This window comes from Elephas maximus, chromosome 1 (assembly GCF_024166365.1).
Source record: "Elephas maximus indicus isolate mEleMax1 chromosome 1, mEleMax1 primary haplotype, whole genome shotgun sequence".
NCBI classification, from domain to species: Eukaryota; Metazoa; Chordata; class Mammalia; order Proboscidea; family Elephantidae; genus Elephas; species Elephas maximus.
The window spans coordinates 54,324,742-54,461,898 of NC_064819.1; the positions used below are offsets into that span (position 1 = coordinate 54,324,742).

Sequence of the window (137,157 nt, forward strand, 5' to 3'; positions counted from 1 at the left end):
TGTGGTCTTTGATCTTCAGTAAGTGCTTCAAGTCCTCTTCACTTTCAGCAAGCAAGGTTGTGTCATCCGTGTAACACAGATTGTTAATGAGTCTTCCTCAGATCCTGATGCCTTGTTCTTCTTCATATAGTCCAGCTTCTCAGATTATTTGCTTAGCATACAGATTGAATAGGTATGGTGAAAGGATACAACCCTGACGCACGCCATTTCTGACTTTAAACCACACAGTATCCCCTTCTTCTGTTTGAATGACTACCTCTTGATCTATGTACAGGTTTTTCACGAGCACAACTAAATGGTCTGGAATTTCCATTCTTCAAAATGTTATCCATAATTTGTTATGATCCATACAGCCGAATGCCTTTGCATAGTCAAGAAAACACGGGTAAACATTTTTCTGCTATTCTCTATTGTTAGCCAAGACCCAACTGACATCAGCAATGATATCCCTCATTCCGCGACCTCTCCTGCATCCAGCTTGAATTTCTGGCAGTTCCCTGTCAATATACTGCTACAGCTGCTTTTGAATGATCTTCAGCAAAATTCTACTTGCATGTGATATTAATGATATTGTTTGATAATTTCCACATTTGGTTGAATCACCTTTCTTGGGAATAGGAATAAATATGGTTGTTTTCCAGTTGGTTGGCCAGGTTTCCAAATTCCAAATTTCTTGGCGTAGACGAGTGAGCACTTCCAGTGCTGCATCCATGTGTTGAAGCATCTCAGTTGGTATTCCATCATTTCCTGGAGCCTTGTTTTTCACCAATGCCTTCAGTGCAGCTTGGACTTCTTCTTCCAGTACCATCAGTTCCTGATCTTATGCTACCTCCTGAAATGGCTGAATGTGGACAAGTTCTTTTTTGGTATAGTGACCTGTGGAATATACTCAAGGTTGTACTTTGGGTTTCATGGACTTGTTCTAATTTTCTTCAGTTTCAACTTGAACTTGCTTATGGTCAATTGATGGTTTGCTCCACTGTGTATTCCTTCCATCTTCTTTTGATGCTTCCTCTGTCATTTAATATTTTCCCTATAGAATCCTCCAATATTGCAACTTGAGGCTTGAATTTTTTCTTTAGTTCTTTCAGCTTGAGAAACGCTGAACATGTTCTTCCCATTTGATTTCCTAACTCCAGATCTTTGCACATGTCATAATAATACTTTACTTTGTCTTCTCGAGCCACTCTTTGAAATCTTCTGTTCGGCTCTTTTATTTCATCATTTATTTCTTTTGCTTTAGCCACTTGACATTCAAAAGCAAGTTTCAGAGTCTCTTCTGACATCCATTTTGGTCTTTTCTGTCTTTTTAATGACCTCTGGCTTTCTTCATATATGATGTCCTTGATGTCGTTCCCCAACTTGTCTGGTCTTTAGTGTTCAATGCATCAAATCTATTCTTGAGATGGTCTCTAAATTCAAGTGGGATATACTCAAGTTTGTACTTTGGCTTTCATGGATTTGTTCTAATTTTCTTCAGTTTCACCTTGAACTTGCATATGCGCAATTGATGGTCTCTTCCACATTTGGCCCCTGGCCTTGTTCTGACTGACGATATTGAGCTTTTCCATTGTTTCTTTCTTACAGATGTAGTCAATTTGATTCTTGTGTATTCCATCTGGCAAGGTACAGGTGTATAGTCACTGCAAGTGTTATTGAAAAAAGGTATTTGCAATGAAGAAATCATTGGTCTTGCAAAATTCTACCACGTGATCTCTGGCATCATTTCTATCTTCGTCATTTATCATGATAAACAGAGAAAAGATGGACGTTATCAAGGATTTCATTTTACTTGGATCCAGAATCAACAGCCATGGAAGCAGCAGTCAAGAAATCAAAAGATGCATTGCGTTGGGCAAATCTTCTGCAAAAACCTTGTTCAAGTGTTGAAAAGCAAAGATGTCACCTTGAAGACTAAGATGTGTCTGACCCAAGCCATGGTATTTTCAATCGCCTAACATGCATGTGAAAGCTGGACAACAAATAAGGAAGACTGAAGAAAATTGATGCCTTTGAATTGTGGTGTTGGAGAAGAATAATGAATATACCATGGACCACCCAAAGAATGAACAAACCTGACTTGGAAGAAGTACAACCAGAATGCCCCTTAGAACCAAGGGTGGCGAGACTACGTCTCATACACTTTGGACATGTTATCAGGAAGGCTCAGTCCCTGGAGAAGGACAGCATACTTGGTGTCATGGATTACACTGTGTCCCCCCAAAATGTCTGTCAACTTGGCTAGATCATGATTCCCTTGTATGATTGTCTACCATTTTAACTTCTGATGTGATTTCCCTAGGTGTTGTATATCCTATCACTATGATGTAATAAGATGAATTAGTGGCAGTTATATCGATGACATCTGCAAGACTAGATAGTGTCTTAAGCCAATCTCTTTTGAGATATAAAAGAAAGAAGCGAGCAGAGAGACAGAAGAATCTCACCAAGAAAGCAGCACCAGGAGCAGAGCGTGTCTTTTGGGCCTGGGGTCCCTGGGCCTGAGAAGCTCCTTGACTAGGGGAATGTTGATGACAAAGAATCTTCTTACAGAGCTAACAGAGAGAGAGCTGACACCCTGAATTTGGACTTGTAACCTACTAGACTGTTAGAGAATACATTTCTCTTTGTTAAAGCCATCCACCTGTGATATTTCTGTTATAGCAGCAGTAGGTGACTAAGACACTTGGTAAAGAAGAGGGTCAGCGAATAAGAGGAAGACCCTCGACAAGATGGATTGCTACAGTGGCTGCAACAATGTGCTCAAGCATAACAACGATTGTGAAGATGGTGCAGGACCGGATAGTGTTTCGTTCTGTTGAACATAGGGTGGCTATGAGTTGGAACTGACTCAATGGCACCTAATAACAACAATTTAGGAGCCCTGGTGGCACAACGATTAAGAGTTTGTCTGATAACCAAAAGGTCCACAGGTCAAATTCACCAGCCACTTCTTGGAAACCCTATGGGGCAGTTCTTCTCTGTTCTGTAAGGTTGCTATGAGTCAGAATCCACTTGATGGCAAATTTAGCATATTGATGAGTATACATAAAGCCTTTCTTGTATTAACTTCGTATATTATTCTGTTTTACATTTAGTTTTTTGAATCCATAATCTTGTCTCATTTTAAATTATGCTAATTCAAATTTGCTAATTCAAATTTGCCAAAATAAATCAAGACTTTAAAGTGGGAGTCTTGTTAGCTGTGTTTTATGAATGGGCAGTTTGTAGGTCTGATCTAAAGTTTTTTCTTGAATGAATCATGAAACAATATAAAACAGTGTATCTCTGATGGAGATCAATATCTGAAATGTTATAATCTTAACTTATCTCTTCCTTCTGAGGATGCCTTGACAGCCATGTTTGGAAGGGTTTCTTCATACTGTGGTGACTTGTGTGTTGCTATGATGCTGGAAGCTATGCCGCCAATATTTCAAATACCAGTAGGGTCACCCCTGGTGGACAGCTTCAGTGGAGATTTCAGACTAAGAATAGGAAGGAAGTCCTGGAGATCTACTTCTGAAAATTAGCCAATGAATCACAACAGAATATTGTCCTATATAGTGCTGGAAGATGAGCCTCCCTCCCCCTCCCAGATTGGAAGGCACTCAAAATACACAGTGGCTGCAACAAAGACCTGGAGCATACCAATGATTGTGAAGATGGGGAGGACTGGGCAACGTCTTATTCTGTTGTACATGGCTTGCCATAAGTTAGTGTCCACTCAAAAGGCACTAACAACAACAACAAGGCCAAAAGAAAAGACTCCAAGAAATCAAAACTTTTTCATTTCTGATGCATCTTTCTCCAGTCTTTTCTTCTGTACCTTAAAACTGTCACTTCTGAGCAATCTTCTCAACAGTACCTCGTTTTTGGCTAATCTTATTTTTAACTATCTGAGATTTTAAAGTGCATATTTCCTATGCTCCTGTTCAAGTCCTTCCAAATAATTTAAAGCCTTTTTCCTGAGTAAGAAAGAGAGATCTTAGATACCCTGAAGGGAGGTGCCTTAGTTAACTAGTGCTGTTATAACAGAAATACCACAAATGGGTGGTTTCAACAAAGAGAACTTTATTTTCTCACAGTTTAGGAGGCTAGAAGTCTGAATTCAAGGTGCCGGCTCTAGGGAAAGGTTTTCTCTCTCTCTCAGCTCTGGGGGAAACTCTCTCCTTTCAACGTCTGTGGGCCTGGTGTTCCTTGTAGATCTCCACGTGTCTTGGTATCACTCTTCCCCTGGGTCTAGGAAGCTCTCAGCACAGGATCCTAAGGATGCGCTCTGCTCCAGGCTCTCCTTTCTTGGTGGTAGGAGGTCCCTCTTCTCTGGTCACTTCTCTCTTCTTTTATCTCTTGTAAGATAGAAGGTATGACTCAAGCAAGGGTGGTTCATTCCACCCTAATTCTCATTAACATAACCTAATCATGCCTCATTAACATAATGGACAACTCACTTCCAAATGGGACCATAACCACAGGTATAGAGGCTAGGGTTTAAAACAAATAATTACATCAGATGACGAAATGCAGGACAACCACACAATACTGGAAATCATGGCCTAGCCAAGTTGACATAAATTCTTGTGGGACGCAATTCAATCCATGACAGGAGGGAACTGTTTTAGGGCAGAAGAATCTTTCAGTAGCCTTTAAATCATCCCACAAAAGGAACTGCTTGTCCCATCCCCTCAAGTATGTGTGCTGGATTCAAATCCTGTCTCCCATTAAATGATGTGTGCTTCAGCAAAATCCTTTTTCATGCTCAATGTTTTCAGTTCTGTTCAGATCCAAAGACTGTGCCTGAAATTCCACACTATACTGCTTAATCTCAATTTAGCATAAGATAATTTCAAATAATTCTAGAAATTTATCATGTCCCATCTGAGTCTTCTCTTCTTTTGGCCAAATATCTCTGGTCCCTTTAATCAGTCTTTATCAAGCAACAAAACTTTTCATTTTCTCATCCTCCTCCTTATTCTTTGATCAGTATATTTCCAGTTATTAATACACTCAAGGTGTGATGACTGCAAGATAGCGCAATATTTTAAAAAGCCAGTTGCTGTTGAATTGATTCAGATGCACAGTGACCTCATGTGTGTCAGAGTAGAATTGTGATCTATAGGGTTTTCAGTGGCTGATTTTTCTGAAGTAGATGGCCAGGCCTTTCTTTTAAGGTGCCTATGGGTGAACTGAAACCAAATTATTATTTTAGCCCAGTATAAGTTTGTGCTTAAGAGCAAGGCCTTGGACACAGAGAGAGCAGGGTTCGAACCTTTATCCCACAACTTTGTGATTTGAACAAATCACTTAACTTCTGTCAACCTCAATTGGTTTTGTTTTATTTTTTCATCTTTAAACCAGGATAATGATAACTATATTATTTTGTGATGTGAGAATAAAAGGTACTCTACTCTAGCAACTAGTAACTACCAGAACCAGGTTTAAACCCATCCTAATTGACCAATAACAACTTGCTGTAGTAACCAGTAAGCCAATCAATGACAGCCCCACACTTCTTAAAAACAGCCCATAAGTGCACAATCAGCCAGCTTGACCTCATAGACAAATGTAGAACACTCCATCCAACAGCTGCAAAGTACACATTCTTTTCCAATGCACATGGAACGTTCTACAGAATAGACCACATCTTAGGCCACAGGGCAACCCTCAACAAAATCCAAAACCTTGAGGTAATATCAAGTATCTCTACTGACCACAACACCATCAAGGTAGAAATTAACAACAGCAAGACCAAGGAAAAAATTCCAGTTACCTGGAAACTGAGCAATACCCTGCTTAAGAACCACTGGGTAATGGAATAAATCAGAGATGGAATAAAAAAATTCCTAGACTCAAACAAGAATGAAAATATATCATAACAAAAATTTTGGGACACAGCAAAGGCAGTGCTCAGAGGTTAATTTATACCAATAGATGCACACATCAAAAAAGAAGAAAGGGGCAAAATCAAAGCATTAGCTACACAACTCGAACAAATAGAAAAAAAAAAAAAGCCCAAAGCCAGCAGAAGAAAGGAAATAATAAAGATCAGAGCTGAAATAAATGAGATAGAGAATAGAGAATAGAAACAATCAACAAAACCAAAAGCCAATTCTTTGAAAGGATAAACAAAATTGACGAACTGGACAAATTGACAAAAGAAAAACAGAAGAAGATGCAAATAACCCAAATGAGAAATGAAATGGGGGATATTACAACACAATCACTGGAAATAAAAAGGATCATAACAGAGTGTTATGAAAAACTATATTCCAACAAATTTGAAACCCTAGAGGAAATGGACAAATTTCTACAAACATGCTACCTACCCAAACTAACACAAAATGACGTTGAAAATCTGAACAGACCCATAACAAGGGAAGAGATTTAAAAAGTAAAAAAAAAGAACAAAAAACTCCAAACAAAAAAAAGCTGTGGCCCAGATAGCTTCGCTGGAGACTTCTACCAAACATTCAGAGAAGAGCTTATACCAGTACTATACAAACTATTTCAGAATATAGAAAAGGGGGCAATACTTCTGAATTCATTCTATGAAACCAGCATAACCCTGATATCAAAACCAGGCAAAGACACCACACACACACACACACACACACACACACACACACACACAAATTACATGAACATAGAAGCAAAAATTCTCAATAAAATTCTAGACAGTAAAATTCAGCATCATATCAAAAAAAAATACACCATGACCAAGTAGGATTCATACCAGGTATGCAAGGATGGTTCAACATTAGAAAATCAATCAACGTAATCTTCCACATAAATAAAAGGAGAGAAAAGAATCACATAATCATCTCAACTGATTTAGAAAAGGCATTCAACAAAGTCCAACACCCATTCCTGATAAAACTCTCAACAAAATAGGTATAGAAGGGAAATTTCTCAACATAATAAAGGGCATCTATGCAAAACCAATGACCAACATCATTCTTAATGGAGAAAGGCTGAGAACATTCCTCTTCAGAACAGGAACAAGACAAGGATGCCTTTTATCACCTCTCCTATTTAACGTTGTGCTGGAAGTCCTAGCTAGAGCAATAACACAAGAAAAAGAAATAAAGGGCATCCAAATCGGTGATGAAGAAGTTATACTGTACCTATTTGTGGGTGGTATGATACCATACATAGAAAACCCAAAAGACTCTATGATAAAACTACTGGAACTAATAGAAAGATTCAGCAAATTGGCAGGATACAAGGTAAACATAAAAAATCAGTTGGATTCCTATACACCAATAAAGAGAATGATGAAAAGGAAATCATGAAAACAATGCAATTTGTAATAGCCCCTAAAAAATAAAATTCTTTAGAATAAATCTAACCAGGGATGTAAAAGACCTATACAAAGAAAACTACAAAACACTACTGCAAGAAACCAAAAGAGATCTACATAAATGGAAAAACATACCATGCTTGTGGCTAGGTAGACTCAACACTGTGAAAATGACAATTCTACCCAAAGCAATTTACAAATAAAATGCAATTCCAATCCAAATACCAACAGTATTCTTTAAAGAGATAGAAAAATTTATCATTAACTTTATATAGAAAGGGAAGAAGCCACGAATAAGTAAAGCACTACTGAAGAAGAAGAAGAAAGTAGGAGAACTAGCACTACCTGACCTCAGAACCGACTATACAGCTACGGTAGTCAAAACAGCCTGGTACTGGTACAATGACAGATATATTGACCAGTAGAACAGAATAGAGAATCCAGATGTAAATCTATCCATCTATAGTCACCTGATCTTCCTCAAGGGCCCAAAGTCCATCCAATGGGGAAAAGACAATCTTTTTTAACAAATGGTGCTGGCAAAACTGGATGTCCATCTGCAAAAAAAATGATACAGGAACCATACCTCACACCGTACACAAAAACTAATTGAAAATGGGTCAAAGACCTAAATAAAAAGTGAAAAACTATAAAGGGCATAGAAGAAAAGAATAGGATCAATGCTGGAGGGAGGCCCTAACACATGGCATTAACAGGATACAAACCATTACCAACAACACACAAACTCCAGAAGATAAGCTAGATAACAGTGATCTTCTAAAAATTAAACGCTTATGCTCATCAAAAGACTTCACCAAAACAGTAAAAAGAGAACATACAGATCGGAAAAAAAAATTTTGGCTATTACAAATAGACAAAGTTCTAATCTCTAAAATCTATAGGAAAATCCAACATCTCACAACAAAAAGGCAAATAATCCGATTAAAAAATGGGCAAAGGAAATGAAAAGACACTTCACCAAAGAAGATATTAAAGTGCCCAACAGACACATGAGGAAATGCTCATGATCAATAGCCATTAGAGAAATGCAAATCAAAACCACAATGAGATACCATCTCGCCCCGGCATTACTGGCACGAATCAAAAAAACAGGAAATAAATGTTGGAGAGGCTGCGGGGAGTTCGGAACTCTTATGCACTGCTGGTGGGAATGTAAAATGATACAACCATTTTGGAAAACGATATGGTACTTCCTTAGAAAGCCAGAAACAGAAATACCATATGATCCAGGAATCCCACTCCTAGGAATATATCCTAGGGAAATAAGACTCGTCACACAAAGACATATGCACACCCATGTTCATTACAGCATTGTTCACAATAGCAAAAAGATGGAAATAACCTAGATGCCCATCAACAGATGAATGGATAAAAAAACTGTGGTACATATACACAATGATGAATAACAATGATGAATCTGTGAAGCATCTCATAGCATAGAGGAATCTGTACAGCATTATGCTGAGTGAAATAAGTCAATCACAAAAGGACAAATATTGTATGAGACCACTACTATAATAACTCATGAAAAGGTTTACACACAAAAGGAAAGAATCTTTGATGGAGGGGAGCAGTGGGGATGGAAAAACACTAACTAGACAGTAGATAAGTGGTAACTTTGGTGAAGGGTAAGACGGTACACAATATTGGGGAAGCCAGCACAACTTGTAGAAGGCACGGTCATGGGAGCTCCATGGACACATCCAAACACCTTGAGGGACCGAACTGCTGGGCCGAGGGCTCTGAGGACCATGGTCTCAGGGGCATCTAGCTCAACTGGCATAATGTAGTTTATGAAGAAAATATTCTACATTCTACTTTGGTGAGTAGCATCTGGGGTCTTAAATGCCTGTGAGCAGCCATCTAAGATATTGCACTGGTTTCACCCCTTTGGGAGCAAGGAAAAATGAAGAAAAATAAACATATAAGGAAAAGATTAGTCCAAAGGACTAATGGACCACATCTGTCACAGCCTCCACCAGACAGAGTCCAGTACAGCTAGATGGTGCCCAGATACCAGCACTGACTGCTCTGACAGTGATCACAAAGGAGTGTTCTGGACAGAGCTGGAGAAAAATGTAGAACAAAATTTTAACTCAGAAAGGAAGACCAGACTTACTGGCCTGACAGAGACTGGAGAATCCCTGAGAGTATGGCTCCCGGACACTCTTTTAGCTCAGTACTGAAGTCACTCCCGAGGTTCACCCTTCAACCAAACATTAGATAGGCCCATAAAATAAAACGAGACTAAAGGGGAACGCCAGCCCAGGGGCAAGGACAAGGAGGCAGGAGGGGACAGGAAAGCTGGTCATAGGGAACCCAAAGTCAAAAAGGGAGTGTTGACATATCGTGGGGTTGTTAACCAATGTCATGAAACAGTATTTGCACTGTTTAATGAGAAACTAGCTTGTTCAGTAAACCTTCATCTAAAGTACAAAAAAAGAAAAAAAACCCACAATAAGATACCATTTCACCCCGACATTTAAAAAAAAAAGTCCATTAGCAACAGTCCACTGCATTGACCACACATCTGAAGGTCAGTTGATCAACAACTGTCTCACTACTATTAATCAACCCCTTATTTTAATACTCCTACTTCTGAAAGTGCCCCAGTCTTTGAATTTCATGCTTTCCAAAGTCCTATGTAATATTGGTTGTCTGCTTTGCTCAGAGGCACCACAGCTTGTAAGCACAGCTCTGCTTTGTTTAGCAGTAATTTCAGCTTTTTGTTTCAGATGTGGAGGGGTGGCCACTTCCTTCTACAGAAGGATAAACTTAGATCACACATGAAAAGTACTTAGCATAGTGTCTGGCATATAATAAACAATAAATGTGAGCTATTACTTGAGGATATAATTCTACTGATGTCCTCTCAAGTTACTTTGGGGCCCTGGTGGCACAGTGGTTAACAGCTGTGTTGTGCTATGGCTGCTAACCAAAAGGTCAGCAGTTCAAATTCACCAGCTGCTCTTTGGCAACCGTATGGAACGGTTCTACTCTGTTTGTCCTATAGGGTCATTATGAGTCAGAATCAACTCGATGCCAATGGGTTTGGGTTTTTTTTTTAAGTTAGTTTGGCTCTTTTGACAGGAAAGCAGGTCATCCTGGGTAGGACGTTGAGGTAAACACCCACACACATATTGGACATATTTGGGGCTCAAATTCAAGGTCAAATTTGAGGCCCAGAGGCAACTAGAGAGGAATGACAAAAAGGGAAAGATGAACAGAAGAAAAACAAGTCAAGACAATAGTGCCAAACTGGAAGTGTGTTTGACATGACCGTACCTTGTCCTGTCATATTCTGGTCTGGTTCATGAGGCTGCTGCTAAGAGTAACCCCATTACCCTATTTAATCACCATGTCAGCTAAACCCCAGAGTTTTTACTATAGGAGCTGCTGATAAGCCATCCATCCCCATTTGTGTTTGTTAGTTGGCCCTCCTTGGTCCCACTAAATTTCATCTTGCTAAATTTGATCTAATGCATCAGTTGCGTCTATACCAGAAGATGCTTTCAACATACATTGGAGCAGGACAAGGTTTTAGACGTTTTTGCCCTTGGAGTTTTAGTGGCATAGTGGTTAAAGAGCTCAGCTGCTAACCAAAAGATTGGCAGTTCGAAACCACCAGCCACTCACTGGAAACCCTAGGGGGGCAGTTCTACTCTGTCCTATGGGGTCACTATGCATCAACGGGTTTTGGGGGGGTTAGACTGGGGTTATGAGATTTGGGAGAAGAAGATGCCATTTTCATCACATCATATTAAGGGAACATATTTTCAACATGATTTATCACTGTTGATGTTGACCTTGATTACCTGGCTGAGGTAGTGGCTGTCAGATTTCTCCATGATAAAGTATTCTTTTTCCCCTTTCCATAATGTACTTTTTAGAAGGGAGTCACTATACACAGTCATATGATTCCTCGATTCTGATTCTGACAGATCCACTCACCATTGACAGTCTCCATTTGATGATCTATCTACTAGAGTTTTATTGGATTTTTTTTAGGTCAACATAACAAAGGAAAAACATGTACTTAGCTCAGATCATGAGCAGAGAATATAACAGAATAATGGAGGGGAGAACCCTGAAGAACAGTAACATACTTAAAGAGTGGGACATTGTGCTCCCCTTCCTTGAGGATGGAGTATCTACATAAATTATTTGGAATTCTTCTGCATGGGAGATTTATCTCTTCTCTCCCATTCAATTATTTATATCAGAATGGGCTCATGGATATTTATTTTATACTTTGTGTTATAATCCAATACTATATTATTTATTTATTTTCTCAAATTGTTTTGGGTTCAACCATTGGGAGCTCTTTTGGTTGGCTTCTGTATACCTTCATCAATATCGTTTTTTGTTTATTTTGTTGTTTTTTTTGATCTTTTGTTTTTAGCACTTCCTTGCCTTGTGGCACTACAAGATGCTCCTGTCTCACTTGTATATTTCTTGCCACAGTTGTAGAATCAGCTACTTCTCCACAGAGCCCTGGTTAGTTTTTACTGGAGAATAGAATTAGAAACCAGGATCTGAATTCTAGGTGTGCTCATTGCCTCTGGGGTGTCATTTCCTTTAGCCCTTCTCAACTGAGAGAGCAAAGAAATATACTGAGTGTGGTGAGTGAGTTTTTACCACAATCATAAGGAAGTGCACTGATCAGCCATTTAACATTTCCTGTTAATCAGCATTTTTGTGGAGGCTGTAGTTCTCCTCCCAAAACACACAGATAAAATGTATGTGTAAGATATTTTCTAATAATGATAGTTTCCTTTTACTGAATGCCCAGCTCTGCACTAAATGTTTTTGTAGTCCTTATATAATTTGGTTTAATTTAATTTAATTCTTCTAATGGTTCCATAAGGAGGATACCTTGCTCTCATCTTGCATGTAACAGAGTCTCAAAACTGGTATTTTTAACAGCTGGCCATCAGCGTTCCTTTTAGGGAGAAACTGTCCCTGGGGAAATGTCTCAAGGGATCCTTGAGGTGTATGTAGGGTGCAGTGAGGCCACTGAGGCACTTCTGGAGGGAGATGGGGAAACAAAGAGATGATACACTTCTCTGAAAGGGAAGATAACAGAAACTGAGAGTGTAGTCAAGTAGGAGAGGGTAGAGATACAGGCTGAGAGAGCAGAAAGAGAGGGAGATGTAACCAAACCATGTAGTGGGAGGTGGGAGCCAGCAGAGAAAGGTAGCCAGGGAGAAATTCCCAGGGAGAGCGTAGCTGAAAGACTAGAAAAAGAGGAATTCTTCTATTGAATTTAAGCTTTGTCATGTTGCTGCTATTTAAGCCAATTCCATTGCTAGCTTGTACCATCAGTAAAAGTCTCTTATACACAGAGCCTAGGAGTGGTGGTATTTTAGGGAGAGAAGGAATTGAAAAGGTGCACGGCATGGGAGCAAAGACACATAAAGGCACACATTCAAGTTCAGTAAAATTAGGATCTCATCCTCAGAAAGACTGGGTGTGATGTAGGTTGCCCACTGCATGTGGTTGGGAGTTCAACCCCATTCCATTGGTATTTCAAAGGTCAGGGCTACTCCTGTTTACATCTAGGTGAAGAACAGGAAGCCAAGTCTTGGAGAGTGTCACTTGTCCCACATGTTATTCTGATTCCCACAGGTCCACTTGCCATTGCCCATCTTCCTTTGCTGATCTAAGCCCATCCACTAGGATTTTATTTCATTTTTCTAGGCTGACATAACAAAGGAAAAAATGTACTTAGCTGAGACCATGAGCAGGGAATGTAAGAGAATAAAGGAGAGGAACACCGTGAAGAATAATATGGTGCAGAGTGAGGAGAACCCTGATTCAATTGCTATTTTTCTCATTTTATACAAAAGAAAACTAAACTGCCCTCTCCTTTGTTTAGTGGAGATCCTCTGGTAAACACTCTTCCTTGTTAATGTGCTTGAAACACTTCAAAAATACAGTAAAACCTGTGAAAGCCAGGACCTGTGTAAGGTAGAAACCTGTCAGAGAAGGAAAACTCCAATATTTTCCACTAAAACAAGAGGTAGAAGAGACTGCACCCTGTCAAAGGTGGAAAACTCACGAGACCTGGAAAAACTAGGCAGTCCTATCAAGTTCTGGCTCTCACAGTTTTCACTGTACTTTAAAATGATAAAACACCTGTTGCTTGTGATCTTTGGCAAGTAGGTCACCAGGTCTTTCTTTCAAGGCATCTCTGGGTAGATTCAAACCAACAACCCTTTAGTAGCACAGTGGTTAACCATATGCACCACCTATATTACTCAGCCATAAAGAGAAATGAAGTTCTCATACATACGACTACGTCGATGAACCTTGAAAACATTATGCTGAATGAAATAAGTCACAAAAGGACAAATATTGCATGATCCCACTTCAGTGAAATATCTAGAATCAGCAAATGCACAGAGACAAAATTCGATAGTGTTTACTAGGCGTGGGAGCAAGGGGAAGGGTGGAGAGCTATTGCTTATGGGGTACAAAGGTTTTTGAGGGCGGAATGAAAAACTTTTGGAAACGGTAGTGATGGTTTCACAACATGGTGAGTGCATTTAATGTCACTAAACTATACACTGAAGAATAGTTAAAATGACAATTTTTTGTACATGTATTTTACCAAAATTAATTTTTGTAATTAAAAAAGGAATGTACACATTTTCTCATTTTCGAGAACATATTCTTCTTGAAGAATGTAAGCTCCATGAGAGCAAAGACTGTGGCTGACTTGTCCATCACTTTAGCATCAGCATCTAGTACTGTGACTAACACATACGTTAAAAAAATATGTACTTGAATAAATAATCACAAAATATGTTCATTATAAATATGAACATATTAAATATCTATCTTCAAAAATGGATTCTTTATAAATAGGACTAGTGTCATATTCATTCTTATAATCTTCATGTGGCTTGGCATTTCTCTTCTCCCGTCTCTGTTTCTTGCATGCTTATTTAATCTCTTTTATATCTCAGAAGAGATCGACTCAAGACATGCCCTACACTAATTCAGTCTTATTAATATAGCAAAGATAACCCATTCCCAAACGGGATTATGACCACAGGAATAGAGGTTAGGATTTACAACACATATTTCTGGGGGACACAATTCAATCCATAACAGTGACTTTTCCTTCTTCTTCTCTTCCACACCCATGGCCAAGGAATACCCCCCCATTTAAAAAGATGAATCAGACAAACCATAAAAGCACAATGTTATGTGGCCAGTTCAGCTGTCTAAGAGAGGGCCAGAAACTCCCGCTTTAATCAACTGATTAATGGAAAATATATCGTAGAATATGAAAGAGAATGCTCTTTTGCTTAGAATCTAGTGCTTTAAACCAGGGCTTCGAACCAATTCTTCTCAGTTAGTCATGGCCAAGAAAATGAAAATTTGATAAGTAGGTAGAAAACCACCACAGAGAAGGGTATCATGGAAACCAAAGCTTTTTCAAGAAGGAGGGGGAGGTCAACATTGTTGAATGTTGCTGAGAAGTTAAGATGAGGACAGAAAAGTGTCCATTGGACTTGGCAATGTGAAAATCATTGGTGACCACAATAAAGGTCATTTCCATGGTGTGTTGGGGCTGTATAAGGCAGGTTAGAATGAATTCAGGACAAATGGGAAGTGAGGAGTTGGAGACAGCATATGTACTCTATGGATGATGTAAAGTCGACTTTGAAGTGGATATTAAATGTGGTGCAGTGGTTAAGAGCTACAGCTGCTAACCAAAAGGAAATGGAACAGACCCGAATTTTCTGTGCTGGTTTTCTACCTACTTATCAAAATTTGGGTAGGCCAGAACAATAACTGGAATGGAAAAAGTTACAGGTCGAAGCCCTGCTGGAAACTTAATCTCCCTCTTAGAAAACAAGGGCAACATACATGTTGCATAGTAACTAAATCTCTTGCCTCTCAGATTTTGAGCAGAATCAGAAACAGTGATATGCCACTCAAAGATGGCAGCCTACTGCACTACTTTGAATGTGTGTCACTCTCCACAGTCCTGCTGATAATTCAACCCAATGCATCAGGCTCCTGCAAGGGCTCACTATGCCTCTTCCGAGTCTCACTTTCCAGGGTTTCGAATCATAGTTTTTTCCATCCCAGTTATTGTTCTGGACCACCCAGTTTCACTGCATTGGCCATGACTGACCTGGTTCTAAGCCCTGCTTTAAACCAAGTATTATGCAAGTATGAATAAGCAGGGTGACTATCAGCGGAAAAAGCAGGGTCTCTGGCTGCCTTTTCAATGTGGTTTGTAAATAGAAATGTTAAAAAGAAACATTATTTGATTTTTTATTGATCTTTATTAAGCATGTGGGGTTGCCACGAGTCAGAATCTACTTAATGGCAAGGTGTTTGGGTTTTTTTTTTTATGATGTATATACTTTGAAGGATGATAAAAATATATTCTGTCCATATAGGTAGAGCACACAGTTAAAATAAATATTATTTCCTCATAAATGTTCAGCAACCAGATGGTTTTATGTAAACACATTTTAGCTTCTTAGCTTATCAAATGTCATTCACCATCTATTGGACAAGGATGAAATTAAACTGTAATATTGCCACCAAGTAAGAATGCTAGATAAAATACAGGGCACCAATTACATTTGGATTTCAGATAAACAATGAATAATTTGTATATGTGGGACATATTTCTGTTAAAAAATTAATCATTATTCATCTGAAATTCAAATTTAACCTGTTGTCTTGTATTTGTATTTGCTAAATCTGGCAACCCTACCATGAAGACAGATTTCACTGGCAGAAATTTGAAGCTTTCAATACATTTTTTAAACAAACATATAGACTTTAATACCAAAAAACCTAAACCCATTGCTGTCGACTCTGACTTATAGCAACCACAAAGGACAGAGTAGAACTGCCCCATAGGGTTTCCAAGGAGCAGCTGGTAGATTCGAACTGCCAACCTTTTGGTTAGCAGCTGTAGCTCTTAACCACAGCACCACATTTAATACTTACTGCAAAGTCAACTTTACATCATCCATAGAGTACATATATTGTCTCCAACTCCTCACTTTCCACTTGTCCTGCTTTCATTCTAACCTGCCTTATACAGCCCCAACACACCATGGAAATGACCTTTATTGTGGTCACCAATGATTTTCACATTGCCAAGTCCAATGGACACTTTTCTGTCCTCATCTTAACTTCTCAGCAACATTCAACAATGTTGACCTCCCCCTCCTTCTTGAAAGAGTTTTGGTTTCCACGATACCCTTCTCTATGCTGGTTTTCTACCTACTTTATCCAGCCACTAATTCTGGTCTCCTCTGTCAGTCCTTCTTCTCTAACTCCAGATTTTGGAATTCTTTAAAGTTCCATACCAGATTCCCCTTTCTTCTCTCTCTACTCTAGCAATTTTCGCTAGACATTTCTGTGAGGATGCAAATGTTCTATTTATATACTATCCAATATGGTAGCCACTTGTGACTACTGAGAATTTGAAATGTGGTTAATGCAAATGAGGAACCGAATTTTTAATTTAAGTTAATTTGTATTGCAACATGTGGCTTGTGGTTACCATATGGGACACCACAACCCTAGAATATCTTACTAGGTGAGCGATTCTTGGCTTTACGAACCATCTTTATGCTGATGATTCCCTGGTTCTTACCTGCAACTCTCCACAGGGCTTCAGGGTTATGTCCATCTGTTAAGTTGGATGACTCAGAAGACTTAAATGATCATTTGTGTGTCCCAAACTGTTCTTTTCCTAACTACCACTACCACTTTATTCAGAGATGGGCACCACCAGCCACTCTGTTTGTTGAAGCCAAAATGAGAGTCACTCTTAATTTTTCCCTTTTCATTACTATTCCACATCCAAACCGTAAGTACATGCTACTGATTCTATCTCCAAATTACATCTTGAATATGTCCCCTTCCTTCCGTCTCCACTTCTACCACTTAGTCCAAACCATTGCCATTTCTTGCCTGGGTGACTTGCAATAGTCCTGCTTCCTGAGCCCAGATCCAATCCATTATTTACACTGCTTGACCTTTTCAAAAACATGAATTGGATCATGACGCTTTTCTGCTTAAAATTCTTCAGTGGTTTGCCATTGCTTTTGGAATAAATCTAAATTCCTCATCTTGATTTCAAGATTCTGGGCCCTGCTTGCCAGGCCAACCTCACTTGCACTGTGTTTCCCTTGGCCTCTACGCTCTAGTTCCTCTGGGACCACCATGTGGTCTGTGGCCGCAGAGACTTTGCACTTGCCGCTCCCTCTGTCTGTAATCTCTCCTCCTGGATGACCACCTGGCTGGTCTTTTCTCATGTTTTATTCTTAACCAGGCTTTGAATCAGTTCACTCCAGTTTGAAACCCTGTTGAGAAGTTGTGTTTCTAACAAGTTTCCAGAAGATGCTAATACTGCTGGTTAGGGACAGGTTCTGAGAATCACTGGTGGAATGAACTGATTTAAAGCCCTGTTCTTGACTCTTAATACCTCACTTTATCCAAATGGGTTAATTTCCCTTTTTTTTTATTCTCTGTCTCAGCATCTGTTTTCTCCCTTATGGCTCTTCCCATCTGTTATGGATTGAATTGTGTCCCCTCAAATATGTGTCAACTTGGTTAGACCACGATTCCCATATTGTGTGGTTGTCCTCCATTTTGTGATTGATGTAATTTTCCGATGTATTGTAAACCCTAAACTCTGCCTGTGGTTGATGAGACAAGATTGGGTAATGATAAACAGGATTAGGGTGAGATGTAACACCCTTACTCAGGTCACATCCCTGATACAATGTAAAGGGAGTTTCCCTGGGGTGTGGCCTTCATCACCTTTTATCTTACAAGAGATAAAAGGAAAGAGCATTGAGCAGAGAGTTGGGACCTCATACCACCAAAAAAGCAGTGCTGGGAGCAGAGTGTGTCCTTTGGACCCAGGGTTCCTGAGTAGAGAAGCTCCTGCAGAGGGAAAGATTGACGACAAGGACCTTCTTCCAGAGCTGACACAGAGAGAGAAAGCCTTCTCCTGGATCTGATGCCCTGAATTTGGACTTGTAGCCTACCAGACTGTGAGAAAATAAATTTCTCTTTGTTAAAGCCATCCACTTGTGGTATTTCTGTTATAGCAGCACTAGATGACTAAGACACCATCTGTAAGTACAATGTTTGTTGACCTCCTCCTTATCTGTGTACCCCACCAGCCTTTAAGTTCCAAGGGTGCGGAGAGTTCTGTTTATCTCTGTGTATCTAATACTAGCACAGCATTGATTCATGGTAGAAGTTTCATACATATTTATGAATGAATGAATGAATGAGCTAATAATTTGATTGGTAGGTAGGGTAGTAGATCTAATTTTGTTGCTTTTAAAACCCAATTTTTAATTTGTACTTTAAATAACACCAAGTAGATGACTTGGCCTCTACCAATTCCTTCCCTGTTTCAGTAAATGAACAGAACAGTAGCATCCAGGAGAAAGTTATAAATAAAAGGTGTTAATTACACCCAAGAATATTTTCTTTCTTCCAAGCCTTCATAAGACCATATTGCCTTCATTTTCCTGGGACTGCTTACACTAAAAATGTTTCCAGTACTCTTCTGGGAAACCATAGGCAGTGGTTCTCAGTCTAGATTGCACATCGGAGTCATCTGCTGCATATACTAAACTATACTGATGTCTGGGTCTCACTCAGGGAGATTCTCATTTAGTTGGTCTCAGGTGCATCCTGAACCTGGAGTTGTTTTAAAGCTCCCCAGGTGGTTCTAAGGTGTAGTCAAGGTTGTACACTGTGGAGGGAAGTGATGAAGCAGAGAAGGAGGTCAGGGATGCAGTGAGATAATTTTCAAACCATTTTGTCATTTGTGAATTCTATTTGCAATGGTTTTCTTTGTGCAATGTCTCACAGATTATTACTTAATAATTGTTCTGTAAGATCTTTCAATTATGAAAAGAAGTCCACTAGCATTTCTAGCAAAGACCCCATTGAAACTGTCAGAGGTTAGTTTTGATACATTGAGGTTTTTCTGGGTATGTATATCAAGTCTGGATACTGTAGGACGTGGGGTCACCATGAGTCAGAATTGACTCAACAGCAAGGGGTTTGGCTTTGTTTTTTTTTAATGCACTGTTCATGAAGAAGGAAGAATGATCAGCAAGTTGTGTTTCTGTTTAGCTTCCCTTAGCACTGGTTAACTCTAAATGGAAAGATCTGCCTTGATTGACCAAACCAGTTGCCATCAAGTTGATTCTGACTCATGGCAACCCCATGTCAGTCAGAGTAGAACTTCTCCATAGAGTTTTCAATGGCTGTGACCTTTTGAGGAGCCCTAGTAACACAGTGATTAAGAGCTTGGCTACTAACCAAAAGGTCAGCAGTTCGAATCCACTAGCCGTTCCTTGAAAACCTTACAGGGCAGTTAGTTCTACTCTGTCTTATAGGGTTGTTATGAGTCACAATTGACCGACCGACAACGAGCGTTTTTGCAGAGCTTTTGAAAGTAGATTGCCAGTTCTAGTCTTCCAAGGAAACTCTGGGTGGATGCGAGCTGCCAACTTTTTGGTTAGTAGCCAAACACTTAATCATTTGTACCAGCCAGATGGGCTGCCTTGATCAAAGGTGTTAGTATCAGCCTGGCCTCACATCCTTTGCTTTACCTTTCTCTGCTCTAAAAAGCTAATGTAGCCACTTGTCCAATTGCACATAGGCTTGACCTCATTCCAGTTCATGAGCTGGTTGGAGCACACTACGTCAGTAGCCCTGGCTGCCCAAACATATACTATCCCATATTCGAAAGCTAATATTAAAATAGTAAGCAAATGGTTATTATTAATAATTAGTATTGATAATTAATATTTAGAATTAATGATAATATGAAAGCCAGACCCTTGAAAGTTTCCTCCTTCCATTCATTTCCCACAGAACTCTTCCCGTCCCTAATAGATCTGCCTTATACGGCAGTAGATGTGATCTAGAGTCTAAAACTTTCAGTACCTTCTTCAAGTGGCCCAGTGTGCAAGAATTGGTCTGTGCCACAGCCATCCTGTCCTATAGCCAGTCTCCTGAGTATTACCCACTATCTATATCCCTCAATCCCATGGTTAAATATTCAGATGCCAGAGTCACACCTGAGCTTGTTTTCCCCACTGGGCCTTGTTTAAGACAATCTTGTCATTACCATCTAACCTTCCCAGCTGGGCCACTTCCCTTCAGGTCCTAGTACTTTGCTCTAAGGCAGTGTGTCTTGTTATTCAGTAGTTCTCAAACCATTTTGATGATTTTTAGCAAGTTCTTGCAACTCCTGCACTATTATTTGCTTAATATTTTTCTTTAAATGGCGTTGCCTTAAAACAAACAAAATTAAAAATCTATTTCGGTTTGTATTGTTTTCTATTACACATTAAAATAAATTCATAACTATTCCAATAAAATACTCGTGGGCAGTCTAGAGTCATCCTGTACCTCAGGGGACCTTTGTATTGCCCTTGGGGAAATGCTACCCCAGACCTCCACCCATCTCTGCTCACTCCTGTCCCTGCTGCTGCCCGCCTGTCCTGCATGGACCCCACAGGTCCCACACTGGGACAAAGGCTGGGACACAGCACATAAAACCCCAAAGCTAAACCAGTTGCTGTTGAGTCAGTTTCTACTCGTGGGGACCTCCTGTGTGTCAGAGCAGAACTGTACTCCACAGGGTTTTCGATAGCTGTGATCTTTGGGAAGCAGATCACCAGGACCTTCTTCCAAGGCACCTCTGGGTGGATTTGAACCACGAATCTTTTGGTTAGTAGCCGAGCACTCAACTGTTTGCATCACCCAGGGATAGGTACCAAGTACAAAACTTATTAAGTACAAGTGGAATTTCATTGACAACTGACTATAATAAAAGCTAATGCAATGTTGGTTATGAACACGGACTCTGGAGATGACCTGGATTCAAGTCCCAGCTCTGCCATTCACTGTCTAAGTCACCTCGCCTCTCTAAGGAAGCACAGAGGTTTGCTCTGAGGATTAAATGAGTTAATATTTGTTCCGTTAATGGAGTCTGGCACATGGTAAGTACTAGTTTGGACGATGGAAATCTAAAGAATTTTGACAACGGACACTCCGTGAGTGTACAACGCATCCTTTCCTCTGAGAAAACATTGGCTAGGGAATCACAGGAATGTACTCATATTTATATGCTCTGTGCTATATGTTGTATATAAAAAAAAAAATCAGAGTATAAAGGCTTTATGATTCATGGTGGCCAACACAGTCTGTCGGTTTGTGATACTGCGGTAGCTTGTGTGTTGCTGTGATGCTGGAAGCTATACTACCAGTATTTCAAACACCTGCAGGGTCGCCTACGGTGGACAGGTTAAAGCAGAGTTTCCAGACTAAGAAAAACTAGGAAGAAAGGCCTGGTGATCTACTTCTGAAAATCGGACAATGAAAACCCTATGGATCACAACGGAATATTGTTAGATATAGTGCTGGAAGATAAGCTCCATAGGTTGGAAGGTACCTAAAATACACAGTGGCCACAATGACCTGAGCATACCAATAATCATGAAGATGGAGCAAGACAAGACAATGTTCTGTTCTGTTGTATATGGGGTCGCCTTGAGCATACCAATAGTTGTGAAGATGGAGCAAGACAAGACAATGTTCTGTTCTGTTGTATATGGGGTCGCCTTGAGTTGGAGGAACCAACTTTACAGCAACTAACAACATTAAGAGCTTGATGATTTCAAATGGCACCTGACTTACTCAATTTGGTCATGTAAATCAGGTATTCTAGACAAATTTGAGGATAATACTTCTTCCTTCCCCATTCTCAAATTCTTATTTCTTATGTAAGTTTGTCATTTTTACTTCCTAATTGAATGTTTTACTTACTAAGTACCGGGAGCTACAAAAAACTCTGTGTGTGTGTGTCCTCAAAATGTTTTGAAGAGACTTTCTGTTACAACAGAATATGCAAATAGGTCTTTCTAAATAAACTACAAAAATTTTAAAGAAATTACTTAAAACATTTTAATCTATTATAACATGTTTTCCAAGTCATCAATCACATGAACACAATTTTTTCTATTTCTCTTCTGAAATCAAGAATTAGCTACATTAAGTATCTTTATCACATTCAATTGAACATTATCAATCACATTTATGAAAAGAAAGGAACAGTAAAATTGTATCTGAACAAAACATCTCAATTTTAATTTTGAAGGTTAATCAGGAAAAATGTATTTTGGTACAATTATAATCCACTAAGTGCACACCATTACTGTTAGGCTGCCTCTGGCAGCAAAGCAATTAGAAATGCTAAGGCATTCAGCTGATTCTGAAAAATAAAATTCATTTAAGAACAATTGCACTTTACAATTGCCAGAGATAAAACTAAAAACCCTGTAGATACATGCTTTGTAGATAAGATGATCCAAAGGACTTCCGCAAGTTATTTTAACATGTTTTAAATGTTAAATAAAATGTTATGACTCAGGAAAAATATTTGTAAAGATTTCTTTCCTGAAGCTGTCTTGACAGCCTCTAATGGCCAAATAAGAGTTTTTGAAACACCTTAATGTGGTCTAATGGGGAAAGGCTTGGGATCCTTGGCTCCTCCTGCTAACAGGCAAAGGTAATGTAGGCCAGTTGATTGTTTGCTCACTGGAGAGAGTTGCACCTTCCAGACCTACTTCTGTGTACTGTAGTGGGTTTTAAAATGCTGTGCAAAACTTCCCCATACATCTAAACATTTCCAACCAATAATTTCTTCACCCAACCAGCATTTTTACTAATATTTCTTTGCATGCAAGTGAATCTCCCAGCTCAACAAGAGATAGTTGGCCTTTCACTTTCATTTGCTTATTTGTGCACCAATATTATGTCGGACCTTGGATTGTCTTTCAAAAGCTCTCGTTGTCATAGTTCAAGAATTGACCAGCTCTATCCGAATAACTGATTTCAGAGCCCAGCTCCAATGGATACACATCCCAAGTTTCTGCTTGGTTTGCCCTGGAGGAAGCTGACTCTTGAGAAAAAGCCAATGTGGATCTGATGGCCCGGCTGTCTTCTGGAATTTTCACAGGAAATAACCCTGTTGGAGAGGCTTCCCTGGTGACTGTAGCTGGAAGGTCCAAGGCTTCTGGAGAGATAGACATGGGGGTGTTTTCAGAAGCATATTTACAGCTCGAAAGGCTCTTAACCTCACAGGCGTTATCACTGTATCTCAGAGCAGGGGGTTGGTAGGCCTGGTAGGAAACTTTGGTGGTGGTGGTGATCACGGTCTGTAGGGCTGGAGCACCTGGCGACGGAGCTGTGAGGTACCTGCAGGGATGCTCTGGGTTATAGTAAGGGTGAGGGGTCATGGCCTGGAACTGTCCATAGTCAGTCCTCTCCCCGAAGCCAGCTTTTCCAAGAGCTGGTTTCCACCCCTGTTGTTTGCCGGTGAAATCGAAGCTCCTCCCATAGCTGCTGTAGGAATTGACATTATATTGTAGTTCATTCAGGTGAACCCAGTCTGTGTCATTAGGGCTACTGGTGGAATCTTTATAAAGGGTGGGGTGTGGGCTAGAATGTGTATGACCAGGGCCTACCAGTTCATAACTACAAGGTGGCCTAGGCAAATAGATTCTTGGGTTTGGATATTTCTGAAAGGGTGGCACTATGTCTCTTTGGAAGGTGGCTAGGTCATAGGAAGCTTTGTAAGCATCAGAGTTTGGGAAGGATAGGCAAGGCTGTCCTGCAGTGGGGAAACCAGTGTCAGTCATTATATCAAGCTGTTCTGGATTTTCCAAAGGAGGTATGTTGCTGAAATGTCCATTGCTATCTTGATTCTCTTCTGCCTAAAAAATCATACAAACACAGACATAAGACATGTAAATTGTGTGAACATCCTCAACTGTAACAAGAGCAGGCCAACTGCGTAACTTCCAGTTGGTGGATTCTGTGTTATGAACACTGGGCTGCTTAGGTACCTGATTTGGGCATGTGGCCCATGGGTCACATACCTTGAGCTCCCTCAGCCACGAATACCGCGCTATTGAATGAGGAAGGTTCACAGTAGCCAGGCAGGACGGGTCTGAGTGGCAGACGGTCCCGTTCTCCCCTCTACTATGTTCAGGAGAACTGACGCTCAGGAACTACACAGAGCTGGGTTCAGATCCTGGCTCTGTCTCTCACTAATTGAGCAAGTTACTTAACCTCTATGTGCCTGAGATTCCTCTTGGGGTTCAATAATAGTAATCTCCTCTTGGGGATTTTGTAACTGTTAATGTGTGAAACCTTCAGATCAGTGTGTGGCAAACAGATGGGCTCTAACAATGTCATTTTTGTCATCATCACACTAACACTTTGCCCGCTTGGCATGCTTTGGTTGGAAAGCCAAATGGGATCAAGTTGTCCAGAGAAATTCTACCTGTTCTTATGTAAATAGTCCAAAAGAACCTCTCAAGGATGCTCTCTTAGCTGGCCAGTGGTGTGGACATATTGATTTCTGTGTTACCAGTGGATGTCTGCCCTTGTATCAGGATGCAGCACCCATCCTGACTTTATCACTGCCCATCAAAATGGTTGCTTTTTGTTTTTTCTTTAAGGAGAAGGGATTAGAAATCCTACTCAGAATGTTATCCAATGACATTTTGTTAGCGATATATCGTTTTCACATCAAATCAAACCTTTGTAATTAATGTATGGCATTCATATTTCATACAATTATCAGTGTATCTTGCCGTGAAAGTAAACACAAACCACAGGGCAATGTCACTTCTGCAATTACCTCGGGCTCTCTAACTCTCTTTTTCTGGGGTTGGTAAAAAGAGGCCATTTGTCTCTTGATGGCACTTCTTCTAGCTTCCGTCTCTGATTTACTCTCTGGCCTTGGGTGGTCATGAACTCCCTTGGCCTGCATGAATGAAGAAACAAATCATATATCTGTTCTTCTGAAGAAAGCTAGAAATGGGGGCTAAAAATCAATAATGCCTTTCTCAAAAGCCCAAGTTTGTTTGTTTTTTCCAAAATGACAGAGGAAAGAAAAACTCTTGAACTAATAATACAGGCATCAGTAAGAGTCAGCTTCAAAGATGACCCACAATTCTTCCATCCAACCAAATGAACTATAACTACAACTTGGTTCACTATCACTCGCCCTTAGGCAGTTACAGCTCAGGTGATAGTGCACACAGTAGGTGAGCTAATTCCACTGAGCCAGGTAGGTCCTTGGAGGGCTACAGCTATTTTTTCTGGTCATCAGAGCTGTATTTGCTTTAGTCTAGTGTTCTCAAACCACATGGCAAGAGGTTTGGTTCCTATAAAAAAACAAAAACAAAACCTCGTTGCCATTGAATCAATTCCGACTCATAGTGACCCTATAGACTGCCCCATAGGGTTTCCAAGGAGCACCTGGTAAATTCAAACTGCCAACCTTTTGATTAGCAGCCATAGCTCTTAAGCACTACACTGCTGGAGTTTCCTTGGTTCCTATATAAAAAAATGGAGGGATGAAAATACACATCACAATCTGTAGTTTCACCCTACCTACCTGAAAAAAAATGGCATTGCCAGCCAGCCGCCAGAAGTTGGTTACGGGGTATCCGCTGTGCCCTCGGCAGGGAATCAGCTCCAAAGAGGAACTACAGTTGGGGCATGCTTTCTCTGTAAAACCCAGAGGGGGAAATAGTAGTTCTAATATTAATAAAATAATTAAAAATTCCAAACCAAACCGGTTGCTGTCAAGTTGATTCCAACTCATGGCAAGTCCATGTACATCAGAATAGAACTGTGCTCCACGGGGTTTTGTGCCTCTGGGTGGATTCTAACTGCCAGCCTTTTGATTGGTAGCCCAGTGCTTAACCATTTGGGCTGCTCAGGGACTCCTAATTAGCAATACTCAACCATTACTTACATAATAAGTAATTAAATACATATTTATAATAATTAATAACAACCTCAATTCCACCCCTTCTGATGGCAGAATGGGAGATTAGTGGGACTAGGTATCCCTGACTTTCAGACCCCCGCCTGGCCCCAGGCTCACTCTGCTGCTTTAGCCTGGCCTTGTCGCATATGGCTGGCCGCAGCTGCAGGCGGGAGCCGTCAGGCAGGGTGCAGGCCTTCGCGCACAGCACCACGCCCAAGCACGACTTCTTGAGGATATGGCCATTGTGGTTGTTGGTGTTGCGCATGGCCCATCCGCTCAGGTGGCGCTGTGCTTTCTTCTCGTCACCACGGTAGATGAAGCGCACGTAGCCATCCGGCCACTCACAGAAGTGGTCAAAGCGGGTGGGCTCCTGTGAGGGGCATGGAGAAGGAAGGGTGGTCAAGTTTATCAAGCTCATGCTGCGCCCATTGTGTCTTTTGTTTTTCTTCAAATGCATTAGAATAAAAATTGGTCCTTTATAAATTCAGAAATATTGTAAAACCCAAAAATTATGCCATCACAAAGTGCCACTCCTGCAGTCTTTTTATACTTTTCTGACAACTGGGTAATCATAACAGGGGCTGCTTATATAGTACTTATCTCCTAAATGCTGTTGTGGTTGGTAAGGTTGTTATCATAGAGTCGAGTCTGACTCATGCCGACCTCATGTGTGCAGCAGAGAACTGCTCCATAGGATTTTCAAGGCTGTGACCTTTTGGAAGCAGATGGCCGGGCCTACTATTCAAGGTGCCTCTGGGTGGGTTCAAAGTGCCAGCCTTTCAGATAGTAGACTGGTGCCTAACCATTTGCACCACCATGTATTAATTCATCTAATCTTCACAATACACACAGACAATAGGTACCATTATTATCCCCATTTTACAGAATAGGAAACCGAGGCCAGAGAGGTTAATTGACTTGCCCAAGATCACACAGCTAGCAAGACGCAAGTATAGGATTTGATTCAGAATAATCTAACTCTAGAGGCTGAGCCCCTAGAACTATGCTATATCACTTCTTGGGGTGTTTAAATGTTGAAAACATCTTTAAGTAAAGTATCGAAAGTGATCGGAATGCTCTGTCACTGAAAAAGAATTTCACCTGTAAACATTTTTACTTGGACCCAGTGCTTTTTCTTTAAAAGCTTTTGGCTCTACCCCAAACCTACCAGTCGCGTCAGCAATGATACGCAGAGCACAGCCCCAGAAGGGCAAGAGCAGCTTTCCTCCCGACTCCCAGCTGAACAGCTTTCCAAGTTAAAGAGCAGCACTGAGTGCTGAAGAATCTAACCATAAAAACTGCCTGGAGCAGGATGGTGCTGTTGAGCCCGGGGAAACCTGGGCTGCTGAGGGCTGTGCCTCTCCCCAGAGCAGAAAGAGACGGCCGTGCTCCTCAACACAGGGCACAACAAGTGATATCTAAAATACTGAGCACCGCTTTTGTATTCACACTGGGTGGTCTTTGTCCACCTGCTGCATTATTTATACCACAAGAAATGTCTTTCTCATACATAAGTTTAATACAAAATTACCATTTACTGAGCACTTACGATTTATCAGTCACTCTCTAGGGTAGGGGTCAGCAAACTAGAGACCGCTGGCCAAATCTGGCCTGCTGCTTCTATGGCCTGTGAGCTAAGAATGAGTGTTATAGTTCTAAATGGTTTGGGAATAAATTTTAAAAAGAATTATATTTTGTGACACAGGAAAACTGCATGAAATTCAAATGTCAGTATTCATAAATAAAGTTTTGTTGGAACAGAGCCACATGCATTTGTTCACATATTGTCCCTGGCTCCCTTTGCACTGCAAGGGCAGTGTTGGGACAGAGACAGTGTGGCCTGCAAAGCCATACTTACCCAGGGGTTTCTAAGGCACAGTCTGTAATCCTCTAACAACTCTGCAAGATAGGTATCCTTACTCTTATTTATAGACAAGGAAATGGAGATTAGACAGGTAAACTCCCATAGGGGCACAGCCAGGATTTCAACGGAGACCTGTGGCTAGCCAGGTCCCACTGGCTTTCCTGGTCTGATAGAGGCTGAGAGAGAATTATCAGAGTAGTAGCCATTTGCACACACCCCCCTCCTCTTGCCAGAGCCCTGGTGGTGCAGTGGTTAAGAGCTACGGTGAGCTACGGCTGCTAATCAAAAGGTTGACAGTTCAAATCCACCAACTGCTCCTTAGAAATCCTATGGGGCAGTTCTACTCTGTCCTATAGGGTCGCTATGAGTCAGAATTGACTCAATGGCAACAGGTCTTCCCCAGCCACCCCACCCAGGAAAATTAGATTCAACATTTGCAGAGCACAAGTATTCTCAGTTGTCCAACTTAGACCTGAATACATCATTACAGTGTACATTCTAACATTATTAAGGTATGTGGGTTTTTTTTTTCTAAACCACGATAACAATGTTGAAATCATTACTATTAATCATAATATTATTTTAGTTTTTCTCTGAAATACTACAATTGACATAAATTACTATGTTGACTTAAGCCAAGTTGATACTGAAATGTGTAATGATGAACTCTCAACTCTAAGTTTACATTAGATTTAAATGTCTTTGTTTTGAAAGTTAACGTTTCACTTTGAAGATCTTAGCATTGAATTGACATTTGCCCAGAAGAGAGCTTCTTTAGCGCTTGGCTGTGAGAGTGTCTCACACCTGCATGTCTCACGCCAGCTACCCAGGTGGTGACCCTGGGAGCAAAGCTACAGAGACAGTACTTTTAAAACAAAATAACAGCAGAGGATTCCAGGATTGGATTTCATTTGCCCTAATGTGTTGGCAGGAGCGCCTACACGGGTGCACACACACACACACTGAACAGATTGTAGATTTCGAGATTGTTATCCAGTTCTGCCACTTGATGACAGGCTAGTAGGCTGAGACTAAGGAAGTTCAAGGTCTTTCTCAAGGTGATGCAGCCAGCTCAGCTGTCTCACCCAGTTAGCCAGAGCCAGGCTAGGGCAATAAGTTCCATCTCCAGTTCTCTTTCTCCATCCCACTGCACCTGTCTCTTTGGTGAGGCCACCACATTCCCGGCTTAGGATCCAGTCTCCCAAAGAAAAACACTTCGTATTTACTTAGGAAGGCTTGATAATACTTGAGAAATGTGTCATCTTTACGTTATTTGGATGTGGCTCTTTTCTAAGTCCAGTATTAGGTTGTTTTTTATGAAGACCTCAGTGAACAGAAGCCAGCAAGTGTCTAATGTGGTCTTCTTTCACAAATGGCAGAGTGGGCCTCCAAGTATGCAGACTTTAAAACAAACAAACATAAACCTACCACAAGCATGGACATCCAAAAAGGTGTAACCCCTTGAGAGACCACACGACCTTGCTAGGAAAGTGCTGTCCACCTGAACACCTGTCTGGCTCAGAGTTGATGCTGAATGCATGCGAGTCTCTTACCCCTTATGCCATGACGTTGCCAGCCTCTGCCACTCCCAGTCTCCCTCCACATACACCCAGGACTCCAAAGTCAATACTCGGTTGTTGACGCAAACAAGTATGACCAAGCATATTACCCATCTCATTCCCTGGACTTGGCCTTAAACCCCTTTCGGACCTTAAAAAAAAAAAAAATCAAATTCACCCTTAAAGGATAAAAATTTCCTATCCTCACAGAAGAAATAAACCCAGAAATAAAGCTAGGGACAAAATCCGAATTACAGAGGCTCTTTGAGCACCCGTGGCTTCCTTACAACGACCACAATGACTGTGGAGCCTCCTAGGAGCTGCATTTCTTTCAGGTAGCCACTGGCATCTGCATAAATTGCTCAAGTCGAGCTTCTTGTTTAAGATTTCAAGCATGTCAGTTTTCTGGAGGGGGAAGCAAAGATATTTACATATGGTGAGGTTTTTTTTTTCCCCCTTAACTTTCTTCTGGATTTCAAAGAATGGATAAGGAAGAGAGGTCCCTGATTTTTATGACAAAAGTCACTCTGGGTTAAAGAAGAGTGAAGGGAGGAGGCACCCTGCTCCCACCCAAGGACTGGGAACGTGAAGCCTGCATGATGGACATTTTCCGCTGCCTTTTCTGTGTGTTTTCAGCCAAGTTCACGGAAAAGCTGAGAGAAGGCACATCTCTAAGCCCAATGCTGCCATTTATAGAGTCCAGAGAAGTTTTCTTTACATTCGAGGGCTGTTATATGTGTGTGTGGGGGGGGGCGGGGATAAGGGGTTGGGGGGGTCTGTGCACAGAGTCTAAGGGCTTGAATGTCATGTCCCCTCTCTTTGGATGGAAAGCGCCGCGCACGGGTACACACACCTGGTTTCACACACCTGCGGCATCTGTGGGTCGTTGATGTCCCAGTTGAACTTCATCCCATAGGGGCACACACAGTCCGCCTTCTGCTCTGAGTCTGCTGGCATCTGCCCCACCTCGCTCGGCTCTTGGCCTAGGATCCTGAAAGTGCAGAGAAAAAAAAAAAAGTGCGTGAGGTGACTTTTTTCCTCTTTAAAAAGACACTGGTTCCAGTGTGTATGGGGGGGCCGGGGGGGTGGGGTGGGTGGTGAGGGAGAGGCAAAGACCGAGAGAGCTGTTTAGAAGTTCAGAAGCGGCCCTGTCCACGGCGGCAGTGCTGAAAGCTCTCTACCCGACCTCAGCGTCCGCGAGCAAGAGGCTGCCTGCACCTTTATAAAGCTTCACCTGCCAGTGCTCCGCCTTTCTTCGCCTCCTGCGTCCGCGCCCGCGTTCCAAGCACCAGCAAGGCCTGGTTACCCCCTCCCGGGCAGAGTCAGAAAGGGAGGTTCAGCTGAGCCCTTGGGACGAAGGAAAAACTGAAGCCAAAATATTAACGGGGCATGGGAAGGGTTTGGTTTGTCTCCTTGAAGTTGAAAACCACTTTTTCTATCCGCACCCGCCTCTGGGCTTTCAGGCAGGGCTTAGGTGGAGGCGTTTGAGGCGGGATTTTCCAGCAAAGTACCCTGAGAGCCAGCACTCAATTCTGGGACACCGCAGGAATCGTACAAGCGACCCTCGGCCGCGAGCCCCAGTCTGATTGATCATGCCCATGTCTCCTTGCTTGGGGCGCGACCGCCTTGCAAGCCCACGAGTCTGTGCTCGGTTGTTTGGGACGTCCCAGAGAGCGCCAAGCGCCAGTGGGTGCTCCCGTGCCTAAGCGCACCCAAGCTCCCAGGGGCTGCGGAGGGCCCTGGCCCCGCTCGTGAGGACAGAGTCTGGGGAAGAACCCGGGAAGGTAGGGGGCGGCGAGCCTGGAGTAGGTGGAGGGGAAGAAGGAAAGGGAGCTCTGGCCCGGGACACAACTGCTCCCGCCACAGCTCGCTCTCCTGCCTCAGCTGCCTCTGGGCCTCAGATTCCTTATCTGTTAAACCAGTGATTGCAACTCGGTGAGCGCCCAGTTGCCACCCGCCTGAAATAACAGTTATAAAAAACTCTTTATTGGCGTTGTCGTAGAAATACCACGACGAAAGCGTATTGACGCTATTCCGGAGGACCCCGGTGAGGGGTGGGATAGGGTGGAGGACCCTGTGGGTTCTCCAGGGCCTGAACATTACCTTCTTCACCTGAGCATTCGCCTTATCTGGGGAGATCCGGCACTAGGAAACGCCCGAGAAAAGGAATCGATCGACTGAAGCGATTTACTTCGCTTTTTGGATCCATCTGAGCTTGACCCTGGGCAGCAAGGGAAGATGGGCGTTGGGAATTTATTCCTCGCCCCGCCGTTCTGCAGTCGGAACGCTTCCATTCGCAGCCCTAGCGAGTCCAGGAAGGCGAATCATGTTGCGAACCCGTATTCCACCACCACCCCCCGCCCCCGGCCCCAAATCTAGGGCCTGGAGCGCCCTAGACCTTCGCAGGGCGGAGCGCAGGCAGGCGCACGGACAGATGCTAAGTGCCGACAGAGGAGCAGCCAGGGAGCGCCTCTAGCAGGTTTAGTCCCTCCATTGGCGAAAGGGAAAAAAAGCAGGGAAGCCCTAGGCCCACAACTTGTGCGAAACAGCCTTGGTCAAGTGCACAGTCAGGCTTGCTTAGAAAAGGCAATCCAATCGCGAAGCGCGTTTCGGAGCAGCCCGCACAGCCAGCCCGGGGAGAAATTTCGTGGGGGAAGGCCAATTTTGGGTAGTTGTGCGCAGTTTCTTCTTTTTCTTCTTTAAGCTGAACTTCTCCAAAGCAGAGGCGAGAAGTCTGCACAGAAGAAAGTGATTCGTTCATCCCCTGACCTCCTCTCCTCCGCCGTTCCCTGTTACGGAAAGACGGTGCAGGTCAGGATTTCTGATGAAAATCGCTCTAACGGTCGCCATGAAGGTGTAGGTGGGAACAACGAGATGTATCTGCTCTTCTCCCATTAGTTTCATCCACGGACTTAGAGATTAACTCACTGCCAAAGGCCCCGGACACTCCTGTCGTTCAGTTGCTTTTTGTTGTTGCTTGTTTTGTCTTGCAAACATTACAACTATTGATATTTCGTTTTTATTTTCACAAATCGGTGTTTTGTCAAACGCATTGGTTTAAGATAATTTAAATCATAAAATATTCAAAGAAGTAACTTCAAGAATAGTCATTTAAAATTACCTCCAAGAAAGTATAGAAATGAATTTCTATTAATTACTGTCTGTTAATATTGTCTCTTAACGATGTGTTTTACTACAGACGTTGTTGGAGTGCTTCACATCGCTGTACTTTTAGAATATTCCTAGAGAGCCTTTACCCTTCAAAACTATAACTTTTTAGTGGCAGCCCTGATGGTGTAGTGGTTAAAAGCCATGGCTGCTAACCAAAGGTCAGCAGTTCGAATCCACCAGGTACTCCTTGGAAACACTATGGAGCAGTTCTACTGTGTCCTAAGGGTCGTATGGGTTTGGTCTGATAAAGGCAAATTGATAAATTATATACTTTTTCTAAATGGATTCTGGTGTCCAAAGACATGTCATAAAGCCTCCACCATATTTAGAGAGTAATTACATAATGTATTCTAAGTTGCCCCAAAATAACGTCTGGATAAAATGTGTTAAGTAAAAGAAGACAACCCAAGTGAAAATATAATAAAACAAACAAAATGATATTGTTGTGTATTAGCTTTAATTTTACCTGACTCTTTGAATACATTACTACCTTAGAGTTTGGAAAGATATATTTTCCCCAGAAGTCTAAAAATAGTTTTTTAGGTTTTCTACTATTAAGAAAATTTTATTATATTCTGTAAAATAAAATGCACTTTAAACTGCATTTTTGTTAGTGCTTTTTTTTTTATTACCCTTCTATTTTTTTCTAGCACTAATGTGTATGGATTCAGGACGCTTCATAATATTTACAACCATCTTTTCCGTGATTATCATTTTAATATTGTGAAATCCCATTAAGTAAAAAGAAAAGGAAGAAGCCTTTGGATTTTCTAGGTTTAAATAAAAATAGGTAGATTAATCTAAGTATTTATTGATGTTGTTTGGTGTCAATCAAGCAAATTCCAACTCATCCTTACCCCATGTGACAGAACAGAACAGCCCCCATAGAGTTTTCTTGGTTGTAGTCTTTAGGGAAGCTCCCCAGAGCGGCTGGGTGGGCTTAAACCGCTAACTTTTCTGTTAGCAGCTGAGTGCTTAACCATTGCGCCACCAGGGCTCCTTTAAATATATTTACATCGTCTTTTTCAGAAGAGGGATATGACAAAGTTAGAAATAAGCACAGTTTTGAATGGACTGGAGATGCGTCGCAATCCCGGGTTTACTAACAGGGATTCTGGTTACTTTATGCTCTGCTTCAATGTAAACACTTTCTGGAAATGGCATGACATGAAATGCCCCTTGCGTCTAGTTGACTTTTACATAAGGAATGTTTGGGTTTGAGGGGTCGTTTTGTTTGTTTTTTAATAAAACTCCAGCCCAGCTTATTTTTGCCACTGTGAGAACATAACAGGCTACCTGCCGGATTCAGACCTGGCCATTAGTACACATTCTTGTCCGATTAAACAAGTGGGCATAAAGGCAAAGATGGATGAAAACGCTGGCTTTTCTTTTCCCCACCGAGTACAACCAAGGTACTTAAAAACAAAACAAAACACATCCTTCTTTTGTGATACCAGGAATGTACCCACAATTTTGGGGGCTAGTTCAGCTTTGGTCCGTATGTATCAATGGACCAAAAACTGAAAGTAAGGCGTTTAAACGTGGAGAGAAAACGGAAGGTCGGGCTTCCGCACAGCGGACGCCTATCAGTTTGGAATTTCGAGTTTAAAGGGAGTTTTTCACGTCCTTAGAGTACTGGGTTTTTTTTCCCTTTTAAGGTGTGTTGTGCGTGGGAGGAGACGTGCGCCCAGGTAGCGTAACCCTGCTGGCTAGTTACTCGCGCGCAGTTCTGGAGACGCAAACAGAAGATTCTAGTCGATTTCAGTGGCGGGTTCTTCAACGTGAGTGGTCTGCGCCTGGAGTCCTTGGAGCAGTGGGGCCAACCCGCCGGGGCCTGGGGTAGTGAAACGGCAGGGCGCAGGAGCGCGGCGCAGCAGCAGCTGCTTGAGTGGCGCGGGCGCCTCAGCCAAGCAGCGTCTGGCCGGGAGCAGAAGGATGCCGGCGGTGAGTGACCCAGGAGGGCCCGGGCAGTCCTCGGGCCCCGGCCTCCTCCGTACTGCCCTCCAAGGGGGAGAGAAGTCCTTCGCATCTCGCCGGCCGCGAGGTGCTTGTCCTGCTGGCGCAGAGCTTTGCATCTTCGCCCAGGGACCGGGCACGGGGTACAGTCCGCCGCCGCCGGGGTACAAGCCGGTGGGGGCCCTTTGAGCGCTTTAAGTTTGGGAGTTTAGTGGCAGCTTTCAATGAGACAAAAAGGCAGAGTAGAAACCTCCGGTCTCTCACTAATAAAGCACTAGGGGAAAGGAACTTTGGAGCCAATGAGCGAGTTCTTTTCAAGTTAGTCCGGCTGTTTCTCCAGCCCTCTTTCCCCCCGTGTTGTGTAAGTAAAAAGTGCAGTAAGGTTAACCCATGGTCCCCACATCTGTGGTCTCGTTATTCGTTGCCAGCGAGTGGATTCTGACTCCCGGCGACGGGTGTGTGCAGAGTGGAACTGCTCCATAGGGCTTTCAAGGCCTGTCTTCTGAGGTGGCTAGTAGTCGAGAGAGCTTCACCCTTAGTGCCACCCAGGGACGACTCCTGGGATTGTCAGTGCTAGGGTTTCCTCTGCCAGGGTCGCAAATTAACGCTTAAGAGCCCCGGACCTGGGGGACTTAGTCCAGCCGTGGCTCCCACTTTGCTAGTGAAAAAAAAAAAAAAAAAAAAGACTGGATTTGGATCTTTAAAGTCACCCTATTTTTCATATATAAATAATAATATAAAATTATTTAAGGACATTGGTCAAGTTCATATAGAACTAGAACTGTTAGCCCAAACCAAATTAAAAAACAAAACAAAAACTAGTAGGGATTTAAAAAAAACATTTTGGTGTATTCTTTTCAGTTAATTGTTGAGATGAAGTGAGCAGATAAGATGCTGTTATTTAATGTGGCATCCTGTATTGTGAAAACCAGGATGGTAGACCCAGTGAATGTTTGTTTTGTGGCCGTGGGTGTAGTTTTTGTTGATCTTTGGTCTGTTAAATTTCAGTATAGAAGTCTTAGAGTAACATTGACAGTGGAATGGCTGATTTATATAAGTCGGAAACATACAGCTTAAACTCTTGATTGGGTTTTATTTAACTTTATTTACAAGCTCTCATTCGGAAGTTTATTAATACAAAACCTTTTCTTCCTTTTTTAGTCATCACTGTGGGGTATAAATTTGTTTATTGTGTATGACCGTTTATTCAAATGGCGTTTGCTTCTTTATAGTTTGTATAGTATTTGTCACAGGTAGTGTTAAGGAAGGCTGGATAAAGTTGAAAAAGTAGCATCTTCACTTATACCTATAATCAATGACACAAGTAAACAAAGTCTTTGTTTATGAAAAAAAGTGAATATTTCCTTTGTCTTATTTTTTAAATTGGAAATGCGTTTTTAAGTAATATTTAAAAACACTTTTTTTTTTAATTGTACACAGAAAAAGCGTCCTTTGCCTTCTGTTAAGGGAGATGAGAGTGGATCAGCGCAGGATATTTTCTGGGTAAAATTCAAGTTTGAGTTTTTGCCTTTTTGATGTTATCTTGGATTTATTAGCAATGTTTTTCTCTTCATACCCAAGATGCAAAAGAACAAAAATGATGGTTGTGACCAGCACCACCAACAAAATTGAAATTCTTGGTTAATCACCATGACTTCGCCAGCGTTAGGTGTGTGGCATCATAAGTTCAACAGATCACATTGGCCTTCGGCCTGATATAACCCTGTGCTCCCTGGGTAACTAGCACACAGTTGTTCCTCCACTGCTCAGACCAGAAACAAACTTCTTGGCTTCTTCTTTTTCCCTAAGCTCCCACATCCCATTTCTTGTCTGTTTTAACTTCAACTACCTTACCAACATTCTAGTCTAAGCTATGTTGTGCCAGGTATTGTTCTGGGTGTACGTAGACAGTACTGAACAACACAGGTAAGATTTCCTGCCCTCATAGAATTTACAGCCTGGTGGAGCAAGAGGCAAAGAAACAGCTTAAAAGTAGAGTAGTAGGAAAAGAAAGACCAGAGTATTGTGATGGAGATTAACTGGGGGCTGATGGTAGGCACTTGGCCTACTTTAGATGAGGTGGTCTTGGAAGGCTTACCTAAAAAGGTAGTCTGTAAGCTGAGATCTGAAAGATGACAAGAAGCCAAGCCCTGGGTAAAAAGGTGGGGGAAGCACACTAGGCACGGAAGAGTCAGTGCTAAGGCCCTGGGGCAAGGAAGAGCTTGACTGATTCTAGGACTCCTTAGTGAGAAAGTCAGGCTGAAGAAGTTGCCCGAGATCAGATGACCCAGAGCCTAGCAGACCAAGGGTTTAGGTTTATTGTGAGGGCAGTGGGAAGCCCTGGCAGAGTTTGAAGCAGGTGAAGCAGGAGTTTCTGTGGCGTAATCGGGGTATGAATCACAGCTGGGTGATTTCATGCTCATCCTTATCCTTTCCCAGCCTGGGTATTTCCATCCCCAGAGAAGGAATCTAACCTCTCAGGGTGGTGGTGAAGATGGAATGAAAACATTTGTGGAAGACTTAACACACTTGACATACGCAGAAGCTCCGTATATGGAAGCTTCGAAAAAGAAAATCTGCTTAAATGGAATAATTTCAAATGTTGTTTCCCCATCTAAATTAGTACCGAAAATCAGTGGAATGGCTGCTTATTAACATGTATTGTGTATTGTAACTTGGCCTGTAGAATTGGACCAGAATTTTTTATTAAATCATATTTTCTAATACAAGTATTTAAAGGAGTGTCTGTTAGTCAAGTATGTTTTTGCTGATGTTGAGGCAGAAAAGGTCAACTTCATTATGATATAATTTGCCTATTATCAGTTTCTATCATCTGTAATTAATTAGTTTTGAATTCTTTTTCTTCCATTATGGTCATTTATGTTACTTATGAATGAAAAATCTGTTAGAATTTTTTGGTGCTTTAGAATTTCTAACGTTGCTGAGGGTAAACTTTTTTTACCTAGTGATATGTATAATTAAAACGTTTAGGTTTCCTTCAGTTACCAAAACCAAAAACCAAACCTGTTGCTGTCGAGTCAATTACAACTCATAGTGACTCTGTAGGACAGAGTAGGACTGCCTCATAGGGTTTCCAAGGAGCGGCTGGTGGATTCAAACTGCCAACCTTTTGGTTAGCAGCCCAACTCTTAACCATTATGCCACCAGAGTTTCCTTCCTTAAGTTAGGGGCTCTCAAACTTTAGCAACTATCAAAATCACCTGGAAGGCCCAACCCCCGAGTTTCTAATTCCTAAAACATTCCCAGGTGAAGCTGGTATTGCTGGTGCTCCAAGAACAAAAAACCCATTGCTGTCAAGTTGATTTCTGACTCATGGAGACCCTATAGGACAAAGTAGAACTCCCCCGTTAAGGTTTCCAAGGCTGTAATCTTTCTGGAAGCGGAATGCCTCATCTTTTCCCCACAGAGCAGGTGGTGGGTTTAAAACCGCCAACCTCTCGTTTAGCAGCTGAGCTTTTAACCACTGCGTCACCAGGCCTCCTGTTGGTGGTCCGGGAGCCACATTTTGAGTACTGTCTTAAGCTAATAGAAACTTAAGTCATTTGGTAAATGATTGTTTACAGTTCAAGATACAATGGGCCTCTATTCTATATTTGCCCTGTATTATTTCCACAGAGAATTATTATCGATAATGATAATTAGTCAGAAGTATTGCTATGAAATAAATGTCGTTGGGGAAAAAAGGTAACTTGCAAAACTGTCAACTTTCCAGCTTCAATCACTCATTACTGCAGTGTCTGCTGGGAAAGGGTATCAGAAAATAAAAGAATATTTTCAACAGAGGGAGAGCCGTGCTCCTCAAAAATATGATCATCTTCTCCTGAACCAGCTTGAGAGATCCATAAACAAGGCAAGTACATTGTTTTGTTAAACGTGACCAGAGTACCAACCAACATGTCATCATTTCCAAGGGCTTTAATTCAGTGTGGTTTAATACCTAGGAGCTGGATGACAGAGAATTTCAGCATGTCTCACTGTTGCTGAAATGCGTTCAGCAGTTCTGCCTGGATGGCCCCAAAGAAGATGAGCCTTTGCTAATTCAGCAGGGACTGGTTCCAAAGATAAGTGTCACATTTTAGTTTTGTATGCCTCTGGGTAACTTCAAAGAACTAAAGTGGATTCAGTTATCTAGTTTGGTATTTCCTGTTTCTTTGAAATTAAATTAGAAGAGAAATTCGTACTGATGCTTGTTGCCTAGATCCAATCAAAAATGAATTTCCAAAAATGATGTATGTGCTGGACAGGACACTCTGGGCTGTACAGGAATGAGTCAGACACAGCTCCTCCCTTAAAAAGCCTGGGTATGCGAGAGTTCTTTTTGTCTAAGAGTGACCAGTCTCAGCAAAAATGGTCGAAACATGGCCTTTGCTTTATTGAATAAATATGTTCTAGGAGGGTTTATTGAGCCCTGGTGGTGCAGTAGTTAAGAGCTCAGCTGCTAACCAAAAGTTCAGCAGTTTGAATCCACCAGGTGTTCCTTGTAAACCCTATGGGGCAGTTCTACTTGGTTGTATAGAGTCTCTGAGTCAGAATCGACTTGACGTCAACGGGTGGGTTGGTTGGTTGGTTTTTTAGGAGGATTTATAATAATTTATTCTAAATCATACTCAGTTGTAGCAACCGAATGTGAAATTGGGTTAGGGAAGAAAAATTCTGTAATTAGCTGGAAGCTTTTGCCAAAGAAAAGGTGGTTAGTCCTGAGACATATATGTTATAACGAACCATCCTTTGATAGTTTGTTTTCTACTGCTTTCCAGATGGCAAGAATTTCTCCTGGATTGGGGAGACTCATTAAATTAAACCTTATCTAGCACCACCCCCAGTTGCCATTGAGTCAGTTCCAGCTCATGGTGATCCCATGTGTGTTAGAGCAGGAGTGTGCTCCACAGGGTTTACCATGTGTGATTTTTGGGCAGTAGACTCCCAGGCCTTTCTTCCAAGGTGCCTCTGGGTGGACTGAAACCTCCAGCCTTCCAGTTAGCAGCTGAGCACATTAATCATTTATACCACCAAGGGACCCCAAGTCTCCCAATTCTTGCTGATATCTGAGAATTTAGTCATTTCAACTTGTAGCAGTATGACTTCATCCTGAAATGCTCTAAACTGGAGGCCTTAGACCCAAGTCTAATTGAAATAGTGTGGAATGGAAAAAGAGTCTTTAAAATTATGATGCTTACTGAGTTATCTTGTGACATTCCATTGAATAGGCAGTAGTTATTCAGTCATACATGGTGCCATCTCTGTTTCTTCTCCTGTGTACATGGTTTCCTGGCTTGAAAGAACAATAGGATTTCTGATTAAGGAAGACTTAGCCTCGGACGTATCCCTGATTACTGCTACAGAAGACTTCTTTGACACCGCCTTGGTAAGGATGGGAGTGGATGCTTCACTGAGCAGGTACCATTGAGGATTTTCAGGAATCTTCAAGTTATTTCTGAAACTTGGTTTCTTTGTTGCAAGACTCCCACATTTTATTATTAGAGTATTATGTGAAATGGAAACAAAAGTTAATTATATACGTAGATAGGTAAATAGGTAACTGTATAGATATATATGCATGTACACATATAAAAAGGAGCCGTGGTGGTGCAGTGGTTAAAGTGCTTGGCTGCTAACCAAAAGGTTGGGGGTTTGAACCCACCAGCTGCTCTGTGGGAGAAAGACGTGGCCTTCGGCTTCCATAAAGATGACAGCCTTGGGAACCCTACTGGCAGTTCTCCTCTGTCCTACAGGACTGCTATGAGTTGGAGTCGACTCAGTGGCGTTGGGTGTACACATAGACATAACCAACATAACTAACATAGAAAAATGAGGCAATTCATTTTCATACATACAAATACATTATTTATCTGATTGATGATTTTAATAAAACCAAAAATCTGTTGCCATAGACTCATAGCCACCCTACAGGACAGAATAGAACTGCTCCGTAGGGTTTCCAGGAAGTGACTCGTGGATTTGTACTGCTGACCTTTTGGTTAGCAGCCATAGCTCTTAACCACTGTGCCACCAGGGCTCCCTGATTTTAATAAACCGAAGCTCAAATAGACTTTATCTTCTATATGTAAAGTTTTCTGCCTATGGGAGAAATGTCAGCATTAATGCATTAATGTGATAGTTTAGAAGGCTATTTTTATACTATAAGCTTTACTTTTTCTTTTCTTTTTATTAGATTATTTCCAGGAGTAGTAGTAAAGGTAAGTGTACTATTTGGCTACTTATAAAATAATTGTTCATTAATGGAATATTCTGGTGCAGCGAAAAGAATATTTAAATGATGTGTAAAAGTAAAGTGGATTTAGAAATGATTTGGATTTACTGACCATCTTCTGACGGTTGTATGGTGACGGTGAATGAAATCTGTCATGAAGAATGTCTTGGTTTGCCTGAGGTACGTTTTTATGTAGCCGTTCCTGTCACTATTTGGCTGCTTAGTTGAACTCAGCCATGACCAGAGCTTTTGTCATTCCAAATCAGCAGTTTAACTCTTGCCAGTTGAGCTTGGAGCTGACTGAAATGTCTTTCTCTGTCTTTCAAGAGTGGAAAAGGTAAAATTTTAGAGGTTGATGACTTTGCTCAGTGTAGCTCAAGTTAATTTGAAATTTTGAATTGTAGTATCATAGATTCAAAGAGGCACTTAAAATATTTGAATATTTCCTAACTTAGAGCCATTTTAAAGTAGGTATGTCTTTTCTATGTGGTACATCTTTATTTTATTTTTTTTGAAAAGCTTACTAAATCGATACTACATCCTACTATAGATGGCATCTTATACTGAGGAAATTCAGTACTGGAAGTCTGTGTTAAATAATTCGCTTATAAAAATCACATATCTGCCGTTTCATATCTTAACATAATGTGCATAAATGAAGCCGTAAAATGTTTATTATCTAATAAGCATAAAATATTACCACATACCCTGTTTTTTACTACATTCTGACATATTAGTAGCAGTTGAAGTTTCTATGATTACACTATTTAATAAAGGCTAACACTTTATAAAATAATTCCTGCTTCTCTGTTAGTCCAGGACTGTATAAAATTTTTATTGTTACAAAGTACATAAATACACAAAACACATGGAAACAGGAAATTGTGTAGGAAATGCCTTTTGAACATTGCTTATTCCAGACAAAAAAAGGAGCTTTGCTTGGGATGCAATAATCACAAGGTGTGGTCACGCTTACGGCTGTTATTCTCTTTAGTGGGTGTCTGTGTAATGCAAGTATATCGTGGCTGGGGGGTGGGGGGGGTTCTGTAATTTCAAGCAGGCTGTAATTTGTCCCTTGCCCAGATGATAATTTCTGAAAAATTTACTGTTCCAGTGACTGTTTTGGTCTTTTCCTACTTCTGCTGTGTAGGAATCATCTTATTCTTTTTAGCATAAATTTTAATAATATAAAATTATGCTTTCAGGGAAAATTCAGATGCTGGATTCCTTCATATTTAGTCTAGGGTCCCTGGTGACAGGAAAGACTCAGAATCATTTGATTGGGCAGGAGGTGAGTTGCGAACAATAAAACGGTAACAGTTGCTCTAGAAATTCAGAGAAAGTTATAAATAGATCTTTGTTTTGTTCCCTCCCCATAAATGCCTTCTCTCCCTCTGAAAAGGCTTTTGTTCCCTCCCAATAAATGCCTTCTTTCCCTCTGAAAAGGCTTTGAGGACCTTGAACTGCATTTTGGAGGCTGTGCCTCGGGAAGAGAGAAAAAAACTCGCTTTGCTGGAAGGCACACATCCCTTTATGTAAGTGATCTTATACTCAGCTATGTGATGTAGTCAGGGCAGAATCTCAAATGATGGATAAAACTTTAATCTTCGTTCACCTTAGACCTGATTACTTCTTTACTTCCTTCAACAAATGCTTTGTGCACCTACTATGTATCAGACACTGTGCCAGGCAATGAAGAAGGGCTAAGGGAAAAAAGCTAGACTTTGCCAAGCTTTTTTTCAATAGTATAGGTCTTTGCATTAAATTTTTGAGGAGAAACACTTTTTGAAGCTGTAGGTAACGCTTTCATTGTGCGTGTGAACTAAATTAGTGATTTGTGGTAGAGTGGAAAGAGCACGGATCCTTGAGCCACACAGCTTGGGTTCAGAAGCTGGCTTTGCTAATTGTGTAATCCGGAGGAAAGCACACCATTAACCTCACTGTACCTCAGTTTGCTTGCCTGTAAAATGGAGTAAGCAATAATACCTACTTAACAGTTATTGTAAAGGTTAAACAAGGCCATCGTTTAAAGTGATTAGCACATTACCTTGTAGAGTAAATACTCAGAGGTTACTAGCTATTTAATATATCACTAGGATGTGGAATTTGTGTCGTTTTTCAAGTAATGGATATTTTCCCCTTCGGTGACTCACCCACAGTTACACAGTTCTTGGAACTTGAAATTTGGAGTAAGGTTGTAATGTGCAACCATAGGAAGATCAAAACTAGCCACCTATTTATTTGATTATAATTAAATATGTTGTTGTTGAGTGTTGGTGAGTCAATTCTGACTCATAGCAGCCCCACATGACGGAGTAGAACTGCCCCATAGGATTTCCTTGTCTGTAATCTTTCACAGAAACAAATCACCAGGTCTTTCTCCCACAGAGCCACTGCGTGGTTTGAACTGCCAACATTTCCATTAGCAGCTGGGCACTTAACCATTGCACCACCAGGGCTCCATATAGTTAAATATATACACTTTTTCCTCGCTTACCAACTGTCTTGTTATTGGACATTTTGTACTGACAACAATAATAAAAAATTTACTCTCTATCTTGTGCCTTAACAACGTATATCAGTCAGTAAGGAGGGTAAGAGTAATCCTGGCTTCGATGGTTAAGGTTATGTGCCAGCTTGGTTGGGCCATGATTCTCAGTGGTTTGGCAAATGTGTAATGATGTAGTCATCTGCCATTTTGTAATGCAGTGTGGTCATCCTTCATTTTCATATAATGCCAGTTTTGCATAACAACCTGGCCTTTTAAGTGAGGAGAGGGTGTGTAACATAAAATTTGCCATTTTAACCATTTTTAAGTGTACAATTCAGTGGTATTAATTACATTTACAGTGTTGTGCAACCATCACCACAATTTATTTCTAAAATGTTTTCATTACCCCAAACAGAAACCAGTGCTTCTTTAGCAGTAACTCCCCGTTCCTCCTCCCCCAGCCCCTGGTAACCACTGATAGACTTTTGTCTCTATGCATTTACCTATTCTAGATATTTCATTTAAGTGGATTAGACAATATTTGTCTTTTTTCATCTGCCTTATTTCACTAAGCATAATGTTTTCAAAGCTCATTCATGTCATAGCATGGATCAGAACTTCATTTTTCTTGAGGGCTGAATAATATCCCCTTGTATGGATACACCACATTTTGTTTATCCATTCATTTGTCGGTGGACACTTGGGTCATTTCTGTCTTTTGGCTGTCGTGAATAATGATCCAATGACAGTTAGTGTACAAGTGTCTATTTGAATCTCTGCCTCAGTTCTTTAGGGTAAATACCTAGGACTGGAATTGTTGGGTCACATGGTAAATCTGTGTTAACTTTTTGAGGAACCACCACACTGTTTTTCATAGCAGCCCAGCATCCTGTTTTGAAATTGTATGTAATCATGTGGCTCTGTACTAACCAGTCCGCAGCCTTGGGGACGCCGCTGTGGCGCGCCATCTATAACGTGACACTCAGCCCTTACTTGTGAGAGGAAGGATGAGCCGGTTTACCACGGTGTGTAGGGCCTGAACCAGGTGATTGGTGAGGGGCTCCATTTAACTAGTTTTTGTAGGTGTAGTTTTCCACTGAATTTCTCCTTAAAAAGTGTTTTTTGAATACATTAGTGAACTCATTACTCTTAGTGGAGTATTAAGATTTGGAGAGCCGCTGACTGGATGTTTTCTCTGAAGGTTTCAAGTTTCCCATGATCATCCTACTTTATTGTCTGTGGGTTCTAGAAAGTCTGTGGTGTTCTGAACCTTAAGTCAAAGGTAAAACTGCAAGCATAAAATCAAGTAGCATTCTCAGTGGTATTTTTTTAAGGCTTCTATTTAATAGTAACAGTGCAATTGATTCATTACAAGAAACCGAAGTATCACAACATTTCTTAATAATACTCTTCAACATGGAAATTAATTATTTCAGATTTTAAAACAATCACTATCACACTTGTTAACATTGAATTGAAATTCTTGAAGAGTGTAGGATATGGGAGTCTGTGTTAGTTACAATAATGTAGTAACTCAATCCCATTGCATCTTTAAATTAAGGTTTATGAGTATTTTTTAATCAGCTCGAACAGCTCACAGAAAAAATGCACAGTTTTGCCTTTGACTCAAAGTCCAGAATATCCCAGACTTTCTGTCAGCTCTTAAGGTAACTACATTTCCTCCAGGCATCAAACTTATGTAACTAGGACATATATCTTCACAGGCTGTGGAAAGGATTATAAAACTCCAGAATCTTAGTGTTTGATGAATCTTTAAAGACCATAAGACTGGATTCCCTTCACAGAAGAAGACACAGAACCTCAGCGTGTACAGTAGCTCTTATCTTCTTGTTAAAAAACACATAAAAAGAGAGATGGGGCCGAGATAATGGAATAGCCAGACGCTTCCAACGATCCCCCTTACAACAAAGACCTGAAAAAACAAGTGAAATGGTTATAATTATGACAAGCTGGAAGCCCTGAATATCAAAGGCAAAGTTAGAAAAAGGATTGAGCAGCAAAGGAAGGGAGAGATGGTTCAGAAGCGGAGAGGAGTTGCCGGGATCCCTTAGGCACCGTTCCTGGGAGCGGCTGTGGTGGGCTAGTGGTAGCATCCAGCTGCAGTTTCCTCAGGGAGAAACAACCAGCCGCACAGCCTACTCACACCTCTGGAACCAGAGAAAAACAGCACTCTTGGTAAAAAGCTAAGTACTTGTGTATATTTTACCATGCCTCCCCACCCCCAAGCCACCTTCAGTGGCTCTTGATTTCCATGGGCCTGAGATAGGCCAGGTTGGGCTCCCTGAGCCATTCTCCCAGCCTTGGAGAAGGAATAAATTCACAAATGGGGGAAAAGATAATTTGCCAGCTCCACTAACCGGGGGAGCTCAGGACAGAAGCAGTTCCTGTCCAGGCATAAACAGTCCAAGGACTTTGAATACCTTTCCCTCCTGCATGGACCTGTGTGGGCCTATTTCAGTAGAATAGGCCCTTGTTGACGGACTGCAACTGTTTCAGCTGTGTGGTGGAGAGGTGGGTGTTTGATATTTAACACCATATTGTCTATTAAACAGGGTCCTCACCTACCCACATAAGGGGCCTAAGGACTGGTGGCTCCACTCAGGTCACCCAGCCACCCATGACAGGAGTCCAAGGATAACTGGTACCTCCCAGTCCTTACAACCAAAAGCACTGGGTGCCCATGGTCCGTCTGCAAAACCCACCCACCTGTACGCTCTAGGGAACAGGGATGCACTTTCTTCACAGACACTCGGGGTACAGTTCTTAGCCCCCTGCCTTGGTCAGAGCATGACCTCCTGCTGACACCAGATACCAGATACCGGTACCTATACCAAACACCCTTCTAAGACTGTAGTACAGAGCCTGTACCATAGACTTGATGACCAGCTGCCTGGACACATAAGCTGAATTCATACAAGAAAAGTGAATGGACCCCTAGACTGATATACCTGATAACAGCTCTAGCCATCTGGTGACAGGACGTCAGAGCTTCAAAGGCAAAAATAAGCTAGCTCACTCCAGCAGCCCATTTGGGCATATCAAAATGAAACAAAGCAAGAAGCTACAACACAGTAAGCAAACATAAACAAATACAATAACTTAGAGATGGCACGGTGACAACAGTCAATATCAAATCATATAAAGAAACAAACCATGATCACTTCAACAAGCTCTCAAAACAAAGAATCAAGGGATCTTCTGGGTGAAGGTGCATTCCTGGAATTACCAGATGCAGAATACAAAAGATTAATATACAGAACTCTTCAAGACATCAGGAATGAGATAAGTAAGATCAGACAATACACAGAACAAGGCAACGAACACACCGATAAAGCAGTTGAAGGAATTAAAAGGCTATTCAAGAACATAATGAAAAATTTAATAAGCTGCAAGAATCCATACAGAGACAGCAATCAGAAATTCAGAAGATTAACAATAAAATTGCAGAACTGGACAACTCAATAGAAAGTCAGAGGAGCAGAATTGAGCAAGTGGATGCAGAATTGGTGAGCTTGAAGATAAGGCACTTGGCACCAATATATTTGAAGAAAAATCAGATAAAAGAATTTTAAAAAATGAAGAAAGCTTAAGAATCATGTGGGACTCTATCAGGAGAAATAACTTATGAGTGACTGGAGTACCAGAACAGGGAGGGATAACAGAAAATACAGAGAGAATTATTGAAGATTTGTTGGCAGAAAACTTCCCTGATTTTGTGAAGGATGAGAAGATATCTATCCAAGATGTTCACCAAACTTCACATAAGCTAGATCTTAAAAGAAATCACCAAGACATATTGTAATCGAATTTGCCAAAACCAAAGTTAAAGAGAGAATTTTAAGAGCAGCTAGGGATAAACGAAAAGTCACCTACAAAGGTGAGTCAATAAGAATATGCTTGGACTACTCACCAGAAACCATGCAGGGAAGAAGGCAATGGGATGAGTTATATAAAGCATTCAAGGAAAAAAATTCTCAACCAAGAATCACATATCCAGCAAAACTGTCTCAAATATGAAGGTGAAATTAGGACATTTCCAGATAAAAAGAAGTTTAGGGAATTTGTAAAAACCAAAACAAAACTACAAGAAATACTAAAGGGAGTTCTTTGGATAGAAAATCAATAATATCAGATATCAACCCAAGACTAAAACACAGGACAGATTAACCAGGTGTCAACCCAGACAGGGAAATCACAATAATAAATCAAAATAAAAAAAACACTCAAAACAGGGAAGTAGCGATGTTATTATATAAAAGAAGACAACATTAAAATAATAAAGAGGGACTAAGAAATGTAGTCATAGATCTTTCATATGGAGAGGAAGACACGGCGATATAAGGAAATAACAGTTAGGTTGAAACTTAGAAAATGACTGGGTTGCAGAAGACACTAAGGGTGGACTAAAGAAATTCATAGAATCCAATGAGACTGAAAACACTTCCTATCAGTACCTTTGGGACACAGCAAAAAGGAGACTACCTATCTTACTGATAAAAATAAAATGGAAAAAATAGAGACTCAGCAGAAACAAAATCAATTGCAAAGAATAAGAGGAAAAGACAATATATAAAGATAAGCTACTCAGCACAAAAAATTAAGTGGGAAAAAGAAATTGTCAACAACACACAAAAAAAGAGATCAAAATGATAGCACTATATTCACACCTATCCGTAATTATGCTGAATGTAAATAGAGTGTGGCAGAATGGATTAAAAAAAAAAGATCCGTGTATATGCAGCCTACAGGAGACACACCTTAGACTTAGAGACACAAACTAAAACTCAAAGGATGGAAAAAAATATATGAAGCAGACAACAATCAAAAAAGAGCAGGAGTGGCTATATTAATTTCTGACAAAATAGACTTTAAAGTTAAATCCACCACAAAGGATAAGGAAGAACACTATATAATGATAAAAGGGACAATATACCAGGAGGATATAACCATACTAAATATTTATGTACCCAATGACAGGGCTGCAAGATACATAAAACAAACTCTATCAGCTTTGAAAAGTGAGATAGACAGTTCCACAATTATAGTAGGAGGCTTCAACATACCACTTTCAGTGTAGGACAGGGCATCCAGAAAGAAGCTCAATAAAGACACGGAAGACCTAAATGCCACAATCAACCAACTTGACATTATAGACATACACAGAACACTCCACCCAACAGCAGCCAAGTATACTTTCTTTTCTAGTGCACATGGAACATTCTCTGGAATAGACCACATATTAGGTCATAAAGCAAGCCTTAGCAGAATCCAAAAGATTGAAATATTACAAAGCATCTTCTCAGACCATAAGGCCATAAAAGAGGAAATCAAAATTAGAAAAAGTAGGGAAAAGAAATCGAACACTTGGAAACTGAACAATACCCTGCTCAAAAATGACTGGGTTGCAGAAGACACTAAGGGTGGACTAAAGAAATTCATAGAATCCAATGAGACTGAAAACACTTCCTATCAGTACCTTTGGGACACAGCAAAAACAGTGCTCAGAGGTCAGTTTATATCAGTAAGTGCACACATCCAAAAAGAAGAAAGGGCCAAAATCAAAGAATTATCCCTACAACTTGAACAAATAGAGAGCAACAAAAGAAACCCTCAGGTACCAGAAGAAAGCAAATAATTAAAATTAGAGCAGAATTAAATAGAAAACAGAAAAACAGTTGAAAGAGTTAACAAGACCAAAAGCTGGTTCTTTGAAAACAGTTAACAAAATTTATAAACCATTGGCCAAACTGACAAAAGAAAAACAGGAGAGGAAACAAATAACCCAAATAAGAAATGAGATGGGTGATATTACAACAGACCCAACTGAAATTAAAAGAATCATATCAGATTACTATGAAAAATTGTACTCTAACAAATATGAAAACCTAGAAGAAATGGATGAATTCCTAGAAACACACTACCTACCTAAACTAACACAGAGGTAGAACAACTAAATAGACCCATAACAAAAGAAGAGACTGAAAAGGTAATCAAAAAACTCCCAATAAAACAAAGCCCTGGTCCGGACGGCTTCACTCCAGAGTTCTATCAAACTTTCAGAGAAGAATTAACACCAGTACTACTAAAGGTATTTCAGAGCATAGAAAAGGACGGGATACTCCCAAACTCATCCTATGAAGCCAGCATATCCCTGATACCAAAACCAGGTAAACACACTACAAAGAAAATTACAGACCTATATCCCTCATGAACTTAGATGCAAAAATCCACAACAAAATTCTAGCCAATAGAATTCAACAACATATCAAAAATAATAATAATTCACCATCACCAAGTGGGATTCATACCAGGTATGCAGGGATGGTTCAACATTAGAAAAACAATGTTATCCATCTGGCTGTTGGCTTTGTTTAAATGCCCTTTATTATGTTGATAAATTTTCCTTCTATTCCTATTTTGCTGAGAGTTTTTATCATGAATGGGTGTTGAACTTTGTCAAATGCCGTTCCTGCATCAACAGCCAACATCATCCTAAATGGAGAGAGTCTAAAAGCATTCTCCTTGAGTTTGGGAACCAAACAAGGATGCCCCGTATCACCACTCTTATTCAACATTGTGCTGGAGGTGCTAGCCAGAGCAATTAGGCTAGATAAGGAAATAAAGGGCATCTAGATTGGCAAGGAAGAAGCAAAAGTATCTCTGTTTGTAGATGACATGATCTTATACACATAAAAGAAAACCCTTAAGAATCCTCAAGAAAACTACGGAAACTAATAGAAAGTTCAGCAGAGTATCAGGATACAAGATAAACACACAAAAATCAGTTGGATTCCTCTATGCCAACAAAAAGAACATCGAAGAGGAAATCAAATCAATACCATTTACAGTAGCCCCCAAGAAGATAAAATACTTAGGAATAAATCTTCCCAGAGATGTTAAAGACCTATACGAAGAAAACTACAAGACACTACTGAAAGAAACCAAAAGAGACCTACACAAGTGGAAAAACATACCTTGCTCATGGGTAGGAAGACTTAACATTGTAAAAACGTCTGTTCCACCAAAAGCAATCTATAGATACAATGCTATTCTGATCCAAATTCCAATGACATTTTTTAATGAGATAGAGAAACAAATCACCAACTTCATATGCAAGGGAAAGAGGCCCCGGAGAAGTAAAGCATTACTAAAAAAGAAAAAAGAACAAAGTGGGAGGCCTCACTCTACCTGTTTTTAGAACCTATTATACTGCCACAGTAGTGAAAACAGCCTGGTACTGGTAGAATAACAGATACATAGACCAATGGAACAGAATCGAGAATCCAGACATAAATCCATCCACATATGAGCAGCTGATATTTGACAAAGGCCCCAAGTCAGTTAAATGGGGAAAAGACAGTCTCTGTAACAAATGGTGCTGGCATAACTGGATATCCATTTGCAAAAATATGTAACAAGACCCATACCTCACATAGTGCACAAAAACTAACTCAAAATGGATCAAAGATAAAATATATCTTCATAAAATCTAAATATAAAATGATAAAGATCATGGAAGAAAAAATAGAGACAATGCTAGGAGCCCTAATACAGTACATAAACAGTATACAAAATATTACTAACAATGCAGAAGAGAAACTAGATATCTGGGAGCTCCTAAAAACCAAATACCTATGCTCATCCAAAGACTTCATCAAAAGAGTAAAAAGATTTCTACAGACTGGGAAAGAGTTTTTAGCTATGACATTTCTGATCAGCGCCTGTTCTCTGAAATCTACATGATACTGCAAAAACTCAACTACAAAAAGACAACCCAGTTAAAAAATGGGCAAAAGATATGAACAGACACTTCACTAAAGAAGGCAGTCAGGTAGCTAACAGATACATGAGGAAATGCTCACGATCATTAGCCATTAGAGAAATGCGAATCAAAACTACAATGAGATTCTATCTCACTCCAACAAGGCTGGCATTAATCCAAAAAACACAAAGTAATAAATGTTGGAGATGTTGTGGAGGGACTGGAACACATACACTGCTGGTAGGAATGTAAAATGGTACAACCACTTTGGAAATCAATTTAGTGCTTCCTTAAAAAACTAGAAATAGAAGTGCCATATGCTCCAGCAATCCCACTCCTTGGAATATATCCTAGAAAAATAATAGCCTTTACACGAATAGATGTATCCATACCCATGTTCACTGCAGCACTGTTTACAATAGCAAAAAGATGGAAGGAACCAAGAAGCTTATCAGTGGATGAATGGATAAATAAATTATGGTATATTCACATAATGGAATACTATGCATTGATAAAGAACAATGATGAATCTGTGAGACATTTCATAACATGGAGGAATCTGGAAGGCATTATGCTGAGTGAAGTTAGTCAGTTGCAAATGGACAAATAGTGTATGAGACCACTATTATAAGAACTTGAAAAATATTTTAAACAGAAAAGAAAATATTCTTTGATGGTTATGAGAGTGGGGAGGGAAGGAGGGAGAGGGATATTCACTAATTAGATAATAGATAAGAACTATTTTAGGTAAAGGGAAAAAGAACATACAATACAGGAGAGGTGAGCACAACTGGACTAAATCAAAAGCAAGGAAGTTTCCTGAAAAAACCGAAGGCTTCAAAGGCCAGCGTAGCAGGAGTGGGGGTTTGGGGACCATGGTTTCAGCAGACATCTAAATCAATTGGAATAATAAAATCTATTAAGGAAACATTCTGCCTCCCACTGTGGAGAGTGGCATCTGGGGTCTTAAATGCTAGCAAGTGGCCATCTAAGAGGCATCAGTTGGTCTCAACCCATCTGGAGCAAAGGAGAATGAAGAAGACCAAATACACAAGGTATTTATGAGCTGAAGAGACAGAAAGGACCACATAAACCAGAGACTACATTAGCCTGAGGCCAGAAGAACTAGATGGTGCCTGGCTACAACTTACGACTGCCCTGACAGAGAACACAACAGAGAACCCCTGAGGGAACAGGAGAGTAGAGGCATCCAGACCCCAAATTCTCCTAAAAAGACCAGACTTCATGGTCTGACTGAGACTAGAAGGACCCTGGAGGTCATGGTCCCCAGATCTTCTGTTAGCCCAAGACAGGAATCATTCCCAAAGCCAACTCTTTAAACTGAGATTGGAGTAGACTATGGAATAGAAAATGATACTGATGAAGAGTGAGCTTCTTGGCTCAAGTAGACACATGAGACTATGTTGGCATCTTCTGTCTGGAGGGGAGATGAAAGGGCAGAGGTGGTCAGAAGCTGGCCGTATGGACACAAAAAGTGAGAGTGGAGGGAAGGAGTGTTCTGTCTCGTTAAGGGGAAAGCAATTAGAAGTATATAGCAAGGGGTATATAAATTTTTGTATCAGACTGACTTGATTTGTAAACTTTCACTTAAAGCACAATAAAAATTTAAAAAAAAAACAAAAGAAACTTGCTCCTGTCAAGCTGATTCTGACTCATGGTGACCCCATGTGTTATAGACTAGAACTGCTCCATAGAGTTTTCTTGGTTTTGAACTTTATGGAAGCAGATTGCCAGGCCTTTCTTCCACGGCACCACTGGGTGGGTTCAAACTGCCAACCTTTAGGTTAGTAGCCCAGAGCTTAATCATTTGTACCACCCAGGGACCTGAAAAAAATATGCATATGGGTCATTAATACATAAGCTTAAGGATTTTCATAAAAGTGTAATGTTGACATATGAGGAAATTCTGATCCGTGTTTGCTGCTTAATATGAGACAAATAAAAATGTCAAAAATGTACATCTTGGTTTTCAAATTAATTTTCAAATTTAGTGGCAGTATAATAAAGTTTTGCCTGTTCAGGTTCATTTCAGTAAAACATCATTTATCTAAATGTTTCAGGAGAGACCTTGCAAGGACAATTGTGACTGTTGGTGGTAAGACGTGTTCAGAATTTTAAATTTTAGAGTAATAAGTCTTGGACAGGGAGGGTGTTTTGAGCATCTTGGAATTACGGGGACTAAACTATAAAGAATAAAACTGTAAAGAATAGTTAATGAATATTCATTTACTCACCAACCAACTTTGTAAAAATTTAGCTCTTTGCCACTTTTGCTTCAAATATGTATATGTATATATACACACATATATATTTTAATAAACTAGAGTTACAAATAAAGTCCTCAGTGTCCATGCCCCTCCATTGGTAGAAGTGATCCTGAGCTTGGACTTTTCCATTCTGAAGCACATTTTCCTACTTTTACTCTGTGTAATAAATGTTAAACGTTTTTGTTTTGTAAATTAAAAAAAAAAAGATTATAGAAATGCTGTCCTTTTGTTCATATCCTCCTACCACTTGCTTTTTGCCCTTACACTTATCTGAGATTTAAACATGTTGGTATGTGGAGTTTTAGTTTCCAAAAAAAAAAAAACGTTTCTATCAAGTCAGTTCCGACTCATAGCGACCCTATGGGACATGGTAGAACCGCCCCATAGTTTCCAAGGAATGCCTGGTGCATTTGAACTGCTGACCTTTTGGTTAGCAGCTGTGACACTTAACTACTATGTCATCACGGTTTCCAAGAAGTTTTAGTTTATCTGCTGTAAAATAGTGCAATTTATCTTGGGATTTTGTTTTCATAGCAGAAATCTTTTTAATTTTATTTTTGGCTGTTTGATAATGTACTTTTGATAAATGTTCTACTGTATCTAAAATATAAAACCCAGAAATATTTATTGTTGAAAACAGTGTCACATGCCGACATATTGTTCAGATTTTTCTGCTAACTCTTTCTTAAATGTTGAATTGAAACTATTGTGACCATTGTAGATTCCATCTTGTTGCTTGTAACTATAAGACACATTACTAGTACTCTAAGGTGGGCTTCTTAGAGTAGTGCTCATCTGTGGAGCTCATTCTTTTTCTTGTTCTTTGTGCCCGGAATTATCCACGTCTACTCTGTTTCTCACCTCTAGATTACGACCAGCAGGCTGCTATTTGTGAAGCACTATGCAGACTGGTGACTAAACACCTAAGGGATGACTTCGTACATGAGTGGTTTGAGGATGATTTCATTGCTGAAGCTTTCAAAGAGATTAAGGACCGAGAATTTGAGACGGTGAGACTTCTGGTCATACACATTCTGTGGAATCAGTATTTATTAAGCATCCGCTCAGTACTGTCCAATGTGCTAGGCTTAGGGGAGGAGTTTTTATGTGTGATTAAGTTTTCATTCTTGAAGTTCCTGTTTCACACATGTTCTTAGCTGTTGTTGAGTCGACTCTTCCTCGTGGCTACCCCACACACAGCACAACGAAACGTGTGTGTTCCTGCATCATTCTCACGATCGCCAGCGTGTTTGAGTCCCTTGTAGTGGCTACTGTACCAGTCCGTCTCACCAGTGGTCTCCCTTGCTCTCGCTGGCCCTCTGTTTCCCCAAACATGATGCCTGGCTCTAACAATTGATCCCCCTGATGATGTGTCCAAAGCAAAGAGAGTTGGACAATGCTCGTTTCACACATGAGGGAAACAATTTGACGACAATAGCAACAGAATATTTGTGGGCCACCCATGCATATACAGATAGGACCTCTTTATAGGTCATTCAGATCTATGTGAATTTGATGGGTCCAGTCCCCGCAAATGTCATGCAGTATACAGCAGTTTTCAAGGAACCTTAAAGGGTAGGGAGACTTGGAGAAGAGAGAATGTGTTTGCCTCACAGAGAACAGCTTGACTAGTGATGTCTCGCTAAGATTGGTGTGGTGTGCTCAAGGGGTGGAGGAGCATCATGCGGTAGTAGCGTTGTGAGACATTCAGCCTCCACTACCTGGAAGACTTGTCAGTGGTCTTCCATGCCCCCAGGCTCACTGTGAGTCTGACCTCAAGTAGCTCCAAAATAGCTTATGGTTTTTGTTCCCTATTTGTCTTCATCCTAAAATAGCTAGAACACTTTCCCTCTCTTTTTCAAAAAGTTATTAAAATGAAGGTTGGGATCTTTTAGGAGAAGGTAAAATTCTTCATAACAGTGTTCATGTCGAACAAAGCCTTTCTGCTCATAACTGCAACATAATTAGGATTTTGTCAAATTTGAGTCTTTAAATATATATTAACTTTGACTTTGAGCATGTTGCCACATATATAGGTACTTAGCCAAGATTCACTATGCTATAAATGGGAAGAAAGACCATGAGTTTTTGGACTACTCTCCCAACTTGGGTTTCGTCCTACCTCCCTTACTTATTGAATGGATGCATACAAGCAAGTTAGTTGATTTGGGAAGCCTGAGTTTCCTCATCTATAAAATGTGAGAATGAAGTGAGAAAAACTGAAAATGCCTGGCATGTTGTAGACACTCAGATGTTAGTTTTCCTTCCACTCTGTGTCATTCTCTTCTCTGTAGGAGAATTTGATGAAAATAGGACAAAAGTAATTATCCTATTTCTGAAATCATGGTTCCCCCAGAGCCTCAGCATCTTAATTGAACTGTTTTTAGGTGAAAGACTCACACTGCTGATGTCCATTTAGGGCTGAATTTAGATGCCAAGTGTGAGGAGGGTTTGAATATGACAGCCAACCCTTGGTAACGAAACAGAACAAAATCCTGGATCAGTGTATTTGGCGTTAGAATGCTGGGGGCAACACACTTACTTTCCAAAGAGCTGTTAGGTAAACTATAAAAATACTCTTTGTTCTTAGAATATAACCAGGAAGAGAGAACTCTGCAAGAAATGCAGTAGAGAACTCCTGATAAGGAAAACTGGCAATGGGTAACACACCCAGATAAATCCAAAATTGATGAGTTTTATGGGTTGGTGGTTGGTTGCTTGTGCTGAGCAGATGCTGGGGAAGGTTCTTACCCAACAGGATAAGCAAATATTGTAGTCTAAGTCACCAGTAAGATGAGTTTGTCTTATTTATTCTACCAACTCAGTGAAATGTGTTTGTGCATGTAACTTTTGGAGACCTAAGCATTCCTCAGCTGAAATCTCATGGTGAGGAGGGGGGTTCCTTTAGAAACGTGCCTGGAGTCTCGTCTTTGTGGTACAAAGTATTGTTTTAGTTAACGTAGCAAACTCAATCCATGTGAAGTGTTGTGATGTTACTGGATTCTGGAATTTTAGAAGCAACACTGGCCTCTACAGCCTGGTAAGCATAATAATTTACACTGAACATCCTGAATTGTTTAAAAATAAGTTTGTATTATTTACTTTGAAGGACTGTAGACAGTTTCTCAATCACCTGAACAACAGACTTGGTGACCAAAGAAGGTAAGATATCTATCTGTGCATTACTTTATTTACTAGTTATATTCTGAAAATGTCTAACATTTAAAAAGAATGATCTAGAATGCTTTATTTTGATTTGTTTTAGGAAAGAATATAGGATACATAATTTACTGAGCACTGTTGAGTTGTCCATTGAGTATAAAAAAAAAAAAAATCAGACCCTGTCTGTCTGGTGGCTCATTTGAGTGTTTTAAAATTATCTCTGTTAGTCTTTTGGCATATTTATTTATGATTGGGAATGATTTTTAACACAGTGTCCTCCATGGTGCCCACAGATTTTATGAAGAGCAATTTCCTAAAGACTTGGGGTCACTATGGACAGGTATATTAAAAATTATGGACAGTTAAATTCTTGATGAGAACCATTTGCTAAATTCAGTCCTCTTGTTGAGGATCTTGCCAAGCTGCTGGGTTGAGGGATAGTACCAGTAAACCTTGCTTGGAGTCCCCGTGGTGCAAATGGTTAACGCACTTGTCTGCTAACCAAAAGATTGGAGGTTCGAGTCCACCCAGAGATGTCTTGGAAGAAAGTCCTGTCAATCTAGTTCCCTAAAATCATCCATTGAAAACCCTATGTGGCACAGTTCTACTCTGACACACGTGGGGTTGCCATGAGTTGGAGTTGACTGACAGCGTACTGGTTCTTTTGAACCTGGCTGTAGACTGCCAGATGGAGCTGTCCATCTGCAGGTTGAGACTCCCTGCTGTGCTTTGTCCAAAGCGTCTCAATGGCTTACCCTAGTTATATGCACTTGATTGTAGACCATCTCCCGGTTGTTTTGGGGCCCATCATATTTTGTTTTTTTAATTGCAAGGTTTGTTGCAGGGTCTATTCATTTCCGTGTATCACTGCTTTTGCTGATGGCCATGAGGTATGTTTTTCTCTCTTGGGAGTGGCGAGGGCGGTGTGTAATGAAACCCAGAGTTAGGTTTATGTAGTCAGGTCAACTTCAACTCTTGCTATTGAGAAGGGCTTTTGAAAAAAGGCAGCCGACTTCTCCTGAAGATCTCTACTTTGAAACTTAACAGTTTCTCCTGTCTTCTCTTAAACCATGGGAAGGATGCATTGCCAGGAATTTTAAGGGCCCTATTATTACTATTTGGAGTCCCTAGGTGGTGCGAACGGTTGACATATTTGGCTGCTAACCGGAAGGCTGGAGGTTTGAGTCTCCCCAGAGGCGCCTTGGAGGGAAGGCCTGGAATCGACTGCTGAAAAATCAACCATTGAAAACCCTATGCAGCCCAGTTCTACTCTGACACACATGGGGGTCACCATGAGTTGTAGTCAACTTGACTGCAACTGGACTTTTTTTCCCTCTGGCTGTTGGTGAAGGAATTTTAGGGTGTATAGGACACATGTGAGGTCAATCCTAGGACCTTAGTCTCCTTCACCTTATTAGTGGGCGACATCATCCATACCGGACAGGATGGAAAAGGGTGATTTGCTTTCTTCATTCCTTCCGGTTGATGCATCCTGCTTTCTTTCTGGCGTTTGTATCTTTCTTTTTAGTTCTTTATACCTTGGACTGTATAGGCCAAAGCCAAGCGGTTTCTTTTTATCTTCCCCAACTTTTTTTTTTTTGGTTTCTAGAGGAACAAGGTCCTCCATTTAAAAGTCCCTCAACCTAAACCTCCTCAATTTCAGGGTAAAATCTAAGGTCTCTGAACCTTTACTCAGCTGAGGTTTCCTGGACCCTGTCTTCAGAACACCCAAATGGAGCATTTCTTTGAGATTCTTCTCCTCTTTTGCAGGAATGAAGGAGACAGTAAAGAGAGACCCTATGATATTAGGATCGTTCTGTCCCGGGAAAAGCATCAGTTCTGTTTTTACTGGAATAATTCTCATCTGACCCTTTAACGTGATTTTTATGTGTATAATCTTGCTGAAATGATCTCTTACAGATGAGAAAACCAGCGAATGAAAAATTAGAGAAATTTTGGATTGATTTCAACCTAGGAGGTCAGAGCATAACATTTTATATAGACAACGCTAAGGTAATGATGCGTAATTCCTGCTAAGACTTAAGTGATTAGAGATGGGTGACCTGCAAGCATATGTGCTCATGTCTTTCACCTACTATTTATTTATTTTTTCCCAAGAGTGTTCTGTGGGACCCGGTAAAAATTTTCAGGGAAGCGGTGACTAATTTCAGCATAACAGGTAAGATGAACATTTTCAAGTAGCCCCATATAATCCTGAGTGTTATTTCTGTTTCTGTCTGCAGTGTGTGTTGAGTCAATTCTAGAGCAGGGTTTGAGTGTCCCTTGGAAGGGAGATGTGGTACAATGGAAGGAGTGCTGTATTGGGAGCCAGGATACAGGTGTGACATTGCTGGTGACTCCTTTGCTTTGTGACTTTGGGGTTCAGAAAATAAATTACTTAACTAGTTTTTTTTATTATAAAATGGTTATGGTAGCTGGACTTCTGCTCCCACAGAGTTATAGTAGTAGTGAGCTTGTGCGAGTATGTAGCATCTCTATTTAAATATCAGGCCTTTGAACCCACTTTTAAGCTTCCATCACTCGTCTTCCCTCTCAGCTTGTAGGTGGATGTCTTAGTTATCTAGTATTGCTTGAATAGAAATACCACAAGTGGGTGGCTTGAAAGAACAGAAACTTACATTCTCACAGTTCTGGAGGCTAAAAGTCCAGATCAAGGTCTTGGCTGTGCTGATTCCTTCCTTATTGGTAGCTCTGGGTGTTCCTTGGCTCCTTGGCTTCTGGGCGATACTCACATGGTGCCTGTTCTCCTCTGTGTGTTTCTGTATCTGTTCTGGTCCTTTTATAACTCAGAAGTAATTAGGTTTAGGGTCCACTATACACTAGTATGACCTGGACTGATGGTTACATTACATTAGATTGCGTTTTGGAAAATAACCTGCTGTACCCAAGGCCAACTGATTCAGTCACTTGTAAATTACTCCATGACAGCAGCTGGACTAGTGTTTGGTCAAATAACTGGGAACCATAGCCTAGCCAAGTTGACACATAAAATTAACCATCACCGTAGGGCTAAGAAGCGTAAAATCAGGAGTGGTCTTTTTGTGGGTGTAGCAAGTATGTTGTCAGTTCAGTTTAGTATTTCAGCTATGATCATATTTGACTTTATTTCCTGAGTTGGGACTTAGACATTTTTTAAAGTAACTCAGTGTGTATAAGATTTTTTTTAAGTAATAGGTTTGCTAAAGAGTTAAAACTAAACATTATGTAATTATATCGTTATTACACGTTGATTCTTTCCACAAAGATTTGAGGCAGCTTACACCTTTACACCAAAATAATAGAAATAGAAAATTGGAACCATGGAAAAGAATAAAAATTTCTACCATGAAGGCTAATGTAAAATGGCTATTTTGGAGATTCAGATTAGATTCCTAGCTTCCTGGAGACCAGGTGAGAAGTGAACTATGACCTGTGACATGGTTCTTATCATAGAAGTGTCCTGGGGAGAGCAAATCTATTCTAGCCTTGAACTCTAATTCACGGTTCTCTCAGGAAATCACTTAGGGATAAGGTAATCCTTCAGCCCTTAGTTCCCATTGCTGGAGCGTCTAGTATACGTGAATTAGCTGCTTTTAACAGGATTCTTAAAAAGGTGAAATCGTGACCCTTGCGCAGATGTAAAATTAGTATAAATTTATGTGTTTTCCTAGTTTGTTAATGAATGAGGAAACCAATAAAATGTTACAGTTGGTTGAAAGGAGGATTCAAAGAACCACACATACACAGGCAAGACGGAAATGAATTTACAAATAGATGAAAAACTAGAAATTGCCTTCCACAGGTGCAATTCATTTGCATTTCTATGGACAAGATTTCGTTGCATAATTATCAGTTTTCTACAATTTAATCAACCAGTTGCTGAGGGTGGACTCAGAGTCATGACAATCCCAAGTATGTCAGAGTAGAACTGTGCTCCATGGGGTGTTCACTGGCTGATTTTTTGGAAGTAGATTGCCAGGCCTTTCTTGCGAGGTGCCTCTGGGTGGACTTGGACCTGCAGCCTTTCAGTTAGCAGCTAAGCGTGTTAGCCATTTGCACCACCTAGGTACTCCTACGACAACTTATAGAGGTGTAAAATAGCTGAAAGACAGTGAAAGGGTCAGAGAAGTATGTGCTAGACAGGACACCCGGTAGCTTTTTGGTTGGTTTGAAAGCCTTTCACAATTCCTCCCCATATAGTTCTTCTCAGTGCCTGTGAGAATTTGTTTAGAGTTTTTCCTGTTGGGAATTATTAGAAAAAAGCAGGAATTTGGGGTTGGGAATAGATTAGGAAGCACAGGGAAGCCCCAGGAGAATGGAAGGAAGAGGGAGGACTAGAAACCTAGATTTTGGAAGTCTGCTTTTGGCATCTGAGGAGGCTGGGAGCCGAGAGAACTGAGAGGGATGGAAGAGAGGGAAGCCGACAGTCTTACAGTTACAGAAATGAAAAGATGGTATATATTGAGTTGGAGGTGCCTCCTATCTGTAGTAAAGTAAAGGGGTTTATAAACATCTCATGAAAAATAGAAATCAAATAGCATCACTAATTTATATAGCAATTACCTGTTAGTGTTACTAACCTCAGAAACCCTGGTGGCATAGTGGTTAAGTGCTACAACTGTTAACCAAGAGGTCAGCAGTTCAAATCCTCCAGGCGCTCCTTGGAAACTCTGTGGGGCAGTTCTCCTCTGTCCTATAGGGTTGCTATGAGATGGAATCGACTCGATGGTAGTGGGTTTGGTTTTGGTTTTTGTATTACTAATCTAAGATAACATGAATGTCATTGCTATTTACCCTGCGGTGCCTTGGAAGACAGGCTTGGTGATCTGCTTCTGAAAGGTCACAGCCGTGAAAACCCCATGGAACAGTTCCACACTGCACCCACGGGGTTGTCATGAGTCGGAATTGACTTGATGGCAACTGACAACAATGTGTATATCAGAGGAATTTATGGATGGCACAGATGACTAATGTGCTTGGCTGCTAACCAGAAGGTTGGAGGTTCAAGTCCACCCAGAGGAAGAAAAGCCTGATGATCTATTTCTGAAAAATCAGCCATTGAAAACCCTGTGGAATGAAGTGCTACTCTGTACACATTAGGTCGCCGTGAGCGGAGTTGACTGAGGGCAGCTAGCAACAGCAGCTTGTTGGAGAGTTGGTGCAGTCCTCAAGCTGTTTGTTGTTTCTTAAGTGGATAATTAAGAAAATAATGGCATACAGCTCAGGATCAGGATCAGGAATTATGTAGGCAAAGTCTTCCTTCTTCAGTGCAGGACAGCTCTCTCAGCTCCTCTTGGCCTCTCGGGCCTCCTCTCAGTCTCCTGGGGGCAGGCTCCTCTTGGCCGTGCTGTCTGTCACCATCTACTCTGCCACTGGGGCCTTTCTGGGCCTGCCACCACCCTTGACCCATGTTACAGCTCTTTTAGGAGGTTCCTTGCCTTCTCTCTCTCTGTGCTTCTTCTTTCTTCTTCTTCCTGCTGCTTCTCATCCTACTTTTTATTTTATTTTATTTTGATTGAGGTGAAAGTTTACAGAGCAAATTCGTTTCTTATTCAAAAATTTATACACAAATTGTTTCATGACATTGGTTGCAATCCCTGCAATGTGTCAGCACTCTCCCCTTTTCCACCCCAGGTTCCCCATTTCCATTCATCCAGTTTTCCTGTCCCTTTCTGCCTTCTTGGCTTTGCTTTGGGGCAGTTGTTGCCAATTTGGTCTCGTATACTTGACTGATATAAGAAGCACATTCCTCACGTGTGTTACCGTTTTTCTTATAGGCCTGTCTAATCTTTGGCTATATGTTGGACTTGACTCAACAAAAATGGGTTTGGTTTTTTGATTTAACCTTTGGCTGAAAGGTTAAATTCGGGAGTGGCTTCGGTTCTGAGTTAGAAGGGTGTCTGGGGGCCATAATGTCAGGGATTCCTCCAATCTCTGTCAGACCAGTAAGTCTGTTTATTTTGTGTGTGAATTTGAGTTTTGTTCTACATTTTTCTCCCATTTTGTCTGGGACCCTCTATTGTGATCCCTGTCAGAGTGGTCAGTGGTGGTAGCCAAACAGCATTTAGTTCTTCTGGGCTCAGGCTGGTGGGGGTTGTGGGTCATGTGGTCCATTCACCCTTTGGACTAATATTTTTCTTGTGTCTCTAGTTTTCTTCATTCTCCTTTGATCTGGATGGGATGTGACCGATAGATGTATCTTACATGACCACTTTCAAGCTTTGAAGACCCTAGACTCTAGAACATTTTCTTTATGAACTGTGTTATGCCAGTTGTCTCCTGAGACCATGGTTCCCAGGCCTCAGCCTCATTAACTCGGTCCCTCAAGGTGCTGGGATATGTCTAGGAAGCTTCTATAACTGTGTGTGTGTATATATATATGAATATATATGCTGTACATGCAAAAATGTATATAAAATATACATAGCCTAATAACCTATATATGTACATGAGTATACTCTTGTACACCCTCCTTCCCCTACTTAGCTACATATCTACCTATGTATCTGCTTGTAAGTTACTTGTTTCTACTGTTGTTATAGGGTTGTATCTGCTATAGTATTTACTATGGTTGCCTCTTTTTAAAATTTTTTTCCTTGTGTTCTCAAAGTGTCTTCCTTTATCTTGCTCAAGTTGTGCTGACTTCCCCTATATTGTGTGTTGTTTTTCCCTTCACCAAATTAACACTTCTTTACTAGCCAACTTGGTTGATTGTGTTGTTCAGATCTTCTGCATCTTTGTTGAGTGTCCTGCTAGTTGTTTTGCCATTGTTGAAATTGTTGTGTTAAAAGTCTCCTGCTATTATTGCAGAACTATTTCTCTTTTCATTTCTGTTAGGGTTTGTTTTATGTATTTAGGAGGTTTGTCGTTGGGTGTGTAGATATTTTTTATGGTTATGTCCTCTTGGTGGATTGATCCCTTAATTATCATATAATGTCCTTCCTTGTTTCTTATGATGGAATTTGATTTAAAGCCTATTTTATCACAGATTAATATTGCCACTCCTGCTCTTTTTTGGTTACTGATATATAAACAAACCCAGTGCCGTTGAGTTGGAATATATATTTTTTTCCATTATGTGATTTTTAATCTCTCTTATGTCTTTGTGTCTAAGGTGTGTCTCTTGTAGGTAGCATATTTATGGCTCATGTTTTTATCCATTCTGTGTCTTGACTGGTGCATTTAAGCCATTTACGCTTAGTATGATTATTGATACGTATGAATTTACTGTTGTCATTTTATTATGCTTTTTTTGTGGTGTTGACAGTTTTTTTTGTCCCACTTAATTTTTTTTGTGCTGAGTTCTTTTTATTCATGGGTTATCTTTCCATTTCCTTCATTTTTATCACTTTTGTGTTTACTGAGTGTTTTTGATTTTCTTCTCATTTTGGTGGGCAGGTTTGTTAGTTTTCCTTTGTGGTTACTGTGTTTAAAATAGTCTGTTATTTTTAGATATTGCCTTGGCTTCCTCTCCATATGGCAGTTCTGTAGCTACTCCATTCGTTCCTTCTTTTTGTTTAGAAGTTGTCATTGATTTCAGATTGACATCTCTGGTTCCCTGTTGTAGGTTCTCTAGCTTTTATTATTCTTTTGATATTTCTTTATCTGATTGGCATATTGGTGATACCATCATGTGGCTTTATCTCAGGTTGTTGTCTGCTGTCATTGATTCTGTATCTGAAGGACTCACTTTAATATTTCTTGTAAAGATGGTCTGGTTTTTAAAAATTCCCTTAATTTCTGCTTGTGTGGGAATGTCCTCATTTTGCCATCATATTTGAGAGACAGTTTTGTTGGGTATATGTTTCTTGGTTGGCAAGTCTTCTCTTTCAGAGTTTTATATATGCCATCTCATTGCCTTCTTGCCTGCATGGTTTCTGCCAAGAAATAAGAGCTTAGCCTCATTGGAGCCTCTTCGTAGGTGATATTTCATTTTTCCTGAGCAGCTCTCAGAATGCTCTCTTTATCTTTGGGCTTGGAAAGTTTGATTATGCTGTATCTTCATGACTTTCTTTAGGGGTCTATTCTGTATGGGGTTCATTGAGCTTCTTGTATGAAATCTTCTTCCCTTTATAATATTGGGAAGTCTTGCTAGCAAATCTTCAAAAATTCTCTCTTGTGTGGGGTTTTTTTTTTTTTGGTCTCCTTCTGTTCTGGGATTCCCATCACATGTTAATTATTCCTCTTCATAGTGTCCCACATAATACTTAGGCTTTCTTCATTTTTTTTTTCTCATTCTTTTTTCTGGTTGTTCCTCAAACAAATTGGTACCAAGGATTTGTCTTCTACTTCACAGTTTCTTTCTTCCATTGTTTTAATTCTCTTTCTGTGTCCTTTGATGGAGTTATCTACTTCTGATATTTTATTGTTAATCTCCTGAATTTCTGGTTGCTGTTATTGTATGATTTCTATTTATCATTTTGTTCTTGTATTGTTTTCCTGCCCCTTTATTTTGGTCATTCAGTTGAGCCATCATGCCTTGTTTCTTTATATGATTTGATATTGACTGCTGTCTCTAAGGCTTTAAGGCATTGCTTTATTTATTTATGATTTTTTTCTTTTGTTTTGATTCATCAGTGTGGCTGGGTCAGCTGTGCTTTGGTGATCGCTCATGTGGCGGCACAGGGACGTTCACTTCCTGCCCCCAGTTGAACGTGGCAACAGGAGGCAGGGCAAGCCCTCGATGGCTGTTCCCTGTGTGTGAGACGGCTGAGGGTGCACTGGGCAGGCACTATCCAGCGTACGGGAATGCTCACAGTTACTCACCAGGGCGGGAGACAGGCAAGGAGCAAGGCAGGCATCTGGTGGACGCTGAGGCGCTCCTTCTGTTGAGGGTGGTTGGGCAGTCATCTGGAGGTTACTCACTTTCCCAGCGATGACTAAATGTCAAGATCAGTATTTTGGATGGTGACTGAGATTTACTCGAGACCTATAGCAATAGAAGTATTTAAGTGACTTAGCCAATATCACACAGACCGTGATTCCATTTTAAATTAAAATTTAAAATTTTCTAGTAGCCACATTAAAAAAGTAAAAGGAAACAAGTCAATGTTAATGTTTTATTTAGCCCAAATATATCCAAAATCTTTGTGCTTTAACATGTAATTAGTGGAAAAATTATTAATGACATATTATACTTTTTTTTTCCTCTTTTTTTTCACTTGTTCAAAATCTAATCTGTATTTTGTACTTAAATAAACACATCTCACTTTGGATCGCCACATTTCAAATTTTCAATAGCTACACGTGGCTTGTGGCTACCTTGCAGGGTAGCCCAGGTCTTGCCCCAGGTATGTCTCAGTCTTTTCTCTTCTTTCCCTCCTCCTGTTAATTTGTGGCTCTAAGCTTTGCCTGCTCGTTCATGAACTTTATTCCTCCTCTCTCTTGCTGCCCCCAGTTCAGCTTGAATTTACTGTGGCTTATTCCTGGAGTGTCTCTGAATTATGATGTCAGCTATTTCTCTTCTAAAACTGATGACTGTTTTTCAGTAAAGGGCTGATGTCTTGGTAAAAGAGTCTCAAGGACACTATTGTCTAGAAACAAGCCTCTTCCTAGAATGTTTCTATTTCTTCTCTTTGAGGGGGAGTCCATTGAAATGGAGGCTGTTTATTCTGTTTTTTGCATGTTGGGAACAGTGAATTTTATTTTGAATTGTAGAAATAAGTGGGACTGTCAGGTAGAAAGGGGGAGAGAGGGAGGGAGGAAAGCAGAGAGACAGATAGTGAGAATGACTATCGGGCTTAAAATATTGGAAAGTAAAATATGTACCTGTTGCAGACAGTAAGTTTGTATTCACAAAATTCTCTTAGAAAACTGATTGAACTGCAGGGTTCAGTCTATCTCCAGTGCTGTGCTGCTAAGGTAAGTTACTTTCTGTTTATGCAAGATCAACCACTTGTATACACACACATACGCATCTAATAGAAATAATTTCAAAGTAATTTTATTTAATATGATTTCAACTTTTTATTGCAGAAAACTGTGTACAGTTGACAAAAATTCCACTGAAGTTATTTAAGATTATAAATTTAAAATATAACCTTTCGTATATTGATATGCACTGGCGTATTTCATTTTTTGATAGAAACTGAGAAGATGAAAAATCTCATTATTTACCTAAAGAGGCCTGTAACTATCGGTGACAAAGAAGTGATGAAAACAGAAATCCAATTTGATTTGGAATACAACATATCACAAGTTGCCATTAAAGCTTTAGGAGAAGAGAGTCAGGTGACAGGTTTAATTCTTTTTTGATTATTTGAATATGTCTTAGTATGTTTTCATGTCTCTTAAATTTCCTCACGGGGTTTTGATGTGAACGTTTGGTCAGGCAGAAGGCTGATATTTTGAATACTATGTAATAAGAATTGAGAGTTCTGGGTTCAAATCCCACTTCTTCATTTTCATGTAGCATCTGTCTTAGCTGTGTAGGACACAGACCCTCTTTGTGCCTCAAAATGCTTCATTCCATTTGTTGTGAACGAATGAAATCTTTTCTGGGATAATGTCACCTGTTTGCTACATCCTTGCTGATGTCCTGAGGGTACTGTCTGTGGGCTTCCTGGTGCTTCCTTCTCTCTCAGCTCCTATTGGACTCAAGGGAATGACTAGGGGTAGGGTTTCTTAGGGAGGTTCCCCAAAGTTCTCCAACTGGTCTTATTTTGTGGCAATGATCTGGCGTGTTATAGATTCCTACTGTACGCCGTAGGGTTTTCAGTGCCTGTTTTTTTGGCAGCAGATGGCCAGGCCTTTCTTCTGAGGCATCTCTGGGTAGACTTGAACTTTCAACGTTTTGGCTAGTAGCTGATTGCTAGTGCATTAACCATTTGCACTATCCATAGATTGTCTGTCTGTCTCTATATGTATTCACACACGCACACGCATACACACACACGAACAAAAACACACACACAAAAGATTACTGCTTTTAAAAGTGGTTTTGGCTTGCATTTCAGATGTTGCCTAAACAGAAAGAAGTTTCCTCAGAATTTATTGGTAAGTTTGAAAAAGAAGACTGAGACTCTTAGTAACCAGGAGAAAAGAGACAGGTATATTGGGGAATAATAAAATTCTTACTCTGAATATTCTATAAAAGCAATACTAAAACCCTAGCTGGAAGAGTTCACTGAAAACCTATGGGCATATAAGAATAATAAATTGTATTATTTTTTCTTTGGAGCAGCTAGTAGCCTTGAGTTGTTTTCCCCACCTGATAAAATCTCTCTTGTGGGTCAGTTGGAAATGAGAAAGGAGGAAAATGGTGGGAGGAGGGAGGTCACAGGTCCTTCCAGATACTGCTGAAGTCATTATAAGAAGGGCTTAGCTCACCTGCCACAAGGCAGGCCCTGCATTACTAGATCATGTGTGTCTTGTGAGGAGAATCCCTAGGTGGTTTTTCAGAGTACCAGTAGAGTTTTGGTTTTAGGTTTGAGGTAGAACCTTTTTTCCACTCTTACCAAAGGATGGCTCTGTCAGCCATGTGTGACCTGCAAAGAGCAATTAGAGAGTATGCTGGCGTGGAACATGGTTATTATTATTCTTTAATGCTCTTTTCTTAATACATATAGTCAAGGCAGAAGAATCCCCCGTCCTAGATGGAGGTGACCAATGCCTAATAACTCTTCGTTTTCATGGCCCGAATGAGCCATCTGTGAGTACGGGGGGCTGGGAGGCAAGGTTCTGAACTTCGTCCACTAGGATGCTGGTACATAGAAGCCTCCTCTCCTGGCTTCTTCACCATTTTTTCCTGTGAGACCATCTCTCTCCTATTTGACCATCCCCTCCTGTAGACTATTTTTGCCTGTCATGTTTATGGTATTCTCTTCTCTCATTCAACTCGGCTCTCCAGCTTGAGTTGGCTGCCCTCTGCCTTTGAGATCTGGATATTGAGATGTAGGGAGAGGAGCCTAGTGTTGGGAGGATAGAAAGTGGAGGTAAGAGCTATTTTATAGGTAGCCCTGGGAGGGTTAAACAAAAATGTACATAAAGCAGCTAACTCAGTGCTTGGCACATATAGGTTCTTAGTCCATTCTACATTTTCTTACAGGAGTACATTATACAGATGGGTGATGATAGTGTCATGATTTTTTAACAACACATCAGAGATTATTTTTCCAGACAGTCATCTTTAAAGCAGTCTCCTTGGGAAGTTGCATGCTTAGCCCAACAATACAGATATTGTTGGAGATGTTTTTGTATGCCTTCCTGTGGTATCTACCTTAGAAACGGGGACACATTCTGTGATTATCTTTGATAGCGATTATCTTCTCCTGAGGGTGGATATGAATTTCTTTGGAAGAGTCAACAGTCATGTGGAGCCAAATCTAATGAATATAGGGGCCAGTATTTCAGTGTTCAGTGGAGATGCTTTTCTTATCGGGTGTAAAGTGGCCCTGAAAGAATTTCAAAAAAGGAGCTACAAGGGTACAGAACTAAATATATGTATATATATCTGTATATATTTGCAGCAAACAAATAGAGCTGATAGTCCATCTGGAAAATCAAAACTGGAGGATCCCCAACAAGGTCAGATATTTTTTACCGATCGTAAATACGACCTGGATGGCATTTTAAGATGTTTACTTGAGATGCTTAACAATTTTTGTTTTTAATTTTCATGGTTAGAAGTTACGGCAAAACTTGAATTTTCTTCAGAATCACAAGAACCATTTGATACAATTCAGATTCCAAAACTAAATAGCATCTCTAGGTAAGTGATTTTAAAAACAAATAAACCATTGAGATCATTTGTTAATATGAGAACTACAAGTTGACTAAGTCTCTTAAGTTTTCTCCCTCTCCTGCACCTAGTCATTCCCATACAATGAGAGAGCATTCTGTGCCATTTTTTTAAAATCGTACTTTAGATGAAGGTTTACAGAACAAGCTAGCTTCTCATTAAAGAGTTAGTACACGTATTATTTTGTGACGTTGGTTACCAACCCATGACATGTCAATACTCTGTCTCCCTTCTTGACCTTAGGTTCCCTATTACCAGCTTTCTTGTCCCCTCCTGCCTTCTAGTCTTTGCCCCTGGGTTGGTGTGCCCCTTTAGTCTTGTTTTATGGGCCTGTCTAGTCTTTGGGTGAAGGGTGAACCTCAGGAGTGACTTCACTACTGAGCTAAAAGGGTTTCCGGGACCATACTCTTGGGGTTTCTCCAGTCTTTTATCAAGCTAGTAAGTCTGGCCTTTTTTTGTTGTTGTTGTGAGTTAGAATTTTGTTCTACATTTTTCTTCAGCTCTGTCTTGGACCCTCCATTTGTGATCCCTGTCAGAGCAGTTAGTGGCGGTAGCCGGGCACCATCCAGTTTTACTGGACTCACTCTGGTGGAGGCTGTAGTAGGTGTGGTCCTCTAGTCCTCTGGACTAATTTTTCCCTTTTGTCTTTAGTTTTCTTCGTTCTCCCTTGTTCCTGAAGGGGTGAGACCCATGGAGTATCTTAGATGGCTGCATATAAGCTTTTAAGACCCCAGATGCTACTCACTAAAGTAGAATATGTAGAACATTTTCTTTATCAACTATGTTATGCCAGTTGAGCTAGATGTTCCCCAAGACCATAGTCACCACAGCCTTCAGACCAGTAATTCAGTCCCTCAGGGAGCCTGGATGTGTCTGTAGAGCTTCCGTGATCTTGCCTTGGACAAATTGTGCTGGCTTCCGCAGTATTGTGTACTGTCTTACCTGTCACCAAAGTTACCACTTAACTTTTGTCTAGTTAGTGTTTTTCCATTCCCAACCCTCCCCTCCCTCGTAGTCATCAAAGATTGTTTCTTTTTGTGTGTAAAACTTTTCATGAGTTTTTATAGTAGTGGTCTCATGTGATATTTGTCCTTTTGTGATTTACTTATTTCACTCAGCATAATGCCTTCCAGATTCATCCATGAAGTGAGATGTTTCACAGATTCATCATTGTTCTTTATCATTGTATGGTACTCCATTGTGTGTATGTACCATAGTTTGTTTATCCATTCATCTGTTGATGGGCATCTAGGTTGTTTCCATCTTTTTCTATTGTGAACAACGCAGCAGTGGACATGGGTACGCATCTCTCTATTCACCTGACGGCTCTTATTTCTCTAGGACATATTCCTAGGAGTGGGATTGCTGGATCATATGATACTTCTATTTTTAGCTTTCTAAGGAAGAGTCATATCGTTTTCCAAAATGATTGTATCATTTCGCATTCCCACCAGCAGTGCATAAGAGTTCCAATCTCCACGCAGCCCCTCCAACATTTGTCATTTTCTGGTTTTTTTGATTCGTGCCAGTAATGCCTGGGTGAGATGGTATCTCATTGTGGTTTTGATACGCATTTCTCTACTGGCTAATGATCGTGAGCATTTCCTCATGTGTCTGTTAGCGCTTGAATATCTTCTTTGGTGAAGTGTCTGTCCATTTCTTTTGCCCATTTTTTAATTGGACTGTTTGTCTTTTTTGTAGAGCTGTTGGATTTTCCTGTAGATTTTAGAGATTAGACCTTTGTCGGATTTGTTATACCCCCAAATTTTTTCCCAGTCTGTAGCTTCTCTTTTTACTCTTTTGGTGAAGTCTTTTGATGAGTGTGTTTAATTTTTAGAAGGTCTCAGTTATCTAGCTTATCTTATGAAGTTTATGTGTTGTTAGTTATGGTTCGTATCCTGTTAATGCCATGTATTAGGGCCTCTAGCATTGATCCATTTTTTTTTCTTCTATGATCTTTATAGTTTTTGATTTATATTTAGGTCTTTGATCAATTTTGAATTAGTTTTGGTGTATTATTTGAGATATGGGTTCTGTTTCATTTGCTGATTGACATCCAGTTTTACCAGCATCATATGTTAAATAGACTGTGTTTTCCTGATTTGATGGACTTTGGGCCTTTGTAGAAGATCAAGTGACCTTAGGTGGATGAATTTACACCTGGGTTCTCCATTCTTCTCCATTGGTCATTGTATCAGTACCAGCCTGTTTTGACTACCATAGCTGTGTGGTAGGTTCTAAGGTCAGGTAGTGCAAGTCTTCCTACTTTTTTCTTCTTCAATAGTGCCTTACTTATCCCAGGCCTCTTCCCTTTCCATATAAAGTTAATGATCAGTTTTTCCATCTCTTTAAAGAATGCTGTTGGTATTTGGATTGGAATTGCATTGTATTTGTAGATTGCTTTGAGTAGAATTGACATTGTCACCATGTTGAATCTACCTATCCATGAGCATGGAATGTTTTTCCATTTATGTAGGCCTCTTTTTATTTCTTGCAGTAGTGCTTTGTAGTTTTCTTTGTATAGATCTTTTACTTGACTAGTAAGATTTATTCCTAAGTATTTTATTAAAAAAAAATTTTTTTTTTATTATAAATGATATTGTTTTTCTGATTACCTTTTTCTCATTCTCTTTATTGATGTATAAGACTTCAACTGACTTTTGTATTTTTATCTTGTATTGTGCTACTATGCTGAATCTTTCTTCTAGTTCCAGTAGTTTTCTTGTGGAGTCCTTTGGGTTTTCTATGTACAGTTCACATCATCCACAAAAAGGGACAGTTTTACTTCTTCATTACCAATTTGGATGTCCCTTATTTCTTTTTCTTACCTTATTGCTCTAGCTTCGAATCCACCAGGCGCTCCTTGAAAACTCTGTGGGGCAGTTCTACTCTGTCCTATAGGGTCGGTATGAGTCGAAATCGACTCAGTGGCAGTGGGTTTGGTTTTTTTTGTCATTGCTGTACCTAGGACTTCAGCACAAGGTTAAATAGGAGCAGTAATAATGGGCATCCTTGTCCTGTTCCTCTTCTCAAGGGGAGTATTTTCAGCCTCTCTCCATTCAGAATGATTTTAGCTGTTGGTTGTATAGATGCCCTTAATTATGTTGAGGAATTTTAGTGAGAGTTCTTTTATCAGAAATGGGTGTGGGAATTTCTCAAATCCCTCTTCTGCTTCAACTGAGATGATCATGTGTTTCTTTTATTTATATGGTGAACTACCGTGATTGATTTTCTAATATTGAACCATCCTTGCATACCTAGTATGAATCCTACATGGTTGTGGTGTATTTTTTTTTTTTTGGATATGATGCTGAGTTTTATTGTTTGGAATTTGGTTGAGAATTTTTACATCTATGTTCATGAGAGATATTGGTTTGTAATTTTCTTTTTGTGTGGTGTCTGTGCCTCGTTTTGGTATCAGGGTTATGCTGGCTTTGTAGAATGAATTTGGAAGTATCCCTTCCTTTTCTATATTCTGAAATAGTTTGAGTAGTACTGGTGTAAACTGTTCTCTGAATGTTTGGTAGAATTCTCCAGTGAAACCATCTGGGCCAGGGCTTTTTGTATTGGGAGTTTTTTAAATTACCTTTTCAGCCTCTTCCCTTGTTATGGATCTGTTCAGATTTTCAATATCATTTGGTGTTAGTTTGGGTAGGTAGTGTGTTTCTAGAATTTGTCCATTTCCTCTAGGTTTTCAAATTTGTTCAGGATAGCTTTTCATAGTACTCTGTTATGATCCTTTTTATTTCAGTTAGGTCTGTTGTAGTGTCACCCATTTCATTCCTTATTTGGGTTCTTTGTATCCTCTCCTGTTTTTCTTTTGTCAGTTTGGCCAGTGGTTTGTCGATTTTGTTGATCCTTTCACAGAACCAACTTTTGGTTTATTGATTCTTTCTATTGTTTTTCTATTCTCTGTTTCACTTATTTCTGCTCCGATCTTTCTTCTGGTGGCTGTGGGCTTCTTTCGCTGTTCTCTTTTTATTTGTTTGAGTTGTGTAACTAATGATGTCATTCTGTCCCTTTCTTCATTTTTGATGTGTGCATCTATTGCTATAAATTGGCCTCTGAGCAGTGCCTTTGCTGTGTTCCAAAGGTTTTGGTATGATGTGGTTTCATTCTCGTTTGATTCTAGGAATTTTTCGATTCCATCTTTGATTTCTTTTATTACCCAGTGGTTTTTAAGCAGGGTGTTATTCAGTTTCCATGTAACTGATTTTTTTTTCCTGGCTCTTCCTGTTGTTAGTTTCTACTTTGGTGGCATTATGATCAGAGAAGATACTTTGTATTGTCTCAGTGTTTTGGATTTTATTGAGGGTTGCTTGGTGGCCTAAGATGTGGTCTGTTCTGGAGGTCTGTCCATGTGCACTGGAAAAGAGTGTATACTTTGTAGCTGTTGGGTGGAGTGTTCTATATACGTGTATGAGGTCAAATTGGCTGATTCTAGCCTTTAAATCTTCTGTATCTTTGTCACGTTTCTTTCTAGATGTTCTGACCTTTATGAGAGTGATGTGTTGAAGTCTCCTATTATTATTATGGAACTATCAGTTTCTCTTTTTAGTGCTGTTAGAGTTTGTTTTATATATTTTGGAGCCCTGTCGTTGGGTGCGTAGGTATTTATGGTTGTGTCTTCATGATGGATTGTCAGGTTAATCATTATATAATGTCCTTCTTTGTCTTTTATGGTAGATTTTTTTTTAACGTCCATTTTGTCTGAGATTCGTATTGCCACTCTTCTTTTTCGGTAGCTGTTGGCTTGATGTTTTTTTTCCCATCCTTTGGTTTTTAATAAATTTATGTCTTTGTTTCTAACGTGTGCCTCTTGTAGACAGCATATTGATGGATCCTGTTTTTCAGTCCATTCTGTCACTCTCTGTCTCTTTATGGGTGCATTTAGACTATCTACATTCAGTGTAATTATTGATAGGTATGAGTGTATTGCTGTCATTTTGTAGTGCTTTTTTTCGTGATGCTGATGTTTTCTTTGTTCCTCTTACTCTCCTGTGCTGAGTTCCTTTTGTTTGTGGATTTTTTTTTTCATTTCTTTTGTTTTTGTAGATTTTGTGTTTACTGAGACTTTGTTTCTTTTTTTCTTTATTTTGATGAGTAGGTTTGTGAACTTTTTTTGTGGTTACCTTAAAATTTACCCTTATCTTCCTAAGTTTGAACCAGTCTTTTATTACTTGGTATCAGCTTGCCTTTCTCTCCATTAGAAAGTTCTATACCTATACCATTTATTCTCTCTTTTATTCTGACATTGTTGTCATTTACAGATTAACCTCTTTGGGTCCAGGTTGTAAATCTTTTAGTTTTGATTAATCCTTGAGAGTTCTTTACCCAGGTTGGTATCTGGCTCTTGTGGTTTTGTGTCCTAGATTCAGGCTGTCGGATGATGTTTTGTTCTCTAACCAAAGGACTCCCTTTAATAATTCTTGTAAGTTTGATTTGGTTTTTACACATTCCCTTAATTTCTGTTTATCTGGAAATGTCCTAATTCATCATCTTATTTGAGCGAGAGTTTTGCAGTATGTATTTTTCTTGTTTGGCAATTTTTTTCCCTCAAGGTTTTGTGTATGTCATCCCATTGCATTCTTGTCTGCGTGGTTTCTGCCAGATAATCAGAGCTTAGTCTTCTTGTTTCTCCTCTGTATGTAACTTTTTGTTTTTCTTGAGCTGCTCTCAGGATTCATTTTTTGTCTTCGGTTTTAGTGAGTGTGATTGTGATATGTCTTGGTGATTTTCTTTTGGGGTCTGTCATGGATCGAATTGTGTCCCCAGAAATATCTGTCAAAGTAGTATGCAAGTATTTGTCTTCAATTTTCCTGAACTTGTGTTCCATTGTTTCAGACCTGCTCTTCAGACCTTCTCTGACACTGTCCATTTCTGAAATCTTGTTTATCTTTTGGATTTCTAATTGCTGTTTTTGGTATGATTTCTAGTTGTGAATTTATTTTGACATTTTTTTCCTGTATTATTTTCCTGAATTCTTCCATTGTTTTGTCTGTCTTTTCCATGATTTTGTCTATTTTTCTCCCCTCAATTTTTTCTGCTTTTTCCTTCAACTCTTGGATAGCTTTGAATATTAGAGATTTGAATTCCCTATCAGGTAGGTCTGGTACTATTTCTTCTACTGGATGGTTATCTGGTGTTTTATTCTGGATATTTACTGGAACCATCCTGTCCTTTTTTAAAATATTTTTTGATAGCGTCTGCTGTCTTTGGGACATTCAGTAGTTATCATCATTGTTTATTGCTCATAGATTTGTTTGTTTCATCCTAATTTTTTGTTTTATTTGGTTATGTGTGAGCAGACAGACTGGGCATTCTTTGTTGTTTGCTTGTCTGTGGCCATGATGCTTCTCACTACCTTGTCCAATGGGCAGGACCAGTCGCTCATCTATGGTGCAGCAGGGCAGGTCCAGTGGAAGGGGAGGGGCTGGAGTGGGTTGTTTGTGGCACTTACTGGGACTGACAAGCAGGCTGGGAGTTCAGTGCAGGGGCAAGCTCCTGTAGGCCATGCCTCTGCTGCTCAGGGGTGTGATGTTCAGCCCATGGTGCAGGTAGGTAGGAGAGGAGATTGTGATGTGTCTGATTAAGTGGGTTTGGGAAAGAAGAGAATCAGAAGACAAAAAAAAAAAAAAGAAAGTGCTGAGGGAGCCTGTCGTTGGAGTGGCATAGACCCATAGAAGCCATGTGCGGTGTCTTTCTAGTCACATGGTGAGGCACAACCTGTCAAGAAGGGACTGCTACAGCACATGCAGGTAGAAGGGCAGGAGAAAGGAAGGAATGGAAAGAGAGATAAGAACGTAGATTTAAAAAAAAAGAAGAGAAAGGCACATGTGGCTAAGCGATCAGGAGAAAGGAATGGAAGAGGAATGTAGAGAAAAAGAAGAAACTGGGAAAAAAAGAAAGATGCCAGGTGGCTGGGAGGAAGGGAAGGAAGGTAGAGAGAGACAAGAAACTGAGAAAAAAAAGTAGAAAGAAGAAAGGAAAAAAAATGCCTCAAGGGAGCCTACCAGAAATGGGTCCCTAGCCAAGTGGCACTGCACAGCCCACCCAGAAGGAGCAGAGGTAGCACACAAAGCACTAGGTGTTCAGGAGAAGGGTAAGGAAGGGAGGTAGAGAGAGACAAGAAACCAAGAAAAAAAGGAGAAAGTAAAGAATAAATAAATAAATGCCCCAGGGGAGCTTACCAGAAGCGAGTCTCCAGTGTAGTGGCACTGTGCAGCCCATCAAGAAGGACTGGAGATGACACATGGTGCCAGGTGTTCAGGAGAATGGTAAGGAAGGTAGCGAGAGAAAAGGAAGAGAGAGAGAGAGAGAGAGAAAAAAAAGGATGCCCTGAAGGAGCCCACTGGTGTGGTGGTATGGACTGGGGAAGTGGCTCCCCAGCTGCATGGCACTGTACAGCCTATCTAGAAGGAGCAGAGGTGGCACACAGCACCAGATGTTTAGGAGAAAAGAAGGGAAGGATGGTAGAGAGAGATAAGAAATCAAGAAAAGGAAAAAACATTGCCAAGGGAGCCCACTGGCTTGGTGGCATCGACCAGGAAGTGACTCTGAAGCCACTAGGCACTGTGCGGCCCATCTAGAAGGGGCAGAGATGGCACACAGTATCAGGTATTAAGGAGGCAGGAAAAGAGGGAAAATAGAGAGAGACAAGAAACTGAGAAATGAAGAAAAACAAAAAAGAGAAAAATAAATAAAAATGCCCCCAGGGATCCTATAGGTGTGGACCGGGGAACGCATTAGGGAAGTGGTTCCCCAGTGAAGGGGTGCTTCACATCCTATCAAGAAGTGGAGATGGCACACGGAGCCAGGTATTGGAAAGAAAGGAAGGAGGTGAGGGAGAGAGAAGAAACTAAAAGCCAAAAAAAAAAAAAAAAAGCAACAACAGGAACAAAAAAAATGGCACTGAAGGAGCCAGCCAGTGTGGGCAGGGTGAATCCAAGTGGCATGGAGCTAGCACCTCCCCTGCCGACCAACCGAGGCTTGCCGGGAAGTGGTGGAGGCCAAGCAGGGGGAAGAAGGGTGGTAGGGTGGGAAAGCATGTATCACTGGTTACCGGGTGCTCTGCCTCCTGCTGGGAACTCCTTGAAGCTGTCTTCCCGTATTCCCTGTCTGCCATTCTCGGTGGCTGAGGAGTCATAGATGGCAAATCCATGCTACATTAGCTGATAGGGGACCTCCACTCTGTATGCCTTCTTGCTCTCTCTCCTCTGTCAGTTTCTTATTCCACTTGGTGCTTTGTTGAGTTCTTTATCTCTTCATTTGACACTTAAGATTTCCAGGATTGATGTTTGTCTCTGTTTTACTTAGTTTTTCAGGTCTTTGCTATTGAGGGTCAGCATGGTGCTTCTGTCTATGGTGCCATGTTGATTCCGCCTCCAGGTTTTTTCTTAACTCATCTAAAATGCTACACGTTTCAGAGGACGAAAAAAAAAAATTTAAGCAAAGAGCTCCTGGAAGCAAAAGACTGCTCAGTATAATAATTTCCTGTTCTACTCTTTTTTTTTTAAGACGTAATGGAGCTTACTGTTATTTTTGAAAACTTTTTATTTTGAAATAATTATCGTTTCACAGGAGATTGCAAGGAAATATATAGGGAAGTCCCCCATTCACTCTTCCCCAGCATTCCCTAATGTTAAAATCATACACAATTATAGTACAATATCAAAACCAAGAAATTGGCATTGTTACAACCTACAGAGCTTATTCCGATTTCACTAGTTATATATCTACTCATTTGTGTGTGTGTGTAAATAACTGTATGCAATTTTATCATGTGTAGCCTTGCACAGCCACTGTCACAATCAAGAAATACTTTTGTTTAGTTCCCTTGTTCCTAACCCCGGCGCTCTATAATTATGTTAGTTTATGCACGTTACATAAGTATGTATCTTTTTGAGATTGGCTTTTTTTTCGCCCAGCATCCTTTCCTTGAGGTTTATCAAAGTCGTTATGTGTATCAGTAATTCATTCCTTTTTATTGCTGAGTAGGGAACTCTGCTGGTGTAGTGGTTAAGTGCTCAGCTGCTAACTGAAATGTTGGCAGTTGTAACCCACCCAGTGGCTCCATAGGAGGAAGATATGATGCTCTGCTTCTGTAAAGATTACAGCCTAAGAAACCCTACGGGACAGTTCTCTGTCACATGGGGTCTCTGTGAGTCGAAAATAACGCCACAGCACCTAACAACAATGATAGTATTCCATGGTATGGATGTACCACAGTTTAACCATTAACCCATTGAAACCCATTTGGGCAGTTTCCAGTTTGGGACTGATATGAACAGAGCTGCCATGAACATTTGTGTGTAAGTTCCCTTAAATATTAATCTTCATTTCTGTGAAATAAATCCCAATAGTACAATTGCTGGGTCATATGTTAAGTCCACTTTTAGCTTTGAGAGGAACTTCCAAACTATTTTCCAGAGTGGCTGTTCTCTCTTACAACCTACCAGCAATGTATGAGAGATTCAGTTTCTCTGCATCCTCACTAGCATTTGGTACAGTTGTTATTCTTTTTATTTTTATTCTAATACGTGTAGGGGCAGTGGTGGTTCAGTGGTAGAATTCTCACCTTCCATGAAGGAGACTTGGGTTGATTCCTGGCCAATACACTGCAGGCACAGCTACTACCTGTCTGCCAGTGGAGGCTCGCGTGTTGCTATGATGCTGAACAGGTTTCGGCAGAGCTTCCAGAGTAATATAAACTAGGAAAAAAGGACTGGGAATCTACTCCTGAAAATAAGCCAGTGAGAACCCTATGGGTCACAGTGGTCCTATCTGCTCCAGTGTGCTTGAGCTCGCTGTGAGTAGATGTGGACTCTGTGGCAGCTAACGACAATAGAATGTAGTGATACCTCAGCATGGTCTTCATTGTATTTCCCTAATGGCTATGATATTGAACATCTTTTTGTGTGCTTATTTGCCATTCATATATCCTCCTTGGTGAAATGTCTCTTCATATCTTTACTCATCTTCTAACTGGATTATTCTTTTTAATGTTGAATTTTGAGAGTTCTTTATGTATTATAGATATGAATCTTTTGTAAGATAATGTGGTTTGCGAATATTTTCTCCCAGGCTGTAGCTATTTTTTCATCCTCATAATAGAGTCTTTAAGGAGCCCTGGTGGCTCAGTGGTTAAGTGCTCGACTGCTAACTGAAAGGTCAGCAGTTCGAACCCACCTGGCGCTCTGTGGGGGAAAAGACTTGGCATTCTGCTCCCTTATTAAAGATTAAAAAAAAAAAAATTAAAGATTACGGCCTAGGAATCCCTCCTAGAGGAGTTCTACTCTGTTGTACAGGGTCTGTTATGAGTAGGAATTGACTCGACAACACACAACAACAACAACAAACCAGGGTCTTTCACAGAGCAAAATGTTTAAAATTGACAGAAATTCAGTTTACTGATTTTTAACATTTCTTTTACGGATCATGCTTTTGCTGTCATACCTAAGAATGTTTCACTGGGCCTTAGGTCCCAAGGAAACCCTGGTGGCGTAGTGGTTAAGTGCTACAGCTGCTAACCAAAGGGTCGGCAGTTCGAATCCACCAGGCGCTCCTTGGAAACTCTATGGGGCAGTTCTACTCTGTCCTATAGAGTTGATATATGGACTTGGCAGCAGTGGGTTTGATTTCTGTTTGGTTTTAGGTCCCAAAGATTTTTTCCTTTGCTACCTTCTGAAAGCTTTGTAGTTTTGCATTTAAATATCTGAACCGTTTCGAGTTAATCTTTGTATAAGGTGTGAGGTTAGGTCCTCCATCATTTCCCCTGAGCCTCAAATTGCAAAACATGAGCATCTGTCATGCAAGCTGAAAAATTAATTCCTGAGGATTTCTCCTTTTTAACCAGATGGAGTAATAGGGATCAGATTTCCCCTCTTGTCTCAAACAATTAAAAAAAAAAAGGGAACAATGATTTTCAAAATATTGGACATCGACAAACAAAGAACAGTGGTCCTGGAAAGATGCAAGGAAAACCAGACGAGCACTCTGACTTCCCAAGCTTCCTGCCTTGAGAGAATTACCAGGTCATGGTGGAAGGGAGAACTCAGACAGCAATTGGTGAGCTTCCTGAGTTGAGGAGATGGAGCTGAAAGTCCAGGGAGGCCAGGGTGGCGAAAGGTACAGGTGAGAGTACCAGAGAGGACTGCAGTGTTCAGCAGAGTATGGATCAGTGCGTGCAAGTAAGGAACTATCCTGAAGCTGAGAGAAAGAACCGCCTGAAAGGATTAGAGGGAAGAATGCTTAGAGTGCTTAGACCTCATACAGGGCCAGAAGTAGTGACAGTTCTCATCAGCCAAATTGGGAAGCTTCCTAATTCATGAGTCACTGAATAGAATACTCAGGAAGGCCTTGCTGCAGCAGTGAGGAATAACTAGTCTTAGACTACACACTATTTTGTTGTAGTTGTTAGGTGCCTTTAAGGTGGCTCTAACTCATAGCAACCCTATAGGACAGAATAGAACTGCCCCGTGGGGTTTCCAAGGAGTGGCTGGTAGATTTGAACTAGTAACCTTTTGGTTAGCAGCCAGGGTCTTAACCACTATGCCACCAAGGCTTTCTACTATTGCCTGAAATACCTTAAAGCAAGAGCTGAATCAAATTGTTTCCAAATAACCTAACTGCATCTCAGAACAATGTTCAAGAATATTTATAGGAATATAAAAATATCCAGCACCCAGCAAGTTAAAATTCACAATGTCTAGTATCTGATAAAAAATTTCTACACAGGAAAAGAAACAGGAAAATACGACCCATAATAAGGAGGGAAATTAATTGAAACTGACCTGGAATTGATACAGAGGTAAGGATTAGTGGAAAACTAACCTTAAAACAGTTTAGAATTGTTATTATTACTGTATTCCATATGTTTAAAAAACTAGAGGAAATACTGAATATGTTTAAGTAGAGAAAATAAGAGTTTAGAGACTTGAACAACACCATCCATCAGCCTGACCTAAATTAAATTCATAGAGTTCTCCACGAAACAGCAGTAGAATGTACCTTCTTTTTAAGTGCATATGACAAATTTGCCAGGGTAGACCATATCCTGGGCCATAAAACAAGCCCAATAAATTTAAAATAATTCAAGTGATACAAAGTATGTTCTATGGTCAAAATAGAATTAAATTAGAGATCACTAACAAAGATACCTGGAAAATCTTGAAATATTTGGAAACTATCACAGTTCTAAACACCATTTGGGTTAAAGAAGAAATCAAAACAGAAGAAAGTATTTGCAACTCAGTAAAAATGATAACATGACTGACCCAAATTTGTGGGGTACAGAGGGAAATTTACACCACTAAATGTCCATATTAGAAAAGAAGAAAAATTTCAAATCAGTGATTTCATCTTCCATTTTAGAAAACTAAGGGAAAAAAAGAGCAAATTACACTTAAAGTAAGATGAGAAAAAGATATACTAAAGATCAGAGAAAAAATTATTAAAAGAGAAAACGTTTTTTAAAATAGAGAAAATTATTGAAACTGGTTCTTTGAGGAGACCAATATAATCGATCAGCCTGTAAACAGAGTGTCAGGAAAAAGAGAAGACAAAAATGACCAGTACTAGAAATAAGAGACATGGTATCATCGTAGACTATAAAAATATTAAACGTTTAATAAAGGAATGCTAGTGAATGAATTTATTGCCGCAAAATTTGATACAATGGACAAATTCCCTAAAAGACACAAACCATCAAAATGCACTGAAGAAAAAAACAGATAACCTGAACAATCCTGTATCTTCTAAAGAAATTGGAATTTATATTTAAAAACTACCTGTAGAAAAACAGTAGGATGCAGATCTCAAATTCCTGTAAAAAGACCAGACTTAGTGATCTGACTGAGACTAGAAGGACCGTGGAGGTCCTGGTCCCCAGACCTTCTGTTGGCCCAAGACTGGAACCATTCCCAAAGCCAACTCTTCAGACAGGGATTGGGCTGTACTACAAGATAGACAATGATACTGGTGAGGAGTGAGCTTCTTGGTGCAGCTCCTGTCTGGAGGAGAGACGAGAAGGCAGAGGGAGACAGGTGCTGGTTGAATGGACACGGGGAATACAGGGTGGTGAGGAGGAGTGTGCTGTCTCATTAGGGGGAAAGCAGCTAGGAGTGTATAGCAAGGTGTGTAAGTTTTTGTATGAAAGACTGACTTGATTTCGCTTAAAGCGCGCGCACACACACACACACACACACACTCTCTCTCTCTCTCTCTACCTGCAGAGAAAACTCTAGGCCAAGATAGCTTCACTGGGACTACCAAATATTTAAGAAAGAAATAATAATGGTGCTACAGAAATCTTGTAGAAATTGAAGAGATGGGAATACTTACCAGCTGATTCTATGAGGTCAGAATTACCCTGATAACCAAACCTGGACAGAGAAATTATAATAGGAGAAAATTATACCCCTCATGAACATAGATGTAAAAATTCTAAACACATTTTTGCAAGTCAAATACAGCAATCTAAATGTTGATTTAACATTTAAAAATCAATCAGTGTAATTCACCATATTAACAAACTAAAAAAAAAATGAGTATCCTCAATTGACACAGAAAAAGTATTTGACAAAATCAGCATCTACTCTTGATTAAAAACTCAGCCAACTAGGTATAGAAGAGAACTTTCTCAATTGTGATAAAGGGTGGCTATGAAAAGGCTACAATTAAAACCCTCAACGATGAAAGACTGAATGCTTTTCGTTAACATCAGTGACAAGGGAATGACATCTGCTCTCAACACTTCTATTTATCATCATGCTTGTGGTTCTAACCAGTGCTACAAGGCAAGAAAAAGAAAAGTGTTCGTATCAGAAAGGGAGAAGTAAAATTGTAGGCAATCATCTAGATAGAAAATCCAGCGGAATCTAAAAAAAAAGCCACTAGAATGAATAATTAAATTTAACAAGAGTGCAGGTCACAAGATCAATATAGAAAAATAATGGTATATCTGTATACTACCAAGAATTAGAAATTGACATAAAATGCAATGCCATTTACAGTAGTATCAAAACATAAATATTTAGGGATTAATTTGTCAAAAGATTTGTAAGATCTCTACAGAGAAAACTGCAAAACTTTGCTGAGAGATGGAGGAAGATTTAAGTGGAGAGAGAGGTTGTGTTCACCAGTCAGAAGACTCAATATTGCTAAGATGCTGGTTCTCCTGAAATTGATCTTTAGGTTCAACACAATCGCAATTCAAATCCCAACAGGCATGTTTTTTTCCATAAAGAAATTGTCAAGCTATTTCTAAGATACATATGGAAATTCAAAAGACCTATAATAACCAAAATGAATTTGGAAAAAAAAAAAAGTGGGAGGGCTTTTAAAGATTTATTATAAAGCTATAGTAATTGAGAGTGGTATTGGCATCAAGATAGACCATAAATGAATGAGTGGATCAGGCTAGGAAATCCAGAAATAGACCTACACAGCTGTGGACAACTGATCTATGACAAAAAAACGTAAAAGCAATTCAGGAGTATGGATAAATTTTTCGGCCAGTGGTGGTAGAACAATTGGATATCTCATGCAAGAAAATGATTTTGACCCATAGCTTCCACCTCCCTCCCCAACCAAAATAAATAAATAAATAAATAATGGATCATAGACCTAAATGTAAAACCTAAAAATATTTTTAAAATTTGAAGAAAATATAAGAAAAAAATCTTTGCGACCTCAGGTTAGGCAAAGACTTAGATATGACATCAAAAGCACAGTCCATAAAAGAACAAATTGATAAATTGGACTTCATCAAAATCAAAAACATCTACTCTTAGAAAATCATTGTCAGGAGAATGAAAGGATAGGCCACACACTTGCATAAAATACTTATAAAAACGTGCATCTGTTAAAGGACGTGTTTGGTATCTAAAATATATTAAGAACTTTCAAAACTCAAAAATACATCCCCAAAATATGCAAAATATCTGAACAGCTGCTTAACCAAGGAAGATACACAAATGACCCATAAGCACTTGAGAAGTTGCTAAGGAAACGTCATTAGTTATTAGGGAAATGTAAATTAAAACTATGAATTGCCACTACACGCCTATTACCCATTGCCATCGAGTCAATTATGATGCAGAATGGCTGAAATTAGAAAGACTGCCAAGTGTTGGTAAGGATGTGGAACAAATGGAACTCTTAAAATATTGTTGGTAGTTTCTGATAAAGTGAAATATATATCTACACTATGTAATAGCTCCCAACCAGAAATAACTAAAATGTCCATCAATAAGTGAGTGGGTAAACAAATTTGGGTATATCCATGTAATGGAATACTACTGAGACATACAAGAGAATGGTCTATCTATACACAGAACATGAATGAATCTGAAAATAATATGCCAAGTGAGAGAAGCCAGAAAATATAGTGTGTATTTTATGATTCCATTTATAAGAAATTCTAGAAAACATAAACTATAATGACAGAAGGTAGACCAGGCTTGCCTGGAGCTAGGGCTACCTAGAGGTGGGAGAGATTACAGTGCATCAGGAAAAGATTTTTGACTGATGGATGTGTTGTTTTGATTGTGGTGATGGGTTGGTTCATGGCTGTATACATATTTCAAAACCGCTCCAGTTGTGTCCTTTAAATATGTGTGTTTATAGGTCAGTTATATCTTAGTACTAAGCTGTTAATTTCCCTGCCAGAGTTGTTGTCATGGCCAAGGTTGATTATTTTGTATAAACATAACCGTATCTAAGTAAAAACCCAAAATGACTTCTATTTTTATCTGTTTTCTGTTAAACTAAGCAGCTCTATCAGTTGTCAATAGATGCAGTTTATCCTTTCATCTTTTCATTCTGTTGTTCGTTAGTTGTATTTATAAGACTATTAAACATTTGGGAGTATTTTAAATCATCTTATAGTCAGAATAACCTTAGACAGCTATTGTTATCCACTAATAGATAAGAAAACATTCACACAGCCTAATGGTCAAATGGGAATTCAAACCAGAGTACTTAATTCCCAACCATGTGTCCTGTTCTCTGTATTCGTGTAGAGATCAGTATCAGGGTTCCCTAACTTCAGGTTACTTTCAGGTGGGGCCAGCGTTTATGGCTGGAGCTGCTTACCTGCGTTTTTACTCTGTTGGTGCCATAAAGGCTTACTCAAATAGCTTTTAGTAGCCTGATACCCAGTGCCGTCGAGTCGATTCCGACTCATAGCGACCCTGTGTTACCTAAAATCCCCCTTATGAGAACTTCTCTAGATAAGACGTTGTCTCTAGGAAGCCTTTGTTAACATGTGTGAGGAGCTTGGGGGGCTACTGTAGGCGGGTACTGAGTTAGCTAGAGAGTAACCAGTTGGTGTGGAGTTGATTGGGCTTCGTGGTGACCCCATGTGTGTTAGAGCAGAACTGGGCTCCGTAGGGTTCTCAGTGACTGATTTTTTGGACGTAGACTGCCAGGACCTTCTTCTGAGGCACCTCTGGGTCGACTCGAACCTCCTACCTTTCTTTTAGTAGCCAAGTGTGTTAACGGTTTGTATCACCCAGGGACTTCAGCTAGAGGGTAGCAGGGGGAAATGACTTAGCTCATTCCTCCCTAACTTGCTCGGGTAGATTGAGAGGACCAGCACTTGTAATAACACCCAGGCTCTTGAAAGCATAGTCCTGTTTGGGGGAATCTCTGGGTGGTGCAAACGGTCAATGCGCTTGACTGCTAAAGGAAAGTTGGAGGTTTGAATCTAACCAGAGGCACCTCGGAAGAAAGGCTCGGCAATGTATTTTCCCCAAGTCAGCCATTGAAAACACTTCTAAACTGACACACAGAGGGTCACCATGAGTCAGAGTTAACTTGATGGCAATTTATTTTTTTTAATTGGAGGGCTCCAATAATCAAAGGCTTAGAGCAGATATGAGTCAGAATCGACTCAATGGCAGTGGTTTTTTTTTTACACATAAGCATAGAAGGAAAAAGTGGAACCTACCAGCCATGGCCTTAATTGCCTTAATTGGTCTTGAGATAAGATTGCCTTGTGGGCCTGATAATCTTCATGGGGCCGATGGCAGGTCATGGAGCTGGGCCCTGGCTTGGCAGCTTGGGTCCAAGAGTAGTTTTTGCAAGGGGAAGCTGAGGAATGTAGTTATTTTCCAAAGTTTCATCCCTTTGCCTGGACGTGCACCAGCTTGTGAGTACTCAGTCCCCTTAGGGCTTGCTGTTTCTGCTGCAGCTCTCGGCTGCCATGTCGGCCCCTCTGGTCTTTCTCACGCACGTTGTATGTCATATCACCCGACTCTAAAGTCTTTAGAGGATAACTCTGTAGGACACACTTGTTTTGTCTTAGCGAAGCAGAGCCTAGTGACCCAACAACAAATAAGGAAAGAACGTGTTGAAGAGTCCGTGGTTTAGTTTCTTCACTCAAAGCCATGCATTCCAAAGCTGAGCACTTACAGCTATTACATGACCTACCTTCTGTTGCTGAAACCGCTGAATCCTGACTGTAGACTATGAAGAAGCTTCCTGACAAAGCCTTCATGTCTGTCAGCAAACTAGTAAGAGTTAGTGCATCTTCCCTGGAAATCATCCCTAACCACAGAGCAGAAGGGAACACTCTCTCTGTGGCATCGGTTCTCCAATCTGGATATACGTGGAAAATCACCTGGGAGCTTTGAAAGACTATACCTGTGCCCTGGGCTCTGCCCTAGACCAGGTGAATCAGAACGTCTTAAGTGGAACCCAGTGTTAGCTTTAGTTGTATTTATTTGCTAGGCACTCAGGGAGTTCTAAGGTACAGCAGACCGGAGAGTGTCCTGCAGCTTTGCCCCAGCTCCCTGGTATCCGGCTGCTTCCTCCTGCTGTCCTCATCTGTGTGTGCCTGTGCTTGGTGCCAGAAGGAGAAGGGGCTCAGCAAGGCTTACTGTGTAAGAGCTATTGCCTGGCAGAGTCTATGGAAATAGACTGCAGGATAAGACGTTTTGATGGAGGCAGGGATTTGACAAAGTCTGCAGAATGGGGTACTCCCCATGCACTGGGCCCAGGATCAACCCCAAAGGACACACAAAAGAAAAAAAAAAAAAAAAGCTAAGACTGATGTGAATGAAGGAGGAAGGTGGTGATCAGACACGTTTTGTTTATTCAATATATTTTGTTTTTAGTGAGGATTCTGCTTCCAAGGATCATAGAAAGCAAGACAAAAGGACATCGGTAATGTAATAACTTTTATTATTTTAAGGCATACTTCCTAAATTTCAGTTATTTGCATGCCGTCTTCCGAATTTGTCATAGCTCTACTTTTTATCTATATTTTTCTTAATTAAATTGAACTTAAACTTATTTTAAAAGGAACCATTTCACTTTCAAGTGGAAAGTCAGCATTACTTGTAACATAGAGTAGGTAAGCCCCAAATAAATACCATGAAAAACAGCAGTGTTATCACATTAAAGCTTATTTTTACTTAAACTAGGCCTTAAGCCTGAAGCCCATACTTGCTTTAAGAAAAGACTAATGAGTGTAAGTTGTTACAAACCTACTAGTATCTAGCTGGGAGTCCCTGGGTGTCGCAAATGATTAAGTGATCAATTACTAGCTGAGAAATGGTTTCAACCCACCCAGAGGAGCCTCAGAGGAAAGGCCTGGTGATCTGCTTCTGAAAGGTCACAGGCATTGAAAAGCCAATGGAGCAGTTCCACACACAATAAATGGGGTGACCAGGAGTTGGAATCAACTCGATGTCAACTGGTTAGTCCCTAACTTGAGATTTACCCTGGATAAAATCAGAAGTACTTAAGGGATCGAGAAGGGAGTTTTTCACTCTGAGGGTCAGGGACCTATTTTTGTAACTGTGTACCAATAACAGTGCACTCCTGCGGGTATTTCCCTCACTCTGGAAATCACAGTGCTCTGAGTTTATAATCAGGAGTCCTTGGGTGGTGCAAATGGTTAACACTCTTGGCTGCTAACTGAAAGGCTGAAGGTTCAGGTCTACCCAGAGGTGCCTCAGAAGAAAGGCCAGGCGATCTACTTCTGAAATATCAGCCATTGCAAACGCTATGGAACACAGTTCTACTCTGACACACGTGGGGTCACCAAGAATTGGAGTTAATTCGACAGCAATTGGTTTAAGTCTGTGTACTTAAAAAAAAAAAAGTCTGTATAATGAACATTAAGTGAAAAGTTTTTTCTAAAATTGAGACCACGAGCTTCAAATAAAGGAAGGAGTTAAGGCTCATCTTGGCTTTCTCCTAGCAGTGATTCTGACCTCTGCTGCCCACTTCTTGAATTGGACCCACCTTGGGGGGCTGTAGAAGCTGTAGAAGCCTGGGTGCCTCACCCAGAGATTCTGATTCATTGATCTGGGGTGATGGCTGGGCACTGGAATTTTTTAACTCCCCCACCCCCACCCCATGATTCTAATGTGCAGCCAAATATAGCAAACACTGTTCTAGAGAAGTCTGCTTTTGTAAGTAACTTTCAACACCTTCTATACAAAACCAAGGGAACTGGGAGAACCTTGCTGCACAGGTTTTTAACTGAGTTCCTTGAATAAGTGATGCTGTTTTTACAAGGTACTAGTCTGAAGAACTCTGCACCAAAAGCGTGTTTTTCTTTTTTTTTCCTTGGAGCCCCCGTGGTGCAGTGGTTAAGAGCTTGGCTGCTAACCAAGAGGTCGGCAGTTCAAATCCACTAGCCACTCCTTGGAAGCCCTATGGGGCAGATCTCCTCTGTCCTGTATAGTTGCTATGCGTCGGAATTGACGCAACGGCAGTGGGTCTGGTTTGGTTTTTGTTTTATTTTCCTTAAAGTAAAAGTTATCTAAAAACGATCCTGCTTCACAAAGTTTATTTTAAAAACGACCTGTACAGCATGCTGAAGTGCTAGAAATTTTAAACAAGAAGTAATTAGGGCTTCAAAAACGAATGCATTTGAAAAAATTGGCAATGATTGCTCACTTCAGATGTTCTGGGTCATGCTATCGTAAACAAGGGTGAAGCTGGGTCTCACCCACCTGTTGATGTCCTCGGGAGCTGATTCTGCACCTGACCATTAAAGTCCATGAGTATGTACCCAGGCTGGTGCTTTGCATACTTGAGGATACATGAGATAACATACATGCCATACTGTGACCACTTTACATACTTGGATTCATGAGACTCCTTTGTTGTTATTAGCTGTTGACAAGTTGGTCCTGACTCTGTCCTGACTCATGATGACCCCAGGCACAACAGCACTGCATGGTCCTGTGCCATCCCCATGATTGGTTGTGTATCTGACTGTTGTGAACCATAGGGTTTTCACTGGCTAATTTTTGAAAGCTGATCTCCAGGTCTTTCTTCCTAGTTGTAGTCTGGAAGCTCTGCTGAAACCTGTTTAGCATCATAGCAACATGCAAGCCTCCACTGATGGGTGGTCGCAGTGCACGAGGAGCATTGGCTGGGAATTGAACCCAGGTCTCCTGCATGAAAGGGGAGAATTCTACCACTGAGCCAGCACTGCCTCATAAGACCACCTGACGTGAAATGAGAATAAGTTATTACTGACTGAATGGTGGCACCCTCTAGAGGCATGGGGGTTTGTGCACTGGGCTCCCCGGGGACGCGGCAGGCAGAGCTCAAATACAGTATGCTTTTTAAAAAAGACTGCTTTTGTAAAAAAAAAAAAAATCAAAATGTATTAAAACTGAGCATATTTCTTCTTAATAATGATTATTACTAATAGCATTTATAAAATGAATGTAAAAGACAGATTAAAAGAAATGTAAATATCAAAATACAGTTGAGTCATCCACCAAATCCGCCAAACTAAACCCACTGCTGTCGAGTCAATTCTGACTCACAGCGACCTTATAGGGCAGAGTAGAACTGAGCCATAGAGTTTCCAAGGAGCGCCTGGTGGATTTGAACTGCTGACCTTTTGGTTAGCAGCCATAGCGCTTAACTACTACGCCACCAGGGTTTCCGAGTCATCCACCAGAGTAGATTAAACTTGCCCTAAATCTGTAAACTTTTTTACTCCAGGCTTAGTTGCAAAATGCTTTACGGGGTAAACAGAAATGATCCTCTCGTTTTATTTTAGTTTATCTCAGACATAGAGAAGCATGTCTTTGCAAAAAAAAAAAAAAATATATATATATATAGTTTCTTTTGTCATCTAAAGTAGTATTTTGAAGTTATGGTGTTGGTTAGCTATTCAGGGCCTCACCTTTGGATGGTTACCTGACACCTCTTCAGTTGTAAGTAAAACCTGTGAGAGCCGGAACTCAATGAGACTGCCTTGTTTTTCTGGCTCTCGTAAGTTTTCCACCTTTGACAGGGTGCAGTCTTACCACTTCTGTGGTGCTCTTTTTAGTGGAAGATATTTGCATTTTCCTTCTCTAATAGGTTTCCACCTTCCACTGATTCCGACTTTCGCAGGTTTTACTGTATTGGAAAGGATTTTGTCCTATTTTCCCACAGCAACTTGGTGACTAATGAAATAATTCTTCTTTTTCTTCCCCTTCTTACCTCTGTACCTGTTTATCATGTAAAAAAGCCCAGGCCTCTAGAAGGAGTTATTTCTTTTCTGTATAACTTTGAAGTTGTATGTTTAATTGAACGTAAATGGCACTAATACTTCTTTAAAATTCTCGTTTATCATCTGTGTGTGTAAAAGTTTAATTATAGGCAACACCTCTTCTCTGAGAGTTGTCAAGATTCAAGTGATAATACCAGTGACGTATCTTGGATCAGTAAAGAACAAAGGAAACCCCTAAATTCATATCCTGGTAGAAAAAAGAAAAGAGTCAGAAGTAACATAAAAGGTAAGTTTGGTGTGTGTCTTCTTTCAAGGCAATTTTTAAGTGAATCGGCAAGTATTTATTTTTTGGCATGGGAGAGGAGAGGGTCCCAAAGACATAGGATCATTTGATCCTCCTTCCTGGTACAATTTCATTGGACAGGAAAAATGTCCATACATGAAACTGTACAGAAGATTAAACTAAAAAACCAAACCCGTTGCCACTGAATCCATTCCGACTCATAGTGACCCTGTAGAACAGAGTAGAACTGCCTCATAGGGTTTCCAAGGCTGTAAATCTTTATGGAAGCAGACTGCCACATCTTTCTTCCATGGAACAACTGGTGGGTTTGAACCATCAGATTTCATTATATAGAAGATTATTATTTTTAACCAGTAGTTGTTAAATAAGCTGTAGATAAAGGAGTAACTAGGAGTTCGGATGAGAGGAATCTTTCGTGAGATGGAATTACCAGGAGAAGCTTCAAGGAAGAGGTGGGTGGAACTTGAGCTAACTCTTGAAAAAAGAATAGAATTTAAAGAGCCATGAAGAGGAGCATTCTAGGTTATGTAAAAATACAAGGACAAAACAAGGACATTCGTGAAACACAATCTGGATCAGAGAACTCATGCTAGGTGGTGGGAGTGGTGCAAACGGTTTACGCTTGGCTGCTGACTAAAGGTTGGTGGTTTGAACCTGCCCAGGGAGCTGTGGAAGAAAGGGCTGGCAGTCTGCTTCCGTAAGGGCTACAGCCAAGAAAACCCTATGGAGCTCAGCTCTACCCTGTAGTATGTGAGGCCACCATGAGTTGGAATTGACTCCACAGTCACGGGTTTGGTTTTTGGTTTTGATGTATAACAAGGTTTGATAATTAGAAAGTGACCTTAAAAGCTAGCCATTTGAACAAACCATAAGAATGGGAATAGATTCTAACATCAGTTTGTGTAATTGGGAGAGGTAGAAGTTGATTTCTGTGTTTCTCTAAAGTAAACTTATCCATCGTACCTGTGTTTTCTTTTTTCTTAGTTCTGCCACTTTCCCCTGTCCGTAGTGTCGGTGATGAGGAGAAAGACCACGTAAGTAAATTTTATCTAGGCTGCAGTGTGCCATACTGCAACCAGCGTGAGACTGTGTTAACCTGCAGGTATTTCTCAAAACACACCTTTCAAAAATATGAGACTAACAAACCCATGGTTTATTGGTGTGTAAATAACGGTCAATAGAACTGCAAAGACTTCTAAATGTTTAGTATGGATCTTGGGTAAAGATTTAGCTGTTTTGTCATTGTTTCCAAATGTTGCTGAAGGGCTTTTATTATGAACAATACTAAAAACCTGGGCTTTTCTGGTTTTCCACAAACGCATATACCTTTGAATTTACATTGTATATTTACATTTTAAACTAAACTTGCTGATAAAATCCTTTCCTTAGTTTTCAGTCTGTTGACTTGTTAGTTCCACAGCTTTTATTAATGATTTAAGCATTTAAACCTTTATATTTGCAAAAGGTTGAAATGCCTTCAAAAACTAAAAACCAAACCCATTGCCAGCAAGTCCGTTTTGACTCATAGGAACCCTATTCAGGCTTATGCAAATATTGAACAGACCACCCAGGTTTTTAAAATTTCCTTTCACTTATCCTTGTTTTGAGGAGCCCTGATGGCACAGTGGTTAAAGCTCTTGGCTGCTAACTGAAAGGTCAGCCATTTGAACCCACCAGCTGCTCTGAGGGAGAAAGATGTGGCAGTCTGCTTCACTAAAGATTTACAGCCTCGAAAACTCCATGGGGCAGTTCTCCTCTGTCCTGTAGGGTTGCTATGAGTTGGAATCGACTTAATGGCAGTGGGTTTGGATTTAGAGCAGCGTTTTTCAAACTTTAGTGATCATCAGAATTACCAGGATGGCTTGTTAAAACACAGATTTTTGGGTTCTGTCCCTAGGGTTTCTGACTGAATAGATTATGGTGGGCTTGAGGATTTTCATTTCTAACAAGTTCCCAGGTATCACTGATGCACTGGTCGAGCACTACACTTTGAGAATCACCACCGATGTAGAGCTGTCAATTGAGATATGGTGAATGTTCTTCCAGCTCTGAGATCGTACATTTTTAGTGTTTATTTGCAAATGGACTAAATCCAACACTTAAACTTATTTTTAAAGGATATTGAAAATGTCTTTGCCGAGCACTGGTTTTGCTTATGAATGTTAACACTGAAGAATGTACTGTATTTTAGGCTAGACCTCTGACACCATCATGGAAGGATCCCTCCAGGCAAAATAGCGCTGTACCTCCAAAAATTTCTGGGACAAAATTCCAGGGTAGCTCTGCCTTCCCAGCTCCTGAAGATTCTGCTCTGACAACACGTATGTGACTTTTCTGTCGATTTATGTAGAGAAAATTATATTTTGGGAAAGGTAGTTTAAAGTAAACAAAATGGTTTCTTTCACTGTCTACTGAAGAAAGTGTGAAGATAGGATTGTTCTTCACTTCAGTGTCCCTGTTACCCGCTGCCATCGAGTCAATTCCGACTCATTATATTTTATTTTTGCTCTTAACATTTGAGATTAGTTTAAGCATGAGATCCTTTAGCAGGGGTTGGCAAACTTTTCCTGTAAAGGGCCAGGTAGTAAATACTTTGGCTTTTTGGTCCGTATGGTTGCTCCTGCAACTGCTCAGCTCCGCAGTTGTAGCACCAAACCAGCCACAGACAGCATGTGTTTCCATAAAACTTTATTTATAAAACCTAGTGTTAGGTGGAATTTGGCCTGGGAGGCCAAAGGAAAGGGAAAAAGGAGAGAGGAAAAATAAGAGCACTAGAGAATAAGAGGGAATAAGGAAGGGATCTAAGAGACAGAAGAAAGAGAAGAATCACAGGTTGAGGTGTTAGAACCCTTGCCTCGATGTATTTGGGGCCAGATGGGAAGTTAGTAAAGCACCGGTCTATTGAGGTGGTGACTGGCTGTTCATTTTACCTACAGATCTGCAAACCTAATAACCACACATACCCTAAAAGGCAGCAGGTTTTTTGTTTTATTTAGAACTGTGTCCCTTTTTATTTTTCAATGATGAAAAGTAACAGAGAGCCACGATGCCATAGTAGTGCCGTAAGTTTTTTCTTGGTGTGTTTACTGACCTGAAGCTGTTCTCTGTAATACTCAGAACCTCAGAGTCCCCACCCACTAAGTGAGCGCTCTTCCTTGGAGCACCCAGAAGTTGAAGAAAATGTACCTAAGGTACTATTTAATTGTTGGTTATGGATCTGGGTTTCCAGAATTAATATTATATTTGTATAATATACTGGCTTATTACCTTTTAAAGAACCTTTTAAAGAACAATATAGCATTACTTATTTCTTATTTGGAGCCCTGGTGGCACAGTGATTAAGAGCCGAGCTGCTAACCAAAAGGTCAGCAGTTCAGATCCACCAGCCATTCCTTGGAAACATTACGGGCAGTTCTACTCTGTCCTATAGGGTCACTGTGAATTGGAATAGATGTGATGACAATAGGTTTCGTTTTTTATTTCTTATTTAAAAAAAAAAAATACATGTATTTGTGGTCTGTTTATTTTGTTTTTAAGATTGTGAACCAAACGTCACTGATGACCAGCTTCAAGCGTAAGCTGCAAACCTTGGAAGAGAGAGGTGAGAGAATAAGACACTACCTTTTCAGGAAGAAGTGAAATTAATCTGCTTTTGGCATGCTGGGCAGTGATTCAAACTGCAGCAGATAAAATCGTTCAACAGAATGACTATTGCCAGGTCAAGAAGAGAGAATGTGATCTGCTTACCACCCCGAAATGTTTGTGAGGGCTGGATTAGTCCCCTAGGACTGCTGTAACAAAATACCACAAAGTAGTGGCTTATGAAAACAGAAATTTAGTGTCTTACGGTTCTGGAGGCTAGAAGTCCAAATTAGGGTGCCAGCCCTGTTGATTTCTTCTGAGGGCTCTGGGGGAGGATCTGCTCCATGCCTCTCTCCTAGTCTCTGGTGGCTCCAGGTGTTCCTTGGCGTGAAGCTGCAGCATCACACAGTGTCCTTCCTCTGTCTCCCTGTCTCTCTTATAAGGGCACCAGTCATGCAGGATTGGAACTCACCCTACTCCAGCATGTCCTTGTGTTAACCTAAGAGCATCTTCAGAGATCTTCTTTCTAAATAACGTCATGTTCATAAATACCAGGGGCCAGGACTTCAATATATCTTTTTAGGGGACACAATTCAATCCACAACAAAGACCAAGAGAATAAAGAAGGCCTCACTCGGGATCCAGAATTTCTAGAGCCAGGCAGCATATATCCTGGAACACGAATCCCCTCTAGCAGCAGCTTCCTCCTGGGCCTCGGCGGAGTGTACTGTGGGAGCACTTCCTTAGGATCTGCTCCAGGATTTCCTTCCATCCCAGAGGATGTAGGTCACTTGAAGTTTGTAAGCAATGCTCTAGAAAGTAGTGTGGCCAATTTATTAAAAATTCTGAGTTAATTTTCTCCTGTTAACAGTGCCATGAAGGTTTCCAGGCTAGCTCAGTTGTGAATTACTGTTGAACCTAATAGAAATAGACATTACTATTACTTTCAAAATTCTAGTGGGTACCTGAGTTCCTGGGTGGTGCAAACAGTTAATGCTCCCAGCTGCTAATGGCAAGCTTGGAGGTTCAAGTCCACCCAGAGGTGCCTTGGAAGAAACTCCTGGCTATCTAGTTTAGAAAACTCAGCCATTGAAAACCCTATCAAGAGAGTGTTTCTTAGCTCAAGTAGATAATCTGAGACTAAATGGGCGGTGCCTGTATGGAGGTGAGATAAGGGAAAAGGGGGCAGGAGCTGGTTGAGTGGACACGGAAAATCTGGGGAGGAAAGGAGGAGTGTGCTGTCACATTATAGGGAGAGCAACTAGGTTCACATAACAATGTGTGTATATGTTTTTGTATGAGAACCTCACTTGAACTGTAAACTTTCACTTAAGGCATAATATTAATAAATAAAAAGAAAACCCTATGGAGCACAGCTGTACTCTACACACATGGGATCACCATGAGTCAGAACTGCTTTTCAACAGCAATTGGTTTTTAGTATGTTCCACACAGGCCCGTCCTTGCCCCTTGTGTTTCCCCGGCACAAGTGATCACTATCCTTAGTTTTTACGTTGATCCCATTGCTTTTATATTTTCACTTCTGCATTATGAGAAATATGCATTCAGAAGAGAATATAAAACAATGTGTACAGTTTAAAGAAGAATTATACTGTGAATTAGAAGATTGCCATCAGCTCTGAATCCTTCCATATACTAAATCCTTCCCTATTAATTCCCTCCATCAGTCCTAGAGGAAACTACTACCCTAACTTTCCTGAAAATCCATCCATTGCTTTTCTCTCTAATTTTACTTTCTCTGTTTGTGTCCCTAAATAATAATATATAGTTTTTTTATTTGAAATTTACATAAATGGCATCGCTTTGTGTGGTCTGCTGCGTTTTCTCCAAATCATTTGTAAGGTTCGTTCGTGCTGATACGTGAGGTGAAGTCTATTCATTTTCATCACCATGCAGTATTCCGTCATATTTATCCATCCTGGTGCTGTGGCATGTTTGGGTTGTTTGCAGTTTAGGGGAAACCCTGGTGGGGTAGTGGTTAAGAGCTACAGCTGCTAACCAAGAGGTCAGCAGTTCAAATCCACCAGGCACTCCTTGGAAACTCTATGGGACAGTTCTACTCTGTCCTATAGGGTCGCTATGAGTCAGAATCAACTCGATGGCAGTGAGTTTGGTTTTTGGTGGGTTGTAGTTTAGGTTGTTACAAACGTTCCACTATGAAGAATTGTGTGTATCCCTCCTGATGCATCCATGACATTTTTTCTCTAGTTGTGATACCTAGAAGTAGAATTGCCGTGTCACAGAGCGTGTGTGTCTTAAACAGTTTTAGATGTACCATGCTGTTTTCCAGAGTGCTTGTAGTGGTTTACTTTCCCACCAGCCATGCATGAGAGCTCTGTTTCTCCATATCCTTGCTAACACTGAATGTTTAAAAATTTTGGCCAAGTATATGTGTGTGTCCATTGAGATCTTCATTTGAATATCCCTGATGAAAATTCAGCATCTTTTTCTATGCTTCTTAGCCATTTGAATTTCCTGTTTTGTGTAGTGTCTAAAATTCTTGCCCCTTTTGTCTGTTGGATCGTCTTTGCACATTGATTCTTAGGAGTTGTGCGCGTATTCCAACACTCGTCCTTTGGTTCCATGCAATGGAGGTATCTTCTTCCTCCTTGGGGTCTGCACTTCCCTCTCTGTATGATGTCCTTCTGATGGCTTTTGTATTGTTGTAAAAGTATAGATGACACAACACTTGCCATTTCAGCATTCCCCATATATACAGTTCAGTGAGATCAATGACATCACTCACGTAGTGGAACCGTCACCAGTATTCTCTGCCGAACTTTTCACCCCCTTAAATAAAGACACAGTACTTCCTCCACTTCCCCCATCCCTCCCGTAACCACTGTTCAAACTCTGATCTCTGTTTGTTTAACTTAATTGTGCTTTATGTGAAACTTTACAGTACAAATGAGTTTCTCATTCAAATATTCACACAAATTGCTCTGTGACATCGTTTGCAATTCTCTCAGTGTGTCTGCAAGCTCCCCCATACCATCCCAGGCTCCCCATGTCTGCTTGTCCAGTTTTCCTGTCCCTTTCTGCCTCCCGTCCTGCTCTTGGGCAGGTGTTGCCCATTTGGCCTCACAGGTGTCATCGTTTACCCCATAGGCCTGCCCAATCTTTGGCTGAAAGGTGGACCTAAGGGAGTGGCTTCAGTTCTATGTTAGCAGCGTGACTGAGGGCCATTGTCTCAGGAGTCCCTCCAGTCTGTGTCAGACCACTGTCTGGTCTTTTTGTGTGTGTGTGAATTTGAGTTTTGTTCTACATTTTTCTCCTGCTGTGTCTGGAACTGTGTATTGTGATCCCTGTCAGAGTAATTGGTGGTGGTGGCTGAGCACCATCTAGTTTTCTGGGCTCAGGCTGGTGGTGGCTGTGGTTCATGTGGCCTGTTAATCCTTTGGATTAGTATTTTCCTTGTGTCTTTGGTTTTCTTCATTCTCCTTTGCTTCGGACAGAATGTAATCAATAGCTGTATCTTAGATGGCCACTTGCAAGTTTTTAAGACCCCAGATGCTACTCACCAAAGTAGGACGTAGAACATTTTCTTTGTGAACTATGTTATGCCAGTTGACCTAGATGTCCCCTGAGGCCATGGACCTGGCCCTCAGCCCCAGTAACTCAGTCCCTCAAGGTGTTTGGGTGTGTGTAGAAAGCTCCTATGACTTTGCCTTGGTGAAGTTGCACTGACTTCCCCTATATTGTGTGTTGTTTTTCCCTTCACCAGAGTGACAAGTACTGTCTTCTATCTAGTTAGTGAGCTCCCCTCCCCTACTCTCTCCTCCTTCATAACCATCAAAGATTGTTTTTTTCTGTGTGTAAACCTTTTCTTGAGTTTTTATAATAGTGATCTCATATACTATTTGTCCTTTTGTGATTGACTTATTTCACTCAGCATAAATGCCCTCCAGGTTCATCCACGTTGTGTGATGTTTCATGGATTCATCATTTTTCTTTATCATTGCACAGTATTCCATTGCGTGTATGTACCATAATTTGTTTATCCATTCATCTGTTTATGGGCACTTAGGATGTTTCCATCTTTTTGCTACTGTGAGTAATGCTGCAGTGACCATGGGTGAGCATACGTCTATTCATGTGACGGCTCTCTTATTTCCCTAGGATATATTCCTAGGAGTGGCATTGCTGGATCGTACAGTATTTCTATTTCTAGCTTTTTAAGGAAGCACCGTATTGTTTTCCATAGTGGTTGTACCATTTTAAATTCACACTAACAGTGTCTAAGAGTTCTTATCTCCCTTCAGCCTTCCCAACATTTGTTATTTTCTGTTTTTTTGATTTGTGCCAGTAGTGTTGGGGTGAGGTGGTATCTGATTGTAGTTTTCATTTGCGTTTCTCTAATGGCTGATGATTGTGAGCATTTCTTCATGTGTCTGTTAGCCATCTGAAAGACTTCTTTGGTGAAGTGTCCATTTCCTTTGCACATTTTTTAATTCCGTTGTTTGTCTTTCTGTTGTTGAGATGTTGAAGTATAGATTTTAGCGATTATACCCTTGTTAGATATGTCATAGCTAAAATTTTTTTCCCAGTCTGTAGGTTCTCTTTTTATTCTTTGGTGAATCTTTTGATAAGCATAAGTGTTTAATTTTTAGGAGCTCTCAGTTATCTAGTTTCTCTTCTGATATTTACTCATTGTTAGTTATGGTTTGTATTCTATTCATGCTGTGATTTAGGGCCTCTAGCATTGTTCTTATTTTTTTCTTCCAGATCTTTATCTTTTTAAGTTTTATATGTGGTCATTCATCCATTTTAAGTTAGTTTTTGTTTGCTGTGTGAGGTATGGATCCTATTTCATTTTTTTTTTTTTTTTTGCTCTTGAACATCCAGTTTTGCCAGTACCATTTGTTAAAAAGACTCTCTTTTCCCCATTGAATGGACTTTGGGCCTTTGTCAAAGATCAGTTGACTATAGGTGGATGGATTTATGTCTGTTCTTTGGATTCTGCTCCATTAGTTGATGGTGTCTGTTGCTATACCAGTACCAGGCTTTTTGACTACCATGGCTGTTCTGAGATCAGGTAGTGTGAGGCCTCCTACTTTGTTCTTTTTCTTCAGTAATGTCTTGCTTAGCCAGGGCCTCTTTGCTTGCCATATGAAGTTGGTGCTTGGTTTTTCCATCTCATTAAAGAATGCTGTTGGTATTTCGATCGAGATTGCATTGTATTTGCAGATCGCTTTGGGTAGAATTGACATTTTCACAGTGTTGAGTCTTCCTATCTACGAGCATGGTATATTTTTCCATTTATGTTGGTCTCTCTCTTTTTTTTTTTTTTTTTTGCAGTAGTGTTTTGTAGTTGTCTTTGTACAGGTCTTTTACGTCTCTGGTTAGGTTTATTCCTAAGTATTTTATCTTTTTAGGGGCTATTATAAATGGTGTTGTTTTCCTGATTTCCTTTTTGGAGTTCTCTTTGTTGGTGTATAGTAATCAACTGATTTTTGTATGTTGATCTTGTATCCTGTTATTCAGCTGAATATTTCTTTTAATTCCAATAGTTTTCTTGTGGAACCTTTGGGGTTCTCTATGTGTAGGATCATATCATCTGCAAATAGGAATAGTTTTACTTCCTTCTTTCCAATTATTTCCCTCTTTGTCTTATTGCTGTAGCTAGGACTTCCAGCACAGTGTTAAATAGGTGTGGCGATAAAGTGCATCCTTGTCTGGTTCCCATTCTCAGAGGGAGCGCTTTCAGTCTCTCTCCATTGAGAATCATATTGGCTGTTGGTTTTGTATAGATGCCCTTGATTATGTTGAGGAATTTCCCTTCTATTCCTATTTTATTGAGAGTTTTTATCAGAAATTGATGTTGAACTTTATCAAATGCCTTTTCTGCATCAATTGAGGTGATCATGTGATTCTTTTTTTGTTTTATTTCTGTGGTAGATTACATTGACTGATTTTCTAATGTTGAGCTATCCTTGCATACCTGATTTGAATCCCACTTGGTTGTGGTGTATTATTTTTTTGATATGATGCTGAATTTTATTGGCTAGATTTTTTTTTTTTTGAGAATTTTCTGCATCTGTATTCCTGAGAGATACTGGTCTGTAATTTTCTTTTTTTGTGGTGTCTTTGCCCGGTTTTGGTATCAGGGTTATGCTGGTTTCATAGAATGAATTCAAGAGTGTTCCTTCCTTTTCTGTGATCTGAAATAGTTTGAGTAGTACTAGTGTGAGCTTTTCTTGAATGTTTGGTAGAATTCTCTGGTGAAACTATCCAGGCCAGAGCTTTTTTTGTTGGGAATTTTTTTTATTATCTCTTTGATCTCTTCTCTTGTTATGCATCTGTTTATATTTTCTATCTCAGTTTGTATTAGTTTAGGTAGGTAGTGTGTTTCTTGAAATTTGTCCATTCCCTCTAGATTCACAAATTTGTTGGAGTACCATGTTTCATAGTATTCTGTTATGATCCTTTTAATTTCAGTTGGGTCTGTTGTAATGCCCCCCATTTCATTTCTTATTAGGGTTATTTGCTTCCTCTCCTGTTTTTCCTTTCTTAGTTTGGCCAATGGTTTGTCATCTTTTCAAAGATCTGCTTAGGTGAATACCACACACTGTACTATATTTTCACGGGGATCACTTTCCTTATACCCGAAGGAAGTACTTCTTTTTGTCCTTTTTAAAATTGTTTTATATGTAACAAAACATTTGCCAATTTACTTGTTTCACATGTACAATTTAGTGACATCAGTTACATTGATCATGTTGTGTAACCATCACCAATATGCATTGCCAAATTCTCATCACCATAAACAATCTCAATGCTTCTTAAACAATGACTGTGCTATCCCTCCATCCTCCTGCCCCCGGTAACCACTAATAAACTTTTGTCTTTGTGCATTTGCCTATTCTAGATATTTTATCTGAGTGCTATTAGCCAGTATTTGTCATTTTGTTATTCACTTATGTCACTTAGCATAATGTTTTCAAGGTACATAAATGTCATAGAATGTATCAGGACTTCATTTCTCTTCATGACTGAGTAATATTCCATTGTATGGATATACCACATATTTTTTGATCCATTCATCTGTAGATGAGAATTTAGGTTGTTTTCATCTTTTGACTATTGCAAACAGTGATGCAGCGAACACTGGTGTACAAATATATGTTCGAGTCCCTGATTTTAAGTCTCTTGGGTATATACCTAGGAATGTAAATGGTGGGTCACATAGTAATTCTATGTTTAACTTTTTGAGGAACTGCCTCCCTGTCTTCCATAGCAGCAATACCATTTTGCATTCCTGTCAACAATGGTTGAGGGTTCCAATTTGTTCACATTTTTTGTTTTTGGTTTATTTATTTGTATTTTAGCCGTCCTAGTTTTTTTTTAGTTGGGGTGAAGTGATATCTCATTGTGGTTTTGATTTGCATCTCCCAGTTGCTAATGATTTTGAGCATCTTTTAATGTGTTTATTGGCCATTTGTGTTTCTTCTTTGGTGAAATGTCTATGCCAATCCTTTGTCCATTTTTTGATTTGGGTTTTTCGTCTTTTTGTTGTTAAGCGGCAGTATTTTTTTTTAAGGATGGGCCACTTATGTTTCTTTTGGAGAAACCATTCTGAGGTCCAATTGGTCTTATCTTCCTGTAGTATCAGCAGCAAGAGCCCTTCCTTAGCAAAAGCTACTCCCTCCCATGCCTCCCCTTCCCTTCAGAGCATCAACAGAAGCCAGGGTAGGAGAAGAAATCGGTATCAGGGGCGGCCCCTAGGTGGACACAGGGACTCGTTTTTTTCTTGACATAATTCTGGGGGTATGGTGGTGGTGTCGTCAGCTGCTGTTGAGTCAGCCTGACTTATGCGGGCCCACACACAATGGAATGAAACATTGCCCGATATTGCACCATCTTCGCAGTCTTTGGGATGTTAGAGTCCATGTCGTGGCCACTATGTGCTTTAAGTGCTTTTCAGCTGAGAGGGTTCATCTTTCAGCACTCTATTGGACAATATTTGCTGGAAAACTTTTCGAAAGTAGATTACCAGGCCTTTTCTCCTAGTCCATCTTAGCCTGGAAGCTCTCCTGAAACCTGTTGAGCATCACAGCAATGCACAAGTCTCCACTGACAGATAGGTGGTAGCTGCACATAAGGTGCATTGGCTGGGAATCAAACCGAGGTCTCCTGCTTAAAAAAATAATTATTCAACCACTGAACCACCAAACAAAAGCAATAAAAATCATAAAAATTTTATAAGTAGTTACTAATGGCTATGTTAGTCTTTGATAAGATTTATTTTTTTGGATGACTGAAATATATGTAACAGAACACTTACGTTTTTCATGTTAGTGTATCAGGTAATGGATTTTTCAGCTGAATGAGCTAGGCAGCTATATTTTCCCCTAAAGGGGATGCCCAGGCCATTTCCTTTTATGTGTTAGTGTCCTGCAGGTTCCTAACAGCAGCCTCAATCAAATATCAGCTTATGCTTTTAATGCTTATCTTATAACTTTTCATGTGCCAGGCTCCTAAAACTGAGCAAACAAAACAATTTTATTTATGTTTTTGCATTTTTGCCCTCATCCGCCTTTTTGGAGAGACCTCCGGGATTGGGAGGGGACAGGAGGAGTATGGGTCCTTTGTTCCATTCAGTGCTATGAATACCTAGTTCAGTGCTTGGCACATAGACGGCATTTTATATATATACATATTTGTTAAGGGAATGGAGTAAGAAACAAACTTCTAGCGTATAATTATGAACCTCCTGCATAATTCCATTTTTTAAATTTTTATTGTGCTTTAAGTGAAGTTTACAAATCAAGTCAGTCTCTCATACTAAAGTTTAAATATACCTTGCTATATACTCCTAGTTGTTCTTCCCCTGATGAGACAGCACACTCCTTCTCTCCACCCTCCATTTCCGTGTCCATTCAGCCAGCTTCTGTCCCTCTCTACCTTCTCATCTCCCCTCCAGATAGGAGCTGCCCACATAGTCTCATGTGTCTACTTGATCCAAGAAGTTCAGTCCTCACCAGTATCATTTGCTATCCCATAGTCTGTTCCAATCCCTGTCTGAAGAGTTGGCTTTGGGAATAGTTCCTGTCTTGGGCTAACAGTAGGTGTGGGGACCATGACCTTGGGGTCCTTCTAGTCTCAGTCAGACCATTAAGTCTGGTCTTTTTATGAGAATTTGAGGTCTGCATCCCATGGCTTTCCTGCTCCTTCAGGGGTTCTCTGTTGTGTTCCCTGTCAGGGCAGTCATCGGTTGTAGCTGGGCACCATCTAGTTCTTCTGGTCTCAGGCTGATGTAGTCCCTGATTTATGTCGCCCTTTCTGTCTCTTGGGCTCATAATTACCTTGTGTCTTTCATGTTCCTCATTCTTCTTTGCTTCAGGTGGGTTGACACCAACTGATGCATCTTAGATGGCCACTTGCTAGCGTTTAAGACCGAAGACGCTACACTCCAAAGTGGGATCTAGAAATGTTTTCTTAAGATATTTAATTATGCCAATTGACCTAGATGTCTCCTGAAACCATGGTCCCCAAACCCCCGCCCCTGCTACGCTGGCCTTCGAAGCGTTCAGTTTATTCAGGAAACTGCTTTTGGCTTAGTCCAGTTGTGCTGACCTCTCCTGTATTGTGTGTTGCCTTTCCCTTCACCCAAAATAGTTGTCTACTATCTAATTAGTGAATAGCCCTCTTCCTCCCTCCCTCCTCCCTCTCATAACCATCAAAGAATATTTTCTTCTCCGTTTAAACTGTTTCTTTAGTTCTTGTAACAGTGGTCTCATACAATATTTATCCTTTTGAAACTGACTAATTTCACTCAACATAATGCCTTCCAGATTCCTCCATGTTATGAAGCGTTTCACAGATTCATCGTTGTTCTTTATCAATGCATAGTATTCATTGTGTGAATATACCATAATTTATTTATCCATTCATCCATCAATGGGCACCTTGGTTGCTTCCATCTTTTGCTATTGTAAACAGTGCTGCAGTGAACATGGGTGTGCATATATCTGTTCGTGTAAAGGCTCTTATTTCTCTAGGATATATTCCAAGGAGTGGGATTAGTGGATCATATGGTATTTCTATTTCTAGTTTTTTAAGGAAATGCTAAATCAATTTCTAAAGTGGTTGTACCATTTTGCATTCCTACCAACAGTGTATAAGTGCTCCAGTCTCTCCACAACCTCTCCAACATTTATTCTTTTGTGTTTTTTGGGTTAATGGTAGCCTTGTTGGAGTGAGATAGAATATCATTGTAGTTTTGATTTGCATTTCTCTAATGGCTCATGATTGTGAGCATTTCCTCATGTATCTGTTATCTACCTGAATGTCTTCTTCACTGAAGTGTCTGTTCATATCCCTTTACCCGTTTTTTAACTGAGTTATTTGTCTTTTTGTTGTTGAGTCTTTGCAGTATCACGGAGATTTTAGACATCAGATGCTGATAGGAAATGGCATAGCTAAAAACTTTTTCCCAGTCTGCAGGTAATCTTTTTACTCTTTTGGTGAAGTCTTTGGATGAGCATAGGTGTTTGATTTTTAGGAGCTCCCAGCTATCTAGTTTCTCTTCTGGTGTTTGTACATTGTTAGTAATGTTTTGTATACTGTTTATGCCATGTATTGGGGCTCCTAGAGTTGTCTCCATTTTTTTCTTCCATGATCTTTATCATTTTAGATTTTATATTTAGTTCTTTAATCCATTTTGAGTTATTTTTTGCACACGGTGTGAGGTATGGGTCTTGTTTTACTTTCTTACAGATGGATATCCAGTTATGCCAGCATCATTTGTTACAGAGACTGTCTTTCCCCCATTTAACCGACTTTGGGCCTTTGTCAAATATCAGCTCATCATATGTGCATGGATTTATGTCTGGATTCTCAATTCTGTTCCATTGGTCTATGTATCTGTTGTTGTACCAGTACCAGCCTGTTTTGACTACTGTGATGGTATAATAGGCTCTAAAATCAGGTAGTGTGAAGCCTCCCACTTTGTTCATCTTTTTCAGTAATGCCTTACTTATTCAGGGCCTCTTTTCCTTCCGTATGAAGTTGGTGATTTGTTTCTCCATCTCACTAAAAAATGTCGTTGGAATTTGGATCAGAACTGAATTATATCTATAGGTTGCTTTTGGTATAACAGACATTCTTACAGTGTTGAGTCTTCCTGTCCATGAGCAAGGTATGTTTTTCCACTTCTGTACGTCTCTTTTGGTTTCTTGCAGTAGTGTCTTGTAATTTTCTTTATATAGGTCTTTTATGTTTCTGATTTGGTGATTTCCTCTTTGGTGTTTTTTTTTGTTGGTGTAGAGGAATCCAACTGATTTTTGTATGTTTATCTTGTATCCTGGTACTCTGCTGAGGTCTTCTATTAGTTTCAGTAGTTTTCTTGAGGATTCTTTAGGGTTTTCTGTGTATAAGATCATGTCATCTGCAAATAGAGATACTTCTTCCTTACCAATCTGGATGCCCTTTATTTCTTTTTCTAGCATTTATATATAGTCACAAATATTTATTATCTGTTGATATATGGCTTTTAAAATGCATCATCCCATACAAAAGACATTTTAGTAGTCCCGATCAGAGTGAGCAACCACCCATCTGTCAGTTTGCTATGATGCTGGAAGCTATGCCACCAGTATTTCAAATACCAGCAGAGTCACCCATATTGGATAGGTTTCAGCAGAGTTTTCAGACTGAGACAGACTAGAAAGAAAGGCCTGGAAATCTGTTTCTGAAAATTAGCCAATGAAAACCCTGTTGGCTACAGAAAAGCGTTGTCCCATGTAGTGCTAGAAGAACCCCTACTTTGGAAGGCACTCAAAATACAGTGTCCACAACAATGAACTTGAGAATACCAAAGAATGTGAAGATGATGCAGGATCAGGCAATGTTTTATTCTATCGTACATGGGGTCCCAGTGGGTCAGAAACAACCCAGCAGCAACTAACAATGATAACAGACTGAATGTTCTAACAATGAAGCTTGCCTTTACTTTTTCATATTCTCAGCACTTAGTAAACATTGGTGGAATAGACAAAGGAATTGGCATTGGGAAAGTGCCTTGAGTGTCACACGGAGCATCTTCTGGTAAGCAGACTGTTCTTGCCCAGTGGAGGCTGTTGGCTTGTACCGTTCCAGGCCAAAGGGTGTCCCTCCAGAGCAAGACAAAGCAAAAAAATGCCTTCATTTAGGAGAACTTGGCTATTAACCGAAAAAGGGATGTTGACTTTGTGTAGCATTAAAATTGTTTTATCAGATAATATTACAGAAATCTATCTGATAAAAATTGTTTTATCATATAGAAACATAAATGTAGCATGGATGCTGAACCATGCTAACTAAAACCTGTGCTCAGTAGGCCCCCTGAGATAAGCTCAGGAGCTCCTCGGATTGCAAAAGTCTTCAGTCTTCATGGATGTGATGACAGCTGTGTCCAAGAGCAAGAGCACAGCCCCTCTGCTGCCCACCCACAAAGGGGATTAGCAGTAGTCTGAGGTCACTTTAGTTCAGCTATGCTGTGTTTACTGTTTGTGTTCATTTTTGAGGTGTTTTGTGTGTGTAGTGTTAACCCCCTTTATCAGACTATATAAAAGTGCTATTTAAAAGAGGCACACAGTTACTGTGGAAGTAAAAACGAGCCAGCTATAATGCTTAGGACTCTCAGTCTTTCATAATACAGCACTGTCACCCTAGAGGATTAGGGAGAGGCATAGCTTTGGGCAGGTGGAATACTTAGATGCATCGCCATTTCAAAGACGGGCTCTGTATGCCTAACTCTTTCCATGTATCTGAAGTGATCTATCTGGATGCTCTCTTGCTGATAGGTTCACAAACTCCAAGTAGCTCATTCACGGGGCCACCAAGTTGTTTATAAAGCCTTCCCGCAACCTCTCTCTGTTGGATGGAATCCTATTTGTGCTGGCAGACACCCTGATTTACCACTGGGCGGTGTAGGAATGTGATACATTGAAATTCAACCACATGCTTTGGGTTGTTGCTGCAAACTTGTCATCGAGGGAAAAAAATCCCAGAAGCAGCAGAACAGCAGCAATGAAAGAAATGTAGCATTGGCTCATCAGTTCCTAGTTGGGGCTAGCTGGGATCCTCTCTAAGCAATGCCTTTGGGTCTTGACTGGATTAAATACATTTTGTGAAACCAGAGTGTGAGTTTTGTAGGCTAAAAGTGAAGGCTGAGCTGTAACTAGATTCTTGCTTGGATTTATGTTTTTTTTTTTTTTTTTTTTTAATCCTTGGAAGAGTACAGCCCCCTCAGAAATTTCCATCTAAACTTTTCAAACATATCAACACACTTAAATCCAAATCCAGTGGGGAGAAAGAGAGAGTGGTTCCTATAATACGTGATGGAAGTCCTGGGTGCACAAGTGTTTAAGAGTGTGGCTGAAAAGTGGACAGTCCAAATCTCCACAGAGGTGCCTCAGAAGAAAGGACGGGTGACCTGCTCCTTCAATCAGCCATTGAAAGCCCTGCAGAGCACAGTTCTGCTCTGGCACACGTGGGTTGCGATGAGTTAGCATCAATGACATTTTTTTTTTTTTTTTAATAAGGTAGCTCTCATGGTTGAAGGTGTTTTCATTTTATTTTTATTCTTTATTATAAAGAGGCCGGGTGTTGTTTTTTCTTTTCCAGGCTCTGCAGAGGGTGAGCGTGATCTTTAATGAAGTTCTCAGTTTATTAAAATGCTCTTATGGCAAGATCATTCAGGTGTGCCCTGTAGCTCATCATTATCATATAGTCATTTATGTTTCTGGTCTTTCCAGAAATGATTCTGGCATTTAGTATCTCTCTTGTTTAATCTCTCTTAATTTTACAATTTCTTTTTTTATATTAAAAAATCTACATTGACATTTATGCCTGGGTTATTCTTTTTCTTACAGACTTCTGTTATCCTTCAGCACGTGAACTAATTTTAACATTCATTATTCTCTATATTATATAATTTGGGGAGCAAAATCATCTGTCTTTTCCTCTTATTACCTTGAAGTTCGTGACTGGTATTTCCTACTGTGACGCTACTTCTAAAAATTAATATATTTACAGTTTCCTTCAAAGGCAGTCTGAGCACATCTTACAATGCTAAATTTTTTAATTTCTGTTTAATTATGGAGCTGAGAGTGTTCCTCTACCTCTTCTCTTACCATTAGTATAAAAAATGAGGATAAATTCATATCTGTTCTACTGAGATTCCCTCAGGGGACATCAGATACCTATGTCAAAGGAACTTGGGTATTCTGCAGCATTCATTCAGCCAACAAATGTTTACTGAATGTTTACCGTGTGCGCAGCACATTTCTAGATACGGAGGATATCGTGAACAAAATGACTGTCCTCAGTGGTGCTGATAGTCTAGTGGGGGCAACAGACACTACACAAGAAGAGTAAAACACGTAGGAGCTTTATATTGTGGTAAAGACCAAGAAAAACTTAAGCAGGGAAGAGAGTTTTACAGACTTGCAGGGCTTTCTTGAAATTTTAGATTGGGTGGCCAGAGAAAGCCTTAGTGTACATCTCTGGGGGAAGGGATTCTAGGCAGAAGGAACAGTGTGTGCAAAGGCCCTGAGGTGGGAATGTGCCTGGGGTGTCTGAGGAACAGCAAGGAGACCTGTGTCGGGGGAGCAGAGTGGAGGCAGGGAAGCTCACCTCTGCTTCACCACCGTCTGCCCACCCACCACATGACACAGTTCCTTGCAGATACTAGCATTTTACATTCAAATGTTCACTGAGTGAATTAATAGAATTGGATTTCAGAACTTTCAGAGGTAAAATAATAGTGACTAGTTTGATATGTGAAGAGAGGGAGAACAGTCAGATGACTCCACAGATAAGTGTAGGGGCAGGGGTGCTAAGTGTCTGGTGGGGAAGAAAGAGTGGTTTGGGTGGGGGAGGAATAAAACTGAGTAGGTTTTGTCCCACAGACACCCTTTTACCTCAGGAATGTAGTCACTCCTGAGGTTCACCCTTCAGTCAAAGATTAGACAGATGTATAAAACAAAAGGAAACTAAAGGGGCACCCCAGCACAGGGGCAAGGACAAGAAGGCAGGAGGGGACAGGAAAGCTGGTAATAGGGAGCTCTAGGCTGAGAATAAAGTGTGTTGACATGTTGTGGGGTTGGCAGCCAGTGTCACAAAACAATGTGTGTACCAACCGTTTAATGGAAAACTAGTTTGCTCTGTAAACCTTCATCTAAAGTACAATTCAAAAAAAAAAAACTTTAAAACAGCGCAGGTTTTGAGATGGAGATGTTGACTAGGCAGTTTGGAAGCACAAGTTGCTGCTTCCACAAGTTGAGTTTAGGTAGGAGACTGATCTGGAAGGTGACAGTTGGTTATGGCTGATGGGAGTGTCTGGGGATATGGCCTTGGAGAAGATCTGGCATGGAAATGCAGGGCGATGGGTAAACTCACTCCATAGATAGGATCTCAGGGCTTGTGGTGCAGGATAAATGGAAGGTAAAGAGAAGCAGAAGCTGGGCGTAGTGCCAGGGGTGTATTGACAATGCAGTCCCTGGGTGGTGCAAACAGTTAGTGCACTCAGCTGCTAATTGAAAGGTTAGAGGGTCAAGTCCACCCAGAGGAGCCTTGGAAGAAAGAACTGGTGATCTGCTTCCAAAAAAATCAGCCATTGATGCAGCTCATGTACAACCAAATGCTTCGTGGAATTTTATTTTATTTTTTTCCTTTTTAGTTTGAATGTTTAGGGTCATGATCTAATGGGACAGCTCAGTCAATTTGACCTAATACAGGTATCCCGGATTTATGATGTTTGACCTACTACAGGTATCCCAGACTTATGATGGTGTTCTGTTCCTATAACTCTGTCATAAATTGGTTCTGATATAAATCACATACCTAATTTTTTGTGTAGTTTTCCTTATTGCCTTTTACAATCGGTATCTTTGTGAACCCGATCTTTATGTGTCTCTGGGGGTTGACATGAGAACAGTAACCTCAGCAAATTACGTGCTGCAACATTGTATGCAGTACATATTACTAACCATAAGATGTACAAAACAAACAAACAAAAACAGATGGTCGTAAGTACAGTTTGTCATAACTAGAATACTTCATAAGTCAGGGACTACCTATACTGTTTCTCAATGTTTTTGTTCTGCTGAGGGGTCATAAAAGCTTGCAAGAGGCCATCTAAGCTATAACAGCAGGTCTCCCTTCATCCGGGGAAGAGAGTCAGGAGTCAGAGGAAGAAATGTCGCCACCATGAACATCTGTCTCCGGTGCCATGAGACCAGGAGAACTGGATGGTGCTTGGATACCATTACTGAATGTTTTGATCAAAGATTCTGTAGAAGAATCCTGATCAAGAGGGGGAAAATATCGGAACAGAATTTTAAATTCTTAATGGAATCCAGAGCTTCTGGAGTCATTGATGCTGAATGAACGCCTGAAACTATTGCCCTGAAATTATCTTTGAAGCTTAAACTTCACACCAACTTTTCCTGGAAGTCTGCTTTGTACCAAAGAGCAGCTTAACCTCATTAGTAAAGTATGTCTGCCTTCAGCATTGTGCTCTTGCAAAGATTTATGTGTGTGAAATCAAATTGACAACAGCATCTCAAAAGTTTAGATGAGAAACCTAGGGGCAGTGACTTTATATCAGTGGTGGTGGAATAATTTGGAAAAGGATAGCAAGGACAGTGATACATGATTTGAAGAATGCAAAAAAGTCACTGAATTGTACATGTAGATTTGCTGAAACTGCTGCATATATTTTCACAGAAACTAAAATACAATGTATTTAAAAAAACAAAAAAGCAACAACCCTATGGAGCACGCCTCTGCTCTGACACACATGGGTCGCCAGGAGTTGGAATCAACTCAGTGACAACTGGCTTATACTGACAGTATATTGATAATATTAGAAGGGCCCAGATAGACAGAGGGCATGTCTGGGGTGAAAATAAGCACCTGAATGAAAATATTTAGTAATATGCTAGATTGAAATAGGAATATATATTTTAAATTCAGAAGTTGAAGCTCTCAAAATCACTTTAGCAAGTGAGGAGCCAAGATGATCTCGTTTATGAGGTGGCCCTCAGTACAGAGCTGAGACCCTGATATCGTATGAGAATTGGGGTCCTGCCAGCAGATGGCGCACTCGTTGGTGTGATGTGGTGAGCTTCTAGAGGCCCATCTGCCTGGAAACATGGCAACCTTGTCATCTAGTCCAGAAGCCTGGCAATGTTGCTTTTGAAGCCAACATTCCTGCTTTTCATTTGCATCAGTCTGTAGCTGGCTAAGCACAGTGTCCCTAAATGTAACGGAGCTCATCAAAGGGATACCTGCTCTGAGTGTCCTCTTTCAGGCACCAGTAGACCCAGGGCTTTGATACTTGTACGGTTCTTAGTCAAAGTGCCAAGTGGTAAGTAATTACTAACAGGCAGGGGACAAGTGTCACTTACTGCTCATCAAGGTTAGGTATGAACTGGTGAAAAGACCAGTGTGGTCACCAATGTGCCATGTTTGCTTTAGACGCGTCAGACGGTGATTTTGTGACTCCAAAACAGTCAAAAGTGGAAGATGATCGTGCACCGGGATCCCATTCCTCTATGGCAGAAGAAGACTTGGCAGGTAACCGCGTCCCAGCCAGCAGTTCAAGGAGAAGTTTGACACATGTGCAAGCACTGAGCGTACCAGTCTGAAGTACCAGGGAGTTACAGTTTTAGATCAGAGCAGCCGCAGGACTCTAAAAACAGAGCATTCTGTCCTTTGGAGGAGAAGTAAATTGTCACACAAGTTAAAGATTAAAGCAAGCATCACCTCGTAGCATTTTGATTTCTGCCTCTTAATTTTTCTGAGGACATTTAAAGTGACAGGTCTCTGATTTAGTTGAGAGTTATGAATTCATTTTTGTGTTAGGAATATACTACTGTGCAAGTGAAGAGGGCTGACATGAAATGTTCGTGTACGTGGGGCTGGCCTTCTGGATGGTGGGTGTCACTATATTTGGAAACAGAGCTCCAAAAGGGCAAACTTGGAGGCAGTGGCAGCCTTAGAAGGCAGTGGTTAAGAGCCAGACAGCCTGGGTTCAAATCCTGGAGCTGCTGGTATGACCTCGCGACATTATGTAATCTCTCTGTTAACTGTGGGAAAGAACATGGCAGCTTCACGTGATTTTTGTGACGATTCCATGAACCGATACATGTAAATCCCTTAGAAGAGTGTAAGAGGCTAGTTCAGCCGTCATAAGACTGGCACTGCCATGTGTTGCCCCACAGAAAGGCCTTACCCCTTATATCCTCATTAAAGTCTCTGACAGCAGTATATTGACGTGGTTGGTACTGTGTTCATATAACTATAAAGTTAAACATAACAATCCATAACCCTACCACTTAAGAGAGGCCCACTACCATTATTTGTAAACCAAAGTAAGAGATGAATATGGAGAATCTGACAAAATTAAAAGACTCTCTTCTACTCCTTCCTATGGTCCGATTCAAAAAAATAATTACTATCTAGAAAACAAACAACAAAACCTCTTCTAACACCTCAGCCCCCTTCTCAGACGTAACACCAGTTGCTCTGATTGAAAGTACTGGGAAGTTCCAAGAAGGTGTGGTTGAAGTGAGCGCTTGCCAGTGAGAAGCAACCTGACTCACCCCTGTGTAGACTCTTGCTGACCTCCTGTGGTCCTCTCCAGAGTGTAGCAGCAATGGGGCTTCTGTGGTTTGCATTTGTGTTATAGGCTGATTGCTCCACCCTTTGGGCACATGAGGGACTGGGCAAACCTGTGTGTGAAAACTGTTTTATTTTTGCTGTTCAGAAGGGATTTCTAGTCCATCTTTAGAAGTTATGCCAGAGAACTTGGATGTTTCTGCCATCATCTCAACCTTTGAAAACATCACCAAAGAACTAAAAAAGACATATGAGGTAATGTTCCACTAAAACTGGAGAAGTAGCTTGTTAGGAATTTCAAGTTCGTAGTATTCATTAATACGGTTCTTATCCTTCATATGTGAAAGTGTTTTGGAATCTTTTGGTGATGTGTATTTATCTTCGCTGTGGTCACTAGTTTTAGTTCTCTATTAAAATTTTTTTTATTATATACAGGTCCCTGGGTGGTGCAGATGGTTTACACTCTGCTACTAACTGAAAGGTTGGCAGTTTGAACTCACCCAGATGCATTGTAGAAGAAAGCCCTGGCAATTTGCTTCCATAAAGATCATAGCCAAGAAAACCCTATGGAGTCCAGTTCTACTCTGTAACACATGGGGTCACCATGAGTTGGCATTTACTCAACTGCAGTGGGTTCTGGTTTTTGTAACATATGGTTTGGGTTTAGGAAACAGTGTCCCCATGTCCATTTGCTACAGCGGGATCAAGTGGACCTGTATGGAAGTCAGACTCATGGTTTGGCTGTTTTGGTAATATTCTCAAACAGCTGAACTATCAGGAAGCAATGATTTGGTCACGTGATAAGCGAGGAGGGGAGAATGAGAGAAGAGAAGGAACTGTGTGGACAAGGGAGATGTCTGGGATGAAGATGGAGGTAGATCATGGGTGGGTTTCTGCTGAGTGGTGGCAAATCTTTGAGATACTGCACCTGTAGAATGTCCCAATACCTTGTTGGCAAGATGACTACCGGACCTATAGTCAGTCTCCTTTTTGTGCCGTGATTTATAAATCCCTAATGAGTTATAGGAGCCCTCGTGGCACGGTGGTTAAGCATTTGGCTGCCAACCAAAAGGTTGGCAGTTTGAATCCACCAGGTGCTCCTTGGAAAACCTATGGGGCAATTCTACTCTGTCCTATAGGGTGAGTTGGAATCGACTTGAAGGCAGTGGGTTTGGTTTTGGTTTTTGTTAATGAGTTATTATTAACACATTTGAGATAAGTTTTATCCTAGCCAGCATTCATTTAACTAAACTGGAAGATTCTCAAAGTCTTCCTTATTTTCTGCAATAGTAATGAGAGCCGATTTATAATGGAAATTTGTTGATATTTATACACAGTCCATATATGTATGGACTCGACGGCACTGGGTATATATGTATGGATAATATGAATATAAGTTTCTATTTTAGCTCGTTCTTTACTGACTTCTCCATTTTCTGCAATACCACCGAGAGCCAATTTAAGAGGAAATTTGTTCATATTTGTTCATATGTGGTCTATAACCAAAAACCCAAACCAAACTTGTTGCCATTGAGTGGATTCTGACTCATAGCAACGTGATAGGACAGAGTAGAACTGCTCCGTAGAGTTTCCAAGGAGCGTCTGGTGGATTTGAACTGCCGACCTTTTGGTTAGCGGCTGTAGCACTTAACCACTATGCCACCAGGGTTTCCCCATCATCTATACCTGGATTGGCAGTATGAACATAAGCCCCTATTTTAGCTTGTTCTTTATTGTACTGAGCCTGAGTTAACATGTGAAGGGTGTATGGCACGGTGCCTCATCACGGTTCTCTGGCAGCAGTGCTTTCTATGAATATCATCATGTCCTGCAGCCATTTTTAATACAAAGCGTGCACTCACTTCTGTAGTTATGTGTAACCCAACATGATCATTTTGTTATTATTGTTGTGGTTTAGCTTAGGCACAGAAAGAGTCAACTTTCTTCAGAAAGTGGAACCCAAGCACCAGATTGCCTAACAAAACTTTTAAAGCAGATACATCAGTGCAGGTAAGCATTATATTTAAAAACAAGTTTGCATAGGTGTGATCGCTTACAAACTGCTATGCTGGGGCCATGAAGAGCAAAAGCCTGTGGCAGATGTGAAGTTTGAGGCATCGCTTACTCCAGCTGGGTTTCTGGTTCTTTATCCATAAAATGAGGAGCTGAACTGAATGATCTCCATTTATACGTATGGAGTTCCAGGGTGGTGCAAATGTTAACATGCTTGGCTGCTAACCAAGAGGTTGGAAGTTTGAGTCCACCCAGTGATGCCTTGGAAGAAAGACCTGGCAATCTGCTTCCAAAAAATCAGCCATTGAAAAGCCTGTGGAGCACAGTTCTACTCTGACACATGGGGGTGCCATGAGCCAGAGTCAACTCAATGGCAACTGGTTACTGGTTACGGGTTCTCTGCCTCTCTCAGTGTATATACATGTGTATGTGTGTGTATATATGTGTATGTATGTATGTATATGCATATATAAGGAGCCCTGGTGGCGTGGTGGTTAAGCTCTCGGCTGCTAACCAAAAGGTTGGCAGTTCGAACCCACCAGTGGCTCTGCGGGAGAAAAGACCTGATGATCTGCTCCTGTAAAGGTTACAGCCTACGAAACCCTACAGGGCAGGTTTACTCTGTCCTATAGGGTCACTATGAGTTGGGATCAACTCGAACACACAGCAATAGCAACATATATATATAAAAGTATGCGTGTTTGTATGTATATAAATGTCACACACACATCTCTATGACCATGGAGAAAAGTGCAAAGGTGGCAGGCTTTCAGAGGGATGTGAAGGGTGGAGATTGGAGTGGAAGCATGGGTATCTGTAGGGATTCAAGTCAATCCAGAGGGACTACAATGTAAGTGCTTCTTCAGTGAGTTTTGGGAAAAGAGAGTTTAAGGAATGGAGGGGTTTGGTAAATGCAAGATGAGCACAGAGGTTGTTTGTCGTTGGGGAGAGTGGCCTGTAATGACAGAGGGAAGGAAAAGTTGGCAGGTTGACACACTTAACTGAAGGAGAAAGTTCATTAGAGCAGAATACATTATTTGAATAGAAAATGTATGATTTTTTTCAAACTGCTGGCACAGTGGTTAAGAGTTCAGCTGCTAACCAAAAGGTCAGCAGTTTGGATTCACCAGGCACTCCTTGGAAACCCTATGGGGCAGTTCTACTCTGTCCTATATGGTCACTATGAACCAGAATCAACGCAATGGCAGCGGGTTTTTTATACCTGCAATGTCATTTGATTCTCAGAACATTCCTGTGAAGGACATTGGACTTGTAGATTCCCCCTTATCTTTAAAAAACAGTTGCCGTTGAGTCCACTCTAATTCCTGGTGACCCCATGTATATCAGAGTAGAACTTTGCTCCATAGGATTTTCAATGGCTGATTTTTTTAGAAGCAGATCACCAGGCTTTCCTTCTAAGGCACCTCTGGGGGGCCTCAACCCTCCAACCTTTTGGTTTAGTAGCCCAGAGCAAATAACTGTTTGCACCACTCAGGAATTCCACTAAATCTCTTAGAAGGTGCATATTCATCCACTTACTCAGCAGGTACACACCCAGCAACACTTAGGCCCTTTGAGGTTGGGGAGGGCAGCAAGAATGACCCCTCAAGCATCTCGCCATTGTGGATGTTCAGCTTAATGGAGAAGGCAGATGATATGCAGACAGACCAATAAGCAAATTGTATGGCAGGTGAACCCATTATAGTGACTGGTAGATATTTTAGAACTAAAATGTGGAGGGAGGAAAAAGTTTATTAGCTAATTCCAGACCACAGCTTTCAGGACTGGCTTAAGACAAGAGAAAGGGAAGACTGTAGAAGGTGGGAAGCCGAGGGGCCCTGACTGGCATGGCGGCCTCTGGCCCAGGTAGCCTTAGTCTCCTCTTCTCTGGAGTTTTGCTCATCCCTGCCAACCTACTAAGAATAATTGTGACATTCCAGCTTCCTTTGATAATGCTGTTGAAAGAATAAATAAAATTTTAAGTAGTTAACTTTCTAGGGGTAGCAGTAGGCAGGTAGGGAGGGGAGGGAAGAGAAGGGAGACATGTATTTGTTCTTAAAATAAATGTCTGGAGAAGATGCTAAGGTTTTCTTGTAGTAAACGGATGTAATTGTGTCATTTTGTCACATCCAAGCAGTCCCAATGAAATGTGTTGCTTTCACGTTTTTCAGACTGAGTAAACTACAAGAGTTCCACCGTTTTGTTCTTCGAGAGCTGGGCCACCTTGAGAAGGATATTGAGGCTCTGAAACATCTTGAGAACGATGTTCTGGTAAGTTCTTTTTGTTTGGGCCATTCTCTGTGATGTAAGAGCATCTGTTCCAGGGCAGAATAATGGCTAACTACTTTTTAAAAACAAACTTTTGTTCAATTTTAGGAATTTTGGAGGAAACAGTCTGCTGATTTGAAAGCATTCTGTGATATGCAAGTGCTGAGGTATTTTTTTTTTAAGTATTTTTTCTAGAAGTATCTTAGTTAAAGTATGAGGTAGTTCTTTAGTGAAAGTATGGGTGGTTGATACTGCTAAAACTTCATGCGAGTAGCTAAACAGCTGTGTCTTTTCAAACCAGCTATGTCGGTGGCCCTCCCTGAGGAGAGTGTAGCTTTTGGTATCAGTCTAGAAGAGTAAATTTTTAAAAGCATAAACATGATCATCCAAATGTCAGTGTTTTTCAAATTGTTCTATTTTTAAGCAGTATTTAAAAAAACTGAAATGGTTAGATATTGAGAAAAAATATTTAAGTTCCTGAGTAAATAGTTGATTTTCAGTTATATACTGAACTGTGTTTTTGATAGAACTATACATATTTTATGTGTCAGATGTTATGGTGAAGTGAGCTCCTTTACGTGGCCTTTTGCCCTGGTTCTTTGGGAAAACAGTTAAATTTTTTTCCTCAACCCTGAGGAGTTACTTTAGCCCTAGTTTTCTAGCCCAGAGGGTTTGTTACTTAGGTTCAGGTTGATTGACATTTCCTGAGCAAGCTGTAAACAACTTGACTTTTTGTCTTGCCCTGGGCTGTATGTAGCCTGCCCTGTGATTGGTATGCATCTTGCAGGGATTAGTCAGTAAACTATGCAAACGAAGTATCTGTAGTCTGCTATGCAGATAAAGTGCCCTACCAAGAGGGCATTGGTCAGTTTGTGGCTCCCCCTTTGGGAGGGGCCGTATCTTGAAATGGACGAGGAGTTGTGTGTGTGTGTGTATGTATGTATATGTGTGTGTGTATATATAGAGAGAGAGAGAGAGAGAGCTCAGCTGCTAACCAAAAGGTCAGCAGCTTGAATCTAGCAGCCACTCCTTGGAGACCCTATGGGCAGTTCTACTCTGTCCTATAGGGCTGCTATGAGTCGGAATCGACTGGACGGCAACTGGTTTTTTTTTTTAATGTGTATACGTGCAACTCCCTATATATGTATATGAAGCCAGCCTCACAGAGGTTTTTCAAACAGAGCAAAGCAGGAAGAGAAGCAGAGAGAAAGAGGAGGCAGGAAACCTCCCCGAAGAGCTGTAACACGGGTCAAGGACCCTAACACCAGAGGTGGGCGACAGGCCCAGAAATGGGCCCAAAGGCAGAGCCACAGAGTCAGGCCCAGAAGGGGCAACAGGAGCCTGTCCTGAGGAGGCCTGTCCTGCCCTGAAGAAGGGGGACTTTGCCTACATGTTTTCTGATCCCAAGTTGTACCCCGTTACTTCCTTAATAAACCACTTGTGTGTAAACACAGTCCATGAGTTCTTTGAAACACAGTGAATTGCCACACCTAATTGGGGGAGGGCAGAGTGCTGAGCGGAAGGCGAGTGGCCGGTGTCAGAGATGGCGTGGTGCAGCAGCTTGGAGAATGTGGGACTCTGGGATACATTTGACATCCTCCTCATGGGAATTGGCGTTGTGCTGATTCTTGTATTTGAAGTTGTTCGTACAGGTGTAAAATATATATTTTATATGTAGAGTACATAAACACGTATTTTTGTATTGTTTTAAACAATAAATGGTTTGTCCTCCTTGCACATTCCTTTTACTGTGTTTTAGGGAAACAACTTTGACCAAAGCCTCCTGCAGCGGAGAGATTTTTATTGTGACAATGAGACAGGACTAGGTTAGAGCAGGGCCAGTTGGGCTCCCTCCCTCCACCCTTTCGCACACAGACCAGGGGGAAAAAGACAAGCAGGGTGGAGAGTGGAGTAAACAACCTGGCCCACCCCCTGGAGATCAGAAAAGAACACACAGGCCCCTGTGAGCAAGAGGTACTGGCTGAGGGGTGGTACGAACTGAAATGTTGCAAGTAAACTGTTAATATAGCTCTTGTGGGACTCCGCAGGAGCAGAGGGTGTGCAAAAGACGTAAAAGCAACCACTATTTGTCCTTCCCATCCTGGCTGAAGGTGGCAATGTGACAAAGGGACCCAGTGTACCTGTGTCACATCCCATAATGAGTTATGTCAAGGGGAACCTAAGGACTTCATCTTGAAGAAATCCTGCATGCGCACCTGTATTTGCATAACCTAATCCCTTCTCAGGACTCTGCCCTCCCCCCCCCACCTCCCCGCCCCGAACCTCATGAATATACATCAAAACCCCTCCTCGCCTCCTTGTTGAAACCCTTAAATACTTGTTTGCAGGCAAATCAGTGAGACAGTCTCTCTGAAGGCTCTAGCCCTTACTGTGTCCTTCTGTTAGCTGCTGGCAAAATAAATTTGCTTGTGTGATTCCAGGCTGCCTCAGTAGCCCTACTGGGCAGCTCAAATCCTGTTGGGTTCAACTGAGGAAGGGGCCCTTGGTAACAACATATCAGAAAACAAAGATGGGAAATTGGCTGCAGACCAAAATTCCAAGAAGTGCAATCTATAAGTGCTTTGTATACAATCTTGATAGGTGCCGATTCATTATGAGTCAGTTACTTACAGACTGTGATTGGTTAAAGACAAAGAACTAAGATCACGATTTGGTGACCTTTTTTGTTTTTCTTTTCTAACAATTTGCTGTCTTGGCTCAGGGGTCCTGGTTCTGTCAAATGATGGTTTGTTTTTTATTTGTTATGTAGGATTTGTATAATATTGGGTAGACCTTTAACTTGCCTCCTGGGGTAAGTTGTTATTTAGATTTTGGTATGCATATCCACTGTCCAACCGGTTAGAGCACTCTGTTCCGCTCCTTTGATGTAGTTTCCTATTGCTTAAAAACAATAGGTTAATAGCTTAAAAATGTTTCAGATTCTGACAAACAGGTTGGCCTTTTGTGGTTGTAGCCTCTGTCCTTAGGTTAACCCTTTATCAACTGTAATTAGTATGCGTTCTTTGGCTGATTCTTCCATCTATTTAGGACATCATCCCATCCTTTGGAGACTAAGTGGGGAAGGGAGGATGGAGCCCTTCCCTCCTCTATTTCTGCTCTGGGAGAAATTCTAGTGTTTTCCTCCTGTTTAAGTACTCAAAAGCTTTTTCTACCAGTTGAGAACCAGTTTCTATCACGGAAGTCTTAGTCAAATGGGTTTAAGGAGAATGTTTTTCTGATCACATTATATGTTTCAAAGAAAAAAAAATTTTAATTGAGTTAGCCATTCTACCATTTACTCCTGTTAGCGTATTAATGATAGTGCCAATATGGACCATAGATTAAAAAAATTTTTTAACACACAAATCTCCCTCCATGTACCATTTATATATGACTAAAGGTGATTCACTTTGAAAATGTCTTCATCAAATGCCCATGGCTTGTTGTGAGTGTACCTCAAACTTCTTGGAATTAGAATTCCTTTATATATTTAAAAGGAATGAGTAGTGACTGGGGTCTTAAAAGCTTGCAAGCAGCAGTCTAAGATACAATGATTGGTCTCTTCTAGTCCAGAGCAAAGAAGAGTGAAGAAAACCAAAGACTCGAGGAAACAATGAGTCCAGATGACTAATGGATCACATGAACCATGGCCTCCACTAGTCTGAGACCAGAAGAACTAGACAGTGCCCAGCTACCACTACTGCTCTGCCCAGGGCCACAAACAGTAGGCCATGGACCGAGAGGGAAAAAATGTAGAATAAAATTCAAGCTCATAAGACCAGACTTACTGGTCTAACAGAGACTGATGGAACCCCAGAGATTATGGCCCTTAGACACGCGTCAAACTTGGAACTGAAATCATTCCCAGAGACCACATTGTGGCCATATAATGCCCATTGCCGTCAAGTAGATTCTAACTCATAGCAACCCTATAGGACAGGGTAGAGCTGCTTCCTAGGGCTTCCAAGGAGTGGCTGGTGGATTGGAACTGCTGATCTTTTGGTGTTTGCTTTCCTTTCTTCAAACGTACCTAAGAGCACTGCTACCTGGTTTGCTGATGAGGGACAACGGTGATGCTGTTAGCTAATTCTGAGTACGCCGTTAGGTAATGCTGATTGTTTACCATGTGCCAGGCTTGGGATAAGCGTTATGTGTAACAGCCCTATGAGGCCCAGAGAGGTTAATTCACTTGGTTGAGGTCACACAGCTATCAGGTGTCTGTCATTTTGTCATGTCAGTGATGGCTTTATTTTTCTAAGGAAATGAACAGAATACCCCTTAGGCTAGGTTATTTCGGCTCCTCACACAGTGCTCCAGGAGATGGAGATCAGCACTTTGAATGATGTTCATAAGACACCTCTATATATAGTGCAAGCCAGTAATATTGACTGAGACAATGCATAGAAGAGAATTGGGACAATATTAATCTCTTATGTTCACATCCTGGGTTTGCGCCTGACGCTTCTCAGCCATCATCAAGTAATGACATGATTTATGAAATAACTCCGTGGTTGATGTATATATGTGAATGTCTGTTTTTGTTTTTAAATTGTGTAATGTGTATATAATTAGAAGAGATGGACCTATTTCTTCCAGGCTTAATCCAAGTCAGCCTTCACGAGGAAAGCCAAAGCTCAGTTTTTTATTGCATCACTGGGGTAGGTACACAGATTTACCTTGTTCAGTCTGTGTGAACGGGGGTGGGAGGAAGCAACCACTGAAAGATACTCTGATGCCTTGTCCACAAGACCCTGCTGCAGCTGAGCGTCAACTTTTTCAAAATCTCTCCCATCCTAGAGATTATCCCTTTGGGTCTGGGACATTCATTCATTTAGTATTTGTAATCGAGTGCTTGTTCTGGATCAAGCGCTATGCTAAACACGGAGATATACAATGGATAACACAGCAGACATGTTCCCTCCCCCACTGAAAATAAGTTCCTTGAAGGAAGACAGAAAAAAAAGTGAGTAAAATAATGTCAAATGTATGAAGTGCTTTTAGGGATAGAACAATGATGCGATTTGTCAAGTTCGAATGGTTATCAAAGGACTGTCTGAGGAAGCGACATTGAAGATGAGGTCTGAAGGATAAGAAGGAGCTAGAATTGGGAACTGTCTGTAAAGTGGCAGGGTTGGTGGGAGAGAACTTGACATCTTTGAGGAACTGAGAAAGTTCTAGGATCACAGTGAACGTAAGTAGGGGGTGACTTGAAGTTGAGAACATGATAGAAACTACATCATGTAAGGCCTCACTGACTATATTGAGGAATTAGAATTTTACACTAAGAGTGAAGGATGATATTGATGGGTTTTGAACAAAGGCATTGGGAGTGAGGATAATATAATCTGATTTATATTTTAAGAAAATCTTTCTAGCTACTATGTTGAGGGTTGGAGGAGTGAAGAGTAGAGGAGGAGGACCCAGCAGAGGGATTTGGACTCTAAGATAGTGGCCCTGAACAGGGGATTTGGGTGGCAAGAGTGAGAAATGCAGATTCCAGATACATTTTGGAGTTAGAGTCAATAAACCATGAATAGATGGAAGTAAGAAGTAAAGGAAGGAGAATTAAGGACTATCGCTAGGTATCTGGCTTTAGCAATTAGATGGATGGTGTTGCCAATTAGAGAGGGAAGTGCTGAGGTGGGAGGAATGTGTGGGTCAAAGAGAAGCTAGAGTTCATGTGTTAACATTTTAAGTTTCGGATGACTGTGAGCATCTAAGTTTTGATGAGAACCCGGAATCCTTTGACAATTTTCCAGGAAAATATAATTTAGCAAAACAGATGCCTGAACCGTATGGTAAGTCTTCACAGGCAAATGTTCACAGAAGAGCTTCTGGGCTCGAAGGCTAAGGGCCATAGTCTTGGGGGACATCTAGGTCAATTGGCATAATGTAGTTCATAAAGATAATGTTCTACATCCTAGTTTGGTGAGTAGTATCTGGGGTCTTAAAAGCTTGTGAGCAGCCATCTAAGATACAGCTATTGGTTTCTTCCCATTTGGAGCAAAGGTGAGTGAAGAAAAACAGAATCAAAGAACAATTAGTCCAAAGTACTAATGGCCCACATTATCCACAGCCTCCTCTAGCCTCAGACCAGAAGAACTAGATGGTGCCCTGCTACCAGTACTGAGCGCTCTGGCTAAGAACACAATAGAAGGTCTCAGAATGGGTGAAAAACGTAGAACAAAATTCAAATTGTTAAAAAAGACCAGAATTACTGGACTAATAGAGACTGCAGGAACCCCCAAGACTATTGCCCTAAGACATCTTTCTAACCTGAACTGTAGTCACTCCCAGAGGCCACCTGTCAGCCAAATAATAGACTGGCCTATAAAATAAACAGTAACACCCATAAGGAATGTGCTCCATAGAACAGTCAACTATACAAGACCAAAGGGGCAACATTTGCCCAAAAGCAAAGACGAGAAGGCGGGGAGGGGCAGGGAAACAGGACGAATGGAAACAGGGAACCCAGGGGAGAGTGCTGAAACCTTGCAGGTATTGCAACCAATGTTAAGGAACAACTTATGTATGAATTATTGAATGGAAAACTAATTTGCCATGTAAACTTTCATCTAAAGCACAGTTAAGAAAAAAAAGTTCATAGAAGAAATTGAGAAAGTTGTCAAAGAACTACCCTACCAACATGCTTATGGTCTGGGTTGCTTCAGAGGAATTCTATTAGTCCTTTAAAGAAGGATAATTTTAGTGCTGTTTAAACTATTTCAGCACATAAACCATATTTCAGCACATAGAAGAATAAAAACCCCAGATTCTTTTTATGAATCTAGCATGACAATACCAAAATTCCATGAAAATTGAGAGAGAACCACAGACCAATCTCACTTAAAATAACAAAACCAAAATTCTAAATAAAATAGTGGTAAGCTGAATTTTAATAGCTTATTAAAGGAATAATCTACAATGACCAGGTGATAATTATTCTAGGAATACAAAGATGGTTTGATACTAGAGAATTTACTTGTATACTAATTACTAGTAGATTTAAAAAAAATCATTATGATTGTCTTCATATGATTCTAAAAGGATTTGAAAAAAATTCTACATTCATTTTTGAATTTTTATAAAACCTAGTAATGTAGTAACTTGATACCCTGTAGTGTGATAAATCTCAGTCCAAAAATCAGCATCCTGCTTAATAAAGAAACTCTAAATGTAATACCACTAAAATCAGGACCAAAAGAAGAATGTGTACTGCTACCACTCCTATTTACTAGCCAATTAGGCAAGAGAAAACAATAGACCAAAACTGGAATGGAAGAGTAAAAATACCATTTTTTAGATGATATAATGAGCCTGGAAAACCCAAAAAATCAATGGAAGAACTACTACAAACAAAGAATATTCAAGAAGGTAGAAGGCACCAAGATTAACAATTAGAAATAAATATCTTTCATATATATGCATAAAAACACATATAACTGAAGAAAAGATCTGCATTTATTATATTGTAAGATTAAAAGATAAAATACCTAAAAGTAAACTTAATATGTAAAAACTATATGATATCTCCTAAAATGCCTTTGAAGGACTCGAAAAAAGATTTGAACAAGTAGGAAGATACATTCTTAGATTCTTAATGTCCTGAAGATGTCAGTATTTTCTCAGTTAACTGTACTGATGAGTTTTGACAAATGCACACACCTGTCAAAATGTACACCTGTTAGGAGTCGATTCTGCAGTAGAGGTGACACAACTCCCTGAGGCTGACTGTGCAGGTGCTGGAATTGTCTGCACAGTTCCCCATCATGTCTGAACCAATCAGAGTTCTTGTGACTGAAGCAACTTGTCAAATTGCATATTCACTGCTGTACAGTATTGAAAATGGCTCTATCTTTGGTAAAGACCAGCCCCTGATTCTAGTGCTATTGGATATCACCCCCACAATGGGTGTCCTGGAAGGTGACTTCATGGAACTGCATGACTGTGCACTTCCCCTCCTGCATTACATATGCATTACAACATATAAAGAAGAGGTTGTCTTCAAAGACCTGGATGTGGCCATTCTTGTGGGTTCCATGCCAAGATGGGAGGGCATGGAGTGGAAAGACTTACTGAAAGCAAATGTAAAAATCTTCAAATTCCAGGGTGCAGCCTTGGATAAATATGCCAAGAAGTCAGTTAAGGTTGTCGTAGTGGGAAAATCAGCCAATACTAACTGCCTCACTGCCATTAAGTCAGCTTCATCTATCCCCAAGGAGATCTTCAGTTGCTTAATTCATTTGGATCGTAACTGAGCTGTAGGTCAAACTGTTCATAAACTTGGTGTGACTGCTAAAGATGTAAGGAATGTCATCATCTGGGGAAACCATTCCTCAATTCAGTATCCAGATGTCAACCGTGCCAAGGTGAAATTTCAAGGAAAGGAAGTTGGCTCAAGGGAGAATTCATCACACCCGTGCAGGTTTTTTTTTTTTTGTGCAGGAGCACGGTGCTGCTGTCATCAAGGCTCGAAACTATCCAGTGCCATGTCTGCTGCAAAAGCCATTGGTGACCACAGCAGAGACATCTGGTTTGGAACTCCAGAGGGAGAGCTTGTGTCCATGGACGTAATCTCTGATGGCAACCCCTGTGGTGTTCCCAATGATCTGCTCTACTCATTCCCTGGTGTAATCATGAATAAGACCTAGAAGATTGTTGAGTGTCTCACTATTAGTGATTTCTCACATGAGAAGATGGATCTTACTGCAATGGAACTGACAGAAGAAAAAGAAGATGCTTTTGAATTTCTTTCCTCTGCCTGACTAGACAATCATTTTGATGTTACTAAATGCCCAAAAGCTGAAGAATCTAAACGTTGTCTTTGGTAGCAAATAATAATAATGCTATACTTAAATTACCTGTGAAAAGCAACATATTTTAAGGATTATGTGCTTCTTGGTACAAATTTGTGACATTTATCATCATGGTATTAGTGCTCCTTTCTAAATAAAAATATGTATTCAAATGAAAAAAAAAAAAGTATACCTGTTAAAGGCGGAAAACATGTGAAACCCAGAAAAACAAGGCAGTCTCTTTGAGTGGTGGCTCTCACAGGTTTCATTTTACCTTAAAATAAAAAAAACAGTGCTGTCAAGTCAATTCTGAGTCATAGAGACCCTATAGGACAGAATAGAACTGCCCCATAGAGTTTCCAAGGAGCGCCTGGCGGATTTGAACTGCTGACCCTTTGGTTAGCAGCCGTAGCACTTAACCACTACGCCACCAGGGTTTCCTTAAAGAGTGAAGTAATTATAAGAAACTGCTTTCTTTCATTTTACTTCAGAGAAAATTAAGTGATTTTTAAAAATTACTTCAGTGTCCAAAGTTGTACTTTGTGATTTTTTGATCCAGCAATTCCACTTCTAAGGAATTACGTTAAAGATTAAATTGGACACGTACAAAAATATATACAATGATATCTATTACAAAGTAGATTCTGATAATGAGATACTGAAAAGTATTTTAAATGACCAGCTAGTATTTGGTTAAATAGATTAATACATCCATATTAGATGCCATGTAGCCATTAAAAAGAATGAGTTAAACTAGGTAGTAGACAAGAATTATCTTAGGTGAAGGGAAGGATGACATGCAATATAGGGGAAGTCAGCACAACTGGACTAAACCAAAAGCTAGGGTGTTTCCTGAATACAACCAAACACTTTGAGGGACAGAGTAGCAGGGGCTGGGGTCTGGGGACCGGGGACCATGGTTTTAGGGGACATTTAGGTCAGTTGGCATAACAAATTTTATTAGGAAAATGTTCTGCATCCACTTTGGTGAGTGGTGTTTGGGGTCTTAAAAGCTAGCGAGTGGCCATCTAAGATGCATCAATTGGTCCCAACCCACCTGGAGCAAAGGAGAATGAACACCAAAGACACAAGGAAAATATTAACCTAAGAGACAAAAGGGCCACATAAACCAGAGGCTCCCATAGACTGAGACCAGAAGAATTAGATGGTGCCTGACCATCACCAATGGCTGCCCTGACAGGGAACACAGCAGAGAGTCCCTGATGGAGAAGGAGAAAAGTGTGGTGCAGAACCCCACTTGAGTAAACAGACCAGGCTTAATGGACTGATGAGACTAAAGGAACCCTCGAAGACATGGTCCCCGAACTCTGTTTTAACACAGAACTAAAACCATTCCTGAAGCGAACTCTTCAGACAAAGATTTGCCTGGACTATAAACCATAAAATAATACTCTTGAAGAGTGTGTGCTTCATAGTTGAAGCAGATACTTGTGACTAAATGTTGGTGAAAGAAGGTATTTGCAATGAAGAAGCCGTTGGTCTTGCAAAATTCTATCCCTTGATCTCCGGCATTGTTTCTGTCACCAAGGCCATATTTTCCAACTACTGATCCTTCCCAACTTTAGCATTCCAACCACCAGTAATTATCAATGCATCCTGATTGCATGTTCGATCAATTTCAAACTGCAGCAGCTGATAAAAATCTTGTGTTTCTTCATCTTTGGCCTTACTGTTTGGTATGTAAATTTGAATCGTAGTCGTATTAACTGGTCTTCCTTGTAGGTGTATGGATATTATCATATCACTGACAGCGTTATAGTTCAGGATAGATCTTGAAATGTTCTTTTTGATGATGAATGTAACACCGTTCCTCTTCAAGTTGTCATTCCCAGCATAGTAGACTATATGATTGTCTGATTCAAAATGGCCCATACCCATCCATTTCAGCTCACTAATGCTTAGGATATCAATGTTTATGTATTCCATTTCATTTTTGATGATTTTTTGATTGTCCTAGATTCATGCTTCGTACATTCCAGGTTCCAATTATTAATGGATGTTTGTAGCTGTTTCTTCTCATTTTGAGTCGTGCCACATCAGCAAATGAAGGTCCTGAAAGCTTTACTCCATCCACGTCATTAAGGTCGACCCTACTTTGAGGAATCAGCTCTTCCCTAGTCGTCTTTTGAATGCCTTCCAACCTGGGGGATTCATCTTACAGCACTATATCAGACAATGTTCTGCTGCTATTCATAAGGTTTTCACTAGCTAATGCTTTTCAGAAGTAGACTGCTGTGTTCTTCTTCCTAGTCTGTCTTAGTCTGGAAGCTCAGCTGAAACCTGTCCTCCATGGGTGACCCTGCTGGTATCTGAATACTGGTGGCATAGCTTCCAGCATCACAGCAACATGCGAGCCCCCGCAGTACGACAAACTGACAGACACGTGAGGGGTCTAGATTCTAGAAGGGTGTTATTTCTGTGTAGTGAGATTTCAGGTGATTTATTTTCTATATTAGGCAGTTCTGTATTTTCAAATTGATTGTAATTTATGGCAAGATAGTTTTGTATAATAAACTCAAACAACATAGCTTATAAAGTGAACAGTTAAAATTTCCCTTCTTCTGACCCTTGGCCTCATCCATGATCCAGAGATAACTATCTCTTTATAAAAAAAAAAATATAGTCTGCTACAAATTCTTCCAGATATTTTCTCAGTACTTATGCAGGAATGTACATAAATGTCTGTGCAAGTATATGTATATATTTTAAGTAACTGAAATTACCTAATCATCTACATCGTTCTTGCTTTACTCAGGAATCAAAGTAGGACTCCTTTCCAAGTCAGTAATATAGATCTACTTGTTCTTTTAATAACTGTAAAATATTCTAGTTATGGGCATACTGTAAATTAGACATTCCATTCCCAATTGATGTACATCCAAAACAAAACAAAAAAAAAAAACCCCAATCCTGTTGCTATTGAGCTGATTCCAACTCATAGCAACTTACAGGACAGAGTAGAACTGCCCCATAGGGTTTCCCAGGCTGTAATCTTTATGGAAGCAGAATGCCAAATCTTTCTCCTGTGGAACAGCTGGTGGGTTTGAACCAGTGACCTTTCAGTTGGCAGCTGAGTGCACTACCAGGGCTCTTGATGTACATCCAGGTCATTTTAAATTCTTTCAAATAATTCTGTAATGACTACCCTTGTACATATATCTTGAATTCCTTTCATAATCAGGTAAAAATTACTGTTTTCTTTTGGGGGAAGCAACCGTAACAAATCTCTAAATCAAGAGAACCTAAAGAGAATATGGAAAAAAGACTAATTGAGGCTAAGAATATTGGAGAAATTCCCAGCCCTCATGGGGAGTTGCATCATAGTGACATAAATGTAGATGTTACAGGGAGGCGGAGCCAAGATGCTTCCGGCGAGCCCTCTTTACAACAAAGACCCCCCAAAAAACAAGTGAAATGAGTATATTTATGACAAGCTGGGAGCCCTGATCATCAAAGACAAGCTTAGACAACGAACTGAGGGGCAGGGGGAGGAAGAGACCATTCAGAAGTGGAGAGGAGTCACCAGACCTGAATCGTGGGGAGCCCTCAGGCACTATTCCTGGAGCGGCAGTGCCAGTGGGCTGGTACTGGTGTTCGGCCGCAGTTTCCTCAGGAAGCAGCAGCCAGCCGTACAGCCTACTCACACCTCCGGAGCCCGAGGAGAATGGCACTCTCAGCAAAAGCTAAGTGCCTGTGTATATTTTACCACGCCCCCCCCCACCTCCAAGCTGGCTTCAGCAGCTGAATCCCTGGGCCTGAAATAGGTCCTGTTGAGCACCTACAGCCATCCTCCCAGCTTTGGGGAAGGAAAAAATTTGTAACTGGGGGGAAAAGATAATTTGCTAGCTCCATAAACCAGGGGAGCTCAGGACAGAAGTGGCTCCTGTCCAGACATAAACCATCTGTGGACCTTGAGCACCTTCCCTTTTGCATGGACCTGTGTGAGCCTATTTCAGGAGAATAGGCCCTTGTTGGCAAACTCCAACCATTTCAGCTGTGCAGTGGAGAGGTGGGTGTTTGACGTTTGGCATTGCTTTGCCTATTAAACAGAGTCCTCACTTACCCACATCAGGGACCTAAGGGACTGGTAGCTCCACTCAGATCACCCAGTCACCCACGATAGGGGATCAAAGATAACTGGTACGTCCCAGTTGTTAAAACCAAAAACTTTGGGTGCCCATGGTTTGTCTGGAGAATCCACCCACCTGTACACTCTAGGGAACAGGGACGCATTTTCCTCATAGACGCTCGGGGGTTGGTTCTCAGCCCCCTGCCTTGTTCAGAGTGTGACCCCTGCTGCAATCAGATACTGGTATATACGCCAATCACCCCTGCCCCTCTAAGACTGTAGGACAGAGCCTGTACCACACACATGATAATCAGCTACCTGGGCATCTGATCTGAAATCATACAAGAAAACTGAATGGATGCCTAGACTGATATGCCTGATAACAGCTCTAGCCATCTGGGGACAGGACGTCAGAGCTCCAAAGGTGAAAATAATCAAGCTAGCTCACTCAAGCAACTCATAGGGATATATCAAAACAAAACAGGGCAAGCAGCTAAGACACAGTAATCAAGCATAAACTAGTAAAATAACTTATAGATGGCTCGGAGACAACAGTCAATATCAAGTCACATAAAGAAACAGACCATGATCACCTCAACAGGCTCTCAAAACAAAGAATCCAGGGATCTTCTAGATGAAAGTGCATTCCTGGAATTACCAGATGCAGAATACAAAAGTTTAATATACAGAACCCTTCAAGACATCAGGAAGGAAATGAGGCAATACGCAGAACAAGCCAAGGAATACACAGATAAAGCACTTGAAATTAGAAAGATTATTCAGGAACATAATGAAAAGTTTAATAGCTGGAAAAAACCATAGACAGACAGCAATCAGAAATTCAGAAGATTAACAATAGAATTACAGAATTAGACAATTCAACAGAAAGTCAGAGGAGCAGAATTGAGCAAGTAGAAGCTAGAATTTCTGAACTTGAAGATAAAGCACTTGGCACTAATATAATGGAAGAAAAACCAGATAAAAGAATTAAAAAAAATGAAGAAATCTTAAGAATCATGTGGGACTCTATGAAGAGAAATAACCTACGAGTGATTGGAGTACCAGAACACGAAGGGATTAACAGAAAATACAGAGAGAATTGTTGAAGATTTGTTGGCAGAAAACTTCCCTGATATCGTGAAAGTTGAGACGATATCTATCCAAGATGCTCATCGAACTCCATATAAGGTAGATCTGAAAAGAAAGTCACCAAGACATAATCAAACTCACCAAAACCAAAGATAAAGAGAGAATTATAAGAGCAGTGAGGGATAAACGAAAAGTCACCCACCTACAAAGGAGAACCAGTAAGAATAAGCTCGGACTACTTGGCAGAAACTATCCAGGCAAGAAGGCAATGGGATAACATTTAAAAAACTGAAGGAAAAAAATTGTCTGCCAAGAATCATATATCCAGCAAAAATCCAGCAAAACTGTCTCTTAAATACGAAGGTGAAATTAAGACATTTCCAGATAAACACAAGTTGAGGGAATTCATAAAAACCAAACCAAAAGTACAAGAAATACTAAAGGGAGTTCTTTGGTTACAAAATCAATAATATCAGGTATCAATCCCAGACTAGAACACTGGGCAGAGCAACCAGAAGTCAACCCAGACAGGGAAATAAAAAAAAAAAGAAAAAGCCCAACACAGGGTAACGGCGATGTTATTATATAAAAGAAGAGAACATTAAAATAATAAAGAGGGACTAAGAAATGTAATCATACACCTTCCATATGGAGAGGAAGATACAGCGATACAAGGAAATAAAAGTTACTTTTAAATTTAGAAAAACAGGGATAAACAATAAGGTAACCACAAAGGAGACAAACTATCCTACTCATCAAAGTAAAATACAAGGGAAAAACAGACTCAGCAGAAACAAAATCAACAACAAATATGAGGAAAGGACAAAATATAAAGAAAATCTACTCAGCACATAAAATTAAGTGGGAAAAAGAAACTGGAACACACAAAAAAAGACATCAAAAAGCACTAAATTCATACTTATCCATAATTACCCTGAATGTAAATGAACTAAATGCACCAATAAAGAGACAGAGAGTGGCAGAATGGATTAAAAAACAAAATTTGTCTATATGCTGCCTACAAGAGACACACCTTAGACTTAAAGACACAATCAAACTAAAACTCAAAGGATGGAAAAAAATAAGCAAACAACAATCAAAAAAGAGTGGAAGTGGCAATATTAATTTCTGACAAAATAGACTTTAAAGTTAAATCCATCATAAAGGATAAGGAAGGACACTATATAATGATTAAAGGGACAATACACCAAGAAGATAGAACCATATTAAATATTTGTGCACCCAATGACAGGGCTGCAAGATACATAAAACAAGCTCTATCAGCATTGAAAAGTGAGATAGCTCCACAATAATAGTAGGCAACTTCAACACACCACTTTCAGTGAAGGACAGGACATCCAGAAAGAAGCTCAATAGAGACATGGAAGATCTAAATGCCACAATCAACCAACATGACCTTGTAGACATATAGGGAACACTCCACCCAACAGCAACCAAGTATCCTTTCTTTTCTAGTGCACATGGAACATTCTCTAGAACAGACCACATACTAGGTCATAAAGCAAGCCTTAGCAGAATCCAAAACATTGAAATATTACAAAGCATCTTCTCTGACCACAAGGCCATAAAAATGGAAATCAATAACAGGAAAAGCAGGGAAAAGAAATCACTTGGAAACTGAACAATACCCCGCTCAAAAAAGACTGGATTATAGAAGACATTAAGGATGGAATAAATTCATAGAATCCAATGAGAACGAAAACACTTCCTATCAGAACTTTTGGGACACAGCAAAAGTGGTGCTCAGAGACCAATTTGTATCAATAAATGCACATATCCAAAAAGAAGAAAGGGCCAAAATCAAAGAATTATCCCTACAACTTGAGCAAATAGAGAGCAACAAAAGAAACCCACAGGCACCGGAAGAAAACAAATAAAAATTAGACCTGAACTAAATGTAATAGAAAACAGAAGAACAATTGAAAGAGTTAACAAGACCAAAAGCTGGTTTTTGGAAAAAATCAACAAAATTGATAAACCACTGGCCAAACTGACAAAAGAAAAACAGGAGAGGAAGCAAATAACCGAAATAAGAAATGAGATGGACGATATTACAAAAGACCCAACTGAAATTAAAAGAATCATATCAGATTACTATGAAAAATGAACAAATTTGAAAACCTAAAAGAAATGGATGAATTCCTAGAAACACACTACCTACCTAAACTAACACAAACAGAGGTAGAACAACTAAATAAACCCATAACAAAAGAAGAGATTGAAAAAGTAATAAAAAAACTCCCAACAAAAAAGCCCTGGTCCAGAGGGCTTCACTGGAGAGTTCTACCAAACTTTCAGAGAAGAATTACCACCACCACTACTAAAGGTATTTCAGAGCATAGAAATGGACGGAATACTCCCAAACTCATTCTATGAAGCCACCATATCTCTGATACCTAAACCAGGTAAAGACGCCACAAGAAAAGAAAATTATAGACCTATATCCTTCATGAATTTAGATGCAAAAATCCTCAACAAAATTCTAGCTGATAGAATTCAACAACATATCAAAAAAAAAAAAAAAATTCACCATGACCAAGTGGGATTCATACCAGGTATGCAGGGATGGTTCAACATTAGAAAAACAATTAATGTAACCCACCACATAAATAAAAGACAAGAATCACATGATTTCATCAATTGATGCAGCAAAGGCATTTGACAAAGTTCAACACTCATTCATGTAAAAACTCTCAGCAAAATAAGAATAGAAGGAAAATTCCTCAACATAATAAAGGGCATTTATACAAAGCTAAGTGCCAACATCACCGTAAATGGATAGAGCCTGAAAGCATACCCACTGAGATCGGGAACCAGAAAAGGATGCCCTTTATCATCACTCTTATTCAACCTTGTGCTGGAGGTGCTAGCCAGAGCAATTAGGCTAGATAAAGAAATAAAGGGCATCCAGATTGGCAAGGAAAAAAAGTAACTCTATGTGCAGATGACATGATCTTATACACAGAAAACCCTAAAGAATCCTCCAGAAAACTACTGAAACTAATAGAAGAGTTCAGCAGAGTATCGGGATACAAGATAAACATACAAAAATGAGTTGGATTCCTCTACACCAACAAAAACAGCATTGAATAGGAAATCACCAAATCAATGCCATTTACAGTAGCTTCCACGAAGATAAAATACTTAGGAATAAATCTTACTAGAGATGTAAAAGACTTATACAAAGAAAACTACAGTACACTTCTGCAAGAAACCAAAAGAGACATAAGTGGAAAAACATACCTTGCTCGTGGATAGGAAGACCTAACATAAAAATGTCTATTCTACCAAAAGCAATCTATACATTTAATGCAATTCCGATCCAAATCCCAACAACATTCTTTAATGAGATGGAGAAACAAATCACCAACTTCATATGGAAGGGAAAGAGGCCCCGGATAAATAAGGCATTACTGAAAAAGAAGAACAAAGTAGGAGGCCTTACTTCACCTGATTTTAGAGCCTATTATACCGCCACAGTAGTCAAAACAGCCTGGTACTGTACAAGAACAGATACATGGACCAATGGAACAGAATTGAGAATCCAGACATAAATCCATCCACATATGAGCAGCTGATATTTGACAAAGGCCCCCAAACAGGTAAATGGGGAAAAGACAGTCTTTTTAACAAATGGTGCTGGCATAACTGGATATCCCTCTGCAAAAAAATGAAACAAGACCCATACCTCACTGCATGCACAAAAACTAACTCAAAATGGATCAAAGACCTAAATATAAAATCTAAAACAATAAAGATCATGGAAGAAAAAATAGGGATAATCCTAGGAGTCCTAATAAATGTCATAAACAGTATCCAAAACATAATTAAGAATGCAGAAGAAAAACCAGATAGCTGGGAGCTTCTAAAAATCAAACACCTATGCTCATCCAAAGACTTCACCAAAAGAGTAAAAAGACTACCTACAGACCCCATGGGAAAAAGTTTTTAGCTATGACATTTCTGATCAGTACCTGATCTCTAAAATCTACATGATATTGCAAAAACTCAACTACAAAAAGACAAATAACCCAATTAAAAAATGGGCAAAAGATATGAATAGATACTTCACTAAAGAAGACATTGAGGTAGCTAACGGATACATGAGGAAACCGTCACGATCATTAGCCATTAGCAAAATGCAGATCAAAACTACAATGAGATTTCATCTCACTCTAACAAGGCTGGCATTAATCCAAAAAACAAAATAGTAAATATTGGAGAGGCTGTGGAGAGGTTGAAACACTTATACACTGCTGGTGGGAATGTCAAATGGTACAACCACTTTGGAAATTGATTTGGCACTTCTTTAAAAAGCTAGAAATAGAACTACAACACGATCCAGCAATCTCACTCCTTGGAATATATCCTAGAGAAATGAGAGCCTTCACATGAACAGATATAAGCACACCCATGTTTATTGCAGCACTGTTTACAATAGCAAAAAGATGGAAGTAACCAAGGTGCCCGTCAACAGATGAATGGAAAAATAAATTATGGTATATTCACAGAATGGAATACTGCACATGAACAAAGAACAGTGAGGAATCTGTGAAACAGTTCATAACTTGGAGAAGCCTGGAAGGCATTATGCTGAGTGAAATTAGTCGCAAAAGGACAAATATTGTAGAAGACCAGTATTATAAGAACTTGAGAAATAGTTTAAACTGAGAAGAAAACACTCTTTTGTGGTTACGAGACGGGGGAGGGAGAGGGACATACACTAATTAGATAGTAGATAAGAACTACTTTAGGTGAAGGGAAAGACAGCACACAATACAGGGGAGGTCAGCACAACTGGACTAAACCAAAAGCAAAGAAGTTTTCTGAATAAACTGAATGCTTCGAAGGCCAGTGTAGCAGGGGCAGGGGTCTGGGGACCATGGTTTCAGGGGACATCTAAGTCAATTGGCATAATAAAATCTATTAAGAAAACATTCTGCATCCCACTTTGAAGAGTGGCGTCTGGGGTCTTAAATGCTAGCAAGCAGCCATCTAAGATGCATCAATTGGTCTCAACCCACCTGGATCAAAGGAGAATGAAGAACACCAAGGACACAAGGTGATTACGAGCTCAAGAGACAGAAAGAGCCACATGATCCAGAGACTACATCATCCTGAGACCAGAACTAGATGGTGCCCAGCTACAACCGATGACTGCCCTGACAGGGGACACAACAGAGAGCGCTGAGGGAGCAGGAGAGCAGTGGGATGCAGACCCCAAATTCTCATAAGACCAGACTTAATAGCCTGACTGAGACTGGAAGGACCCTGGTGGTCATGGCCCCCAGACCTTCTGTTGGCCCAGGACAGGAACCATTCCCAAAGCCAACTCTTGAGACATGGATTAGAGTGGACAATGGGATGGAGAAGGCTGCTGGTGAGGAGTGAGCTTCTTGGATCAGGTGGACACTTGAGACTATGTTGGCATCTCCTGCCTGGAGGGGAGA

At 40.4% G+C, this 137,157-nt stretch overlaps 2 protein-coding genes and 1 pseudogene across 2 annotated transcripts; 2 read left to right on the plus strand and 1 right to left on the minus strand.

The window, feature by feature from the left end:
* Positions 1-23,184: 23,184 nt before the first annotated feature.
* GCM2 (glial cells missing transcription factor 2) lies at positions 23,185-30,575 on the minus strand. Its single transcript, XM_049883509.1, has 5 exons — positions 30,486-30,575; positions 26,313-26,565; positions 25,818-25,930; positions 25,056-25,181; positions 23,185-24,123 (listed from the first exon to the last, which is right to left on the minus strand). Exons 1-5 carry the CDS (start codon positions 30,573-30,575, stop codon positions 23,185-23,187), a joined length of 1,521 nt encoding a protein of 506 aa, XP_049739466.1.
* A 1,369-nt stretch (positions 30,576-31,944) lies between these two features.
* SYCP2L (synaptonemal complex protein 2 like) lies at positions 31,945-119,095 on the plus strand. The gene is made up of 30 exons (XM_049855290.1): positions 31,945-32,059; positions 32,323-32,494; positions 34,604-34,919; positions 38,479-38,616; positions 38,708-38,827; positions 40,027-40,131; positions 40,939-40,963; positions 42,183-42,268; positions 42,424-42,512; positions 53,333-53,367; positions 54,407-54,549; positions 56,649-56,701; positions 57,546-57,591; positions 58,622-58,714; positions 58,820-58,880; positions 66,786-66,931; positions 67,657-67,696; positions 69,326-69,410; positions 87,560-87,608; positions 91,054-91,201; positions 92,204-92,253; positions 93,411-93,540; positions 94,337-94,410; positions 94,757-94,820; positions 112,289-112,387; positions 113,580-113,686; positions 115,350-115,441; positions 117,616-117,715; positions 117,821-117,879; positions 118,894-119,095. The coding sequence occupies exons 1-30, from the start codon at positions 31,945-31,947 to the stop codon at positions 119,060-119,062; spliced, it is 3,009 nt and encodes a 1,002-aa protein (XP_049711247.1). The 3' UTR covers positions 119,063-119,095.
* A 6,386-nt stretch (positions 119,096-125,481) lies between these two features.
* LOC126075673 (malate dehydrogenase, cytoplasmic-like) lies at positions 125,482-126,477 on the plus strand (annotated as a pseudogene).
* Positions 126,478-137,157: the final 10,680 nt, after the last annotated feature.

Bases quoted from the DNA above. Each gene is read 5' to 3' on its own strand.
- SYCP2L (XM_049855290.1), top strand. From the start codon at position 31,945: ATGTTGCGAACCCGTATTCCACCACCACCCCCCGCCCCCGGCCCCAAA. The intron at 57,592-58,621 runs GTATGTTTTTCT...GATCTCTTACAG, and splicing joins CTTTTGCTGATGGCCATGAG to ATGAGAAAACCAGCGAATGA. The intron at 91,202-92,203 runs GTAAGTTTGGTG...CTTTTTTCTTAG, and splicing joins AGTCAGAAGTAACATAAAAG to TTCTGCCACTTTCCCCTGTC.
- GCM2 (XM_049883509.1), bottom strand. From the start codon at position 30,575: ATGCCAGCAGACTCAGAGCAGAAGGCGGACTGTGTGTGCCCCTATGGG. The intron at 26,566-30,485 runs GTGTGTGAAACC...TGCCCCTCACAG, and splicing joins ACGACCCACAGATGCCGCAG to GAGCCCACCCGCTTTGACCA. The intron at 24,124-25,055 runs GTAATTGCAGAA...ATGATTTTTTAG, and splicing joins AGAGAGTTAGAGAGCCCGAG to GCAGAAGAGAATCAAGATAG.